The 122328-nt window shown below is 44.8% G+C and overlaps 3 protein-coding genes across 6 annotated transcripts; 2 read left to right on the forward strand and 1 right to left on the reverse strand.

The window, feature by feature from the left end:
* Positions 1 to 3322: 3322 nt before the first annotated feature.
* On the forward strand, positions 3323 to 7576 carry LOC117881011 (homeobox protein MSX-3-like). The gene is made up of 2 exons (XM_034777766.1): positions 3323 to 4286; positions 5595 to 7576. The coding sequence occupies exons 1-2, from the start codon at positions 3854 to 3856 to the stop codon at positions 6014 to 6016; spliced, it is 855 nt and encodes a 284-aa protein (XP_034633657.1). The 5' UTR covers positions 3323 to 3853; the 3' UTR covers positions 6017 to 7576.
* Positions 7577 to 16811: 9235 nt separating this feature from the next.
* Positions 16812 to 27669, reverse strand: ZNF511 (zinc finger protein 511). Its single transcript, XM_034775465.1, has 6 exons — positions 27494 to 27669; positions 25157 to 25230; positions 23645 to 23846; positions 21471 to 21595; positions 19424 to 19612; positions 16812 to 16974 (listed from the first exon to the last, which is right to left on the reverse strand). The coding sequence occupies exons 1-6, from the start codon at positions 27632 to 27634 to the stop codon at positions 16905 to 16907; spliced, it is 801 nt and encodes a 266-aa protein (XP_034631356.1). The 5' UTR covers positions 27635 to 27669; the 3' UTR covers positions 16812 to 16904.
* A 36-nt stretch (positions 27670 to 27705) lies between these two features.
* On the forward strand, positions 27706 to 118567 carry TUBGCP2 (tubulin gamma complex associated protein 2). 4 transcript variants are annotated; one of them, XM_034775463.1, is made up of 18 exons: positions 27706 to 27788; positions 33708 to 33865; positions 38538 to 38666; positions 40835 to 41011; positions 44428 to 44587; positions 53141 to 53348; positions 59660 to 59859; positions 61885 to 62074; positions 67583 to 67728; positions 71091 to 71271; positions 79109 to 79289; positions 80028 to 80200; positions 88065 to 88193; positions 102834 to 102954; positions 104867 to 105010; positions 107712 to 107840; positions 116192 to 116355; positions 118190 to 118304. In XM_034775463.1, the coding sequence occupies exons 2-18, from the start codon at positions 33716 to 33718 to the stop codon at positions 118302 to 118304; spliced, it is 2697 nt and encodes an 898-aa protein (XP_034631354.1). In that variant the 5' UTR covers positions 27706 to 27788; positions 33708 to 33715. The 4 variants fall into 4 exon arrangements, with proteins under 4 accessions (XP_034631354.1, XP_034631352.1, XP_034631353.1 ...); XM_034775461.1 differs by having other exon boundaries at positions 27769 to 27884; positions 118190 to 118567; XM_034775462.1 differs by lacking the exon at positions 27706 to 27788 and adding an exon at positions 27930 to 28160.
* The last annotated feature ends 3761 nt before the right edge of the window (positions 118568 to 122328 follow it).

Genomic DNA, 122328 nt, shown 5'->3' on the forward strand with positions numbered 1-122328 from the left:
AAAACAGATTATCATAATCTCCATCTTTAAAGAAACAATGTTAACAACACAATTATCTACAATCACTTTAGTCCCTCTTTATAACCTTAAAGGAGTTCTTACAATATGGCATGAGAACCCTTCGGAAGCAGGGAATTTGCCTGTGTCGTGGGCTTTTCAGCCAATGCTTCTATATTTGCACTGGGGAGAACTTTGTTTTAATTGAATTTCCTTAGCATTGCTGAGCAATTGCAATAAACTGAAAACAAATCTGGATTTAATTAAATGAACAGTTTTTTTGAAATAATAGAAATATTTTGTAGGTTTCCTGAACATGAAGCCATGATTCTTACCTATACCTTGACCTTATTTTTTGTAACTAGATAACATGGCTCAACAGATGTTCATGTTCCTAACTGTCCTTTCTTCTCATCATGAGCCATCTATTAATATCAAAACAATATGTTTGCAGATCTTTCCTTAAATGGTACAAATTGCTCAAAATGATGTTACTGTTGCATTTGTATATCTATATATATTTTACATACTAGCTGGATTGTCCTGTGCTCTGATCATTAGATCCAACCGCTTACATGCAAAACCAAAATAAAGCACGTTTGAATACTCCCTCCCCTCCCGAATAATTTGTAATATTGGGTGCCAACTGTGGACAGACACGGTATATGCACACAGACAGCAGTCAATGAACTCTGGCAGCAGAGCAGTTAATAATGCACATGTTAAAAGTGTCAAGCCAGTGAACTTTTTGTCTAAGAATAAAACCTAGTCCCAGTTGCTGTTTGCTCGTTAGGACTCAGCGACATATCACTGCGTTTCTTACCTGTCTGACAGCAGTCCTGCTAAGCCATATTGCATAGTGTCGGGAGTTTAGAGGGACTGAATGCACAGAGAACAATTCCAAATGAACAGGGAGTCTGTGCGTCTCTTTGGGGAGTTCTTGGTGTCCTTGAAGTCTGCTGTCTCAAGAGGAAATAGGCAGGGATATAAGAACACAGACTGCGGCGAGGGGCCTAATCCCGCAGTCCTTGGCCAGGTCAGACTCCCATGGAAGTGTCCACGAGTTGCAGGGCTGGCCCAGAATATGGACTAATGTTTCTTGTGGTCTTTCTCAGCAGCTTCAGAGGCAGCCTCCTCCAGACATTGGCTCTGCCTGTGCAGCTTGCCGTCTGGGCTGTGCAGCCCTTCAGCTCACAAATGCCCAATCTTGCAGGCTGTGCTGAGTGTTTCCCAGAGTTTGCCCGAACAAGGCCGCCGTAATTTTCTCAATACAAAGGTGTCGGCGATTTCTAGACAGGGATTTCCCTTCACAGCCAACTCTGGGTTTGAAAGTCAACATTTTGTTTTCTGTGTAATGTCCATCCCAGGATTCCTGAAGGCCCCTGGGGTCCTCTCTCTCCATCCGGAGTGTTTGTTAGACTCTGAATCATTTCTGATCTGCAGCACATGGGGTTGCAGTCCGCGCTTGCTATCCCAGGAGTTACAGCAGTGTCAAACATTGTCAAAGAGGTAGTTAGTCTAATCTCAATTATAACATTAGCGGGGTTGGCCAGCAATCGGATAATGCATGGGCTGTTTCTGTAAAGATGAGGGTGCCCATGGCACAACAAAGGTAGATCAGACTTTATTCCTTTGTAGACATTTGTTTACATATGGACATTAAGTGGAATAAAGTTTTACAATTTCTGAGACCTTATTTGATCAAAATCAGAATATCTGAAGATCCTGACATTCATTTATTTTTACAGATACCAAGTAGATTTTCAAGCACATCGTGTGCTCCTAGGTGAGCACAAAATCACACGGAATACATGTTTATTTAAGTCTAGGGAGAGGTATGAGCCTTGTCCTGGAGCTGGTGGACTGCCGGGCTCTGCAGTATCACAGACCCACTCCTCCTTGGGATGTGCAGATTCCCATTAACTCTTGCTACACTATTTAACCAAATGGAACTGTTTACTGGGTATATGAGCAGACAGAGCCATGCGTGCAAACGTTTGAAGTGAATATAGCCCACTTTGTATTAAGCAACCACTGAAAGATCTTAAAATAAAGAATGAAGAATATTTTCTTATTTAGAAAACATTACGGACCAGAGTGATAAACCAGGATTTTTCTCTCAAAACAATATACCGTTATTTTGTGAGTTGTGTCACTTTAGTGAATAAATTCTGACACATGCTAAATTAAAAAAAATACAAACAAACATAAATCTACCTTCAGATTAATGGACTGAAACATACTGTAGCACATTTGGAATTTTTTACAGCAGTACCATTTACAATAGCAAATGTTCTGGAATAAATACAACAAACATTCAATCCAAAAGCTCTTGTAAATCTGAAAAGAAAAGAAAACAAAAGAAAAAAAAAAAAGACCTTTTCATCCTATGCACTAGAGTCTACTTTTAGCTGTATTTAATGTTGTCCCTCAGCGAAAACATTATTAGTGGTGGTAATGCCAAACTTCATTGCTTTTCAAATAATTCCGGCAGTTCAACAGTTAACAGCCAATAAAAAGCCCGCCTGTGTGCGAATCTAGTCTTTTCAGCCATACACTGGACATTAAATTTTGGGAGGACAATTAAGTAGAATTAACTGTTGCCTATTCTCCCTGAGGTAGCTTCCCTTTTGATCCTGCTGCGCCTGGCGCCTTCCAAAGCATAACTTGTCTGCCTTATTAAAATGCTCCAACTTATGGTGAAGGATTTCCCGGTGCTTTTCAAATGAAGCAACAACAATCAGAAAGGATCAAGACGAGTTGCACGGCAGAAAGACTAGGACCAATGTAATAAATTAGCAATTACCCTTGTAAGTAAAACATCAGACTGAAAGTCGCAGCAAAGTTCAAGAAAACAGTGCGGGGGGAGTTAAAGAACAGAGCAAAGCAGCCCCTGGAGCAGGCTGGGCTCCCAGCCTTCGCTGCTGGCAGACTGGGGAGCTGCCAGGTTTGTGGCTAGTGGGGAGTGATGAAATAAATGTTATGGGTTCATTGGGGTGCAAAGGCAGGATTTTGGGGAAAGGTGAAATCAGCAGGGAAATGTTAGTGGGGAGTTTGGGGGAGCCACTCGCCCTGGTGCCAACAAGCGCCCAGCAATGGGGAGAAGAGGGGCTGCTGCCCTATTTGTTAACTGCACTGAACTGTGCTCCCAGATATTGCAGCCCGGGGGCCACCAGCCGCCCCCCCGCGGCCGCCTCCCTCCCCAGCCAGGCGGCTCCGGCCTGAGAGTGTAGGCAGCCAATGGCAGCCCCTCGCCCGGCACGTCACGGGCTGCAGGGGGGAGATTGGAGGGCGGCCACATGAAAGAGGAGCGGCAGAACTTTTATAGCTGTTAAAGTGCAGGAGAAGCCTGCAGGGTCCCCGAGTCCCATCGCGAGCTTGCTGCCCTGCCCCAAGCATGGAGCCCGGGACCCCATCTCCCACCCTGCACTTCGCACTGCTGGTGCCTGAGCCTGGGGCTGGGAGCTTGGAGCCTGGACCCCACCCCTGAAGCTGGAGTTGGGACCCTGAGGCTGGGACCCTGGAGCGGGTGGACCCCACCCTGAGGCTGGAACTGGGTCCCTGGAGTCTGGCCCCCTGCCCCTGAAGCTGGGAGCCTGGACCCTGAGGCTGGAGCTGGGACCCTGGAGACTGGTCCCTGAGGCTGGAGCTGGGACTCTGGAGTGGGTGGACCCCACCCCTGAGGCTGGAACTGGGTCTCTGGAGTCTGGACCCCACCGCTGAGACTGGAGTTGGGACCCTGGAGCCTGGACCCCACCCCTGAGGCTGTTGCTTGGGCCTGAGCTCTGGGGCGGTGTCTGGAGCCTCTGGGGGTGCGTATGCAGGGCTGACTTCCCCTTACCCCCGCAGCAGTTTTATGGCTCCCTCCTCCCTGAGGATGAATCCTGGCCAGAGGTTGCTGAGCCCGGAGACAGCCCAAGCGGAGACCAGCAAAGGAGTGGCCGCCCTAGCCAAGGAGAGCCCCATTGCTGAGGAGCAGCTGCCCAGGATGGGCTCCAAGGCAGTGGGATGCAGGGTCCAAACCACCTCCAGCCCTCTGCTGCCTTTCAGTGTGGAGTCCCTGCTGATCACGGAGCGCAAGCTGTGTCCCCGGAGCAGTCGCCCGCACCAGCCACCCCCTGCTGCCACTGCCGAAGCGCCACCCGCCCGGGCCCGGAGCAGCTTGTACACAGCGGAGTCAGGCCAAGATTTCCCGGAGCAGCGGGCTAAGCAGCAGCTACCAGCAGTGGAGAGTCCGGGTGACAAGGAGCCCAACTCCTGGTTTGCAAAATCTGCCTGTTCTCCACCAAGTAAGTACCTAAAGTGACCCCACACCTCTGCATGTCAGAGCACAGAGCCAGCCTGGGCAACTGTCAGTCCAGCTAGCGGGACCCCTGGGACCCTTCCCCCTGCCTGCCAGAGCAGCAGGGGGAGCACTAAACTCATGGGGTGCAGGCTCCCTCCCTTGCTCGTATGTGACCCTCTCCCCATCTGAGAGCCCAGGCCAGGCTCACCTGTGGCCTCCTCTGAACAGCAGAATGGTCAGGACCTGGCCCCACCAGTGGGAAGGGCATGTTGACTGCAGGGATAGTGGATGGGGAGACAATAGCCATTCAGTGGGCCCTAACTCACCCCAGCCCCTTGCTTGCGCTGTGAAACTCTAGCCAGGCTGAGGTGCCATCGCTTCAACCCCAAGCCAACCCTGAGACGGCTGCAACTTCCCATGCTCTGCACCTACGAGCCCTGTGTGAGCAGCACAGCCTGCTGACCCGGGCTCCTGCTGGGACCTACAGCCTTGTGGTAGAGTCTGCCAGGCCATTAGCCCTGCTATCACTCCGCGCCCCCAGCAGCCCTCGCCAGCCACTCACTTCTGAACAGTGGGGGAAAGGCCCAGTGTGCTCTCCTGTCGATAGCACTGAACATTGCTAATGGTGCGCAGGGCGCCTGGACCTGGCCTGCACTCCTCCCTCAGGGGTCCCATCTGGGCCCAGGGCCACAGCGCAGACCACTTGGTGCCTGCCTATGAGCTCAGCTCCTCTGCCCACACCCAGGCCAGGTGCACGGTGAAACCCATTGCTCTGACCCCAGGCGGCTCTGACCCCAGGCAGCTCTTCCCCTATGAGCTGAATGGCACACTGGCCACTCTGTGGAGCCAGGCACTGGGAACCCCACGGGCAGGGGAGGGATCTGCCTGCTCTCTCCAGCTGAGACAGGAGCTCCTGGGGACTAATGTGTGGAGCCTTTGTGCCACAGCACCCTGCTCCCTGACAGCCAGTGCCCCATCCGCATCCCAGCTCAGCATGCCAGCCCCATGCCTGAGTGAGTCTCCGGGCCCCAAATAGGGGCTTTGTGAGTACCTGTTGTGCAGTCGCTGAGGGGAAGGCCTGCTCTGTGCCATGCTGGCTTCCTAGCCCCGAGGGACCAGGCCCTGCACCAAAGCTAGCCCCACTGGGGAAACATGCATTCATGGCAGGGCTGGAGCCCAGGATGGGCTCCATGTCTGATGTGGGTAGGAATACAGGGCTAGAGGGTCCTAGAGATCGCTTCTTTGGCCTGGCAGCCAGCCCAGGGCCACTCCACACTAAGTAGCTGGGCTGTTTGTTTGTGTCACCTTGCAGGGCAGCCCAGCCCTCCACCCTGCACTCTGAGGAAGCACAAGAACAATCGCAAGCCCCGTACGCCCTTCACCACCTCGCAGCTGCTGGCGCTTGAGAGGAAGTTCCGGCAGAAGCAGTATCTGTCCATCGCTGAGCGGGCCGAGTTCTCCAGCTCCCTCAATCTCACAGAGACCCAGGTCAAGATCTGGTTCCAGAACCGCAGGGCTAAGGCCAAGAGGTTACAGGAAGCAGAGCTGGAGAAGCTCAAACTCGCCACCAAGCCCTTGCTGCCCTCTTTTGCCCTGCCCTTCCCGCTGGGGGCACACCTGGGCTCCCCCTCCCTGTACGGAGCCACCAGCACTTTCCCCAGCAGAGCAGCCCTGCAGCCTGTCCCAGGTCTCTTCACAGCACCAGTCACCTATGGCATGTACTACCTATCCTAACAACCTGGTGCAGGGACTAGGCTCTGTGTACAGTGCTTGGGTCAAAGTGCCCCCGGCCTGCGCTACTGCACACGGGGCGAGCAGCACAATATGCGAGCCGGCAAACCCACTTCTTCACTGGCTGCTGATTGTGGACTAGCCCCCTTCTGACCAGCATGCACTGAGTGGCTTACGGCTGCCGAGGGTCAGTCCCTGGCTGAGGAACAGCAGGCGAAAATCCACTGGGAATAGTGTTTGGGCTTCAACGCTAAGGATCGCTGCCTCTCAGATTGTAGGCAAGAAAAAGTTCCTTCCCCATGGGCTCCCTCACTGCAGCACCCCAATGCAATGCACTTGCTTCCCAGCCCAGCTGGCACAGGGCTGACTTTAGCTCTGAACTGTGTCAGGTTCCTCTTGATCCTGGTGTGAATCTGATCTTGTCTTCCAGCCTTTGAACAGGGGAGACCCAATCACAGTACAACAGGAAGTTCCCATCTCCCTGTATTGGTCTCTAATGGCCTTTTCTGTTAGCATCTCCCTCTCCCAAGCATATCCTAGTCTAGGGGAGCTTGTCCCTGAGTGTTTACAACAACTACAAGTCACTGGTCTCGATGCTGGGGTTGCAGAGAGCAGGTCTCTGGCCTGTGCTGGTCTGACTGATTCAGCGTGATGATACTGTGTGGCTTGAACACCCATGGATGCGATTGTGCTTGATACTGACACTGCAGCACTGCATGAGAAGCCTGGTGCTTCCCCTGCTCCTGCTGCTGCATGGCAGAGCACAAGGTGTTGAAGGACAACGAGAATAAAACAGCACAAAGCAGAGACTGCTCCCCCCTGCACCCCTAACACACACACATTCTTCCAGAACCAGCTTGGGTTTGATTAATCAGCCCTCCTCAGTGACCTCCTCCCCCCCACTCCCGACTACCGCTCCGCAAGGAGCCTCCTGGCATGAATGAGTTTCGCCCAGTCATGACTTCAAGGTATGGGACCAACAGGGCTGCCGAGAGTGGGTTTGGTCCTCGGTAAAAAAAATTTTTCGGGCATCCCAGCAAGGGCGGACCAGCTAAACAGGGCCAATGGGGGCAGGGAGGGGAAGCCGGGCTCCCTTCCGGACCGCTGAGCCATGGTAATTTGTACCGGCTCTCTTCCCCCCTACCCCCCATCGGCCCTGGGGACTACTGGGCCTGACTCTGCTGCCATTATCCATAAGCAGCTGGCCTCACGGAGTCACCCCATTGTGGGATGGAGCTCTGCCGGGCCCATGCTGCCCTCCCTGGGGCTGGCAGTGACTCAAGGCCAGGTCCCTTAGTGCTCTCTTGCTGTAAATAGGTGACAGTCTGATTTTTGTATGGGTCACTAGGGGGCTGTATTTGAGGATGCTAAGCTGTTTATAGGTGAGTTCTCGCTAGGACTCACAGGTGTGTCTACGCTGTGTGCATTTCAGCCCATGTGAAAGGCGCAGAGCTAATTCCATGTACATAGTTTGGGTTTTGTACAGAGCCCTGAATGGGCTGGGACAGAAATCTCCCTGTTTTGTACAAAACAGTCAGTCAATAAAGCCTCTAAGTTAATCAAGGCAGCGGTGCCGCTCACAGCTTTGTTCTTTGTAAACAATATTGTTGCTTTCCCCAAAACATAACAAACTGTCTCCTAACCAGAGCCAGTGTATTCAGCCTGCACAATGAGGCCTGACTGCTGGGGAGAGCCAAAAGGGGTTCCTGTAAAATACCGCACAGATTAGCGAGGCCTGCCTGCCCGGCAGGTGTCAGGCTTGGGCCGCACACACAGCACTGCTTCCTCCCCTGCCAGTGCGATAATACTTGGGGCTCTTTGGATGTACTGCAAAAAGCTACCTCTGTCATTGCCCCGGCGTCTAGCCAGCTACTGTGCACTGCCACTGCTAGAGGCAACCCCCAGCCATCTCAGAAGAGTGAACGGAATTGAGGTGGCTGCCCTGCCAGAGAGCAGAGCCACTTCTCCAGGTGTTGGAGGCCTCCCAGGTGCCAAGGGTCTCGCTCCAAGCCCCCAGGCAGTGGCTCTGGTCCACTCCCTAGCACTTTGCAGCCCCGCTTCACCTGCCCCTTCCCACCCCCACGCACCACACAGTATAGGGGCTGCTGCTCTTGTGGTGCTTCCCCAGCTCACTGCCCATCTTCCTGGCTCAGGCCAGGAAGGGCGCAGCCTGGGGCTACTTACCAGTGGCAGGAAGTGGGGCAAGCCCAGGCACTGGCCAGGGCTTTAAGCATGTCTTTGCAGCCACAGCTCTTAAGAAGCTTCCTGAGGTGCTGCCAGAGAAGGTCCCAGCACTCTGTCAGGGGAATGCACCTCTCTAGGTGACCCGTCACACTGCCCTTCCCCTTTGGAGGAGGCTTTGGGAAACCTGGGGTCCCTTTCTGCTCCCAGGAAAGCTGGGGTGGGGAGGGGTCCTACAGTTTACTGCCTGTTAGGCAGCCCTCTGGGTCCCAGGAACTTGCCCTGCTCCCAGCCAGGGAAGGCTTGGTGCCTAGCAGCCATTCTGAACTGGAAGCCCATGTCTCAGACTTTGTCATGATTCTAAACGTGTAGCAAACAGTGTGTGTTTGCACTAGGCAGCGTCAGTCCTCGGAACAGGAAATTACTGGTATTTCTTGGAGACCTGTCAAGTTTCAAACTGTGGCTGGCTGTGAGGAGTAAGGGGCTGGGGCTGTGGCTCCAGACCTGCCTTTGCTCTTCCTTTAGGCACGATCGCCACCTGCTGGGTGCCAGACACTCTGCACCGACTGGGCTAGAATCCATCCCTTGAAGAAGCTACTGCTACAGCACTACTCAAGCCTCTGTGGGAATGGTTCTAGCAATTACCCTCCAATGCCCAGTCCTTCAACCGCTTCTCCCCATACCTGCCCTCTCCTAGCCTGGCTCCCTTTGGCCTGCTGCTCTGCCAATGTACCACCTGAATGAGTTTTCATTATCTTATCAGAGACAGTAGATGGGGTCTGAACTGCCTCTGCTTTACTGCAGCCTCTAAGGGAGTGCTGTTGGGCCACATCTGCAAGGGTTGCCTTCAAGACTCTGGGGCCATAACATCCTGCAGCAACTGTGCTCCTCGGGAACCATGACACTTTCCACTGTAGGAGTGACAGGTATGAGAGATGGAGATAGATTTTTGCTTAACAGCCCCCAACTGTGGAATCCCTTCCAGGAAGAGATTAACCAGATCTCATTGCCTTCAAGACAAAATATGAGACTCACTCCTTTGACAAAGTCTCCCCATTACAATAATGTTTTTGGCAAAGTGGTAGTGATGCCAATATTTCAAGCTGCCTAATCCTTTCCATTGTAATTCCCTAGACTCGCTGCTTATAACGTTGACAAACTTTTCTTTTGAAAGTTTCAGCAAATTAGGTTAGCCATTTTTAGATCCAGATCAATAAAAAATAGATACTTTCACCGACGCTAAAAACATTTCCAAAGCTAGTTTGAACATCCCTAGGGCTGTACAGCAGGAACTGGACATTTGGCAAAGGGATAGTTGTGGGGTCAGGGCAGTGCCTTTCACCACCTCCATAAAAATCTCTTCAGATTTGTAAGCCATAGGAAATCTCCCTTGGCACACGCTTGTTATTTCTTGATCAGTCCTACTGCACTGAGTTTGCTTCCAAGCCCCACTGAGCCTTCTTCATTGTTTCCAAATAACTGCATAGACTAATAGTGTAAGCGAGGTGGTGGTGGCAGGAGCATGCCAGTCCTACAGCTGTCGTTTGACCACTGGGAAAGTAGCTAGGCTAGGAGACACAAGCCTGTGAACTCTTAATCATTAACACTTAATATCGGGTAGGGCTTCATACACCTGCTTTAAGACAGAGGCAAGTATCCCCCCCCTTCACAGATAACTGGAGATCAGTAAAGTTGCACAAGATCACTTCTGGTAGAGCTAGGAAGAGAACCCAGGTCTCTGAAGTGGCAGACCTACCTTTCAGTCACTTAGCCATACTGTGTTTTGGAAAGTCTGTGCTAAATCTGTGTGCTTGGCTAGGGTGGCTCAATTCATTCCTGCACCAGTGAGGTATTTGCCACAGGGGACAAGGGGAGACAGCTTGTACGTCCCTTTATGGAGGTGCAGTTCAGCCAACACAAAGGGGCCACAAAACACTGATGAATCATGCTCCATGTCTTCAAAACTGGGCTACTCTGACATACCCCTCTTCACAAATAGGTTTGTAACCCACAGATTAATGAGCACATTGTAAATGCAAAGCATCATTTAAAAGCAAAGACCACTCAGGAGTGCTAATTTGCAGATCCCTTCTCTACTCATTAGACCACACTCCCCCACCAGAGCCAGGAAAGAACATGGACATACATTCCCAGCATTCTACAAATGTCTACGAAATAGTGGTTTAACGCACTGGCAAAGGGTGTGTTCTATCCCTCCCAATAAAGGCTATATACTCAACAGCCTGATAGCTAAAGAGTGGGGGTCTAGGGAGCAACTGAGGTATGGTATTTAAAGCCCTTGTTTACTGTTACAATGTTAAATGCCTACGGGGGGGCTCTGGTCTGTTAGCAGCAGCTACCACTGTGAAGAACCGCCTTTAAAATCCCTTTTATTAAGCTTGTATAAAAAAGGAAAACAATGAAAACATTCCAACCATAAAAGGTTACACACATTTTAATTTCAACATTTCCCCGTATTCTGACCCAGCCTTTTAGCTGTCTAGACTCTCTTAAAGACATGACAGTCCTTGGCAGGATATTAAAGATGATGTTAACTGTCCTAATTGGGAAGCGACAGTCTCATTAGGCCATCTCCATTGAAACAGCAATTTATAGTGCTTGTTTTAGGGCCAAATCAGCCTCAGTCAATAATTGTTTTTAGGTGCTTCATTTTGCATATCACACACTAACTAGCCCCTTTCTGCACCATTTAAACTCTTTCCAAACTGGCAATGCCCTGTTACTTTCCTTAATTCAATCACATATTCAGAAATTCTTTCATTGCCTTTTTGACTCCATTTATAAAAGTAGGAATGACTGTGATCACCATGGCTTTTGGGGATAGATGAGTTTGTAGAATTTCCACATAATCAGCAAATGTTTCGGCTGCAAGTTTAAAAAGCTGTTAGGCTGCTTAGTAAGATGCACATTTTAGCTCATTATGCTCAGTAAAACTGACTCTCTTCTCATCAGTTATACCCTTTGCTCGTCTATCCTGTTCCAATCTCTTTCAAGAGGTGGGCCAGTCTGCTACTGAACTACCAAACAAGTCCATTTCCCCCAAAGTGCCAGACATTTTTAACACAATTTTTCTCTAAGTGAGCAGATCACTTATAGTCCTAGTGTTGCAAGGTGCAGTTCCCTTTTTAGTTGCACTGCCCCTAGGCCGCTCCCTATTCTGACTGTATTCCCAGATTGGAATCCTTGCCTTGCTGCTGAAGTGTTGTGTCTCTTGCTCTTTAAGCCACAAACAGGGTACGAAGGAACCATACAGGCACAGTGGAATCCAACTAGCAGTGTTTATTCAATGGACACAATATGCCAGACCTAGCTACATACACACATTGTCACTCTGGTTGGATTCTGGCAACTTCTAAAATATAGACCAGTGAGTACCACTAGAGGGCTCACAAATTATTTAAAGGGATACTACTTTATTCCTAACCCCTAGAAAGTAAAAGTGGTATGCTGCTTGGTCTATGGGTCTGAAACTGACTTTGGGTGTCTGGGGCTCCTGGACTATACTGCACAGCACTTTGTGGTGTGTGATACTCTTGGTCATTCCAAACTCCCACCACTCCCCATGGGGTGGAGACCACTCCTACAGCTGTTGTGGCAGCAGGAATTGATTCAGAAACCACTCCAACTGCTTTATCAGCAAACAATCACTGTCATCTGTGAACAAACAGCCCCAAGAACCCCTCCAACCAGAAGGCATTGCATTGTGAGCTCCCTGGAAGAAAACACCACCCATAGCCAAGAGTGATCAGCTCCTATCGTCTAGCCTAAAGAAAACCCTTGAGTCATCAGTTTACCCATAAATAAATCTAGTGTTCTCCCTTGAACCATTGTTGTTTCTCTACAAAACCCTCTACCTATGCCCAAGTAAGTGTTCTGATGCATGGACCCAAACTCTGCATCAGTTCCACTGGGACTCAGTCTCCTGACTGATCGTGCTGGGGGCTCTGCCTGTCTCCAGCACTCAGGACCCTGAGCTAACACCATCACCTGGGAACCCTGACCAGTTCAAGCCTCATGGAGTAGGTGAGATCCCTCCATCCCTCTCTCTCTCTGTTTTCTTTTCTGCCTCAGGTATTAACCTTTAATAATGTAACTTATGTTTGTTTAGCCCTCCTTGTGTAGTTATCACTATTATTCAATAAATAACGTTTATGGTTAAGCTGGTTGCTTCTCTCTCCCTCTCTCTGACTTTACTTTTTTGTGTTTTTAGCTTCTCCATTTACTCTGCAGCAACGCTTCTTTTACCTAAGCTAAAGATCCCCGTAGCGCCCCAAAATAGGTGTGTGGGGTTTGCTCATCAAGTGGGTTACTACCAGTACAATTGTAATGTGAAAGTGGGGATAGGGACGTGCTGAACCTGTGGCATATAAGGGTGGCAGCTTGAGAGTGCGGATTGACCAGGTCCACTCAGACTTGCTCTGTTAGTGCCTGTGTGTAAGTTCATCTGATTCTGGAGCTGGAGGAACCCAGCCCTGGGGAACCTAGATCCTGCAGGGTGGCTCCATTAGGAGGGGACTTGCAGAAGGGAGAAGTAGAGCTCCATATGAACACACAAGTGACACAAGCAATACATTAATAGAATTACAGAACCACACCCCTCCGAAGAGTAATCCTAATAAATGAGGATACCTCAAAGTAACGGGCACATCTGGTAAAAGAGACTTGAACCACATTTCAGCCACTAATGACTATGTGTGTGAAATGATTTTCAATGTGTATTTTGGGGTTGGCTGTTGCTGGGTTTTTTAGGAAGTTTAGGAAAACCAAAGCACGAGAAAAGCCTGATTTTTTTACACCCTGCACATTTGCTGCCCCCTGCAGCTGCCTGAGCAGTAACATTGTGACATCAGAGATAATCAGCCACTTAGCACTCTTTCCCTCCAGGTCATTTGCACACTGGGAAAGTCACCAGGGCCCTGGCTGTCATGGCAACAGCTGCCTTTGCTGATTTCCCATAACATTATTTCAGAGGAGCTGCAGTCAAAGCTGGGCTTGGATCAGCTGCTACTCGGTTCCTTTGGGCTTGTACTGGGGTACTCTACACTGCTTTTCAAAGGTACTTGCTGAAAAAGGGGTTACTTGAAACGAAGATAGAGAATTACAGCTCCTTTCATGTATATTGTTTATTTGCTTCTTACCCATTGGACGCTATATATGGCTTTCTGAATATTTACCTGTTGTCTCCTATCATCACAAGAAAGACTCGCACTTGTTCCCCCCTCAAACAAGACTTTGTACAATGCTCAAACAAAAAACTGTGTTTAACATTAGTTAAGGTTGCTCTCATCAATAAACTAATCCACAAAAATTAGAAAATACAAAATTAGAGGATGAAAAGAGTGCAAAGTCAAGCACTCTCAAGTTAGAAAATGCCAGAATGAACATTGCTCATGAACCAGTCGGGACCCCCGCAGAGATCCAGTGCACCCCCAAACAAACTCCAGGATCTTCTTCTGGAGGCGGACCAGGCTTCTCAAGAGCAGGCTCAGGGTATTGAACTGGTGCTAGAGCATGGACAGGAACAGCTGGTTGATCACAAGTGCCCTGCCTCAAAAGGAAAGGCACCAGGAGCAGCCCCATCCACCTCCTCCCCGGACCAGCGTGCTGCGGCTCCCTCCTCCCCCTAGCAAGGCTGATCCAGCTGATTGGCAGCGGCAGCGGGGGGGAGGGGGGAAGGGGAACGTAGCACGCTGGGGAAAGGGGCGGGGCAGGAGCCAGGCTGACGGCAGAGTCGCCACGGAGCTGCAGCATCTCCCAGTGTCAAGCTTCTCTGACCCCAGAGGAGAGAGCCGGGGGGCAGAGAAGAATGTGCCGGGGCCCCTTTCGATCGTGGGCCTGGTGCCATGGCGCCACTGGTGCCATTGTAAATCCAGTATTGCATTCAAGGGGTGTTTCTTTCACACCCTTGAGCGACGAAAGTGCAATGTCGATATGGCCTTAGTCAGCTCCCAGGTGAGAAAACTCCAAGGTTTTGCCACAAATCAGCTCTTATTCCCTCACCTTACACCTCCCAGTCCTTTGTTCTTAAGCTGTAGTCTCTGCTCAGCTTCCCTGCTGAGAATTGGGGAAATCCTCCTCTCTCTGGGTCATTGGTTGTTAGGTGTCAATGTCCTGGTGACTGGGCTTTCTATTGTCCTCTCAGATTTTCCACTGATATGGGTCTGTCTCGTTCAGTCCTTTTAATGACACATTCTGCCGGCTCAAACAGCTAGGCAACACACACACCTATGTGTCTCAGCCTGCCCCGAGAGCAAACTTATTCCCCCACTGTGTAGCCACGTAAAGCAGAGGGGAAACCAAGGCAAATTGGCTTCATAAAAAATATTACAAAAAATTCCTACTTCTTCACAGCTATGACCTTACAGTCCAGGCTGAGTATTGATACTAGGCACCGATTCCTCATGTCATGGAGGCCCCACTTTTTGGACAGCAGGGCAAGCATGGCCTGCCCTGCACAACATGAGACATGCCCCACTCCCCGGGGCCTTGGTCCGGACAACGGCAATGTCTAGCCCAAGAACGTTCCAGAATGCACAGTATAACTCTCAAGTTCAGCCCATTATTGCCTAGAGATTTTATGTTAGGCATCGTATGGAGGGTTTCCAAGAACTCAGCCAGAGTGAGAGGAAGCTCCAGCCAAACCCGGTCATTCACACTGACTGTGAGTGTGATCCCCCACGGGATCTCACAAGCATCAGCATTAGTTGGACCATGGAGAAGTCTGCATAGAAAGCTCCCATCCTTTCCTGCTCTCCACTGGATCCGTAAGAGGGGTGCTGTCTTCTTCCAGAGGGCAGGTGGCATGCTTTTTCTTCATGGCATAGAAGCAGGAGCCGCAATCCACCTCCTGAAGAAGCTGGATACATGATCAGACAAAATCATCCTGCGTCCAATGGTCATCAAGGACCCAGAGCTCATCCTGCTTCTCCTGACACTACCTGCAGCAGGATGGATCTGCAGGGTGAGTGTCCAGGCACCTCTCCGGCTCCAAAACCTTCCATTCCAACTGCTCAATCGCCACATCCCTCCTCTGACTGGCCCCCCGATGTAGTCATGACAGAAGAACTAGGGATGTGGGGAAGAGACATGCCACCACCTCTCCTCCCGCCAGGCCAGCCAGAACTTCCAGGAGGCTGTTAAAATGCTGGTAGACCAGCCCCAGCTGCCCAGGCATCAAATAAACCATCACGGATACCAGATGGTGGTCCAAGAAGGGGACCAACCTGATGCTGGAGGAGTGGGCCCACAAAGAGTTAAAAAGGAAACGTAAATGCGGTCCAGCCACGAGTGGCATGACTGTGTATCCTCCACACAGACACAGGAAAAGGAGGTGGAGTCATCCAGGTGGTGGTTGCTCCAAACATCTATGAGGCCGTAACAATCTCCCTGAGGACATCCACTGTGGCCTAGCACTTCTCTCACGCACATCCAGAGTGCTGTTAAAATTCCCACCCAGGACCAGGCACTTACGAGAATCCAAAGTGCCAAGGAAGGCAGAGCCCACTGATACAACTGCACCTGCTTCGGGATTGGGTATCGGGGCACAGATCAAGTTGACAAGATTGAGGATCAGCCCCTCCATGCAGACCCAGAGGTGCAGATGGCACCCTGGCATGACCTCGGCAACCCCCAGGACCTTGGGCCATAGGTCCGGGGAAAACAGGGTGGCCATCCAGCCTAAGAGTGCAGTGAGGTGGCTGAAGTATACCCTCTTCCCTCCCACCCCAGCCGCCAGCTGGCTTTGGTGGCTGAATCTATGTGAGTCTCCTGCAGGAAGATCACAGAGTACCACCCCCACACCCCCCAAAGCGAGGAGAGCACCTAGCATCAGCAGAGACTCACCCTACAGCCTCTTGTATTTTTATTCAGAGATGCAATGGTAGTTGGTTTAATTGGGGGCAGCGGCACCACCTGCACCTGCAACCTGTGCTTGATCCCAAAGGTGTCAGGGAATTGTGGAATCTGTGAGTTCACTGGTAGGCTGCCGAGTGCCACTCCTTGATCCCTTGACCCTCCTGATACGGCCCTTTCACCCTGGAAGAGGAGATTGAAATCCCCCCCACTTCTGGAGAGTGCCTTCCTCCTGGAGCCTCGTGAGTCTTCCAGGAATTGGTACAGCTTTTCCTGTAGCATGGCAGGAGCCGAGAGGTCTCCAGACTTGACTGAGCCCATGGACTCCCAGTCATCCTCCAGCTGGCCCCCACCAACATCTCCACAGCCTTTTGGGCAGGGGAGTTTACCCTTACTTTGATGGTGATGGAATGCCGGCATACCACCACCTTTACCACATTGTCCACCTCGTCCCCAGACAAAGGAGTGAGTGGAGTACAGAAGCTCCTGGTGGAGCGGGGAAGGGAAACAAATACAACCCTTTGGTTAAGTGCCCCTCCTCCATGCATTTATGGAACTCAAACATCTACAAACACAAGATCCCCTCCTCCTTCCTTCTCTCTTGCTTTTCCTTTGCTGCAGAAATTGCTGGCATTGGATCATCCATGATCACAATGGACAGACCCAAGCCTTCCCTGCCCTCAGTGTACAGTAAATTCAACACATCCATTGTTGTGCTCAACCAGGAGGAGCAAGCAAACCCATGAATGATTAGTTGTATCTTTTATTAACCTCAGGGGACAAGGCCTTTTCTGCTTGTCTTTACTTGTCATTCCTTGTGAATCTGCTCCAGTGACCTTCATACTTTCTTCTTCATGCTTTTAAATCCTCGGCTGGCGCCCTGCCCGAAGCAAACGGTTGATGGGATTCTGCAACATAAATATACCATGTTAATACAAAAATCTTGATGTCTTGTTTTTTTTGTACTTATGCATGTGCCACTCATAGCACACTTAACCGGAATGGTCACTTTGCTGAGATGCCTAACAAGAAACCAACTTATTCTGATAGGAAATGACAATGACTGCTGTTTAACAGAGAGCGCATTAGCAAAAGTTCTGCTTCATAGGGACACAGTCAGCAATGTAAAGGCAGGACCTGAACAGGGAAGGATTGGTCTGTGAGGAGACAGCATACTTCCACCTCTCCTTGGCAACCCTTTAGTTCTCCACACCCTAAACTCTTTAAAAATCCCCCTAGCCCTTATGAACGCTATTTAACATCTTCATCAATGACTTGGAAGAAAACATAAAATCATGACTGATAACGTTTGCAGATGATACAAAGATTGGGAGAGTGGTAAATAAGGTCACTGATTCAGAGCAATATGGATCACTTGGTAAACTGGCCACAAGCAAATAATGTGCATTTTAATACAGTTAAATATAAATGTATACATTTGGGAATAAAGAATGTAGGCCATACTTACAGGATGGGGGACCCTATCCTGGGAAGCAGTGACATTGAAAGAGATTTGGAGGTCATGGCAGATAATCAACTGAACATGAGTTCCCAGTGTGACACTGTGGTCAAAAAGCTAATGTGATCCTGAGATGCATAAACAGGGGAATTTCAAGTAGGAGTAGAGAGGTTATTTTATCTCAGTATTTGCCACTGGTGCAACTGCTGCTGTAATACTGTGTCCAGTTCTGGTGCTCATGATTCAAGAAGGATGTTGATAGATTGAAGTGGGTCCATAGAATGATTAAAGAATTACAAAACATGCCTTCTAGAATCATAGGACTGGAAAGGACCTCAAGAGGTCATCTAGTCCAGTCCCCTGCACTCATGGCAGGACTACGTATTATCTAGACCATCCCTAACAGGTATTTGTTTAACTTGCTCTTAAAATCTCCACTGATGGAGATTCCACAACCTCCCCAGGCAATTTATTTCAGTGCTTAACTACCCAGACAGTTAGGATGTTTTTCCTAATGTCCAACCTAAACCTCCCTTGCTGCTATTTACGCCCATTGCTTCTTGTCCTATCCTCAGTGGTTAAGAACAATTTTTCTCTCTCCTCCTTGTAACAACTTTTTATGTACTTGAAAACTGTTATGTCCCCTTATAATGATAAGCTAAATAGATTGAGCTTCTTGAGTGTAACAAAAAGAAGGTTAAGGGGTGACTTGATTACTGTCTACAAGTATCTACATGGGGAGCAAATATTTAATTATGGGCTCTTCAATGTAGCAGCTAAAGATATAATATGATCCAAAGGCTGGAATTTGAAGCTAGACAAATTCAGACTGGAAATAAAGGCATACATTTTCAATGGTGAGAGTAATGAATCATTAGAACAATTTACCAAGGGTCACGATAAATTCTCCATCACTGACAACTTTTAAAGCAAGATTAGATGTTTTTCTAAAAGATCTGCTCTAGGAATTATGGTATTTTGGGGAAGTTCTCTGGCCTGTGACATATAGGAGGTCATGCTAAATGATCACAATGGTCCCTTCTGGCTTTGGAATTTATGAATGATACATTCTGTTCACATTTTGAAGGGTTTTTAACTGATGCAGCGGTGTCTGCCTGCAGAAAACCTGAAACAGCATCTGTGAGGTTTGAATTTCCCTGTTCATCTCATCCAGTCGGTGAGTTATTGTTAGGGATCTGAGTTGACATGTCAACACTTAACTATTTCACTGCCCAAAGGGGGAGGGGAATATCACATTATGAAGATCTGCACAAGCCACTATGAGTAACAGCTCATTTTGGCCCCATGTATGTTACACCTGGAAGATACTTCCTCTTATTCCTTCCTCCTCCTAAATCAAGGAGCCAAGCCCCAAGAGGCTAGCAAGGCAAGCCTCACCAAGGGGAGTCAAGCCCAGCAGAACACACATGATCATTTTTTGAACATCTGCACAGTTTAATGTGAGCAGTGTCTTATTTTAGCATCTGAAGCAGAAGGACCTTATTTTGTGGGCAGAACTTGGAAAACCACTATTCGCCCCCAATTCAACTTTTTGGTAAAGTGAAGTTTAAGTTATACATTTGTATCTTAAAGGAGACTGAAAAGTCTGGGGCTAGGCAAATAAACACTAAGAATTTGCTTTTTTTCTTCAAACTCTTTGCAAACATCAATTAAAAATCATGTTAACTTTTCAGAAGTGCTAAGCTTTGAGCATAAATGTGTATTTAGAAGGCTCAGCCATCACTTGGGATGAGCACTAAAAGGTATTACTTCACAATACATCACAAGAGCATCCAAAGGCCCCAGTTAAGGTCATGGCCCTATTGCGTTAGGTACTGCTCCAGCACATATGAAGACCTGATCCCTGCAGAAGGAGTTTACATAAAGGAAAAACAGACCTGGATTTATAGAGCTTTTTCTCCTGCAGTGATGAAATTGGGCCACTCATAGGCTGGGTGGGATTCTCCACGCTCTCACTTGGACAAATTTCCATGGAATCTGCTTGCGACTGCTCGTAAGTCTCCACATTCACATCCATTGGCATGCTCACGTCCAGCTTAGAGGGAGGCTTATTGTGCTTGGTGCTGCTGCAGAAACAAAACCCTCCTTTCAGGAGCTGCCAACTGCCTCCAAGTCAGCTTAGGCTCAAGGGCCCAAGGTCATTTGATCAGGAGGCTACAAAACAAATTAAGTAAAACAGGCTCAGGAGAGTCAGAGGGGGGCTAGCAGAAGGCAGCAAGTGTCCTTGGTCACTCTGGGTGGCCTGTAAAATGTTCAAGCAAGCAGAGCCCTGCAGTGCTAGAGGGAAGCTGGCTCACAGGAGGCGCTCTCTTACAAGGGGGTCTGCAGAGTGGAGAGTCAGAACTACTGCATTACAGTACATGGGCTTCACCACAAGCTTCTTTCTTATGCCCATAAAGCATACCTGGATTCATCTGGCTGAGCAGGACCAATGAGTTTCCTTCTTTCCATAGCTTAGGGCGTCATGCTCCAAAGAGATGAATGTTGGTGCCTGATCCATGGCTAAGAAAGACACTTTCTACAATCAGCAGTTCACTTCCTTTCTACGTTCTAAGCCATTCAACTGAAAACTAGTGATAACAGAGTGGGTTTGATTGCCTGAGAGATCACTGGCCATTGCCAGTGTCACTGCTCAGATCAGTCTGTAAGAGCCAATGGCTCTGCCCCACTGTGTGCTTACTAAACTGTTAAGGATAGAGATCACCCTTCATTGCTAAATAAGTCTCCATGGTTCCCCAGCCTTGGAATAGGAATGGCAACATTAGGGGAGAGACGAAAAAGTTGATTAGTGACATCATTGTTTCATGTAAGTGTGTCTGTATCCATACCACTACTACATAACTTCTAACAGCCGCCTGAGAAATGGGCATGCCTATGCATGGGGGCAATCAGGACTTTGCTTCTCCAGCTGTTCATGTAGCACTGAAAGGAATCCTATGTAAGTATCTATAACAGTGTCTCTCTCTCCTCTTCCTCCAGACTCAGCTGCACACTCATGGCTGGCTCCTCTCCCTTAATGCTTCCATTGCTCCATGGCCAGGACAGAGAGCCAAGCACCAAACAAAGGAGCATGCCTCTGTTCTGGTCATGTTTTTCAACCAGAATAGAGAGTGCTGCAGAAGAGGTGAGGGATAGGTGTCATCTGGCCGTGGGCAGCACCCTAACCCACAGATAGCGTGAACTGGAAGGGACCTTGCTTGTGCAGGGTCACTGGTACCCTCTGGTTGACTTGCCAGCCTCCTGCACCTGGGATAGGATTCCTGAGCACGTGTTGGGCTCTCCAGGCCCATGCACCCACTCTGGGGATGGATTCCTGCACTTGACACAGCTTGGCAGGCCTTTTCCTGCCACCGCCACCACAATGGAGACTGTTTGCCCTTTAGCCCTGCACTCACTCACCTCCCTGAAGTACACAGGCAGAGAAGGGAACAGAGTGCACCCTTCAGAGCAGAGCAGAGCAGGTGCTGCTGGGATTGCAGCTCGGCTCTCTGTATTTCAGGGAGAGTGCAAGGGAAGCAGGGGGCTGGGCAGAACGGGGAGGACTCATTGGTTCACTGATGAGGAGTGAGCAAATGTCTTTTTAGCACCCCTTTCACTCACGTAATGTGGGTGAGTCATCCCTATTGGAAGGGCCTGAAGGCCAGTATTCCTTGGCTCATGAATTCACATGCTAGGCTCTAACATTTTTGCATTCAGTAAATAACCTCTTTATATTCCAGAGGCCAGAAATAAACTAGTGCAATTACGGGAAGGGAATGCAGGAGCTCTGGAATCTGACACTAGCTTGTGTAAATATGAAGTGCTACTGACTAAGCCCAGAGAAGCATGAGATTGCTGGATTTTCAGGTGTTCTCTGCTTCTGAGGACCAGTCCCCAGCAAACAGAAGGATAAATGCTTGCTTTGTCAGTGTATTTGGCACTTACCTTTTAGCTTTTTTTGGTTTATCAAATCGAAAATCAGAAGGATAAAGATGTACTTTGACTAAGTGATCTTTTCTGTCTTTGCTGCTCTTGAACTTCTCCGCACAGCCTTCTACCAAACACTGATACTAAAAAGCAAGAAGAGGGAAAGGTAATTCTAAAACGTATGCAGTATAAGCAAGATGGGAGTTATTCATACAGCATTTCTCCAAGGCAAGACAAGATGTCTACCTGGCACTTCCACATTGATACACAGTACTAAAGATGTATCATCATCATGTACTGGATCCTCTCTGAAAAGTGATTTAGTCCAATCAAACTATTGGGCTCTACAACTTTTGTTTATGCATGAGAGAAAAGTCATTCCCTCTACCTCAGGAACCACAGTATATTTTATGGCCTGTGTTATTAAGATCATATGATTGTATGGTTCCGTTTAGCCTTAAAAACCTACGAAAGCCAATATAATTCACACATTACAATCTCCAAGTTACATGGGTGCGCTGAGATTGTTTCACAAAATTTGGAACTAGTTCAATTTGTTGGGAAACTACTTCCATCTCTGGTATTAGGAATACATTGTTCATTTTCTGCCATCCCTTGCACATGGTTTCTTGACTGCATGTGTATGAGGCAAAGTCCAAACTGCTAAGGCCCATCAGGCAAAATCCTGGAGAGTGCAATACTGGCTCCCCAAGTACCTGCACATGGTGGCAGCAGGAAACCTCCTTGATCAAAAATGTGTAGTTTACAGAGAACAGAAGAGAGAAGTATCTGCTGACTGAACTCAGGATGCTTAGATATTAGCAAAATTGGAAGCTAGTGGATAAATGTAAAGTAATGCATATTGGAAAAAATAACCCCAACTATACATACAATATGATGGGGGCTAATTTAGCTACAACTAATCAGGAAAGAGAGCTTGGAGTCATCGTGGATAGTTCTGTGAAGACATCCACGCAGTGTGCAGCGGCAGTCAAAAAAGCAAACAGGATGTTAGGAATCATTAAAAAAGGGATAGAGAATAAGACGGAGAATATTTTATTGCCCTTATATAAATCCATGGTACACCCACATCTTGAATACTGCACACAGATGCGGTCTCCTTATCTCAAAAAAGATATACTGGCATTAGAAAAAGTTCAGAAAAGGGCAACTAAAAACGATTAGGGGTTTGGAACACGTCCCATATGAGGAGTTTATTATACCAGAGTTTAAAAGAGAACTAGATAAATTCATGGAGGTTAAGTCCATTAATGGCTATTAGCCAGAATGGGTAAGGAATGGTGTCCCTAGCCTCTGTTTGTCAGAGGGTGGAGATGGATGGCAGGAGAGAGATCACTTTATCATTACCTGTTAGGTTCACTCCCTCTAGGGCACCTGGCATTGGCAACTGTCGGTAGACAGGATACTGGGCTGGATGGACTTTTGGTCTGACCCAGTATGGCCGTTCTTATGTTCTTAGTTTGATTAAACCAGTTAACTATTCCAGCTCCACAGATAGGCAAACCGACTACTCCAGCACTGCGCATGCAGGACAGAGCCTGTTTGACAAGAGACCCATCTCCCTTGTTTCTTTCCTTTAGGTACTATTATCCTAGGGAGAAGTTAGCTCAAGTCAGACTTACACACTTGTGTTTATCCACTTATTCTCGTTTTTACAATAAGCAAAGGAGAGAGGATGGCTAGTCCTACATGCAGGAGATCTGGGTTCTACTCCTGGCACTGTGTGTGACCATGGGAAAGTCTCTTCCTCTCCGAGAGCCACAGTTTCTCCATTAGAAAAACAAGACTAATACATTCTTAAATCACTGGACATTGAGGCATAAAGCACATGTAGTGCTTAGAGATCCTTGGATAGAAGGCACTAGAGACTGCAAAGAATGTTATTGTTTTCCTTTTGTATGAATCAACTTGTGTCTTGTGCTCGGTCTATAACTAGGACCATACCAAATACACAGTCCATTTTGGTCAATTTCACAGACATAGATTTTTAAAAATAGTACATTTTAAGATTTCAGCTATTTAAATCTGAAATTTTACAGTGTTGTAATTGTAGGGGTCCTGACCCAAAAATGAGTTGGGGGAGAGGGGGTAGCAAGGTTACTGTGCAGGGGGGTGTTACCAGAATGTTCTCATGTGCTGGAGACACAATGAAATCTTTGCTTGCAACTCACCATATTTTGCTTCTCTGCCATTATCTGGAAGAGAGAGTCATGCCACTCCAGGATGTGAGTATCCAACAGATGCACAGAGGGGAAAGAGCGTTTGCAGAAAGAGCACATGTTCCTGTGCAGTGTGTTGTAGTGATGTTCATAACCCTCTAAGGTATCAAAGACCTGGCAGCACCCAACAATATGACAGCAGAATTCTGACACCCTAGAAGGAAGCGATGAAAACATTTGTATTTTTAGTTTATGTCAAGGCCACCCAGAGCATGTGGATCAGTTCTTCTGCATACATCTAAATAAAAATCTTTACATTATGGTAGTTTTAATTAATATCTACTCGACACTGGAGAAGATGAGCACTATTAAACTGGAGACACAGTAGAATTAGTTTGTGAGGATTCTGTAATTATTTGTGGCTCAGATTTGTGATCATATTTGTGGCTCAAACTCCTTTTACCTAACTCATAGCTAGAACCTGTGGGTCATGCATACAGAGCTGAACTTACGATTAATTATGGAATGAATTAATACTGAGCAGCAGTATGAGGTATGAGCTACTATATTTCAAAATCCCAGTAGAGCTCTATGAAATAGCTCACTTTCAGTTTGTTCTCTAGGTAACTTCGAGTTTTTTCTGGGATGACTACTGAATATTTTGAAACTAGATGGAGATCTTGGGCAATGTGTTCATTTTGACCAGGTTATTCTCCCTGACCAAACATCTGCATATTTTCCCCTGAACTCCAAATCTTTTTAAACTGACTGAAGTAATGATCTATCATGTAATTTACTCGGATCTTCTAGGTTAGCTGAGATTTAAATTCCCAGGTACCTTTGGGAATGCATTGTCCATTTACACCCATGTTTTCTGAAGGGATGATTTCTCCAGATCTGGCAAAGAGATAACCAACATTTCAGATTTAACATAATTTTCAAGCCAAATGCTTCCTCAAAACCTGAATTTTTTTCAATAACTATAGGAAAGCTTCAGGTTCAATAACTAGCACGTCATCCACCTATAAGGCACTTTGTGATGTCTTCCTTCCTTCCTTCTCCGTTTCCATGATTAGTGCAAAAAATAAAGGAGACTGAAAACATCCCTGTCTAGTGTTTGTATAACTCAGACAGATAAGACTCAACTCCAATGACTTATGCTGATGTTTTTGGACTGGTGTAAAGAGAACTATTCCTCTTAAGGAAAGAAGAGCCAAAGTTTATCTGAAGATGCAACAAACAGACAAACAAAAAAACTGTACCATCCATCAAGAGACCTCTCTTTGTCAAGAAATAACAAAGGGGAATCAGTTTACTTTGAGCTGGTACTAGGAATGATTGAAAGTACTCCACAACTATTCAACATTTGTTTAGCCTTAATGAATCCACTCCGAGACAGATGTATACAACACTGACAGACAGTATGGACCACAAACTGGTAGTTAGAGAGAGGGTCAAAATTCAATCAAATGCATTTTTGTTAACAGGACCCACAACTGAATTTGTATGAACGACACCACTTACTTGGATCTTTCGGTCACTTCGGTAACATTTGTCAGGATATCTTGGAGATACAAGTGTCTATGTATGTCTCCATCCTGGAACAGGAAATAGTGATTATAGGCATGTTACAGCAATGTGTGTTCAAAAAGCAAATTGGAAATTACTTTTATTCCCAACAAGTAACTCTGTTAAAAAAAAGAGTTAAGAATGAGAATACATGTTACTGTGAACTCGACTCTGGCTCAAGGATAATATATTGATCTAACTTTGCTAAACCCTGCTTATAGAACACGATTAAAAGTGCAACTTGGCATACTCAACAGAGACCCTGGGCCTGTGTACACACATGTACCAGTGTCCTTTACTGTTACTATCACCTGCTTTGTTGCTAACAACCGAGAACATAATTCTAGACACACTCAAGGTCACCGAGACTAACTCATGAGCATAATGTTTGAAAAGGATCACACATCAAAAGGGGATTCTTCTCTAGCTCAAGTGGAAAGGGGCTGTGCTTTTGGAGCAGGAATCAAGAGTTCTCTCTGTGCCATGGCTGAGAAGTTCTAAGTGGCTATATCAGGCAGCACAGCAACAAATATGCTGCTACCATGGACTGCTTTCAGAATTTTTCTTTATAAATAAAATTAAAAAAAGGGGGGGGGGACACAGTCCACTGCAGCTTTCAAAGAAGCACAGTCACTTTGAACCATTTTCTTGTAAATCTGTTTCCATACAGCTTCTTTTCTGCCATTATAATCACGTTTATACATCTGCATGCATCATGTTGCCCTAGCTGCATACCAGAGCATTCTGGAATAGACTCAGCATTTCTTCCCACAGTGCCTCACCAGATGATAGAGTGCCCTGACAGGCACCACTAAAACAGAACACTACACTTCAGACATCATATCATAGAAAGCTGGGAGGACGGAAGACTGACAAAACTGCTGAATTAGTTACAGCGAGACTGCCATGTTCCAGCCTAGGCAACACATTGAGCTGCCAGTCATGCCATTAACTAGTTACAACAGTTAACAGTGCAGAGTCTATAACCAAAGGCAGAGGCCTCACTATCCAGGTGAAAGACAACAAACCCACCCTAGATGGTGGGAAAGGGGAGGGTTGTAACTCCTTCCAATGTGTTGTCCTTGGCCCTGCTAGGGGGCTCTAGTTTTTGTATCTGCTAACAGAAGTCTTACATATTTGATGCCCACTTGTGTGCTTCTCACCCCAACCTGGCTGCTGAAAAGAACTCTCTGTTCCACCCTCACAATGTAGGGCCTTTTAGCTGCTGTGATGAAGAGTGGTGGTGATGGTGGACGATGAATCTGCACAGTTCTGCTCCTGGTCCTAACTGGTTTGGAAGTTTGTCCTCAACCTCTGTGACGAACTCTAGCGCTTGTCTCTGCTGCTGCTGCTCGGACATTTCCTGAGAGCTGCACAACAGAGACAGGATTCCTGACCATCATTGCTACTTACACAGCTCTGAACAGCAGCAGAGGTACTGCAGCCACCTGTTTGCAGACTTAGTCTCACCTCAGTTTGCTTTGCACTAAAAGACATTTTTTTGCAACCAAAAGGGCTAGAGCAGTGATTCTCAAACTTTTGTACTGGTGACCCCTTTCACATAGCAAGCCTCTGAGTGCAACCCCCCCTTATGAATTAAAAACACTTTTTTTATATATTTAATGCCATTATAAATGCTGGAGACAAAGCAGGATTTGGGCTGGAAGCTGACAGCTCGTGATCCCCCCTGTAATAACCTCACGACCCCCTGAGGGGTCCCAACCCCCCCGTTTGAGAACCCCTGGGCTAGAGACATGAGTATCTACATAAATCTACGTCATGGAGTCTAGCAGAGCGGATACATAGGACCCATGTCCAGGAGCCTGAAGACCCTGGCCATCACAGTGCCCAGCCCATCGGGGATCAGGAAGATTTAACCCACGGCATTCCCCAGCTAGACCACGAGGGACTCATCCCTGGAGGTTGCTGGGCTGGACTTGCTCCTTTCACCAGTAGGACAAGCTTGCAGCGAGTCTCACAATTTTGGGCAATTTTCCTGTAACCGGAGGTCCTGAGTCACATGACTACGTGAAACGCTCCCTTCGTTCAACAGGAGCATAGTGTTAAATCTCCTGATTTGGGGGCAATGGGATTTTGGCACTGGGCCGGAGGAACCCGGGGGGTTGGGGGAAGCGCTGAGAACAGAGTTCGCTGCTGTTCGGCCCAGCTGGCGCCGTCGAGCGCACAGGTACCCCCTCCGCTGGGACTGCATTTCCCATCCTGCCCCGCGGGTAGCAGGCCAGAGGCCACGCGAGGGCTGCCGGGAGATGTAGTCGCAGCCGGGGCCCTTACCTCAAAGAACTCGTGCTGGCGATGGAAGCGGAGGCGGCTGGGGGAGAAGCAGAACGGGGCCCGCGGCGGGGTGCGGGGCCGGACGGGCAACAGGGGCCGCTCCACCCGCGGCGAGACGCTGAGCTCCGGCGGCAGCAGCATCCTGTCGAAGTCCCCGCGAACAGGGCGCGCTCAGCGAACCGCCATCTTTTGGGGGCCAGGGGAACGGGAAGATCACTTCCGGGTCGGCGGGTACTTCCAGGTCACATCGGAGTGGGTCGGGTACCGTGAGGTCTGGGAGCGATCCGGGGCTGCGGTTAGTGAGGAGACATCAGCACCACCCCGCTCCCGGGGTTCCCCAGAGAGCTGGGCAGCGCGGGGAAACACGGGCGGGCGTGCCCTGAAATGACAGGTCCCCACCCTGTTCTCTGATTGGCTCTAGGGATGCTGCCGCTTCTGCGTCAGCCAATCGGAGTCTGCGCACCTCTTCCCCGCGCGCTGCCTGCTCCAGCTAACGGCTGCGGTGTGAACTCCTGAATAGCCCCCGGTCCTCCCCTATTCTCTTGTCCTGGGCGCGCGCCCCGGAGCGCCACCTTCCCGCCCATCGACGTGGGGTCCGCTCCGCGCGCGCCGCTTCCCCTGCCCCCAACGCGCGGCGGCGGCGAGAGCTGCTCTGCCCCGGCACAAGGTACCTGCTGCCCAGCCGGGCGGGCGCCGGGGCGGAGGGACGCACGAGGATAGCGGGATTGGGGGCTGCCGCTCGGCTCTGTTACCCCCCTCAGCGCAAGGCTTGTGCGGGGCTGGCTGGAGAGCGATTATCGCCGGCGCCAGGGAGTGACCGGGAACCTGGGCCTCGAGTGGGGCCCGCACAGCAACCCCGGGCCTGGGACAGCGGTTCCCGTGGTGGCAACGCGACGGGCAGGGGGAGCTGACTGCGGGGTGGTACTGACCCACAAGGGGATCTGCCCTCTCGCCGAAACCAATAGCAACGCCGGGACTCGGGGTTCTCTGGCACTTGGGTTCTTGGTCTCTGATTTATTTATTACCGTATCTTACTTGTTGTGGGACAGGCAGATGAATGTGCGTCAGTAGTGTCAGTGCAGAGATGTACAAAGGCTTTCTGGAAGAGAGGTTTTTGCAGTTTGCTATAGAGGTTCAGGCACTGGGCTCACCTAATAGAGAGATTTCAGAGTAGCAGCCGTGTTAGTCTGTATCCGCAAAAAGAAGAACAGGAGTACTTGTGGCACCTTAGAGACTAACAAATTTATTAGAGCATAAGCTTTCGTGGACTACAGCCCACTTCTTCGGATGCATATAGAATGGAACATATATTGAGGAGATATATATACACACATACAGAGAGCATAAACAGGTGGGAGTTGTCTTACCAACTCTGAGAGGCCAATTAATTAAGAGAAAAAAAACTTTTGAAGTGATAATCAAGATAGCCCAGTACAGACAGTTTGATAAGAAGTGTGAGCATACTTACAAGGGGAGATAGATTCAATGTCTGTAATGGCTCAGCCATTCCCAGTCCTTATTCAAACCCGAGTTGATTGTGTCTAGTTTGCATATCAATTCTGGCTCAGCAGTCTCTCGTTGGAGTCTGTTTTTGAAGTTTTTCTGTTGTAATATAGCCACCCGCAGGTCTGTCACTGAATGACCAGACAGGTTAAAGTGTTCTCCCACTGGTTTTTGAGTATTTTGATTCCTGATGTCAGATTTGTGTCCATTAATTCTTTTGCAGAGAGATTGTCCGGTTTGGCCAATGTACATGGCAGAGGGGCATTGCTGGCACATGATGGCATATATCACATTGGTAGATGTGCAGGTGAACGAGCCCCTGATGGTATGGCTGATGTGATTAGGTCCTATGATGATGTCACTTGAATAGATATGTGGACAGAGTTGGCATCGGGGTTTGTTACAAGGATAGGTTCCTGGGTTAGTGGTTTTGTTCAGTGATGTGTGGTTGCTGGTGAGTATTTGCTTTAGGTTGGGGGGTTGTCTGTAAGCAAGGACAGGTCTGTCTCCCAAGATCTGTGAGAGTAAAGGATCATCTTTCAGGATAGGTTGTAGATCTCTGATGATGCGCTGGAGAGGTTTTAGTTGGGGGCTGAAGGTGACAGCTAGTGGTGTTCTGTTATTTTCTTTGTTGGGCCTGTCTTGTAGGAGGTGACTTCTGGGTACTCGTCTGGCTCTGTCAATCTGTTTTTTCACTTCAGCAGGTGGGTATTGTAGTTTTAAGAATGCTTGATAGAGATCTTGTAGGTGCTTGTCTCTATCCGAGGGATTGGAGCAAATGCGGTTATATCTTAGAGCTTGGCTGTAGACAATGGATCGTGTGGTGTGTCCTGGATGGAAGCTGGAGGCATGTAGGTAAGTGTAGCGGTCAGTAGGTTTCCGGTATAGGGTGGTGTTTATGTGACCATCGCTTATTAGCACAGTAGTGTCCAGGAAATGGACCGCTTGTGTGGATTGATCTAGGCTGAGGTTGATGGTGGGATGGAAATTATTGAAATCATGGTGAAATTCCTCAAGGGCTTCTTTTCCCTGGGTCCAGATGATGAAGATGTCATCAATGTAGCGCAATTACAGTAGGGGCGTTAGGGGACGAGAGCTAAGGAAGAGTTGTTCTAAGTCAGCCATAAAAATGTTGGCATATTGTGGGGCATGCGGGTACCCATAGCAGTGCCGCTGACTTGAAGGTATATATTGTCCCCAAATGTGAAATAGTTGTGGGTGAGGACAAAATCACAAAGTTCAGCCACCAGGTTAGCTGTGACATTATCAGGGATACTGTTCCTGATAGCGTGTAGTCCATCTTTGTGTGGAATATTGATGTAGAGGGCTTCTATGTCCATAGTGGCCAGGATGGTGTTTTCTGGAAGATCACCGATGGATTGTAGTTTCCTCAGGAAGTCAGTGGTGTCTCGAAGATAGCTCGGAGTGCTGGTAGCGTAGGGTCTGAGGAGAGAGTCTACATAACCAGACAAGCCTGATGTTAGGGTGCCAATGCCTGAGATGATGGGGCGTTCCAGGATATCCAGGTTTATGGATCTTGGGTAGCAAATAGAATACCCCTGGTTGGGGTTCTAGGCATGTGTCTGTACAGATTTGTTCCTGTGCTTTGTCAGGGAGTTTTTTTAGCAGATGGTGTAGTTTCTTTAGGTAATCCTCAGTGGGATCAGAGGATAATGGCCTGTAGAATGTGGTGTTAGAGAGCTGTCTAGCAGCCTCCTGGTCATATTCCAATTTATTCATGATGACGACAGCACCTCCTTTGTCAGCCTTTTTGATTATGATGTCAGGGTTGTTTCTGAGGCTGTAGATGGCGTTGTGTTCTGCATGGCTGAGGACAGTCTCTACGCAAAAGAATTAATGGACACAAATCTGACATCAGGAATCAAAATACTCAAAAACCAGTGGGAGAACACTTTAACCTGTCTGGTCATTCAGTGACAGACCTGCGGGTGGCTATATTACAACAGAAAAACTTCAAAAACAGACTCCAACGAGAGACTGCTGAGCTAGAATTGATATGCAAACTAGACACAATCAACTGCGGTTTGAATAAGGACTGGGAATGGCTGAGCCATTACAAACATTGACTCTATCTCCCCTTGTAAGTATGCTCACACTTCTTATCAAACTGTCTGTACTGGGCTATCTTGATTATCACTTCAGAAGTTTTTTTTCTCTTAATTAATTGGCCTCTCAGAGTTGGTAAGACAACTCCCACCTGTTTATGCTCTCTGTATGTGTGTATATATATCTCCTCAATATATGTTCCATTCTATATGCATCCGAAGAAGTGGGCTGTAGTCCACGAAAGCTTATGCTCTAATAAATTTGTTAGTCTCTAAGGTGCCACAAGTACTCCTGTTCTTCTTTCTAATAGAGAGAGAAGCTCCGTGCTTAGTTTGCATACCACGTGATTTCTAGCCTCTGGCTATAGCATTTTTGTTGTGTCACTGTTCTTGTTTATGGAGATGCCCCACTACTGTCTGCAGGGATTAAAATTAGCTCTAGTCCTGTGGGAATATCTTTCCTACCAAGGCAGTGCACATTATTACATCACTGACCTTAATCTGAATTAATGTGACAGGACCCTTCATCCCATTATTCTTAGAGTTCGTTCTCTATCTGTATTTGATTTGGATCTTTTAAAATTATTAGCTGAAGTAGCATCTTTTGTTTTTATGCAGACTCTCTGCCTGCTCCTTTCATCTTCTCTTTGCTTGGCCCTGTACTATATCTAATTTATGTTGGTATGTAAGGATATCTACTGACAATAAGTCAAAATCAGTTGCTCTTTCCTCCTCGCTAAAACTCCAAATATATTTCTGTTTCCTTTACATTTCAAACCCTGTTGTGAAATAAAGCCACCAGATTCCACTCAGTCTTATTTCCCCCCAGATCTATGTTGGTCTTTTACTTTCTTAAGTGTGGATTTGATTAACCCAGTAAGGTTAGCTAAGTATATTGAAAAACAATGCTAAATTCAGAATAACTGTGTGAGGATTCAGTTATCTTTTTCCCATTAGTTGTTACTCTATTTGATGTTGCAAGAAAATGTGTGGAACTGTAATAAGTAGAAACTGGACACATTTTTATCCTTTAATCTCTAAAGATGAAAAGATCTGCTGTGCTACTCTTCTCTCCCAGGGCTTTTTCTAGACTCGGATTTGGAAAGTGTTTGGGTTATTAACATGTGTTAGCTAAAAACTTCCAAATCCTAGTCTAGACAATACCTCATTGTGCGATCCAGGCATATATGTAGAGCAGAATATTGGTTTAGGGAAAGGCCCTGCAGATTTTAGAGCATTTTGCTCTTTGTAATCTAGTCTGTGTCTCTATACTATGCCCATCACCTTTGTATCTTGTTGCCAGTATTCAGCTATTCAGTATTTGACCATTATTTAAAACCCATTTTCCTGCTTTTCTCCTGCTAATGGGGCTTTTCAGTTTTGTGCCTTTGGTCAAGATGTTTCCTATTTGATGTGCAGACTTGTTAGTGTAAACTGATGGTTAGCTGCCTTCCTGCCATTTAACCTCTAGAGGGCTTCCTCCCCCTTCAGTGGGAGACGTCTCCCCAAGCATACTTTATGGTTGAGTCAGTGTAACTAATGGGGAGCGTAAGATCTGGTCATCAGATGAAGAGACAAAATAGGCAGAGGCTGAGAGGCAAAGGAAAGGAAATACTTTTTTCTCTAGCTTTTCCACTGTAATCACTAACAGCTAATCTACATGTGGAAGTTGGCTACTGTAACTATTTCAGAAGTTATTCCAGTATAGCTAAATTATGCTGGAATAATTTTTTTGAAATAGCTATCCTGGTCAATTTCTCCCAGGTAGACAAGGCCTAACTCAGTTTTAAAGCACATCTTTTGTGATTTTTGGTGCAAGTATGAATTACAAAGAATTTTTTTATTTTGGTGCAAATATGAGAGCAATCCAGCCTTCAGAAGCCTGCAGCAACACCTTTAAATTTAACCTCTGCTGAAGAGAGCCTGTACTCTACGTATTGCAAAGCTGTGGGGTAAAATTTTCAAAATTGCCTAAGGGGCTTAGGAATCTAGCGGCTTGTTTATACATGGAACTATTTTATACATGGAACTATTCAGGGACAGCTATGTGTGGACACACTTATTCAAGAATGTGTGTGCCTTGTTCCTGGTTAGTTTAATATACTTTAAAAGTGGATTGAACTAAAGAGGAATAAAGCACTCTTATTCCACAATAAAAGTGTCCACACATGGAGTTATGCAGGAACCGTTATTCCTGCATAACTCCATGGCTATGTACACAATGCAGCTCAAGTTGGTATAAGTTATGTCGCTCAGGAGTATGAATAAGCCGCCCCATTGAGCGACGTAAATTAAACCAACTTAAACGCCGGTGTGGACAGTGCTAGGTCAGCGGGAGAGCTTCTCCCGCCAATATAGCTATGAGCCTCTGCCCTAGCAGCGCTAAGTTCTGTAGTGTAGTCATAACCATGTGTAAACAAGCCAGAAGTCCCAATTTCAAAAATGATTTAGGTACTGAAGAGTCTAAATTACGTTGACTTTCAGTGAAATTTAAGCTTGTCTCATTTTTGAAAATGAGACTTGAGCTCCTAGGCCACTAAGGCAATTTTGAATTTTTTTACCCTTGTTGATTAGCTTTGAGTTTTAGTGGTAAGGATCATCTGTTGTGCTTTGCATTCAGTGTGCTGTGAAATCTGTAACCCTAGGTGGAAGCATGAGTGAATTCCGCATTCACCATGATGTCAATGAGCTGTTAAGCCTGCTGCGTGTTCATGGAGGGGAAGGAGCTGAAGTGTACATAGATCTCCTGCAAAAGAACCGAACGCCTTATGTTACCACAACTGTGTCTGCACACAGTGCTAAGGTGAGCTAGTTTGGATTTACTCACTGCTAGGCTGCAGTGATGGTTGAAATGCCTTTTTTTTTTTTTTTAATTGGAGTGTGATTAGCTGTCAGGTCTCAAAATATAACCATAAACAGGGAATTGTCATTGAACAGGAGTGTGTCTTGTGCGGGCTCAGAGGGATCATTATTGGCCCTATGCTATTTAACATTTTTATCAAGGATCTGGAAGAAAATATAATATCATCACTGATAAAGTGTGCAGATGACACACAAATTGGGGGAGTGGTAAATAATGAAGAGGACAGGTCACTGATGCAGAGCAATCTGGATTGCTTCGTAAGATGGGCACAAGCAAATGATACGCTATTTAATAAGGACATGTAACGTATGCATCTAGGAATAAAGAATAAAGGCCATGCTGATATGATGGGGGACTGTATCCTGGGAAGCAGTGACTCTTGAGAAAGACTTGGGGTTGGTGGTGGATAATTAGCTGAACATCAGCTTTCAGTACAATGCTGTGGCCAAAAGGGCTAATGCTATCCTTGGATCCGTAAATGAGTAGGCGTATAGAGATGCTGCTTTCCCCCTTTTAACCCTCCTCCTCCCCCCCCCCCCAACAGAGTATCATTTGGCCTTGAAGAAGGACAGGAGTCCATGAGTTCTTGCCTCACTTCTTCTACTTATGATCATTAATAGTTCTGTGCAATTCCCATCCCTGTTGTTGAGCATGACGTCATGCTTTCCTACTGCCTAGAGCAGGGGTAGGCAACCTATGGCATGCGTGCCAAAGGCGGCACTTGAGCTGATTTTCAGTGGCACTCACACTGCCTGGGTCCTGGCCACCGGTCCGAGGGGCTCTACATTTTAATTTAATTTTAAATGAAGCTTCTTAAACATTTTAAAAACCTTATTTACTGTACATACAACAATAGTTTAGTTATATATTATAGACTTCTAGAAAGAGACCTTCTAAAAACGTTAAAATGTATTACTGGCACGCAAAACCTTAATTTAGAGTGAATAAATGAAGACTCGGCACACCACTTCTGAAAGGTTGCCGACCCCTGGCCTAGAGTATGGGTATCCTATCCTGTCTGTAAAATGGGGAGGGAATCTGGAGTTTAGAGTGTGTACAGGCACTCTCTGAAGGAACCCGGAACAGAACCTAGATCTGTAACTCATTCATTTAGCCACACTGTCTTTCAGAAAGAATATGCCAGATCTTGGCCTTGGTGTCTGTACAATGGGGATATTCCTGTATACCTGCCTTTGCAAAGAACTTTGAGACCTACATGAATGAGAATTGTGTAAATATAAACAATATTAAATGATCAAGTAGAACCCTAACTTGAAGTCTGTTGCTTTAACAACTGGATCATACTTCTTGCCCAGAGTCAGTAAGAGAACCCAGTATTCTATTTCTGTCTAGCAGATAGTTGCAGATGACTGTATATATTTATTTTCTCTCTTTATTTTTAAATCCTGGAAATTCCATGCAATTCCATATAGTTAAATAACTGCATGAAGAGTTACTCGTGGGGGAATTCTGTGCCAAAAAAATAAAAATTCTGTGCGTAATAATTTAAAATTCTGCATATTTTTTGTCAAAATAACATCATATCATGCCAGTTTCAATTATTTTGGTAATTTTATTTCAAAATACCTTTGTTAGCAGGTATGTCTGTAACAATACAGACAACAGAAAAGATTCAGGAAATGTTTTTTGACAAATAGAGTCCTAACTAGGTATAGTAATACAGAACTTTGAGTAATACACCTCTAGCCCTATATAATGCTGTCGGGAGCCAAAAAATCTTACCGCGTTATAGGTGAAACCACTTTATATTGAACTTGCTTTGATCCGCCAGAGTGCGCAGTCCTGGCCCCTTCCTCTCCCCCAGAGCGCTGCTTTACCGTGTTATATTGGGTCGCGTTATATCAGGGCAGAGGTGTAATTCATTTAAACTACAATACAGAAACGTATTTCCCACATCCCTCAGAAATAGTTGCAAGGCTTAGGGGAGTCAGGGATAATGGAGGAGCTGAGGGAAAGGGAAGTAATTGCTGGGAAGGAACCTGGAAGTAAACTTGGAGGGTTGTTGGGTGTGGGTGGGAGAAGTATTTAACAGTTTTTTTGGAGAGGAGGGAGAGATTGTTAGGGAGCTGGGGAGCCTCCCCCATGGAGCCCTGGCTGACACCTATCCTCTCCCATTCAGTCAGTCCCCATGTGTCCCTTCAACCCCGCTCAGCCCCGCCGTCCCTGATCTCCATGTGGCTTTGCCCCAGTCCCTATGTGGCCCTGCATCCCCGCTCCCATTCAGCCCCCACCCCAGTCTGTCCTCCCCTCACTAGCCCTTCTGAACCCCAGTCTGTGTGACCCCCAGAAACCCTGTATGCCCCACTCTGTCCGCCCCCATATCCCGGGCCTCCTCATCTGGCCCCACGGGCAGGGCACTGTGAGGAATACAGCCTCCCCTCCTCCCTATCAGCTGCTGGCTGCTATGGTAGGTGAGCCAGCTGCCCTCTGTTCTGGTGACACAGCACCAGATGGTGGGTGAAAGGGGTAACTTCAGAATCTTTCCAGCAGAATGTATTTTCTGCAGAGAACAAAAATCGGCGGGGAACATTCATTCTGCATGTGTGCAGTGGTGTAGAATTCCCCCAGAAGTAAAGTGTAAAGGAGAATCACTTAGAAATTAGGAAATGATAGAATTAAGGTAGCACATTGTGACATACAAGGGCACTTTCCGGACTAGTGGGGAGCTGTGTCACCCCTGCCCTGCAATGTTGGGTGCCTTGCTTTAGTAGCTCCCACCTGGGCTGCTCACAAACAGCCTTCCAGCATACAGGACACCCTGAGTGTCTGTGTGTAACTGCAGCCAGTCAACTACATCCTGGTTCTCACCAGTCTTGGTTATACTGCAGGGTGACTCCAACACACCCTCCATCCGGGATCATCCCCCAGAAATGCATGTCCTGTACTGCCTGGTCCTCTCCTGGACAGTACAAATACATTAAGTCTGTGATTTCTTTAAGTCAATAATATGCCATCTTATTATTTTAAATAGAGTACCCAGACACTCCAATTTAAACATACTGGATTAAATAAAACAGTAAAACTAGTTTATTAACTACAAAGACATAGATTTTAAGTGAGTACAAGTACAGGCATAAAAGTTACAAATGGTTACAACAAAAATAAAGATAAAACACTTAATAGTGTCTAATTTAAGAAACTATATTAGGCTTTGTCTACACTAGCACTTTTGTTGGTCAGGGATCTGAAAAAAACACACCCCTGATCAACATAAGTTTCACCGACAAAAGCCCCAATGAGGACAGCGCTATGTCGGTGGGAGATGCTGTCCCACCAACATAGCTACCGCCACTTGTTGGGGGTGGTTTAATTATCCTGGTGGGAGAGCTCTCTCCTGCCAGCATAGAGCGATTAAACGGGAGACCTTATAGCAGCGCAGCTGTGCCACTGTAAGGTCCACAGTGTAGACCTGACCTGAGATTCAAGCAAAGTTTCTTACCTCATGCTCCAGCAGATTACTGATCAAACTCTTAAGTTAGGACCCTCCTCCCCCACCGAGTTCAATGGCCGTTTTCCTTTGTCATCTTAGGTGCAATGCCAGAGAGAGAGAGAGAGGAGGATGTCTTGGGTGTATACCCCTTTTTTATATAGTTCTGTCTCCGCTTTGAGGAGCATTTCCAGCAGGGAGCAAGATGACAGTCAGTCTAGTGAAGAAAGGAAACTCCATGCTGTGTCTTTGCTAAGATGTAGATTTTTGTCCCCGCTCTCTTCCTTGCCAAAGAATGGCTACTCAGGAGGTAATGGTCCATCAGCCTTGTTGACACCTGGCAGAAGCATCAGCTTGCCCTTTGTCTCCGAGAAAGTGGTTTAACCACTCCCCAGACTTATCTGGGAAAAATACTTCAGTCATGATTTCAGCTTATGTTTATAAATTTACATATAATGTTGCTATGTGCATTTTGCCATGACATTATTGATCGTAAATTATGAACTTTTAAATACCACCTCACAAGGCATACCTTATACAAACATTATTACAGTAGTGTGTAGTTTGGACACGGGTATATTCTGTCATACACATGTAAGTTTACTCCTTGCTATTTGTGCATATGCATTTTGATACAGTCTTTAGTTATATGATCACATACTAGTTTTTGCACAGCACCTCAGTGGCTCTTTGTAAAGTTGGGTATGCAAAGGTAGCCCCATTTTACAAACAACATAGCCAAGATTTGACATTTTTTTTGTTCTTCTAAATCAGGGGTTGGCAACCTTTCAGAAATGGTGTGCCGAGTTTTCATTTATTCACTCTAATTTAAGGTTTCGCATGCCAGTAATACATTTTAACATTTTTAGAAGGTCTCTTTCTATAAGTCTATAATATATAACTAAACTATTGTTGTATGTAAAGTAAATAAAGTTTTTAAAATGTTTAAGAAGATTCATTTAAAATTAAATTAAAATGCAGAGCCCCCCAGACCGGCCAGGACCCGGGCAGTGTGAGTGCCACTGAAAATCAGCTCACGTGCTGCCTTTGGCACGCGTGCCATAGGATGCCTACCCCTGTTCTAAATAGTGCATTTGAAACTTTCTCCTAAAATGCTAACATTTATGTTTAAATACTTAACTTGTATTATATGATGTTTTACAGGTTAAAATAGCAGAATTTTCTCGAACTCCAGAAGATTTTTTAAAGAAGTATGATGAGCTGAAATCTAAAAATACAAGAAATTTAGATCCTTTGGTGTATTTGCTGTCAAAGCTCACAGAAGACAAAGAGGTAGCATATTTGTTTCTGCATTTCTGTCAGTCTGATGCATAATATTTGGAAGTAACAACAATTAAGCTGTTTAGACAAACATATCTGAACCAACTAATTAAGATTACAATAGGGTATGTGAGGGCATTCATTTTAACTCCCTGGTTTTGGTTACTCATGAATTTCCCAGCAAGTTTTCTTTTAGGCCTAGACATGAATTTAAATTTTGACTTTGAGAAAAATCCATTCAAGCTATTTTGAATTATATTAGGGGTAAAACCCATACATTTTACAGCTCTGAGAAGATGTTAAGATGTCTTTGTGCATAATATGTATAAAATTGGAAAAATAACAGTTCTAAGCATTTAAAAATTGGACATTTCACCAGAATAGGTCTTCTCTTATGCTCATCACTACACTGCTAAGGCCCGTATCCTGCAATCTGTTCTGCACAGGCTAACTCCTATGCCCATGCAGAGCCCCGTTGATTTCATTTCCGTTCCATGTGGATGTAAGCACACAGATTATATTGCAGGATTTGGGGCCTTAGTTAGAGTCTGAGCTAATATCTGTGGAGAAAGTACTCAGTGTACAAAACTTGATCTGCAGATAGAATTTCTGCATTCAAAATCTTTCTTCTTAAAACTTATCTGGAAACCTTCAACAAAGTAAACTTAATGTCTGAAAATTTTCAAAAGTGGCTTCTTACATTAGATGTCTCCATTTTTAGGTGGCCAGCTTGACATCTGTTGGCCCTGATTTACAGAAGCTTTAAGCATCTGCAGGTCCCATTGATTCATCTTAAGTGCTTCATAGTTGAGTACCCAAAATCAGAGGTCACTTTTGAGAATTCTGACCTACAGGACTTCAGCAGTTAGTTTCATGGGGAGATAACCTCGTGCCCTAACACGTTTGTTTTTTATGAAGAAAAACTAAAACATAAAAAAAACTTTCAACACAGAGACATCAGTGTTTAATGTTTTATGCTATAAATTGTATTTGTTTTTTTCAAACCTACTCTTCAAGCATGTCTCACTGCACATTACAAGCCCTGCACTCTTGGTATTTGCAATGTGAACAAGTAAAGGAACACAGTGTAGCTGAAATCATCTCATTTTTTTTTAAATGAATTAAAAGGAGTTATAGCTACTCTCCCTGCCGCTAATACTCCTGACAATTTCTTAGTTTCAGAATCTTATCTTCTGTTTTCTTTGTTCTTGTTTTAAAAAAATTAATCTCTCTATTCCTTTGTGAGAAATCCCAAGTTTCATCTATTGTTTCTAACTGGCTACATCAGGGAAAGAGTAAAGATGAATACAGGAAGGGCTGTCAAATGCATTAAGTAAACATACAGAAAGAGACTTTTTCCCCTCTGTTTTCTGTTACAATTGTCTGGGAGGTTATCTGAAACAATAGAAGGTGTAAAAATGCAAACAAAATTGTGATTTTTTTTAAATTGGTGTGTCCTTGTAAGTGCCACATCTACAGAGCTTGTAAAGTACACCCCTTTGGAGCTTTTTTCTCCCTTTTTCCTTTGTGATTTCCTCATTAAAAAAGAGGGGAGGAGTAGAAAAATGTATGTTAATGTAGCATTCACACTGCACATTTAATGCCCAGAAGTCAAGAAATGAAAAAAATTCTCACTAAATTTAACTCAATCACATTGTATATACTGTTCGTTATAGTCCAGTTTCTTTTAAAACATATATCTTAATATATTACTGCTTGTTGTTTTATGGCATACATTTAACAGACAGGAAACTGTTTTGGAATGTTTAACTTAGTGACCTTAATGTCACACAGATGTATGTTTTTGTTTGCCATGGCAACATTAAAAAGAGGATCTTGCATAGGGATATGAATACTGTTTTAAAAGTTAACCGTTGAAACGATTAAAATATATTTTGTTTAAACAGTTAACCGGCTGGGGCAGGCGGGGGTTAACGGTTAAGGTGGGTTAAAAGGTAAGACTAATGCTTACCGGTTAACATTTTACATCCCTTATCTTGCACAAAGACAACTTATAAAATACTTGAATCAAGGAGTTGAAAGAGGGGTGAGATGTGCAATAACTGTGTCCATTTCAGTGAAGGTCTCTCTTTTATTTATCATTTTTTGATATTTCTAGAGCATCTTGTCCTTGTTCTGCTGCGTTTGTGAATAAGTTTTTTGTTGTTGTGTATTTGTAGACACTTCAGTATTTACAGCAGAATGCTAAGGAAAGGGCAGAACTTGCAGTGAATGCCACAACAAGTGGCAGCATCAGTTTTGCCATTCCCTCAACAACTTCCAAGATATCCATGCAGGAACTTGAGGAGTTACGCAAGCAACTTGGCAGTGTAACAACCAGCTCCAGTGTACAGCAGGTACTGTCTCTTCCACAGTCTGGAGATACAAGACTGCCTTGAGAGTGTAGGGCTTTAATCATTATCTTTTATCTTGTGGTGTAATTGTGGCAAAGTGGGAATTTTCTGTAATATTTTTATAAATCCTATGTGTGCCTCACTATCCCTCTGTACTTTGCATTGCTTCCCAGTGGAAGGAAAAAGGGTAAGTCTTCTCTTGGGTAGGAGAAGAGACTCAGGACATGGTGTGGGTATCACCTTGCTATCTGGTCTGCAGTAAATAAGGATAATTAAGGAACTGGTCAAAACTGATGAAGATCAACATAGGGTCCAAAGGGACAATGAAAGCCCCAACAACTGAACAATTGACACTCAATACTAGGTAGATGGAGTTGCAAACTCAGCATGGCCCTGCCTGGAGGCAGAGGACTGGGAGGGCATAAAGAGTGGGCTTCTGGAAAAAGCCAGCTGCTCTCATCTGGGACTGAAAAAGAAGTCAGAGAGACAGCCTAAGAAGGAGTCCACTACAGCTTGGGTGGTGGATTGCTCTAGCTAGACCAACATGGACTATGTTTTAACATTTGTTTCTCTATGCTAACTCAAGGACTTCCAATGCTGTATTCCAATTGACTTATAAATCCTGCTCTGTTGTGAAAATGCTGTTTGGTGTCACTGCGAATACTTGCTGGGCTGCATCATTCCTTGAAGAATGTACAAGTCTCTAACCAGCAGTCTATTTCAGTTGGACACATTGAGCAGAGCTCACAGTATGAAGCTGAAATTCTGGAGTCAAGAGGTTCAGTCTTGGCAGCAGTGAGGCCAGATGGCCTACTCTGAAGGAAGAGACCGACCCTTTGGTGGTCTAGCACACTGAAAAGATTCCTCCAAAAGATTGTTTAAAAGCTGGGGCATAGCACAGATTCTGTGGATTTGTGTATGACTGTAACAGAATACCAGTGCAGGAAGGCAAGGAACTGACAGGTATCTGGTCGAGAGTTTCATCTGGCCTGACCAGTTCAGAGTTCCTTCATTCACTAATATCATAACCTGTATATAAAAGGTGTCGTGTAAGTTATCAATAGAAAGCTAATAACATACTGATCATTAATATTATTCTGCCGCGTATATACAGAGGATACATTCAAAATTGCAAACGTATTGGGAATTATGATCTTGAAGTGTGTTTGCAAGGCATGGTTGAAGTTACCCCAACCTAGACAAAGGTACTTCCAAAGTACATTAAGAGACAGTGGGAATGCATTTACATAGAAGGTAAACAGAACCATCAAGCTAACAAGGGGAGGAGATAACCACTTAGCATCATGTCAGCAGGGAGATTGCAGGAACAGATCAATTTATATTTTAACAAACCAGCTGGGAAAGAAGCCAGCATGGAACTTCCTTCCCCACAAGACTCGATATCTCCTTCCTCACAGCGTGAATGAACTTTATTTGGGGGTAACTGTCAGGAGAATCCATTTCAAAGGTTCACTGTACTATAAAAGAGAGAGGCAAAGAACCTCAGGTTATCTTTCATCTAAAAAGACAAAGAACGGAGCACTTTGGACTTGGTGACAGAGCTTGACCAAGTGGGTGGTCAGCCATGTTGCTGGAAGGTACTGTGGTAAGAATCTTACTTTGAACCAGGACTGTAGTTTTGTTAAGTCTTGGTCTCTAGAAAGCATTTTTCATCTTTATTTGCTTGTAACTATTTCTAACTCTGTCCTTTATACTTGAACTCACTTAAAATCCTATTTCCTTTTGATAAAAAAATTGTTTTGCCTTTAATCTAAACCAACCTAATGCTGTGTTGGAATTGAAGTGATAGTTAACTCCAGTTGTAGTTATAAGCTGTGCACTTTGTCTCTTTAGAGGAGCAAACAAATCGTATTCCTCTGAATGGTTCAGGAAAGGGGTTGGACATTGCAAAGTACACAGTTTTGGGAAAATTCGTGACTGAGCAGTATTTGGTTACACTTGGCAAGATGACCCTGAGCAGGTGGAGTCTAGAATGTGATTGTGTTGTAACAAGCAGACTGCTGGAGTCAGAACTGATCTGGGGCAGCTTATTACACACTCAGATCATGCTTGTATGCTGGCTGGGAGCATCCAGCTACAGCAGCAAAGCATTTTAAGGCACTCAGGGTTACAGGGCAAGTGATGACAACCTCTCACTGGTGTGGATTGCACCTAGAGCATGACACAGTGATAGTAATATAGTCTAGAAGTACAGAAATCCAGTATAAGAGCTGTCCTAAACCCCCATTCACCACCAAGAATATAGGGTTCTTTTCTGGCTATGGGGTTGCACCTTGAATGTACACTCCTCTTCCGGTGTCTTCATGACATTTATCACTGGGACAGTGTAATGTGCTGTCCTATTGGAGTAACTAGTGGCAGTGCCTGTTCATCTGACTTAAGTCCTTGGTTCTCTCATTAGAACTCCTGCCAGTGTCTAGTCCTCAGGATTAGCCTTGTGACTGTTGGGCTCAGAAGCCCAAACTGTTGAAAGGAGAAGGGGATCAGACCATGAGCTGCCTTCTCATCTGGTCCTAATTTTAGAAAGGGAGATTGCATGCAATAGAGGGCCCCAAGCATCTGGTTGCTTTGCTTGTGCTTAAGGCTAGCCCTACTAATGCTAGAAGTGTTTGGAGATGGAACTGGCCAAGGTGGGGGTAATGGTATTGTTGGAGGAGAAAGAAGTGGAAAAGACCAGAACATAGAGAATTCATCCCACCTCAGATGATATTTGGGGTTGGTTAGACAAGAAGCACAGAGTCCAGCAAAGCCAGTTCCTACATCAGGGAGGACTTGGGATATTTTATGAGCATCTGCATATTCTGGGGAGCACTGGGTCAATGTGTGCCAGGGATTCCAGGGGAAAATGGTGCATTGGGGTAGGAAAGTGCCATGCATTTCCTCAGATGCTCACTATTCCTAGAGCTGTTCTGTGATTTGTTAGCCAACATGTTATTCTCTGCATAATTTGGAAGATGGGATTTAATTCTAGGTTGTGACCCAGATTTCAACCCATAGTAAATTGTCACAGTTGAGAAATAAAACTCTAAAATCACCATTTATTCTGTGGACAATGGTAAACTCTACCTGAAAATGGCAAAATGCAAAAATGATGTCTTCCATGGTACTGGCCACTCCCTTGTAGGCACAAAAGTTAACCTGTCTTTCTGTCTTATTATAGTGACTGAGCACTAGAGTTGGGAATGGAAAAGCCAGACTGTTTTGTCTTTACTTAGAAGCTTTATTTATTTCAATAACATACAAAGAAAAAAGCCCTGCAGTGTTGTACTCAATAGCCAGGTCCTGCATCCTGTTCTCTCCACTGTTGTCCTCAGATTGACTAGTAATAGATGTGTAGTTTGAAATTATGCTTTTCCAGGTCGGTGTTTTTAAAGAAGCCCCTCTCTCCTTTCTGACAGCCTCTTGAGCTTATACGAAAGATACTCCGAGACAAGCAAAACAAGAAGAATTCTGGCCAGCCTATTCCAGTATTTCCAGCCTGGGTGTATGAGAGATCTGCACTTAATGGGGATTTCTTAACTGGCTCCAGTTTAAGCACTGACACAACAGTGCCTATAGGTACGTATCACACAGACAAAAATGACGAGTGTTTTATTCAGTGTATTTGCTCTCTGGTCTCATTCAGATTTCACCAAATATGCAAGATGAGGAGAAAGTTTAGCTCCAGTTAATTCTGCTAAGGCAGAAATGGGCTGAGAGAACAGCTTTAAGGCTTTGTTTACAGTATTTGTCAATACTGAATCCAAGCCCCAAAATTTCATTGGATGCCATGTGTGAAACCAGATGATAACACATCTATTTGCTCCAGTCAGACTCCAGTGTGACAGGTTTCTTCAGATCCTGTAGCTCCTCAGAAAGATGGGGCCTCCTGAGATCATGGTCATTCAGATAACTCATCCCCACCTGGGTGCATGTCAGAAACATCTGGCCAAAGCATCAGGAATCAATGTCATCTGATGGCTCTGAGGGATGGGATGTAGGATGACTTGGAAATGTCATAGTGCTAGTCCTGACTGTATACTCTGTCAGATCCGTTCATACAAGATTTTCTCTGGAGCCACCTTCCCCCAGCATTGTGGAGATGAAAATGATGGTTCTTCTTTGAGTGATTGCACGTGTCTGTGCCACTGTTGGTATGTGTGCGCGCCTCATGTACAGATATCAAAGAACTTTTCCCTCTGAAGCACCAATCAGGGCAGCTCGAGCGCCCTCTGCCATCAAGCACCATTGGGTGCAGGTATAAGAGGATGGAACCACCCCTGACCCTTCTGTTCCTTCTTACCACCAGTGACAGTTGTTGAAGCGCTCCAACAGTCTTGATATTGCAACTTTTTTCCCCTCACACTTTGTATATAGTTTGTTTTCTTTAGTAATTAATTAGGTATAGAGTATAATTAGTGATAGGTTTTAGTTTTAGGTCCTTTTTGGACTAAATTTGAATCTTGGGACCAGTATTGGAGCCATGCGTAGTTCTCCAGGGATTAAGTCCTGCTGGTCCTGTGCCAGGCCAGTGTTGGTCAGTGATATGTATCACATTTGTAAAGGATTTTTGCCTCTCTAAAAAAAGATAGAACAGCGAGACTTAAGTGTCTTCCTATGGAGGCAGCAAGCCGTCTGATTCAGAGCATGCTCTGAGTGCTGCACTTTAAGTATGGAGTACACCACCTGAGATGTCTACAGCATCTTGATCTGTCAGAGAAGAGAGATCTTCCAAAGACCCAGAACCCCATTCAGCAAGATCATTGCTGCCAAGGCCACCTAGAGGCAAAGATTCTGGGGGACACTCTGAGGGGGAGTGTTCCCCAGAGTGCTCCTCATCTAGAAAGGGGGTTTTGTCAATTTTGGAACTTTTGCAACTTCCATTGCGGCTGACCCCTGAAGTTCCTATGCAAAGACAGCAAGCTCAAGACCCAGTTCAGGTCCCGATGATGCCAGAGGCATACACAGCTGCCAGAGAACTACTCAATCTTTCTGTACCAGTGTCCCTGGTGGTACAGGAAGAATTTCAGCCAGTACTGGTGACTGCAGTTCCTACACTAGTTCTGTTAGAGCATGCAACTTGATGCCCTCTACACTTCTAGTACCTAAGAGCCAGTACATTCCAGAGGAAACCCACCATTAAAATCCTCAGTACCACCATCCCCAGGCTCAGCTTATCTATTTCCTGTCCACACAGGATCTGCTTCACTCTTATCGCAGGACTCAGAGTTATCTCCTTCAGACTCAGAGTTTGGGCCTGTGTCCCATTCAAAACGGGATGCATACCCCTCCATGAGAGCCTTGGGGTCCATGGGTCTCACAGCAGTAAGCACATCTCAAGGCACAATGGCCTGTGCAAGCACAGGCCTCATCACCATGTCAGTGGCCTTTCTGGACTCTGTGGGGTGTCTCTCCCCTGCTAGGACCTTACCTCACCCACCTCAGTTGACTTCTTTGAGGGTGTACTGAGATCATTGGCACCACAGAGAACATTCTCTGACACCCAGTGCAGGTACCAAGCAGCTGGAAGTTGCTCAGACAGCTCCTCCACCACAAGAGAGACCAGACATTGCTTCAGCTCCTGGTACAGTCTTCCTCATCACCAGATGAGGCTATAGAGATGCTGAGCAATTCACTGACACAGGAAGATTACCAGGCTCACAAAGAACTGCTTAAAAGAGTGACCTTAGTGTAAGACATTCGGGTGGAATTGGTCTGCAAGAAATCTTATACACTAGTGGACATATTAGCTTCGACAGGTTCCTCCAAGTGGTGCTCCTGATTAATGAAGCAATTCTGGAGCCACTCAGAACACTGTGGCACACCCTTTCTTCCCTAGCTCCTACAGCAAAATGTGCCCTTTCTAAGCATTTTGAATGCGTCTACATTCACCCTCCCTCAGGCTCTTGATGGTGGCAGCAGATAAGAGTGAATGAGGCAGGGGCACCAAGCATTGACACAAAAGGGGAAGGAATCAGAGAGACTGGACTAGTTTGGTTGCAAACTTTATTAGATGATAGGGCTGTAACTTAGACTTGCTAACCAGCAAGCTCTTCTAAGTCGCGTTGATTTCACTCTGTGGGAAAACATGAAGTTTAAAGACAGGCTACCAGAGGACTTCAGGCAGGAATTTAATGTGGTGTTGGAAGAGGGCAAGCTGGTGGCCAGGACAGCTTGGATACAGCAGACTCAGCATCTTGGCTGCAGTCATCCGATCTTCCTCCTGAAGTACAGCAGAACATTCAAGTTCTGCCCTTTGAAGGGCCTCCCTCTTTGTGGAAAAAATGGACAATAGGCCATGTAGCCTAAAAGATTCCAGGACAACTCTGAAGTTGCTTGGAGTCAACACACTGTGACAAGGAGGAAGCAGTTCCAGCCCCAGCAAGCTCACAGTTATCAGAGCTTTATCCCATGGGCCCAAGACCTTCCAAGAAAAAGGGGCAGGAATTACAGGCATTGACCACCTCCGCCCCCTCTTCCTTTGTGACAGCAGGTTCCTCTCGACTAGCAGTTCAGTCTAAGCATGCATTTTGACAGGTTTGTTGATGGCAATATTACAGTTCCTACAGGCCCATCTGTTCCTTCCCATATGTTTGCCAATCATCTATCCCGCTTCCTCTGTTCCTGGATTCATGTCACATTGAACTGGTGGGTCCTAAGCACAGTGATCCACCTGTCAGCTGTGGGGGCTCCCTAAGTGGGTATGTTTGCCACAAAGGCCAACAGAAAATGCTATCAGTTCTGCTCCCCGGGGTTCTGTCAAGGCTGATTCTCCACTCTGGCACTTAGAGTGCAGAAAGTGGGGGCCCACAAGGATTCTAAAAATTAGAATATGCATGCTGTCAGACTTTTTAACCTTTTACAGGTAAAGCAAGTAGAGAACAGCTGCCAAGAGGGATTTTATAGCTAATTGACTGGCTGGGTGTCCATAACAGGGAACTTCCGCCCCCTCCCCCCTTCACTTATCACAGGGTCACAGCCAGGTTCATTAACAAACGCTTTCCTGCTACTATGGAAGAACTCCCTGCTGTATGTCTTTTCTGATACATTCCTGTCTAGAGTCTCATGCAAGACCAAACAGGACCATGCTTGCCTTATACTAATAGCACCAGCGTGGCCTCGGCAATACTAGATCTCAACCCTACCAGTATTGTCGATGAGACCTTTTCAGTCTCTCCTGTTGGATCCAAATGTGATTTCTCAGGACTTCAGCTGTCTGCTCTACCAGCACTTGCAAGCCCTCTGCTTAACAGCATGGATGCTTCATGGTTAACACCATTAGAAAATGCTTGCTCGAAACACGTTAAGGGTACGTCTATACTTACTTCCTGGTCCGGATGTAAGCGATCGATCTTCCGGGATCGATTTATCGCGTCTTGTCTAGAAGCGATAAATCGATCCCGGATCGGTCCCGGAAGTGCTTGCCTTCGACACCGGTACTCCAGCTCAGTGAGAGGAGTACGCGGCATCGACGGGGGAGCCTTCCTGCTGCATCTGGACCCGCGGTAAGTTTGGACTAAGGTACTTCGAATTCAGCTACGTTAATAACGTAGCTGAATTTGCGTACCTTAGTCCGAAGTGGGGGGTTAGTGTGGACCAGGCCTAAGGAAGTATTTCTAAATAGCAAAAAGCCTTCAACCAGGCACACTTACCTGGCTAAATGGAAATGTTTTTATCTGGTCTTAATAGAAATGTGTCTCTCCAGAGCAAGCTTCCATTAACCATGTTTTGGACTATGTATTGCAACTAAAATACTAAGATATGACAGTTCTGTTAGACTACATTGAGCAGCTATTTGTTTATTGCCGTTCAGTGGGTAATAGATTGCTTTTTTTTTTTTTTAACTCCATAACTATCAGATTTCTAAAAGGGTTAGACAGGTTATACTCAAAGATATAAGAACTTGTTCCCCCACGGGATCTCAACCTGGTGCTAACAAATTAATGGGACCACCCTCTGAATCTCTTGCGTCTTGTTCCATACTCCATCTCTGTATGGAAGTGGGGTTTCTTGGTTGCAAAACCTCCTTGTCCTTTTGCTCTTCCCATGGGTATGTTCCTGGATCCCACCTTGTGACCTTGATCCAGATTTGTTGCCTGACTAGCACATGCGGGTGGTTTCAGCATCCTCCCCTTCTGAGGATGCTGTGCAGTTCCATGACCTTGTGGATTGTATGGTAGCCATGTTGAACTTACCTTCAGTAGCTGTAGAGGAAACCTCCCATCTGGTATTTGATAATGTTGGAGCTACTTCCATGAATAGGTTGTCACTTCCTATCTTGGATGGTTTTTTGCAACTTGCTATGGCTATTTGGTCAACTCTAGCTTCCTGTTAAGTGCTGGAATTATTAATAATATTTGAAATCATTATTATTAATAGGGCAAACCACCAAACATCAATTTAACTATAAATTCCTTTATTAAGTCCAAGGCCAAATGGTATTTTATACAGTTGCTCTAAACATGTCTAACAGACTAAAAATAAGCAGTCACTTCACCCAATATAGTAACAAAGTATTCATAAGCATGTGATCAGTATACTTACAAATAGGCCAGACCTAGGGAAAGCCATCTCATCCTGTCATGCTCCAACATGATTAGGTGGTGTCTGACAATTCTTAGATTCATAACTCTTTTTATACCCTTGAAAAACAAATAATGTGATAACCAATTATCACTTTAGCTAACTAATTTGAGACAGGATTACCCTAGTTTGGAATTTTAATTCAAATAAGATGTGCGACATCTTCTTTCCCAAGGTCTTTCCTCCTTATCAGGGAATTATCAAGGGGGGTTAATGGGCCCACTTCACCTTGAATAGTTCCTTGAAATATGTATTAACTACTTATGCTAAACAATCTGTTTCATCTTGTATTTAGCTGTGACACTCCGAGTATGTTTCCCAGATCTGAAGAAGAGCTAGCTCTATGTAAACTCAAACGTTTGTGTCTCTCACCAAGAGAAGTCGGTCCAATAAAAGATATTACCCCCTACCCACTTTGTTTTTCTAATACCAGAAGGTGATCCTCTTCCTGGGTCTCATGGGATTGATGGCAGCTACCGCTTATGTGGCCCCCTTTAACCCTCTCAGAATGTTCAGGGTGTTTTGAGTTTATATACCCAGTCAGGACTGTCTTCATATGTTTGTCACCATGTCTCAGGATGTTCTGAATTTGCTGAGGTAGTGAACAAACAGATCAAGCATTCTCAGGAATGTTCTGTTCAATCGACCTTCATCAATTATAATGTCAGATACTTCCAACACTGAATGGGGATCCCATTTAGCTCAATTTACAATCCAAAGTCACTGGGCTTTTCAGGGAAAGAGCTTTGCACATTAATCATGGAATCAGCCATTGGCTTGGTTCTCAGATCGTTCCTCCAGAGCTTTGCATATTATTTATAGAATCAGCCATTGGCTTGGTTCTCAGATTGTTTTCAGATGGTATGCAATGACCAGCCAGTGAGAGGAGCATTCACCAATCCCTGCTTGAACAGAATTTATCACCTATGGCGACCTGTCTTAATTCACATACCTTAAGAACATAGTGTATCTATACTGAAAACAGCTCCTTAAATATCTGTACATATATCTTGCAGCGATTAGGATGACCAGTGCATTACTGGCTGTTGGTAGAGACCTCACATGCCACCCTTTGGCATACTATTATGTAAACATCAGATCTAGGGGTTTCCTGTAAACCCCTATGCACCTCTTATTCCTGCTGCCAGTTGGCACCAAGGCCTCCCTGGATCACAGGCCTTCTGTATGCTTTCACTCCTTTCCATTTTAATTTAGAAAGTGGTGAAGATTTGTCAGGACAGCAAAAATTATATTGATTGCCCCAGCTTGGCCAAAACAGCAGTGATACATGGATCTGCATCAGCTGTCAGACAGATAAAACATGAGTTTCTGTCTCGAAATATCTTGTCACAATAACAAGACAGGATTCTTTGTTCAAATCTACAGTTGCTTCATCTGACAGGTTAGGCTATTGGACTTGACTAGTCTTGAGCCATCATGTTCTTCGTTGGTACAAAATGTTCTGCTTAGTTCTAGAAGGCTGTCTACAAGATAGTGTTACCTGTTAAAATGGACCAGATTTGTTGCTTAGTTGAGGGATAAATTTGACTTTCTAGTGACAGCTTCCATACCCTGTATTTTACAATATTTAATGTACTTAGCGTCTGAAAGATTGTCTAATTTGTCTTTAAAAGTTCATCTGACTGTTGTTTCAGTTTACCATGTTTTGATCGTTACTTGAATGCTTTGTGTATTGTTCTTTTGTTTTATTAATCTATTAAAGCAGTCTTCGTTACTGCTATTACCGTACATTGCATGGCCTGATTGCTAACCTGCCATTTATGAATTTTGACAAAGATGAGGTGGTTCCTACACCTGATTCCAGGTTTTTATCAAAAATATTTTCTGAGTTTCATATCAATTGGACAATTAATTTACCAGTTTTCTTTCCAAAACCTCATGTTGTTAAAGGAGTGTCTGCCTTACATACTTTCGGTGCTAGGTGAGCTCTTGCATACTACTCAGATGGCATTAAGAGTTTTAGGAAGTCATCTAGACTGTTTATTATACTAAGAATCATGAGTCATGCTGCATCTGCTCAGACTACTTCCCGATGGGTTAAACAATGCATTGCTCAGTGTTGAGAGTTATGGAAATTCCTGAGCTGCCTGCTTTGCGGTCTCATTCTATTAGAGCTGTAGCTGCATCTTTTGCTTGTTTTAAATGTGTTCCTATCAGAGAGATTTGTAAAGCTGCTACTTGGAAGTCAGTATACACATTCACTAAACATTAGGCACTGGATCTAGTGTCTAGAGCAGATGCCAAATTTGGCAGAGAGGTGGCTCAATCGTTATTACTGAGGGAGGTTGTGGAATCCACATCATTGGAGGTTTTTAAGAACAAGTTGGACAAACAACTGTTGGGTGGTCCCAGTTTATTTGGTCCTGCCTTACCACAGGGGTCTGGACTAGATGATCTCTCAAGGTCCTTTCCAGTCCTACATTTCTATGGTTCGATGATGATTTAATTAGGACTCTGTTCTCGTCTTCAGGGTTTTTCAGCACCACTTGTCAATCTACCTGTAAATAGGAATATGTAGAGCCACTCTAAAAAGAAATGAAGGTTACTTTTTTGTAATCAGATTTCTTTGCGTTTACTCTGCATAGTCACACTTTCCCTATCCAGGTCTTCTGGGTTGGCAGCGGAAGGAACTGAGGTGGTAGAGGGAGCAGCCTTCCCTTTTATAGCCTCACCCTCGGAATGTTCAGAGACACCTAGAGAAGGAGTAGGAGGGGGAGGTACACAGGTGCTCCAATAGGCACTGCCTGGAGTGGGAGACAGTTCTACCATTGGGTGCCCTCAGGCAGTGCAGAGTCTATAAGTGTGAATATTCAGTCATCTTGAAGAACTCCAGTTACAAGTAAGTAACCTTCATTTATTTTTACTGAAAAATTTCAACTCTAGGAAAACTCCTGACAAGAATAGTACTTCCCCAGTTCCAGTACAATTAGATTAGTGAGCAGAGTACAGTTGGGAAGATCAGAGGTGCAAAGTGAATGTAATTTGTTCCATAGCTATCATGGTCATATACATTGGGTATGTATGTATATCTGTATAACTTATATTTTGGCACACAAACAAAGTAAAGGATTCTGTTCTCTGGTTTAGAAATCTAGGTGGACATTTTATGGATTTTACCACAGATGAATTATTTTCCATCCCTTACACACACAAAGATGAGGTAACTTAGTCATCTTCTCCTTGAGTCATAATATTTTCTGTTGAGGTCCAAGTACTAGATCAAAACTCTGCAATTTTCACTTAAAAAGTCTCGGTGCACTGTAGTCCATCTTCCCTGAAGATTGCTTTGGTTTATCCTTACTACAAGGCCTAGTTTCACTCTGCTTGTACTAAAAGGTGGGAAGACAGCATTGCCATTGAGGAGAATGATGCATGCTGTCCCTTTTAACAGCACCTCCTCTCCATGTTTCACTGTCTTAATCCAGCCTGAGCATACCAATCAAAAAGCCACGGAGGAATGAAAAAGGGCTGAGAATAGTTCTGTCGTGTGTTCAGATTTTGTACTTTTTGTCCTCTGTTTTCAAATAGGTACCTTACCCTTAGCTTCTCAAGAGTCCACAATTGTGGAAGACTTGCTGTATGTCTTGATTGGAGTGGATGGAAGATACATCACAGCACAGCCTCTCATAGGCAGGCAGAACCGAGCTTTCTTAGTGGATCCCAATTTGGACATGTCAGTCAAAGAGCTAGTGACCAGGATTCTTCCTGTAGCTGCGAGTTACTCCACTGTGACCAGGTATCCGATGTGGCCTTTGTTGTTCCCATGTCAGGATGTGTCTGTCTGGTTTTATCTGACACCCAGAATTGAATTACAGAATCCAGTTTGTGATGTTTTATGCAATGTTTTATTTGCAAGTATGCTGCCTGGTTTAGAAACCACCTTAGTTTAATTTATACCCATTGGGATATAAAATAAAATAAAAAACCTCCTCAAAGTTGTGCGGCTGGCTTACAAGCCAGCCCCTACCTGAGTCTCTATTGGGTCAGCACCTTAGCTTCAGCAGAGTGGAGCAGTAGTTGTGATGTCCTAGCATCACAGCTGTTTGTGTGGTTCAGGACTTTTGGGGTCTTAAATGGGGGCAGGAAGAGCAGTTTGTGGTGTTTGCATGCTGAATGCGTCTCTGAACTCTGGCTAGTGGGGTTGGAGTGACTGCTCACTGGGGGCACTCAGCGCATACTAGTGAAGTAAATGGTTTACTCCACTTTACTTATACATCTCCTATAAGTATTCTTCTTTCATATGGCATTTAAAAAGCCATGGGCTGAGATTATAGCTGAATCTTGAGATTTGAAAACCCTTCTAATGCTTCTGCAGTAGCTAGGTGGATCCCTTTGTGTCACCACTGTAAGTGTGAATGGGACAGTTGTCTGTGATGTGACTGTGATGAGGGTACAAACCAAGCAACACAATTTGGTGATTTTTTTTTTTTCCCATTTGTGGAGGAGATATCCACACCTGTATGTTGTCTGAAGTTGGTTATGTGCAGTCCACTGCCTATGGGGAAGACAGAATCCTGGAACTTCTGGGGGAGGAGATGACAATTTTCATGCAGTCTCCCCTGTTACGTGCCAAAGCACAACAAATGTAATCAAATCAGCAACTGAACGTCCTTAAAGGACCACCCGATCAGAAAAACAATGGTGATAATGGTCCGTGTCAGGGCCAAACCTTTCCTATAAGTATTAATGATAGTTCTTAGAAAGGAGCTCACTTCACCTTCAAAGTATTAACCAATCATGACTCCTCAGTCATGCCCTCACTACTTGCTCTCTGGAGTTGTTTTCCTCCATCTTCTTCCTAGGGCTGCTCCATGTAGCTCCCACCCTCTATGCTCCCAAAAATTGTTCTCGCCAGAGCCTCAGATTAACTCTTCTGGCCAGATCTCAGGTCCTGTACTCCAGACTTCTGCCTTTGACACTATCAAACATGCTCTTCCTCTTGAAGTCTTGTCCTCCTTTGGCTTTTGTGACTGTCTTTTTGTGGTTCTCTTACCTCTCTAATAATTTGCTCCAATGCCTCCCTTTCATCTTCCCCTACCCGTGCACACTTTCAATAGGTATCCCACAGGACTTCAGCCTTGGATCCATCCTATTCTCTTTTTTTATCCTATTGCTGGGTAATCTTATCCGGATGCCTACCATATTTACACTGATGACTCTCTAATCTACCTTTCCACTCAGACTCCACTCCCTCCATCCAAAGTTGCATCTCTGCCTGTCTGTCTGAACATCTCCTCCAGGGTGTCCAGCCAACAACTTAAACTCAGCATGGCCAAAGCTGAACCCCGCTCCAAACCTCCCACCTCTCTATCACTGTGGACCACATCACCGTACTCCTGTCACTCAGGCTAGTAACAGTCTCCACCCTCTCTCTAGACTCACATCCAGACCATGTTTCTTTTTCTGTTAACTTATTAGTGTTTTAAATATATATACAGAAAAAAAAACCATGGCAAACTATACATAAACTTCTTATAGCTATATTTGATACATTTAATTTTATCAATAAATAAATAAAATAGGAAAGGTTAAAATATAAATCAGTAATTTGTATTTTGTATAAACAAAATTTGTTTATAAATATCCAACTAATTAAAGAAAAATTATTAAGATAAAAAATAGAAGCAAGGGAGGTGTAGGTAGGGGGGGCAGGGAAAGGCAGTGGGTAGAGAGCAGGAAGGAAGCATTTAATAGGATCATTCAGATACTTCCAGGAAAGCATCCCATGTCTCTGAGAATTTTTCTTGGCCATCACGGAAAGAGTGTCAAGCCTATGAAATCTATGTGCCAGTCTTCAATTGTTGGTCACTTTTTGTATTTCCATTTTTGTAGTAATTTTAGCAATTATTAGTGGTCTGCTTAGCCAAAATTTTTCAGATTTATTCAGCTTCCAGTTAACATCCATTAGGTTTAAAAAAATATGTTTAGCTTGTAAGACAATTTTATTTTATAGGAAAAAATTAACTCTGCAGTTAAGTTCTGCTCAAAACCTACAGGTATAGGAGCATTCGCAGAGCATACGGGTGAAGTTAGCACCTGCTGAATCACAGTGTCAGCGTTTGTCTGACTTAGCGGCACCTGTTTTGAACGGTCGGAGAGGGGTCTGATGCATGTTCCTTATGATTTTCTGATGGATTAATCGTAAACGGAGGTCCAAGGAACAGCTCAGAGCACTGGCTAAAATATGTTTCTATTGGTTAGCAGAGAATAATTGGCCTAGTTCCTCCTCCCATTTCTTTTTTAGGGAATCTGTGTTTAAGTCAAATTTGCCGTCCAAGTTTGTATATAGTGTTACCATAGCTCTTGGCAATCTGGATAATAATTGGAGAAATGAAAGCAGTTCAGGTGGGTCGGGGTAGCTCAGGCATTGGAACCAAACAGATAGGAGATGGCATTTTTAAGTTAGATACATTCCCACTCCTCCTTGGTCTGTAGATTGAACATCTTTTTTAATATTGTAAAGGAGAGGAAGGTACAATTTTCAATAAATTGACTGATAGTCAAAATCCCTTTCCTAATGCAGTCTGGCCACATGATGGGGTTGCCTGCTAGAGAGAGTTTCAAGTTACCCCAGATAGAGGCCTTGCTATGTAGAAAAGGGTGATTTTTAAATTTAGTAGACGTATGCCAAGTATTTCTGACTGCCACAATAATGGTAATTGTTCTTTAGGGAATCGATAGTAATCCAAGTGCAGCACATTGGAAAGGGGTAAAGGAGTAATCAATTCTTCTTCCAGCTGGAGCTGATCTGGGGCTCTACAGCAGGAGGGAATGAGCTGCTGTGCAGCTTGGCTAAGAATTATTCCCTGATGATAAAGTTTGAAGTTGGAAAATCTAAACCCACCTCTTTTGGCAGGGAGCTGTAATCTTTGTAAGGAGAATCTGGGTTTGTTACCGGCACCTCACAAGAAGGACTGAACATGTTGTTAATTTTGGTAAAATAAAAGGGAGGAATATAGATAGGGAGGGAATTCAGAATAAAAAGGATCCTGGAAAAGGTATTCATTTTAATTGTTTATTTTTCCCAAAGGAAGAGAGGTAGTGCCTGTCATCGATTTAAATTGTTGCTAATTGCATAGTTGAGGCTAGGTTAACCTTGCCTATGTTCTTAATTTCCTTTGGGAACAGGATGCCATGATCTCTGAAGTCTCTGTTGCCATCTAAATGTCCCTACAGGAGAGCTACTTCCAAATAGATCCAATGAGATCATCATTGCTTCTGACTTATCCCAATGTGTCTTGTAAGTCAGAGAATTTGTCAGTTATCTATTGTATGTAGGATATCTGGAATAGATTGATCCAGATCTTTAATAAATAAGATGATGCCTGCATATGGAAGGATTTTGTCTCCTGAGTCCCTGATTTGATCCCTTAAATACCTGTGTTCCCTAATATAATATTGCAAGTGGTTCTAATGCTAGATTGAACAGGAGAGGGGAGAGCAGGCATCCCTGGTTAATTCCCCCCAAAAAATCAAAGGAGGGATATTGTGCTATTTTTTAAGATGTGAGAGTTGAAATGATAATATAACAGTTTTATCCATGAAATAAAGAATTTCCCCACCCAAATTTATCTAGGGTAAGAAACTGATATTGCCTTTTCACTCTGTCAAAGACTTTCTGTGTGTCAAGATGATTAAATGATTGCATGGGAATTTCTAGAACGTTGGTGGAATGCAATAACATTAATCACCTGTGTGTGATCTGAATCATGCTTCTTTTTTTTTTAATAAATCTCACTCGATTGGGATGAACCCTATCACTCATTACTTTTTCAAGCCTCTCAGCCAGTATTTTTGAAAGTATTTTATGTCATTATTGATTAAAGAGATGGGTCTATAGTTATTACACTTTCGCACATTCTTACCCAGTTTAAATAGTACAATAGTTAGGGCTTTCCTCATAGTAGGACATAACATATCTTTATTTAAGGCATTTTTGGAAATGTATAATAGCTTAGGAACCAGAATTTCTTTGAGACTTTGATAGAATTCTATCAGTAAGCATCCTCCTGGTGGGGAAAGTCTTGCTCAGGCTTATTTCTGTTATGAACTTGATTATTTCCTCGGATTGCAAGGGAGATGCCAGTCTTGCATGTTGCTCTTCTGAGATTTGTGGGAGGTTGAGTTTGAACAACTTTATTCGTCTCTTTTGGGTCAGGTGGTGAATTACTATCATAAAAAATTATTGAACTGGTAGAATTTCAAAAATTGATTATTGAGCTCTTTTTAATTAGTAATAACCTATCCTTGTTCTGATTTGAGGAATACTATTCGGGATGTTTGGCCTCTCACTTTTAATCTTCATGCAATAATTTTATCCTCTTTTTCCCAACTGCCAGTGTGTTTGAGTATAAAAAGAGCGAATTTGGCTTGTGCTGAAGTCGATCTATTTACTTCACACTGAAGATTAATTTTTTAAGATTCCTTGGGAGGGGTAGTTTGCACATTCTAAATGTAGACATTTAAATTGTTTGGTTAATTCCAGGAGCTGAGCCTGGTAAGCCCTCTTTCTAACCACTGAGTATGAAATGATCCTTCCCCTAATAAAAGTTCATCCTATAGGGTAGATCAGGATATCTCTGGCATATCATTTGTTTTGAAGAAAAACCCAATTTCTTCTGTGACAGAGTATTAAGAATGTTTATCTTTCAAAAGAGAGGAGTTCAGTCTCCATCCTTTACAAATCCAGTTTGTCTTGGGAGGGGGAAATTGTAGTATTGCTGGTGCATGATCAGAGATCGTGATAGACTTGATTTTGTTATGAAGCACTGAGTCCATCAAATTTGTAGAAATCAGGAAGAAATCTACTTGTGAATATGTGGAATGTGGAGAGGAGAAAAAAAATAAAATCCTTCATTGTAGGTTTTTCCAACCTCTAGACATCTTTTCACCCTATTTTTTACATGTGATCTTTTATAATGCTTCTAGCATGTGACTATGTATGCTTGGGCCAGCTTGACTTGTCCAAAAAAAGAGTCCAACACCTCGCTAAAATCTGCTATGATGACTGATTCTAGTGGGATACTAATTAATTTGGAAAAAACTTGTATAAAAACCCAGATCATGTCTAATTTTTGCTACTTCTTCCTATGTAATATTTCGAAGATTCAGTATTCTCTTTCTGTCTACACAGCTAAAAATCTCAGCCAGGTCCTACGGTAATCACCTCTTCACTGCAACCTTGCCTTTCTTTAGTCCATTCACATTGCTGCTGCTCAGATCATCTCCCTGGCTTGTTATTGATCACATCACTCCCTTCTCTGTCCTTCCACTGGCTTTACCTTCACCTTTAAGGCCCTTGACAATTTAACTCCATCCTACGGAGTTGCTTTCTTAGTTTACTGCAATGTCAAGCTCACTTTCACTTTGCCAACTTGCCCATCCCTTACCACCTAGCAGTTAGTTGCTGAGCCCTGCTGTGACCATGACTAGGCAGGTAGTGAGCTGGGACTGCCTGTTCTTTCCTTCCTGTTCCTACTCTCGCTAACTCCCCCATACCTGCCATTCCTCTCCCCTGACCTGTGTTCCCAGATTAAAAACCCAACGTGAAGCCCGTAACTAACTAATGTGTGCTGATCAGCACCATGCTTATTTGCATATATGTTATTCCCTGATTTCATCTGTGTGTATTTTTTGTAAGCTCCCTGGAGCAAGGAATGTTCTTCATCTATGTTTGCCCCTGAGTGCTACTTTAATAAAAAATATTGTTGTTAAAGTCCCCCAGTGGCTAGAATCAGAAGCACATATGAAGTCAGCAATAGCTTATTACCCTACATTTCACACAGCACCAGGGGGAGGGAATGCTTTTAAAAATAGAAAAATGTGATGGTTAAACAACAAAAATTGACTGGAGGGAGTCAAGGCAAGTATAGCCCTTAATGCTACTTTATATTTATTTTTTTAAAAACTGCATAGATTTCAAGATGACAGTGCAGCTTCTAACTAGGTTGCACTCTGCCCTTCATGCTTCTACAATGACATGTAAATACAGCTCCTGAAAATATAAACACTGCCTTGACAAACAATTTTTTGTACGCTTTTTTGCAGGTTCATTGAGGAAAAATCTTCGTTCGAGTACGGACAGGTAAATCATGCTTTGGCAGCAGCAATGAGGACCCTTATCAAAGAATACATGATTCTTATCACCCAGCTGGAGCATCTTCAGAGACAAGGGCTTTTGTCCCTACAGAAACTGTGGTTTTATATCCAGCCCACAATGAGGACCATGGAGATTCTTGCTTCACTTGGTAGGTGTCCATACTTTCTAATGATTGTTAAATTTTTCATGCCTTTGTCACAAGGTTCCAAAAGCTGCATAGAACTATAAATGATGCCCACATTACATGCAGTAATCTGCTTCTGTACAGTGTTCAAAGTGAACTCTAAAGAGGATTTTAATTATCAAAACTGTTATGAGATTCCAGAAGAGGATCAAGTAGCAATGGTTTAATTAGTGCTGTATTAACAGGTTTACTGATTTGTTACTGACATTAATGTGCCTCCATAACACTGTTTGTTAGTGGCAATCATAGTTAAGGTTGAATCAGTCCTCTTCGGTTTGATGGGACCTTAAAACCCCTCTGTAGCCTAACCGGAGGTTTTTGATCAAAATAAAAATCTGTTCTTTAAAGATTCTCTGAATTTTGAAGTGAAGGGGAGGGTGTGTACTGCTTCAGGGAGACCAGATGAACTGTCTTACAAGTACCACTTCCTTAAATTTCCCTTTCCTGGAATGCTATAGCTAACAAGCTAAGTTAAGGTTCCCCTTGCTCTGAAACATGCAGGTGTCCTGCAGTTCTCATCTCCTGCCCCACACTGTAATACTAACCCATTAATTTGCCCCAAGTACAGTATTGCTTTAGTATAGTACTTTTGAAGAAGAAAGCCATTCTGGCATAACTGCAGAATGCTGTGCCAAGTTTGGGAGTGTATTTCCTTGGCATGACCACATACTTCGTCTCCCATGCAATTCAACAAATTCCTCTCAGTTATGGCTAGTAGTACTTTGCACTTGCCCCATTGCTTTAGCAAAGCATCCCCTTTACCCAAATTTTACTGTTATCCTAACTGAATTCAGAGGTTGAAGCAATTTGCATGAGAACTGTGTGTGTTAGTGGAGAAAATTAAACATCTACCACCAGTGGATACATCTACATAGTGAGCGGCAGCAAGTCTGAGCCCAGGTTGACAGGCTCAGGCTTGTGCTACGCACTAAAAATAGCTACGTAGACATTGTGGCTCAAGTTGGAGCTTGGGTTCTGAAGCACCCCCCATTCCCCGAGGCTTCAGAGCCTGAGCCGCAACATCTACATACCTATTTTAGTGTGGGAGCGTGAGCCCCGCACGCCCAAGTCTGTCAACCTGGGCTCAGACTTCCTGCCACTTCCTGTGTAGATGTACCCTTAGAGACCAGGCTTCTCTTCCCAGCTGTGTCACTAATGTCCTATGTAACCTTTAGCAAGTCACTTTAGGTACGTCTGCACTCATGCTAGGAGTGAGTCTCTCAGCCCAGGTAGACAGACGATGTAGCTTGACTTGAGCTAGCGTGCTAAAAATAACAATGTGGATGTTGTGGCTCTAGTGGAGACTCAGGCTAGCTACCTGAGCTCAGTCCCAAATAGTCAGGTGGACTTGAAAGCCCGAGCTGCTGCGTGAGGCACAACGTCCACACTGCTATTTTTAGTACACTAGCTTGAGCTAGTATGAGTCTTGTCTTCCCAGGCTAGGAGGCTCACTCTGAGCTGCAACGTAGACATATGTTAGGATTCCTCAATTACCCATCTGGAGAATGGACCTGTTCCTGTGTCCCCTGGGTCTAGGGAGCTTTTTGGACCCTGATCCTGCAAACATTTGTGCATGTGCTTGACTTTAACCCTGGTGACTTGGAGGATTTTTTAACATCTGTTCTTGTTTTATTAAAAAAATGTTTTCAGGTCACCTTTAAATGTTGACTGCATAGCAGAATGGGTGCTGAGAATCCGCTAAATAATAGCACGTGTGCACTTCAAAAGTGAGGAGCATGCTGCATTTTATGTAGCAGCTGAGTTAATAAACCACAATTCTTATGCTGAAATCTAGCCAACTAATTAGCTGATAACTCTTTCCATAACCAGATGTTTGTGTGAATTGCCAATAGTTAAGCCCGTGTTTCAGAATTCTCAGTCTGTTACTTTGAGCCTTGATAGCCTTTAACAAAATGACTCATTCTGTAAATGTGTAGATTTAAATTAAATGCCTTTTGCCTTAAGAGTTTTTCCTTTTTTTAATTATAGCCACTTCTGTGGATAAAGGTGAGTGTATGGGAGGGTCAACCCTTAGCTTACTTCACGACAGGACTTTCAACTATACAGGAGACAGCCAAGCACAAGAGCTGTGTCTATACTTAACCAAGGCAGCCAGCGTGCCTTATTTTGAAATTCTGGAGAAGTGGATCTATAGAGGCATCATCAATGATCCATACAGGTACAGAAACATTGAAACAAAATTAATAAATCCTGATTTTTAGTTTTACATTTTCTAGTACACTGTAATATTGATTTGCTTTTGAGTAAATGATGGTAGCACCAAAATAAAGTGCCAATTTTACATATATTAAAAACACAATTGTACAACGAAGAATAAAACTAGTAGCCTGGCTTTGCCCCCGATCCTGGGGGTGTGAGGAAGAAACCCTGAAAATGAAGTCCAGTCCTCTCCCCGATGTGCCCTCAGGGCAGCCCTGCATTCCCCAAAACCTGGGAATATAGGTAATCAGATTCAAGCCATTTCCAGGGATGGAGAAGCAGATTCCAAAGTCAGGAGCTCTTGGGAAGAATGTCCTGCCAACAGTGCTCAGTTTCTTTTTTTTTTTTTTTTCTTGAGGGAAGTCCAGCTTAAGTGCCTCCCCTGACCGCAGCTGTGGAGGTATGTCACAGGGAGAGGGGCTTCTTTCAACTGCACTGGTCCCAAGCCATGTAGGGCTTTATAAATGGAAACCAATGCCTCATGTTCCACATGGAAAACAGTAAGAAACCAGTGCAGATCATGCTTGTTCACAGTCCAACAGAATTTCTTTTCTTTTTACAAAGTTTGATAACTTAAAAATGGCATAAAGGGATTTTATCATAATATGGGGAAATGGCATTTTCCAGAATGCACACTTTTTAGATTTACTTTTCATCCTTGTATAACTCAAACCAGAATTTTCTTCAATGGCTTGGCTTTTAATTTGAAGGCCAATCTATACTGTAGAGATTTGGTAAATTTGTAGCCATGCTATACAATATCTGACTCCACACAAGGTTTACTTCTCTTGCCATGGTTAAAACATGGTTCCTCACTGTGAGTGGTACCAGTACTGCTCAATAACAAGGCTGTAACACAATTTGTGACAACCTGCACTGGAGATGGAACCAACTTGTGACATACCAAAGTACAATCCAGACCAGTCGGGAGCTGTGTCACCTTGCCCTGTGACCTGGGGTGCTGTGCAATACCTTGCTGCTGTAGCCTCCAACCTGGACTGCTCACCAAATGCCACCAGCATGCACATCACTCCCAGATGTGTTTGTGTAACTGCAGCCTGTCAGTCACAGCCTGGCTTTCACCAGCCTTGGTTATACTGCAGGGTGACTCCAACACACTCCCAGTTCCGGATTTCCCCCCAGAAATGTGTATTCTGTACTGCCCAGCCCTCTCCTGGATAGTCCAAATATATTAAGCCCCTTATTCCTGAAAGGAATAATATACACTAGCCTATTATCCTAAATAGAGTTACCCAGACACGCTGGATTAGACAAAACAATAAAACATGTTTATTAACCACAAAGAGAGAGATTTTAAGTGAATACAAGTAATGCGGCATAAAAGTCAGAAATGTTTATGATAAAAATAGGACGCTTTCTAGGGCCTAACTTAACAAACTGTATCAGATTCAAGCAAAATATCTCACCACATGCTTCCAACAAGACTACTGACCAGACTCTTCAGGGCAGGGCTGTGGGGTTTGGAACATACGTTAATAAAAGATTCCTCTGTATGATAACTTCATATACAGTGTTGCCACACATATTTTATCAATACTATACTGACCAGCCAATTTTGAGTTTTCAAATGATACCTTACAAGGCATACCTTGCACAATGATTATTACGGTAGTATGTAGGATGTGAATACATGGGAGTATTCCATCACACACCTATCTGGTATCAGGGGGTAGCCGTGTTAGTCTGTATCTACAAAAACAACAAGGAGTCTGGTGGAACCTTAAAGACTAACAGATTTATTTGGGCATAAACTTTCGTGGGTAAAAACCTCACTTCTCAGGTCTGTGTAACCAGGCTAGTCAATCTTCCTACATCCCAGGTGTCTGTACTGAAGAACATCCCAAAATCCATGGTGTAAAATACTTGCAGTCCTCTGTCCCTGGCATGAGTGTTTGCGGCAGAAGGACAGCTGCTTATTTTTTTCCTTAGAATGCACTGATGCAAGAGTTATTGTACATCATGGTAGATGTTGTCAAGCCAACATGATTATGCCAGAAGAATGCTGCTGTTTGGTTGTACTGGACCTTGTTGCTATAAGTAGACACTGACCCAGTTGTATGATTCTAGCTGTAGTATAGATAACATTCTTCCTGAGGATTGGTGGCTTTGACATAGGTTAAGGAATTTCATTTAGCAATAACTAAAATGATAATTTAATAAAACTAAAAATATTTTAAAATTTCATACTGCATGCTGCTGTCATCTCATTTTGAACAATACCAATTATATGAATTCATGTCTGTGGAACTCTGCACACAAAATGCAGTGTAAACTGATTATGACAGACCGTTTGAGCTTTGGATCATCTTAACCATGACTGCTTCAGCTTCCTGTCAGCTAGCCTTCCTTTTCATCATCCTGCCATATTTGAAAATGTGGTAATTAAATGTGCTTTTGTACTCTCCAGGGCTATGTTTAAAAAAACCCAAACTATAAAAATAGGTGGCCCAGCTGGTCAGGGAGACTTCCTGCTGAGTCCCCTGTTCTGTCAGTCCCTAGTTTTCACAGGGATGCACGGCCCTAGACTCAGCAAACTTTGACTGGAATGTGGGGTTGTTAGATCACATGTTTAAATGCACATGCTTTTAGTCTGTGGCCATATAGTCAAATGCACTGGAACCTTCTTTGTCTCTTTTTTTTGTTTTTAAAATTCAAGGAAATTAACTATTGCAAAAAACTATTAACGTATAGTTATAGTTAAGATTTTACACACACTCAGGTCAGATTGAAAACCACCTTATTTCTGCTCAGTTTGTGTAGCATTAGCTATAGTCAGTTTTAGTGCTCCCTCGCTCTCAAGCAGGGAGGGAGGCCACTCTGCCTCACTGCAGCAGCAGTTGGGCTCAGGCCCCGCTGGCGGGGCTGAGCTGCAACCAGTCTGTAGCTCATAGCCTCCTAATGGGGGACACAATCATTAACAGTCTGGAGCTCTAGCCCCTTTGGGAGGGGCAAAGTAGAGCAGTAAGCAGTCTTTGGCCCAGAATCTTCTGGCTAGGGCTGACACCAATCAAGAGTCTAGGGCTCTGGGCCTCTAGGCAGGCAGAGCCCACAGCCTCCTTGCTGAGGCAGACAGCATTAACAGTCTATAAGGGAAACTCCTATCCTCTGGGCAGGGCAGAACAGGGAGCAGTCTTTAGCCTAAGTCTCCGGACTAAGGCAAGTATCAGAGGGATAGCCGTGTTAGTCTGAATCTGTAAAAATCAACAGAGGGTCCTGTGGCACCTTTGAGACTAACAGAAGTACTGGGAGCATAAGCTTTCGTGGGTAAGAACCTCACTTCTTCAGATGCAAGTAATGGAAATCTCCAGAGGCAGGTATATATCAGTGTGGAGATAACGAGGTTAGTTCAATCAGGGAGGGTGAGGTGCTCTGCTAGCAGTTGAGGTGTGAACACCAAGGGAGGAGAAACTGTTTCTGTAGTTGGATAGCCATTCACAGTCTTTGTTTAATCCTGATCTGATGGTGTCAAATTTGCAAATGAACTGGAGCTCAGCAGTTTCTCTTTGGAGTCTGGTCCTGAAGTTTTTTTGCTGTAAGATGGCAACCTTTACATCTGCTATTGTGTGGCCAGGGAGGTTGAAGTGTTCTCCTACAGGTTTTTGTATATTGCCATTCCTGATATCTGACTTGTGACCATTTATCCTCTTGCGTAGTGACTGTCCAGTTTGGCCAATGTACATAGCAGAGGGGCATTGCTGGCATATGATGGCATATATAACATTGGTAGACGTGCAGGTGAATGAGCCGGTGATGTTGTAGCTGATCTGGTTAGGTCCAGTGATGGTGTTGCTGGTGTAGATATGTGGGCAGAGTTGGCATCGAGGTTTGTTGCATGGGTTGGTTCCTGAGTTAGAGTTGTTATGGTGCGGTGCGTGGTTGCTGGTGAGAATATGCTTAAGGTTGGCAGGTTGTCTGTGGGCGAGGATTGGCCTGCCTCCCAAGGTCTGTGAAAGTGAGGGATCATTGTCCAGGATGGGTTGTAGATCACTGATGATGCGTTGGAGAGGTTTAAGCTGAGGACTGTAGGTGATGGCCAGTGGAGTTCTGTTGGTTTCTCTTCTGGGCCTGTCTTGTAGCAGGAGGCTTCTGGGTACACGTCTGGCTCTGTTGATTTGTTTCTTTATTTCCTTGTGTGGGTATCGTAGTTTTGAGAATGCTTGGTGAAGATCTTGTAGGTGTTGGTCTCTGTCTGAGGGGTTGGAGCAGATGCGATTGTACCTCAGTGCTTGGCTGTAGACGATGGACCGTGTGGTGTGACCGGGGTGGAAGCTGGAGGCATGAAGGTAGGCGTAGCGGTAGGTGGGTTTTCGGTATAGGGTATAGGGTGGTGTTAATGTGGCCATCGCTTATTTGTACGGTGGTGTCCAGGAAGTAGACCTCCCGTGTAGATTGGTCCAACCTCAGCCTGGCATAACAGTGGCAGATGGTTCTGTCACTGGGGATCCCACCAAAACCTGCTGACGCGTGCTCCAGTGACAAAACCAGACAAAATCTGGTTTCCTTGGGTTATTTCCTACCCCAGTCCTGGGGTCCTGGGGTCCTGGCAACGCCTGTCCAGGGTTGGTCTCCTCTGGGGGCAGGGCACTGCACAGTGCAGTTTCAGCTCCAGAGTTCTGCAGTGGACTGGAGACATCTGCCTCCTTCCATGTCTCCCGCTCAAATGAGCTGCAGTGCCCTCCCTTTATATGTCCTGCCTCGCGCTGGTACTTCCGGCAAGGGGAGCGGGGCAGGTTTGTCTTTTCACACCATGGGGAGTGTAGTGGTCCCTTTCTCTCAAGTTTGGAGGGAGGCCACTCCACCTCACTACATCCATTAACAGGATTATTTAACAGGACAGGTTATCAACAGTTTGAGTTACAGTTACTCTGGGAACTGAAATATCCCGTTTTTTGTGGAATTAAGTTTTTTATTGATGCATTTTTTGTAATTTAACAGATTATGGAATATTTTCATTGTGTGTTTAATGATTGGATAACATTTTTAGAATACTAGAAAAATTATAGTTCATATTGATTGTTTAGATATTTTATTTTCAAGAGAGAAACATGTTTTCTTGTGGTGGGAATGTACATATTTCACTAAAATTATGCTAATTTCTTAGTTTATTCCACTGTAATTGAATTGTGCTTAGCCCTGGTAGACGTCTTCTAAAATTCCATAATTACAAATGGTGCTTTATATATGGCTTCACTTATTTACATTCCCCAGTGGTGAAGGCTACAGGTCAATACTGAAACTTAGCATATTGCCATTTCTGTTGCCACAACTGAATACCAATCATCAAGACACCAGTGCTCATGAAACATTTATTAGGAATTATTCCAGGAGCCAGAATTCTTATGGATTCCCATTTCTGATGGATCACATTACTAGTTTGAGGTCAAGTTAAATAGTAATCTTGTTGGTACTTGTTGTTGTATCTAAAAAACCTGCTTTAATTGCACAGTGAGTTCATGGTGGAAGAACACGAGTTGCAGAAGGAGAAGATACAAGAGGATTATAATGACAAATATTGGGATCAAAGATATACTGTTGTTCAGCAACAAATTCCATCATTCCTACAGAAAATGGCTGACAAGATACTTAGCACAGGTAAGTAAGTGACTGTGACTGAATGTATAGAAGTGTCTAAGATGTACAGTGACAACACAGGATGGAAGTGATTGGTTGCTGTAAATTCTTCTACTATTCAGCTCATAGTTGCACTAAACGACATTAACATTTTAAATTGCACTTGAGATGCACAGACGTGCATAATGTGATACAGCATGGCCAGAGGGCAACAGGAGAGTGATCGAGGGGAGATATGTAAGCTCCAGGATGATGAGAGCCTTATTCCCTGTAGAGGGAAGAGAGGTTGCTATAGATTAATTAGAGCACCTGAAGCCAGTCACCTGATAAAAACCCTCTGTTTCAATCGACAGGGAGAAAAGAGTTGAAGCAGAGTGGTTTAGTGTTGGAGCAGAGAGCAGTTTGAAGGAGTTGAAGCAGAGTGGTTTGGTGTTGGAACAGAGAGCGGTTTGGAGGAATTGAAGCAGAGTGGTTTGGGGTTGGAGTAGAGAGCAGTTTGGAGGAGAGCAGTTTGGAGAAGTGCTGTGGCGGGCCAGAAGACCAAGACCCTAGGTAAAGGAAAACCCGGCTTGTGCAGAGCAGAGAGACTCCACAGAGACAAGGGGTTGAGAGAAACTTGGCCCAAGCGGAGAGAGGGCAGGAAGCCCCCACAAGCTAGAGGGCCAAAGAGGAATGTGGCCCAGGGGAAAGTATCGCTAGTTCGTGGTCTGCCGCTATCCCTAGGGCCCCTGGGCTGGGACCCGGAGTAGAGGGCAGGCCCGGGTCCCTCCCTCTCCACTCCCCTTCTCTGGGACACTAATGGGACAGTTGATACCCCAGATCAGGGGCGAGAAACAGCGCCCTGAAACCCCCCACAAGAGGAGAAAGCTCAGGACCCATCATAATAGTGCCGGCAATTTGCCACAATAATGAAAGTCAGTAATCACATCAACTTTTCTGTTTCACATTGTCAGTGTATGATTTGGGGCTATTAATCAGCATTTTTTATTATGGGAAGACTACAGTATGCCTTGGCATACTCCTTCCAGAGAAGAAGGATCAACTAATGGTTAAGACACAGGATTGGAACCTGGGAGTGTTGAGTTCTATTCTTGGGTATGTCATTTCCCTTCACTGTGCCTCAGTTTCCTTGTCAGGTAAAACGGTGATGATAATCTATTAGGGCTGTCAAGCAATTAAAAAAAATTAATCACACAATTAATCGCGCTCAATAATAGAATGCCATTTATTTAAATATTTTTGGATGTTTTCTACATTTTCAACTGTATTGATTTCAATTACAGTACAGAATACAAAGTGTACAGTGCTCACTTTATATTTATTTTTATTACAAATATCTTCACTGTAAAAAAGAAATAGTATTTTTCAGTTCACCTAAAACAAATACAATCTCTGTATCATGAAAGTGAAATCTCTTTATCATGAAAGTTGAACTTAGAAATGTAGAATTATGTACAAGAAAATAACTGCACTCAAAAAATAAAACAATGTAAAACTTTAGAGCCTATAAGTCCACTGAGTCCTACTTCTTGTTCAGCCAGTCATTCAGACAAACAAATTTGTTTATATTTGCAGGAGATAATGCTGCCCGCTGCTTGTTTACAATGTCCCCTGAAAGTGAGAACAGGCATTTGCATGGCATTATTGAAGCCAGCATCGCAAGATATTTATGTGCCAGATGCGTTAAAGATTCATATGTCCCTTCATGCTTCAGCCACCATTCCAGAGGACATGCGTCCATGCTGATGATAGGCTCTGCTCGATAACGATCCAAAGCAGTGCGGACTGACACACATTCATTTTCATCATCTGAATCAGATGCCCCCATCAAAAAATTGATTTTCTTTTTTGGTGGTTCCGGTTCTGTAGTTTCTGCATTGGACTGTTGCTCTTTTACGACTTCTGAAAACATGCTCTCAGATTTTGGAAGGCACTTCAGTTTTTTAAACCTTAGGTCGAGTGCTGTAGCTACTTTTAGAAATCTCACATTGGTACCTTCTTTGCGTTTTGTCAAATCTGCAGTGAAAGGGTTCTTAAAACGAACATATGCTGGGTCATCATCTGAGATTGTCATAACACAAAATATGTGGCAGAATGCAGGTAAAACTGAGCAGAAGACATACAGTTCTCCTCCAAGGAGTTCAGTCACAAATTTAATTAATGCATTATTTTTTTAACGAGCCTCATCGGCATGGAAACATGTCCTCTGGAATGGTGGTTAAAGCATGAAGGGGCATACAAATGTTTAGCATACCTGGCATGTAAATACCTAGCAATGCTGGCTACAACAGTGCCATGAGAACACCTGTTCTTATTTTCAGGTGATGTAAATAAGAAGTGGGCAGCATTATCTCCCGTAAATGTAAACAAATTTGTTTGTCTTAGTGATTGGCTGAACAAGAGGTAGGACTGGGTGGATTTGTAGGCTCTAAAGTTTTACATTGTTTTGTTTTTGAGTGCAGTTATGTAACAACAACAAAATCTACATTTGTAAGTTGCACTTTCACGATAAAGAGATTGCGCTACAGTACTTGTATGAGGTGATTGAAAAATACTATTCTTTTATCATTTTTAGAGTGCAAATATTTGTAATAAAAATAATATTAAGTGAACACTATATACTTTGTATTCTGTGGTGTAAATTGAAACAAAATATTTGAAAATGTAGAAAACATCCAAAATATTTAATAAATTTAAATTGGTATTCTATTGTTTAACAGTGTGATTAAAACTGTGATTAATCGAGATTAATTTTTAAATTGCAATTAATTTTTTTTAGTTAATCACGTGAGTTAACTGCGATTAATTGACAGCCCTATAATCCATACTTATCTCACAAAAGTGGGTTGTGAGTCTTTGTAAACTGCTTTGAAATCCTCACATGTAGCCTGGAGCCTGACTTTCAGAAGGGCGCAGCACCTACAACAAGCCTGAGTTTCAAAAGGTCTTTGTTTTGATTTAGGCACATAAATGAAGTAATCCAGTTTTTCACAAATCTCCAACATCCCATCAGTTCCCATTGTTCTCAGTGAGAAGTGCTAGGTGCTCCACGTTTCTGAGATATAATCCCTGATTTTCAAAGGTTTTGAGTATCTGCAACTCCCATTGACTTCATTCAGAGCTAAGGTTGCTCAGCATTTCTGGATATCAGGCCAGTTCTGAGTGCCTATATGTGGATTTAGGAGTCTAATTTTAGATACCTAGGGTAAAATTTTTAAAAGTGCTTGCGTCCTCTTGACTTCTTAACCACATAGACATTTTTGAAAATTATACCCTTATATTTGAAAGTTTTGGCCTAAATGTCTACCTGTTTGAGAGAGTGCAAATTAATTGCATTAATATTAGTCAGACTAAACAGCAGCTGCCACTTTTTTTTCTTTTAGGGAAATATTTAAATGTTGTTCGAGAATGTGGTTGTGATGTTACCTGCCCTGAGGCTAAAGAGGTCATCTACACATTGAAAGAGCGAGCATATGTGGAGCAAATAGAAAAAGCTTATAACTATGCTAGCAAGGTTCTTCTGGATTTCCTAATGGAGGAAAAAGAACTTGTGGCTCATTTGAGGTTTGATTTATTTCCTAAATATATATTAATGTTTGTATTTAATAGTGAAGTAATGATCTTTTCACCTTTTGGGTTTTTTCCATGCCATGTTACCATTACATCATTGCAGTTCCAATAGAAATTCTGATCTGTAAAAATAAAGCAAACTAGATTTGTGAGTTTAATGTGAAAAACAAATGGCTCTGTCAAGTATTAGGTCAAAAATGTATCTCAGTTGGAATTCACAGAATCATAGACATATTAAATCATCCAATGTATTCCTTAGGGCCAGTGCAGGATCATTCTTAATAGGATGCTTCGTAGTGATTTGTCCAGTCTGGTTTTAATTATCGTCCACTTTTATGTTGTATGTAATCCGTTCAGCCAGCAGCAGATGTATTCTATCTGAAACTTTCAGTTGTCAAGCATATTTGTAGATCCCTGTATGACCCAAGTTCTTGGTCCCTCAAAACCTTCAGAACTAAGTGGGGGAAACCACCCAGCCAAAAGACCAGTGCAAAAACAACCTAGTAGAACGATGCAATTAGCTGCTGGCCAGAAACCTCAACAAGCAAGCCTTAAAATAGCTCCTTCGCCCATATTTCCCGCATAGGTCACTGTGGTTCTCAAAAGACCACATCAAATAAAGTGTGAAAGCAGAAGGCTGGAGCACCTGTGGTGCAAATTCCTCATGGTCAGTCCCTGAAAAGGTGAGTACCTACCTGTGGACATCTGCTACAGCCTTGAAGGCAACTGAAAGAACCTTATACAATTGCATTTGTCAAATCATGACCCCCAAAGCTGGTCCATGCAGTAAGATACCTAACAGACCCAGAATCCTTGCAAACCAGAGCCCCTATCTCTGTAGAGAGCTCTCTGCCTATTTCACAAAATTGCTAGAATCAGAGGACCTCACTGCAACAAAGGTAACTTCTCCAGAGCCAGGGTTGCCTCCTGTCCCGCCTCCTCTGGTGGAATTTAGACCAATCCCCTGGATAGAGGTTCTGGAAGCTCTGAGGTGTATCTGGCTTCTGGAACTGCTACCTGTCATTCATGCCTGGTCAAGACCACCAACGAATACTTTATATCAGACCATAAACGCTTCTTTGGAAGAGCGCTTGCAGATAGACTCATAGACCTTAAGGTCAGAAGGGACCACTATGATCGTCTAGTCTGACCTCCTGCACAGTGCAGGCCAGAGAATCTCACCCACCCACTCCTGTATCAAACCTCTAACCTATGTCTGAGCTATTGAAGTCCTCAAATTGTGGTTTAAAGACTTCAAGGTGCAGAGAATCCTCCAGCGAGTGACCCATGTCCCACGCTGCAGAGGAAGGCAAAAAAAACCCCAGGGCCTCTGCCAATCTGCCCTGGAGGAAAATTCCTTCCCAACCCCAAATATGGCACTCAGCTAAGCTCTGAGCATGTGGGCAAGACTCACCAGCCAGACACCCAGGAAAGAATTCTCTGTAGTAACTCAGATCCCACCCCACCTAACATCCCATCACAGACCATTGGGCATATTTACTGCTAATCGTCAAAGATCAATTAATTGCCAAAATTAGACTATCCCATCATACCATCCCCTCCATAAACTTATCAAGTTTAGTCTTGAAGTCAGATATGTCTTTTTCCCCCACTGCTCCCCTTGGAAGGGGAACTTCACTTCACTCCTCTGATGGTTAGAATCCTTCGTCTAATTTAAAGTCTAAACTTCCTGATGGCCAGTTTATATCCATTTGTTCTTGTGTCCCCATTGGTACTGAGCTTAAATAATTCCTCTCCCTCCCTGGTATTTATTCCTCTGATACATTTATAGAGAGCAATCGTATCTCCCCTCAGCCTTCTTTTGGTTAGGCTAAACAAGCCAAGCTCTTTGAGTCTCCTTTCATAAGACAGGTTTTCCATTCGTCGGATCATCCTAGTAGCTCTTCTCTGTACCCGTTCCAGTTTGAATTCATCCTTCTTATACATCGGAGACCAGAATGGCACACAGTATTCCAGATGAAGTCTCATCAGTGCGTTGTATAACGGTACTAACACCTCCTTATCTCTACTGGAAATACCTCGCCTGATGCATCCCAAGACCGCATTAGCTTTTTTCACAGACATATCACATTGGCAGTTCATAGTCATCCTGTGATCAACCAATACTCCGAGGTCCTTCTCCTCCTCTGTTACTTCCAACTGATGCATCCCCAGCTTATAACAAAAATTCTTGTTATTAATCCCTAAATGCATGACCTTGCATTTTTTGCTATTAAATTTCATCCCATTACTATTACTCCAGTTTACAAGGTCATCCAGATCTTCCTGTATGATATCCCAGTCCTTCTCTGTATTGGCAATACTTTCCAGCTTTGTGTCATCCGCAAACTTTATTAGCACATTCCCACTTTTTGTGCCAAGGTCACTTATAAAAAGATTAAATAAGATTGGTCCCAAAACCGATCCCTGAGGAACTCCACTAGTAACCTCCCTCCAGCCTGACAGTTCACCTTTCAGTAAGACCCGTTGTAGTCTCCCCTTTAACCAATTCCTTATCCACCTTTCAATTTTCATATTGATCCCCATCTTTTCCAATTTAGCTAATAATTCCCCAGGTGGAATCATATCAAATGCCTTACTGAAATCCAGGTAAATTAGATCCACTGCGTTTCCTTTGTCTAAAAAATCTGTTACCTTCTCAAAGAAGGAGATCAGGTTGGTTTGGCACAATCTACCTTTTGTAAAACCATGTTGTATTTTGTCTCAATTACTATTGACCTCAATGTCCTTAACTACTTTCTCCTTCAAATTTTTCCCCATGACCTTGCATGCTACAGATGTCCAACTAACAGGCCTGTAATTACCCAGATCACTTTTTCCTTTCTTAAAAATAGGAACTATGTTAGCAGTTCTCCAGTCATACAGTACAACCCCTGAGTTTACAGATTCATTAAAAATTCTTGCTAATGGGCTTGCAATTTAATGTGCCAGTTCCTTTAATATTCTTGGATGAAGATTATCTGGGCTCCCTGATTTAGTCCCATTAAGCTGTTCGAGTTTGGCTTCTACCTCAGATGTGGTAATATCTACCTCCATATCCTCATTCCCATTTGTCATCCTACCATTATCCCTAAGCTCCTCATTAGCCTCATTAAAGACTTAGGCAAAATATTTGTTTAGATGTTGGGCCATGCCTAGATTATCCTTAACCTCCACTCCATCCTCAGTGTTTAGCAGTCCCACTTCTTTCTTTTTTTTTCTTTTTCTTATTTATATGGCTATAGAACCTTTTACTATTGGTTTTAATTCCCTTTGCAAGGTCCAACTCTACATGGCTTTTGGTCTTCTCACTTTATCCCTACATGTTCTGACCTCAATAAAGTAGCTTTCCTTGCTGATCCCTCCCATCTTCCACTCCTTGTAGGTTTTCTGCTTTTTCTTAATCACCTCTCTGAGATGCTTGCTTGGTCTATAACTCCTGCCTATGAATTTTTTCCCCTTTCTTGGGATGCAGACTTCTGATAGTTTCTGCAACTTTAACTTGAAGTAATTCCAGGCCTCCTCCGCCTTCAAATCCACAAGTTCTTCAGTCCAATCCACTTCCCTAACTAATTTCCTTAATTTTTTTAAGTTAGCCCTTTTGAAATCAAAAACCCTAGTCACAGATCTATTTTTGTTTATCCTTCAATTTAGTTTAAACTGAATTAGCTCATGATCATTCGAACCACGGTTGTCCCCTACAACCATTTCTTCTATGAGATCCTCACTACTCACCATAACCAAATCTAAAATGGCATCCCCTCTTGTTGGTTCAGCAACTACTTGGTGAAAGAATCCATCAACTATCGCATCCAGGAAAATCTGAGCCCTATTATTATTACTAGCACTTGTCCTCCAGTCTATGGGAAGTTAGTCTCCCATGATTACATAATTCTCATTAGTATTTACTTCATTAAAAACATTAAAGAGGTCTCTATCCATATCCTAATCAGATCCCAGTGGTCTATACCACACCCCAAGCACTATCCCAGGGGTGGCTCCAGTAGCTTTCTTCCCCGATGTGGTTTTTGCCCAGACAGACTCTGTCTTATTCATTCCATCCCTTCTTATTTCTTTACAGTCTACCTCATCATTGATATACAGTGCTACTCCACCACCTTTGCCTTTATTTCTGTCTTTCCTAAACAGCACATACCCTTCAATACTTGTACTCCAGTCATGACTACTATTCCACCATGTTTCTGTTATCCCTATAATATGTGGTTTCATTTCCTGCACTAGTAACTCTAGTTCCTCCATTTTGTTACCTAGGCTCCTCGCATTGGTGTCCAACATCTTAATTTTTGCTGTTTGGCTTCGCTCACATTCTTTACCCGATTATGCCCAGACATTCTACTGCCAGTATCACCTGTTAGACTGGTATCTACATTACCCTTCCTCCTTATGTCCATTCTCCTACCCACGGCTGTATCCTTTCTTACTTCGTTTTCTTCCCTCTCAATGTTAAAATCTGGCGTGGAGATTACTAGGACATCTCCCCCCAATTCCTAGTTTAAAGCTCTCTTAATCAGTTGTGCCAGCCTCCATCCTAGAAGTCTATTTCCGTCCCTACTCAGGTGAAGTCCATCCCAAGAGAACAATCCTCTGTCCATGAATGCATCCCAGTGGCCATACATCCCAAAGCCCTCCTTATAGCACCACTGCCTGAGCCATCTGTTGATCACCATAGTCTTGTCACACCTTTGTTGCCCTTGTCTAGGAACAGGCAGAATCCCTCTGAAGATCATCTGAAGCCATCTTTCAGAAGCTTCCACTTAGTGCTAATAGCTCACCAACCATTGCCATGTTTCCAATCTCCCCTTTTTTGGCCAAGACATTGAAAAGTTGCTGGCTTTCAAGCTCCAGTAGAGTATGTCCTCTGTCAGTGTCCTGGGTACCACAGTCAGATTTCAGGCCAGAACACTGCTCAGAAACAACTCTGCTGGGGTTGATATATGAACTTCTTATTTTAGACAGGAAATAAATGTCTTTGCTGATACACTGAAGGCTGCTGAGAGATCTACTAGTATGAGCCCTACTGTGCTTTTGGTGAACACCCAAGCTTTGGGGACTAACTATGGTTGAGATCCCAGAGAATTGTTGTAGGGAACTACTCCCCATCACCCATCCTGTCTCAGGCAGAGTCCCCCACTCTTTCTCTCTTTAACACCTATTTTGAGTTCTTGCTGAGTGATCATGAGACACCATAGACTCGTGCATCAGCAACATGCAGATGTCACAACTGTATGTCTCCTCCACTGATTCGACTCCTGCCATCATCAAGATGTCTCAGCCCCTGGAAGATATCAGCAGATGGATGAGAGTAGTTGGTTCAAGCTCAATATAAGAGAGACAAAAATGATGACAGCAGGAAGGGGCACATTTTGAGTGACTTCATACACTAAACTTGCCAATGATCAAGGGCATCAGATTGTCCAGGTGACACACAGTTTCAGGGTCATGCCGGACTCACCTTTGCTCCTGGACATAAAAATTGCCAAAAGGACAAGGAATGCCCTCATCCATCTCTGGCCCTCTTCCTCCTCTTGTTTAGATAAGAACTACATTTTCATTATCCCCAGGTTAGACTACTGCAGTTCACTGTGCCTTGGGCTTAACACAGCCATCACAAGAAGGCTGAAATTGACACTCCACATGGCAGCTCACCTCATTAGCAGCAAAAGCCTATGCAAACATATCACACACACGTTTTGTGAACTTCGCATCTTCACATTAGAGTGTTCAAGATACTGCACCTAATTGACAGCTCTGAATGGATTGGGTCCTGGCTACTTTAGAGATCTCCTCATCCTCCAGGACAGCTATGCTGCACAGGAGTGATGCGGTTGGATAGACCAAGGTTAGGTTGTCAGGCACTGGGGACAGAACCTTCTCTAGGCTGAGCCCTACCTGATTGTTCTGATCCAAAGGTAAGATGCATGTTTTCAAGAGAATTTTTGCACAGGAATGGGGCACATGTTTAATAAAAATCTGAACACACAAACACCTGGATCTGAGGGCGGGGAAAAGGAAGACATCATAGTTCTAGTTGTATGTCCAGTCACAGGAAAATCCATCCTCTACATGGGAGTCTGCATACTGACTGAGAGCTGATGGCTTTTGCTCCTTTTTTTTTTTTTTCTACATTTAGCATTACGGATAGTTAACTTACTTAGCCGTCAGGAACAGTATCCCCGATAATGTCACGGCAAACCTGAACTTTATGACTTTGTCTTCACCCACAACTATTTCACATTTGGGGACAATATATACCTTCAGGTCAGCGGCACTGCTATGGGTACCCCATGGCCCCACAGTATGCCAACATTTTTATGGCTGACTTAGAACAATGCTTCCTCAGCTCTCATCCCCTAATGCCCCTACTCTACTTGCGCTACATTGATGACATCTTCATAATCTGGACCCATGGAAAAGAAGCCCTTGAGGAATTCCATCATGATTTCAACAATTTCCCTCCCACCATCAACCTCAGCCTGAACCAGTCCACACAAGAGATACACTCCCTAGACACTACAGTGCTAATAAGCGATGGTCACATAAACACCACCCTATACCGGAAACCTACTGACCGCTATACTTACCTACATGCTTCCAGCTTTCATCCAGACCACATCACACGATCCATTGTCTACAGCCAAGCTCTAAGATACAACCGCATTTGCTCCAATCCCTCAGACAGAGACGAACACCTACAGGATCTCTATCAAGCATTCTTAAAACTACAATACCCACCTGCTGAAGTGAAGAAACAGATTGACAGAGCCAGAAGAGTACCCAGAAGTCACCAACTGCAGGACAGGCCCAAAAAAGAAAGTAACAGAATGCCACTAGCCATCACCTTCAGCCCCCAACTAAAACCTCTCCAGCACATCATCAAGGAACTACAACCTATCCTGAAGGACAATCCATCACTCTCACAGATCTTGGGAGACAGGCCAGTCCTCGCTTACAGACAGCCCCCCAACCTGAAGCAAATACTCACCAGCAACCACACAACAAAAACACTAACCCAGGAACCTTTCCTTGCAACAAAGCACGTTGCCAGCTCTGTCCATATATCTATTCAAGGGACACCATCATAGGACTTAATCACATCAGCCACGCCATCAGGGGCTTGTTCACCTGCACATCTACCAATGTGATAAATGCCATCATGTGCCAGCAATGCCCCTCTGCCATGTACATTGGCCAAACCGGACAGTCTCTACGCAAAAGAATAAATGGACACAAATCAGACATCAAAAATTATAACATTCAAAAACCAGTCGGAGAATACTTCAGCCTCCCTGAACACTCAATTACAGACCTGAAAGTCGCAATTCTTCAACAACAGACTCCAACGAGAAACTGCAGAATTGGAATTAATTTGCAAACTGGACACCATTAAATTAGGCTTGAATAAAGACTGGGAGTGGATGGGTCATTTCACAAACAAAAAACTGTTTCACCGTGCTATTTTTCCCCCTACTGTTACTCACACCTTCTTGTCAACTGTTTGAAATGGGCCATCCTGATTATCCCTACAAACGTTTTTTTTCTCCTGCTGATAATAGACTAACCTTAATTAATTAGTCCAGTTAGAGTTGGTATGGCAACCCCCATTTTTTCATGTTCTCTTCCTACTGTATTTTCCACTGCATGCATCTGATGAAGTGGGTTTTAACCCAAGAAAGCTTATGCCCAAATAAATTTGCTAGTCTCTAAGGTTCCACAAGTACTCCTCGTTCTTTTTGCTGATACAGACTAACACTCTGAAACTTAACTTACTTTCTAACTCCTTTCTTTTTTGTATTTGCATTTTGTCAAGCAGGTCTATAAAGCACTACTTCCTAATGGACCAAGGAGATTTCTTTGTTCACTTCATGGATCTAACAGAAGAGGAACTGAAAAAGCCGGTAGATGACATTATACCTACTAGATTAGAAGCTTTGCTTGAATTAGCCTTGAGAATGAGCACTGCCAACACAGACCCATTTAAAGATGATTTAAAGGTAAGTGTCTATATAAGCAGAAAATAATCTGAAATAGAGTAGTATGGCCCATCCATGTCCTAGAAAAATCCATATGCTTTAAAGAAAATTGTAAAAGCAAAGCAAAGAATCCTAGAAAATATAGATGGAAGTAAAAGCCCTCTTCAGCTGTCTCAGGATACTCTCCTTTCCACTTCTATTCCTGCTTCGTTATTGACTCCTGTGCTGAAAGGATGTGGTGGACGCAGTACTGCTGAGTGGGTACTTCCGCTTTTATTTCTAGCTCTGAACCCCATAGCCCAAAATAATAAAATGAAGTGTTTGAGTCAATTAGTAGCGTCTGTCTACCTATTATGTTCAGAAACTTTTGCATGAAAGTCCCAAGAGCTTCTTGAAGCTTTATTCAGGTCTAGCTGTCCAGTAGTAACTGACATTCAGCAGAGATGGATCTTTGCTGCCCCTTGTTTAGCTGTCTTGAGGTTAATGATCTCTCCACAAAACATCAAATTGACCATTCTTCTATCTGTTCATGCGCTAATGTCACCAGAACTGACACTGCTGATTAGCCCATCAACAGCATGATGGATATTGTACAAGTCGCTATTACTTAATTGGGTATTGTTTTCAAGACTTGAGAATGAATCTAACAACACTTTGTACAATGCATTCAGACCAGTCCTCTTGCCACACATGCCTGCAGCTAAACAATAATAGAAAATGTCCAGCAACATCTTTTTCCTGCTCTTTGTTTCTTTACAGATTGACCTGATGCCCCATGATCTCATTACACAGCTCTTGAGAGTTCTGGCCATTGAAACGAAACAGGAAAAGGCCATTATCAATGCTGATCCTACAGAGCTCACTCTCAGTGGCCTAGAAGCATTTTCTTTTGATTACATTGTCAAATGGCCTCTGTCACTCATTATAAACAGGTAAAATATTAGGCCACAAAGGAAAAACGCAAACCTACTTCTGCACAGAACTCATACAGTAGTTTAAAAAAACAAGACAAAACAACAGAATGTCTCTTTCTTGGAAGATGTAAACTACCTAGGTTAGTGATACGTAAAAGGGCAGTACTGAGGTAATTTACTTCCATTGCTATGCCTGTTAGATCCTTAGACCATGACTTTATGTACATTAAAACACTGGCAAATTATTGGTTATATGACCAAAATACCTGAGGCGTCTTTAGAATTTCAGGCTTCTGTTTTAAACTATATAAAAACATAAAACTTAGCTGGAAATTCTAGCAACATATTTTATAACTTAAGATTGCCTATGTATTTCCAGTCTAACCCTCACCGTCCCCTATTGTAGTCACTCATAGCTTTCTGAAATGGTTGCCTTTCAGGCAGAAATATTCCAAGTTAAGTCTCTGCTTGAAGGTGAATTCTTATTTTAAAGTTTGAGCAAATGGATCAGCCATTCTTTGAATGAGAAAAGAGTTAGGGAAATACATTTCCATCATTATTTTAAAAAAAGGCACTTCTGTAGTAGCTCTTGAAACAAAATGAAGCAAACCATTGTCATTGAGAAATACCTTTAGTGTTGTGATGAAAATTGGTTTTTATTTGACCAAGTTCTTCTTCGAGTGATTGCTCATATCGATTCCAATTAGATGCATGCGCGCCGCGTGCACAATCGTCGGAAGATTTTTACCCTAGCAACACTCGGTGGGTCAGCTGAGGCGCCCTCTGGAGTGGCGCCCTTATGGCGCCGGATATATGCCCCTGCCGACCCAGCGCCCCCTCAGTTCCTTCTGACGCCCGTGATGGTAGTTGGAACTGTGGAGCGCGGCTTAGCTGATTTCCACTTCCCTAGCTCTTAGCTCGTTTATATTTGTAGAGTAGTTGTTAGTAGTTTCTAGTTGTAGTTATTGTTGTTAGTGTACATGGTAATTGGAGGTAAGGGGTGTCTCCCCTTCCGTCCCTCCTGGTACCCGGGCTCATGCCTAGGTCTCCGGGTTTCAAACCGTGCTCGGCCTGCCTTAAGCCGATGCCTACGGGAGACCCCCACGACTCCTGTTTGAAGTCCCTGGAGGAATCCCATCAATCAGATAAGTGCAGCATTTGTAAGGCATTTAAGCCTTGGACTAAGAAGGAGCGGGACTTTCTCTTGAAGCAGCTCCTGATGGAAGTGGCACTTAGCCCAATGTCCTCGGCCCCGCGCCGAGACCCGGGGCCGTTGGTCCAAAGCGCGCCTCCGGCACCGGAAACAAGAGCTTCGTGATCCGGCACTGGCAAAGACTCCTGGCACTGGACGTCTCCAGCACCGCTTTCAGCACGGCACTGTTCGCTATCTCTGGGATCTAAGAAGCAGCGCAAGCAACCTGCTGCTCCGATGCAGTTGCCGGCACCGCCTGTGCCCCCCTGGGAGCAGCGTTCTGTGCCGGACTACCTCTCGAAGGCTCCAACTCCAGTACTGTCGATTCCGGCACCACAAGCGCCATGGAGTCCGGTGCACATAAGCTCCCCAGTGCATACCGTGGTCGAGCTCGGTCTACCTTCCACCCCGGAGACTTTACTTTCTCCACGGCACGTGATCTGATTGCGCTCACCGAGCTGGGATTGTCGCAACCTTCAGTACCGCCAGTGCAGGCTGTTCCCTTGAAAGGGAAGCCCTCCATGATGCGCCCTCCGTCGCAGAGCGAGACGTGTCAGCACCGATCTTGGTCCCAATCCAGGTCACGGTCCCGATCCAGCCGTTGGTCTCGTCCACGGCACCGCTCCGCCTCACGAAGATCTTCGTCCTGCTACAGCCAGTACCGGTCCATTTCCCGGCACCAATCCCAGTTCCGATCTACTCGGAGTCGAACCCGGCACCGCTCCGCCCGTAGATCTTCATCGAGATCCAGATCTGCCTCCCGGCACCGATACGACCGTCGGTCCCGATCCAGATCGCAGTACCACTCAAGACCGCGGCACTGATCTTCATCTCCGCAGCGCAGGACAACAACGCAGGACAGTGCGACCCAGCATGAGCGGTCAGCTCCACCTGACCCCAACTCGAGGTCGTCCCACGCAGAAAGTGGCTACCACGTCCATGACCAAGACACGGACGGTGCTAGCCAATGGCACGACGAGAGGCAGGATCCTGCTTAGGGACCCCCACAATGGTCCTTTTGGACCCCATGAGCATGCCATCAGGCCCAAGGTGTCCCCTCGGGGCTTCTCGGTGTGCCCACTCGGAACCCCGGGTCCCAGAGGCCACTGTCAGTCGCTCCACACACCCCACGGGGGGCTTGGAGGTGACGGCCCTACCTTCTGCTCATGCCCATGCCTCTAGCATGGTGGACCTAGAGCAGCCGGACTCCCCTCCCCCAGCAAGATTTGCCCCAGGACCCATTAGTCCTGGGCGTATCCTCCTCGTTTTCGCCTGACAAGGCGGTGGCGGGTACATCCTCCTCTGGCCCCCCACCTATAGACCTCCATGCACACCAAGACTTACTTCGCAGGGTGGCACAAAACATGAACCTCCAGGTGGAGGAGGTGGTGGAGGTCGAGGACCCGGTAGTGGACATTTTATCTGCCTATACCCCGACACGTATAGCCTTGCCGTTTATTCGGACCATCCAGACTAATGCCAATACAGTCTGGCAATCTTCGGCGTCTATTCCTCCCACTGCCAAGGGGGTGGAGAGGAAGTCCCCTCCAAAGACTATGAGTACTTGTACATTCACCCCCAACCGTGCTCCCTCGTTGTACAGTACATTAATGAGAGGGAAAGAGCCAACAAGCTCCCGCTTCTAAATCCAAGGATGGTAGACGCCTGGATTTATTCGGCCACAAGATCTATTCTACTGGCGGCCTACAACTCAGAGTGGCTAACCAGCAGGCCTTCTTGAGTCATTATAATTATAATACCTGGAACTCGATGGGAAAGTTCAAAGAGCTTGTTCCTCAGGAGTCCAGGGAGGAGTTCAGGGCCTTGCTAGAGGAGGGCAAGAAAGTAGCCAGGACATCTTTGCAGGCCTCGATAGATGCGGCAGACTCGGCAGCTAGGACTCTAGCCTCGGGCGTAGCTATGTGCCGCATTTCATGGCTGCAGGTGTCCGGTCTTCCCGGGAACTGCAGCAAACTATCCAGGACCTGCCCTTTGATGGCCATGTTCTATTTTCAGACAGAACTGACTCCAGAGTCTGAAGGATAACCGGGCCATCATGCGTTCATTGGGCATGCATACCCTGGTGACGCAACGTAGGCCCTTACGACCCCAATCACAGCGCACCTAACCTAACCCCCGGCCGAGACAGGACTTCTCTAGAAGACGTAGCCTGGGTGGTAGGAGGAGACAATCTGGTCCTCAGACGGGCCAGACCCAGGACCCCCCTAAACCATCGGCGGGGCCCAAAAAAACCTTTGAAGGTGCGCCCGAGGGCGGAGCACCAGTCTCCTTACAGGATCCTTCCCTACCTTTCACCAACTGCCTCTCCTATTTCCTCCCTGTGTGGTCCCGCATAACGTCAGACCGCTGGGTCCTACGCACGATGGAGAGTGGATACCACCTTCAATTTGTTTTGTCCCCCCACCTTCCCACCCTCCCTCCCCATCCCTCTTCAGGGACCCTTCTCACGAGCAACTCCTCCTACAGGAGGTCCAAATGCTCCTAACTATCGGAGCTATAGAGGAGGTTCCAAAGGAACTGCGGGGCAGTAGGTTTTACTCCTGCTACTTCCTAATCCCCAAGGCGAAGTGGGGGCTGCGGCCCATTCTGGACCTGCGTGGACTCAACAAATATATAGTAAAGTTGAAGTTCCGCATGGTTTCCCTGTGGACCATTATTCCTTCCCTGGAGCCTGGTACTCCGCTCTTGACATGAAGGATGCGTACTTCCACATAGCGATTTACCCGCTGTACAGGCGCTTCCTTCGCTTTGTGGTCAACCAACAGCACTTCCAATTTACTGTCCTTCCCTTCGGCCTATCCACTGCACCAAAGGTCTTTACAAAGTGTACGGCCCTCGTACCTGCCTCACTCCATCGACATCGGATCCAAGTGTTTCCGTACCTCGACAACTGGCTCATTCAGGGTCGCTCCAAGCTCCAGGTGCAATCTCATGTTCAGTTCACCATGAGCTTGTTCAGACAGCTGGGCCTGCTGCTCAATGTCGAAAAGTTCACTTTGGAGCCGACCCAAAGAATAGACTTCATCGGAGCAGTCCTGGATTCAAATCTCGCCCGGGCATGCCTGCTCACAGTACTGACGGAAATCTTAACCTCCCTGGTCTGGTGGCTGAACCCCAACTCCGTATGCGGGGGGATGCCATTCTATGCCCCACAGTCCTCCCTGGTCGTAACCCCAGACGCATCATCTCTGGGCTGGGGCGCTTACCTTGCGGACCTTCGCACACAGGGCCTTTGGTCCATACAAGAGATATCCCTGCACATCAGTGTACAGGAACTGAGAGCAGTACTCCTGGCGTGTCAGGTGTTCCGCAAACACCTTCAGGGTCATTGTGTCGCAGTTTTCACAGACAACACAACGGCCATGTTTTACATCAACAAACAAAGGGGAGCGCGATCGTCCCCCCCTCTGTCGGGAAGCCATTTTCCTGTGGGAATTCTGCATAGCCCACTCGATTGACCTGGTGGTGTCGTTTCTCCCAGGAATCCAAAACACCTTGGCAGATCGCCTCAGCAGATCCTTTCTGGCTCATGAGTGGTCGTTTCGCCTGGACGTTATCCATTCTGTTTTCCGGAAGTGGGGGTTTTCCCAAATAGACCTTTTTGCCTCTCGCGAGAATTGGAAGTGCCAGGTGTTCTGCTCTCTCCAGGGGCACTCCCCGGGCTCCCTATCGGAGGCCTTCCTGATACCATGGAAAGACCACCTGTTCTACACCTTTCCTCCATTCCCGTTAGTCCACAAAATCCTTCTCAAGTTGCGCAGAGACATGGCCCGCTTAATCTTGATCGCCTTGGCGTGGCCCAGGCAACATTGGTATACCACTCTCCTCGATCTGTTGGTGACCACCCCACTTCCACTCCCGTTGTGGCCGGACCTGATCACTCAGGAACACGGCCGACTATGTCATCCGGACCCGCAATCCCTCCATCTCACAGCATGGATGCTGCATGACTCAATCTGAGCTACGTTGCTCCCGCTCGTTGCAGCACGTACTTTTGGGTAGCAGAAAGCCCTCTACTAAGTCCACGTATTTGGCCAAGTGGAAGCGTTTCTCCCGCTGATGTGCCCTGAGCAATACTGCCCCTCTGGAGGTACCAGTACCTACTATCTTAAGCTATCTCTTGTCCTTGAAACAGCAAGGCCTGGCAGTTTCATCCATCAGAGTACACCTAGCAGCGATTTCGGCCTTCCAGCCAGGCGAAAATGGGCGCTCGGTTTTCTCCAATCCCGTGATCAGCAGGTTCCTCAAGGGATTGGAATGTCTGTACCCACAAATTCGGCATCCGGCACCTACGTGGGACCTCAGCCTGGTCCTATCCAGACTCATGGCGACTCGTTCAAGCCGATGGCCACTTGCTCGCTGCTGTACAGCTTTCCTCGTCGCCATCACTTCGGCGAGACGTGTGTCGGAGCTTCGAGCCCTCACGTCGGACCCAATGTATACAGTGTTCCATAAGGACAAGGTACAGCTACGACCATACCCCGCCTTCCTTCCTAAGGTGGTGTCTGCCTTCCATGTCAACCAAGACATGGAAGGCAGTCTTCCTTCCAGTCTTCTATCCGAAGCCTCACGCTTCTCGACGAGAACAACAGCTGCACTCCCTTTTAGGAGAATGACCCAGCTGTTCGTAGCTGTGGCAGACTGGATGAAGGGCCTTCCGGTTTCCACCCAGCGCATCTCGTCCTGGATTACATCATGCATCTATGCATGCTATGACTTGGCTGGTGTCCCAACTACGCATCTTACCGCCCATTCCACTTGGGCTCAAGTTTCGTCCTCCGCTTTCCTGGCTCATGTACCCATACAGCAGATCTGTAGGGCAGCAGCTTGGTCATACTTTGCTTCCCACTATGCGATAGTGCAGCAGTCCAGGGGTGATGCCGCATTTTGTTCAGCGGTCCTTCACTCTGCGACATCTCACTCCGACCCCACTGCCTAGGAAAGGCTTGGGAGTCATCTAATTGGAATCGATATGAGCAAGCACTCGAAGAAGAAAAGACAGTTACTCACCTTTGTAACTGTTGTTCTTCGAGATGTGTTGCTCATATCCATTCCAAACCCGCCCTCCTTCCCCTCTGTTGGAGTAGCCAGCAAGAAGGAACTGAGGGGGCGCTGGGTTGGCAGGGGCATATATCCGGCTCCATAAGGGTGCGACTCCAGGGGCACCTCAGCCAACCCACTCAGTGTTGCTAGAGTAAAAATCTTCCGAAGATCGTGCACGCAGCGCAACACATCTCAAAGAACAACAGTTACAAAGGTGAGTAACCGTCTTTTACGATAGTTTGAAAATTCCACTTAAGCTGCGGCACAATCTCCTGCCTTCATTAGCAAGTGCTGGTGTAACCCCCACACCTCCTGGGTGTGGTGCTCTGTCCCAGCTAGTGGCACCAAGACCACTAAAAGAGAGATTGAGTCTGCTCTACAGCTTTAGCTAAGGGCCATATGGATTTTAGCTCATGCAGTAGAGCTCATGTATTTAGCTCCAGAGGTCCCAGGTTCGATCCTGACAACTGGGGTCTGTCAGTGTTACATTGGCAGTCCTGCTTGTGACACACAAACAGACAGGAGGTTGCTCTTTCAACAGGAAGGAACAAAATGAGTTCACCTGGGATCCCACAATTAGCTGTTAATAAATGACCAAAATGGTATATTCTTTAATCTGGGCCTCACCTTTTAAAAATCAACAGGCTTGTGAGACTTTAAAAAAAAAAAAAAAAAAAAAGTCATGCTTATAAGAAAATATTTCTGCTCTCTAAAGGTGAGTGTGGTCCATACCCTGGGGTTTAGGCTTAAGTGAGAGCTAGATACTGGCTAACAACTTCATTGAGTTGAGTACTTGGGAGAAGTACTGTCAGCAAAAGTATCATAGCCTCCAGGTGTCTGACCCTTTTCTTTTATCGTTGGAGAGGCTCTAGACTAAAGTCTGTTCTGTTACGAGGGCTATACTTAAAAAGCAAATGTTCTGTGAGATGGTCCCCTCATGTTTCTGCTTTTGGGATGCAGGTCTCTGCTGCAGAGCTTTAGAACTTTGCAGAAAGCTGCATCTGTTGGGTGGGGCACAAGGGCCTTTTTGTGACACTGAACGTTTGGTGTCCAAAGATATTAACAGAAGTGCCAGCCCCACCCACCTCTGTTCCCCCTTTTAGTGCATTGACAGCAAGTAGAGGAAACTGTCACTGTGTCCAGAGCCTGATCCTTGGCCATGTCTTTCTCCTTTTTCTCTTAAAAATCTTGGTGAAAAGTAGAAGCATTAACACTAGTTTTTAGTGTAGTTGGTGCACTGCTGCATGCTTTGGCATCTGCCAGCCTTCCAGCACTCCTTCCCCAGACAGACATGAGTGTGTTTCTTTTTCAGAACTGTGCAGAACAGTCAGGTGAGGGGGGGGGGCTGTCTGACTGGCTGTTCATGGTGTTGGAGAGTTTGAGGAGGGGGTGCTGGAAGGCTGGCATCACTACTTGGGCAATTATGATTGTGGTTGCTTTAGTGATGAGTAGTGCATCTCTGGGTGGAGGAGTAAAATGTATGTCATGTTAGACGCCGTAGCTTTTTATTTTCTTGCTTTGGTGGTTTTGTCTTATGTGTGGTATATAGAGCAACCTTATCTTGTCTGCTAATTAGAATGGGGTTTAATCTTTATTATCTTTGTTCTTCCTGTGTTCTATTTCCAGGAAAGCTTTAACCAGATACCAGATGCTTTTCAGACACATGTTCTATTGCAAGCACGTGGAGAGACAGTTGTGCAATGTTTGGATCAGCAATAAGGCTGCTAAGGAGTACTCACTACATTCAGCTAAGTGGTATGGCTTTTTTTCTCCCACTGGAGTATTGTGAAGTTTTTTTTTCTTCTTAGTGGTTACACATTTTAAATGTCCCTTGTTCTGGTCCCTTCGCTAAGTCATTGTACGTGCTTTTGCCAGGCGAAGAGCCAACTGCAGTTGTTTTAAGCAGCATTTCAGCATCTGATAGAAAGCCTGCTGATTAATTCAGACCTTGTACTTAATGGTTATTATTCTTTAAAGATAATTTAGTGCTAGTAAAGTATTAGTGAAGTGTACCCATCCCCGGTGAGGTCTCTGGTGGTCGTAGCCCCCAGTAAGAAAGATGACGGGGAAATAGGTGTCTACCCCGAAATCAAAGTATGCTAAAACACTCAACCTGTTTGGCAGAAAGCTGGCCTGCAGTTCAAGATCACTAACCAGCTGGCATTGCTGGGGCACTATGACTTTAACTTCTGGGACAGTATATTAAAATTTATAGACACATTGCCAAAGGATGCAAGACAAGAATTTCTTGGTTGCTAGATGAGGGAAAGTTATTGGCTAGAACCTCATTTCAGGTGGGGTTGGATGCTGCTGACTCTGCTGCTAGGGCATGGCATTGGCCATTTCAATGCACAGATGTTCATGACTCCAGTCATTAGGTCTCCCTCAAGAGGTCCCACAGACTTTCCCTTTGAAGGGTCATCCGTTTTTCTCCAAGCAGACTACATGACAAGCCACGTATTCTGAAAGACTCCAGGTCAACACTCAGATCTTTGGGCATAGATTCTAGGACTGGAAGGGACCTCGAGAGGTCATAGAGTCCAGTCCCCTGCCCGCATGGCAGGACCAAATACTGTCTAGACCATCCCTGATAGACATTTATCTAACCTACTCTTAAATATCTCCAGAGATGGAGATTCCACAACCTCCCTAGGCAATTTATTCCAGTGTTTAACCACCCTGACAGTTAGGAACTTTTTCCTAATGTCCAACCTAGACCTCCCTTGCTGCAGTTTAAGCCCATTGCTTCTTGTTCTATCCTTACAGGCTAAGGTGAACAAGTTTTCTCCCTCCTCCTTATGACACCCTTTTAGATACCTGAAAACTGCTATCATGTCCCCTCTCAGTCTTCTCTTTTCCAAACTAAACAAACCCAATTCCTTCAGCCTTTCTTCATAGGTCATGTTCTCAAGACCTTTAATCATTCTTGTTGCTCTTCTCTGGACCCTTTCCAATTTCTCCACATCTTTCTTGAAATGTGGTGCCCAGAACTGGACACAATACTCCAGCTGAGGCCTAACCAGAGCAGAGTAGAGCGGAAGAATGACTTCTCGTGTCTTGCTCACAACACACCTGTTAATACATCCCAGAATCATGTTTGCTTTTTTTGCAACAGCATCACACTGTTGATTCATATTTAGCTTGTGGTCCACTATAACCCCTAGATCCCTTTCTGCCGTATTCCTTCCTAGACAGTCTCTTGCCATTCTGTATGTGTGAAACTGATTTTTTCTTCCTAAGTGGAGCACTTTGCATTTGTCTTTGTTAAACTTCATCCTGTTTACCTCAGACCATTTCTCCAATTTGTCCAGCTCATTTTGGATTAAGACCCTGTCCTCCAAAGCAGTTGCAATCACTCCCAGTTTGGTATCATCCACAAACTTAATAAGCGTATTTTCTATGCCAATATCTAAGTCATTAATGAAGATCTTGAACAGAGCCAGTCTCAAAACAGACCCCTGCGGAACCCCACTCGTTATGCCTTTCCAGCAGGATTGGGAACCATTAATAACAACTCTCTGAGTACAGTTATCCAGCCAGTTATGCACCCACCATCTAAATTGTATTTGCCTAGTTTATCGATAAGAATATCATGCGAGACCGTATCAAATGCCTTACTAAAGTCTAGGTATACCACATCCACAGCTTCTCCCTTATCCACAAGACTCGTTATCCTGTCGAAGAAAGCTATCAGATTGGTTTGACATGATTTGTTCTTTACAAATCCATGCTGGCTGTTCCCTATCACCTTACCACCTTCCAGGTGTTTGCAGATGATTTCCTTAATTACTTGCTCCATTATCTTCCCTGGCACAGAAGTTAAACTAACTGGTCTGTAGTTTCCTGGGTTGTTTTTATTTCCCTTTTTATAGATGGGCACTATATTTGCCCTTTTCCAGTCTTCTGGAATCTCTCTCGTCTCCCATGATTTTCCAAAGATAATAGCTAGAGGCTCAGATACCTCCTCTATTAGCTCCTTGAGTATTCTAGGATGCATTTCATCACGCCCTGGTGACTTGCAGGCATCTAACTTTTCTAAGTGATTTTTAACTTGTTCTTTTTTTATTTTATCTGCTAAACCTACCCCCTTGCCATTAGCATTCACTATGTTAGGCATTCCTTCAGACTTCTCGGTGAAGACAGAAACAAAGAAGTCATTAAGCATCTCTGCCATTTCCAAGTTTCCTGTTACTGTTTCTCCCTCTTCACTAAGTAGTTGGCCTACCCTGTCTTTGGTCTTCCTCTTGCTTCTAATGTATTGTTTCCCTTTGTTCCCGTAGCTAGTTTGAGCTCATTTTGTGTCTTTGCCTTTCTAATCTTGCCCCTGCATTCCTGTGTTGTTTGCCTATATTCATCCTTTGTAATCTGTCCAAGTTTCCATTTTTTATATGACTCCTTTTTATTTTTTAGATCATGCAAGATCTCGTGGTTAAGCCAAGGTGGTCTTTTGCCACATTTTCTATCTTTCCTAACCAGCGGAATAGCTTGCTTTTGGGCCCTTAATAGTGTCCCTTTGAAAAACTGCCAACTCTCCTCAGTTGTTTTTCCCGTCAGTCTTGATTCCCATGGGACCTTACCTATCAGCTCTCTGAGCTTACCAAAATCCGCCTTCCTGAAATCCATTGTCTCTATTCTGCTGTTCTCCCTTCTACCCTTCCTTAGAATTTCAAACTCTGATTTCATGATCACTTTCACCCAAGCTGCCTTCTACTTTCAAATTCTCAACGAGTTCCTCCCTATTTGTTAAAGTCAAGTCTAGAACAGCTTCCTCCCTAGTAGTTTTTCAACCTTCTGAAATAAAAAGTTGTCTGCAATGCAGTCCAAGAATTTGTTGGATAGTCTGTGCCCCGCCGTGTTATTTTCCCAACATATAGTTGAAGTCCCCCATCACCACCAAATCTAGGGCTTTGGATGATTTTGTTAGTTGTTTAAAAAAAGCCTCATCCGCCTCTTCCACCTGGTTAGGTGGCCTGTAGTAGACTCCTAGCATGACATCACACTTGTTTTTTACCCCTTTTAGCCTAACCCAGAGACTCTCAACACTTCCATCTCCTATGTCCATCTCTACCTCAGTTCAAGTGTGTACATTTTTAATATATAAGGCAACACCTCCTCCCTTTTCCCCCGTCTATCCTTCCTGAGCAAACTGTACCCATCCACACCAACGTTCCAATCATGTGTATTATCCCACCAAGTTTCAGTGATGCCAACAATGTCATAGTTGTATTTATTTATTAGCACTTCCAGTTCTTCCTGCTATGGGTAATAACCCATACTTCTCGCATTTGTATATAGGCATCTAAGATACTGGTTTGATCTTTCCTCCCAGTTTTGTCCTGACCCTCCTTTCTCTCTGCCAATATAGCCCACACTCCCTCTCGTTTCCGACCCATCTCCCAGGTCTCCATGTTCCCCACTTACCTGTGGGCTTTGCTCACCTGTCCCCGTCGAACCTAGTTTAAAGCCCTCCTCACTAGGTTAGCCGGTCTGTGTCCAAATAGGGTCTTTTCCCTCCTCGAAAGGTGAACGCCATCTCTGCCTAGCAGTCCTTCCTCGAATAGCATCTCGCCCCAAAGAAAAAGCAGTTTTGTCCTCAGCAGCCACACTGCTATTTTGCTTTCACACCTTGCCACTAGGACAGGGGTTCTCAAACTGGGGGTCAGGACCCCTCGGGGGGTCGCAAGGTTATTACATGGGGGGGTCACGAGCTGTCAGCCTCCACCCAAACCCAGCTTTGCCTCCGACATTTATAATGATGTTAAATTTATAAAAAAAGTGTTTTTAATGTATAAGGGGGGGGTTGCACTCAGAGGCTTGCTGATATTTTCTTCATCTCATCTGGTCACCCTACTCACCACAGACCAGTGGGTCTGAAGCACAGTGGAATTGGGATAAACCCTTTAGTTCACTTCTATCCCCCCTTCCCACTACCTTCCCTATACATCTTCGGGGACCACTCTCATGAGGAAGCTCTCCTTTGGGAGGTGCAGTGTCTCCTACAGTTGAGAGCCATAGAGGAGGATCCGCAGTTGCACAGAGGGAAGGGGTCTTATTCCCTCTATTTCCTGATCCCAAAAGCAAATTGAGGCCTCAGACCCATACTAGACCTGTGACACCTCAACAAACATTTAAAAAGGATAAAGTTTTGCACAGCCATGCTGGCTTCCATTATCCCCTCCCTTGGTACCTGGAGACTGGAATTCTGCACTCAACTTAAAAGATGCGCATTTCCATATGGCAATACAAAAGTGTATGGTAGCAGTGGCTCCTTTCCTCAGAAAATCAGGAATTCAAGTGGTTCCCTATCTGGATGACTGGTTGGTGAGAGGGTGGTCCAACGCTCAGGTGCTGTCCAGCATGATTGTGATCCAATCCACCTTTGACACGCTTGGCATCAACACATAGAAGTCAGTCCTATCTCCTGTACAAAAATAGAGTTCATAGGAGCAGTCTTGGACTCTCCAAAAGCAAAGCCTTCCTTCCCCAGGTACATAAGAACATAAGAATGACCCTACTGGGTCAGACCAAAGGTCCATCTAGCCCAGTATCCTGTCTTCCAACAGTGGCCAGTGCCAGGTGCCCCAGCGGGAATGAACAGAACAGGTAATCATCAAGTGATCCATCCCCTGTCGCTCATTCCCAGCTTCTGGCAAACAGAGGCTAGGGACACCATTCTAGACAATGCTGGCCATTGCTTTAGATCTGAAGGTTTATCCCACCGTGACAGTGCAAAATTGCCTCCGGCTTCTTGCAGCCATAACAGGTTTTTGTCAGAAGATAGGCGGATATTCAGTATTCGCTCATTCAACAGCAAAGAGATTCCTCAAGGGTATGTGTAACCTCTTCCAACAAATCAGATGTCCTTTACCAGCATGGGACATTAATCTGGTCTTCAGGGGCCTAACAAAACCCCCTTTTGAACTCCTAGCCACATACTAACTTATGCATCTGTCTATGAAAACAGCATTCCTAGTGTCCATCATGGCAGCTCAGAGGATCGAGGAAATAGGGGCTCTAATGGTACACCCTCCCTTCACAATTTTCTTTAAGGCAAAGGTCACACTGAGACCACACCCAAAGTTCCTCTCCAAAGTAGCCTCGTCCTTCCATATAAAACAGTTCATTCACCTTCCCACCTTCTTCCAAAAGCCTGACCCTAACAACAGAGAAGCAATATTGCATACACTTGATGTCAGGAAAGCTTTGTGGCATTCTATTTAGATAGAACAAAAGACTTTAGGAAATCTCCTAATCTATTCCTCTCAATTGCAGACAGATTAAAGGGATCTGCAATATCAGATCAGAGACTCCAGATGAATATCGAACTGCATTAACTATTGCTGTCATGCCCGCAATCTGCAACCTCCATTTGGAATCCAAACTCATTCCATGAGATCCGTTTCCACTTCTGTAGCCTTCATCGAAAATGTTCCCATTACAGAAATAAGCAGAGCAGCAACTTGGGCATCCGCTCATACATTTTCAGAATGTTATGAATGTTACCCATGACTCAGCATGTGATGCCATGTTTGCCTCCACATTATTAGCATCAGTAATAGACTCGACTCTGAAGCCCCACCACTCCATCAGGGATACGGCTGTAGAGTCACCCACAGTGGAGCACCCATAATGACACTACTCAAAGAAGAAAGAATGGGTTACTCACCTTGTACAGTAACTGTGGTTCTTCGAGATGTGTGTCCCCATGCGTGCTCCACGACCCTCCCTTCTCCCCTCTACTTTGGAGTTCTCAATAAAGGGCTCTGTGGGGAGAGAAGGAACTGAGGGCAGTTTGCCTGCACAGTACTAGATAGCCTCAAGACAAGGCACAAGACGGAGAGCGCAAGTGTGAGCCAAATGGAGACTGCTACCTAAAATCTCCGATCAGAAGTGCAGGGATGCAGATACCCCTACAATGGAACATGCCTAGGGACTCTCATCTCAAAGAACCACAAAGTTAGTAACACCTTCTTCCTCTGGCTACCTCTCCCACCATCACCCAAGAGTTTGGTAGTGGAGATAGCCAGGGTTTAGGGGAAACCAGCCAAGTCTCTGGTACTGCATCCTAGCACTCCGTGCTGGAATGAACGTGCTTGGTGGGTTTACCGGTCCTGGCTGCAATGTTTCACAGGCCACGTGACTACTTCTTTCATTTGATCCGGTTTCCTTCTTGTCACTAAGAGGACCAGATCTTAGAAGGTTGTCTCATGCATTTTGCATTGCTATGACCTAGCTGGCTTAAAGCATAGATACCTATGTCAGAGCCCATTTGATCTGAGGAAGGGCCACGTCTGCCTTTCCCAGGAATGTTTCTTTTCCAGACATATGAAAGCCAGACACATAGTCTCTCCTCTATACATGTACAAAGCAACTGTTGCTTTGGTCTGTCAGTCCTGCAGAAACTGTTTCCAAGACATGAACTCAAATTCTTTCACTGCTAAAAAAAGATTTCTTTTGCATTGTCCCTTATTTGAGCTGGTCGCAATTAAGGATTTTGATTTTGGGAGGTGCTTTATCCCTCCATTACAGTTAATAACAAACCTTTTGGTGATTCCCTGTTGCTTCAATGGCCCTTTGAGGTCCGTGGATAGCTGGTAGCAATAAGGCTACCCTACTTTACACCAGAGACTGGGTCAGCTCAGAATACCCTGAAGGTACTATGGTAGCTTAAGGTTCTTAACACGCCCCTTTCTGATTTGCACCAAGCACAGTTCATGGACAACTCAGAATCTTTAGAGAAGGGAAATTTAATTAAAGTACCTTGTAATTCTGCTTCTCTGAAAGTACCCTTGTAATGGTCTCTAGGCCTTAAAACGAATGAGATCTCTCCTTGGCTGTACTGCCTTATCTTAGGTTTGCAGGTGTAATGGTTAGTGATCTTTCTCCGGGGACAGAAATGAATTTCAGAGTGCCTCCCTGAGATCATGAAGGAGCACATGCAGTTGGTTCCATGGTTGGAGTTCCATGAACGGGGTGGACTAGAACCTCCCTTCATCTTCAGTGTTAGGAAAATCATGGTAGCCCCTGGTGATTCTAGCCAGTTTCTCTCTCTTGGAAGCAGGCGAGCAAAGCAGGCTGGGAAATGTAGGCTGTCTGGGCAACCATGCTGTAGTCCCAGCCCTGTCTTATTCATAATTTTGTAAAGACTTCTTTAACAATTATATTGAAGCATACACCTCTGAAGAGTTCTTGAATTAACATAAGAACATACTGGGTCAGACCAAAGGTCCATCTAGCCCAGTATCCTGTCTTCTGACAGTGGCCAATGCCAGGTGCCCCAGAGAGAATGAATAGAACAGGTAATCATCAAGTGATCCATTCCCTGTCACCCATTCCCAGCTTTTGGCAAACAGAGGCTAGGGACACCATCCCTGCCCATCCTGGCTAATTACCATTGATGGACCTATACTCCATAAATTTATCTAGTTCTTTTTTGAACCCTATTATAGTCTTGGCCTTCACAACATCCTCTAGCAAAGAGTTCCACAGGTTGACTGTGCGTTGTGTGAAGAAATACCTCCTTTTGTTTGTTTTAAACCTGCTGCCTACTAATTTCATTTGGTGACCCTTGGCTCTTATGTTATGAGAAGGAGTAAATAACACTTCCTTATTTACTTTCTCCACACCAGTCATGATTTTATAGACCTCTATCTCATCCTCCCTTAGTTATCTCTTTTCCAAACTGAAAAGTCCCAACCTTATTAATCTCTCCTCATACCGATGCCATTCCATAAACCTAATTATTTGTGTTGCCCTTTACTGAAGCTTTTCCAATTCCAGTATATCCTTTTTGAGACAGGGTAACCACATCTGCACGCAGTATTCAAGATGTGGGCGTACCATGGATTTATATAGAGGCAATATGATATTTGTCTTTTTATCTATCCCCTTTCTTAATGATTCCGAACATTCTGTTTGCTTTTTGACTGCTTTTTTGAGTGGATGTTTTCAGAGAACTATCCACAATGACTCAAAGATCTCTTTCTTGAGTGGTAACAGCTAATTTAGACCCCATCATTTTATATGTGTAGTTGGGATTATGTTTTCCAATGTGCATCACTTTGCAGATGAAATTCAATGTTGAGAAATGCAATTTTGTTACCGGCCCGTAATTGCCGGGATCACCTCTGGAGCCCTTTTTAAAAATTGGAGTCACATTAGCTATCCTCCAGTCATTTAGTACAGAAGCTGATTTAAATGATAGGTTACAGACTTCAGTTAGTAGTTCTGCAATTTCACATTTGAGTTCCTTCAGAACTCTTGGATGAATACCATCTGGTCCTGGTGATTTATTACTTTTAGTTTATCAATTTGTTCCAAAACCTCTTCTAATGACACCTCAATCTGGGACAGTTCTTCAGATTTGTCACCTAAAAAGAATGGTTCAGGTTTGGCAATATCCCTTACATCCTCAGCTGTGAAGACCGATGCAAATAATTAATTTAGTTTCTCCGCAATGGCCTTCTTGTCCTTGAGTGCTCCTTTAGCATCTCAATTGTCCAATGGCTCCACTGGTTGTTTATCTGGGAGCCTATGGACATGTCCTCCCAAAAAGACAGGCTTAAATAAATACACCAGGTAACAGCATTTGTCCTTTATCTGGTCCAAAGACATGCCTGGTTGTTGTTTTGCCTGTGAATACTGTCTTCCAGAGTCAGGATTATAGCTGCTGACTATTGACTAAAATATTTTTTACCATTTCCACTCTTCTCATGTTAGTTCTTCAGAGCCAGTACTGTATATCTATGGTAGAGGAAGCTTGCTTATACCTCAGCAGAATTGTAAACTACATTCTCTTTGTAGATTACTTATTACTGGTAATGAAATACAAGCAAAATCCCAGCTTCAGTCTCAGAGCCCAAGTGGAGTTTGCAGGGCTGACAGCTAGATAAGCCACCTTTCTCCAGACAACCTGAGCAAACTTACTCTAAATGGATGAATATGGACCCCCACCGTTCTATTTTTGGTTTAGTTTGTTTAGCGTATAACTGCACCATAAGTGACTTGTTCGAGTATTTGAATTTCTCAGGGTTTTACTTTGGTGCGAAAAACAATATTTTAAAGTCTTCATTGAACCAGTAATATGCTTGTAGTCTACCATACAAATATTACTCCCTTATCTTATTAAATTCTATCCTAATAACAAATGCACAATAATTCATGCTGGATTTATCCCACCAAGATTAGAAGATAGTGACACCAAATAAATGTTTTGAAGCGTTTTCTTTGCATTCAAGTCCCACGCACAGGAACGTGAACCACCCACGGGACAGAGACCGGTGCAAGACCGCACCTCCCCTCCAGCTCAACAGCCAGCACCGTTGACTCTGGGCCCATGGGAGGGATTGTTGAGTCCGATGCCACCGGAGAAGACCCAGGTGGAGGGTTTGGACCTCCCTTCCACGCCCTGGAACACTGACAGGTCCACACTCCCCCGACCACGGTGCCACTGCACTGGTTCCAAGGCCCCAAAAGACTCAGAGGCCACTGGCACAGTCCAGAGGCAAGCAGGCTATGACTCAGCAATGATCCACATTGCCCTGGCACCGACGGGCATAGTGTTGCCATGGTCCCTGCATGCAGAGTCCGAATCAGACACTTACTCATATGTGTCCCGGAGAGGTCGGCACTGTAGCTGCCGGCACTCGCAGACAGCGGGGATGACCCAGACATTCCCCCCAGTACCGTGGCTAACACAATGGCAAGTACCGGCTCAGATGCTGACTCAGTGGCCCTTCTGGACCCCATGGACTTACCACCCCTCCCAGGGGTCCGCCTCGGTACGCACCTTTTCGGTCGCATCTGAGAGAAGGACTAAATCTAGGGCCAGGGATTTCTCCCAGGCATCAGCCTCTGCTACCACCACCAGCACCACAATTGGTACTGCGCCTGGCACTGACAGCAGAGCCTGCACTGTACCTGGCACCACAGCTACACTCAGTACCACGGACAGTACCGTGACCGCCGCCGCGACTAGTACTGGCGCTGGCACCGAGGCGGACACTGACTTGGAGCCACAGTGTTTTGAGCAGCCGGGTGGACAGGAGGGCCTCTCCCATGTTCAGGACTCCTCATCATCGTCTCCAGATGAGGCAGTGGCAAGAACATCCTCGGGCCCTCCTCTTCCTGAAAGCAGAGCCCACCTTGAACTTCTGAGGCGGGTCGCTCAACCTCGGGATACAGATGGAGGAAGTCACCGAGGTGTCCGATCCAATGGTGGATGTTTTATCCCCAGCAGGACCCACCAGGGTTGCCCTTCCCCTAATAAAGACCATTCAGGAGAACAAAAAAACTTTGTCAAACACCATCCTCTCTGGCTCCCACAGCTAAGGCATTTGAGAGAAAGTAATTTGCTATGAATCTTTGTTTACCCACGTCCTGCCAGACTCATTGGTAGTGGCGGCCATTAACGTGAGGGAGAGGCAAGAGCCTACCCCTCGAGCTAAGGACGCAAAGAAGCTGGACCTCTTCGGGAGGAAGATGTATTCCACCGGAGGGTTCCAGCTTCATATCGCAAACCAACAAGCGATCCTTAGCCATTATAACTCTAAGACAAGGGATGCAATGTCCAAATTTTCAGTCCGGATTCTAAGCCAGAATTCTCAGCTGTCGTTGATGAGTGCAAGATAGTCGCCAGGATGTCGCTGTGAGTGGCATTAGACTCAATAGACTCCGCAACGCAGACGACGTCTTCGGGCATTGCAATGCGCCCTTGCTTATGGCTGCAGGTCTTGGGCCTCTCCGGGGAGGTCCAACAGATAATTCAGGACCTATTGTTTGAGGGGGCCACATTATTTTCAGAGAAAATGGACTAGAAACTCCACAGTTTGAAAGATTCCCAAGTCACTCTGAGATCGCTGGGACTGCACGCCCCTGCCACCCATTATAGACAATTTAGGCTTCAACCCCCGACACGACCATACCAGGGGCAGTCTAGGCAGGACCAGAACCGTAGGCATCCCAGAAATCAGAACCACCATTCCCAACTCCCGAATAATGGGATTTGGATTGTCCAGGCAGCCCCCAGGCTCTGGGCAGACCTTTTGAGGATGCGCTCAAGGGCGTTATACCAACCACTCAACTGGATCCCACTTTCCCGTTTTCGGAACGTCTGTCCCATTTTTACCGAGCATGGTCCCAAATCACCTCAGACCATTGGGTCCTCTGCATGGTAGAAGTGGGATATTGTCTCAAATTTCCTTCGCCCCCCCTCCCTCCTGACCCCCTTTCCCGTCCCTCTTCAGGGACCCTTCTTACAAGCAACTTCTCGTCCAGGAGGAACAAACCCTCCTATCGGTGGGGGCTGTGGAGGAGGTTCCACTGAAGCTCAGGGGAAAGGGGTTTTACTCCTGGTATTTCCTAATACCGAAAGCAAAAGGGGGCCTCAGACCCATCTTGGACCCGTACAGTCTCAACAAGTTCATGAAGAAACTAAAGTTTCAAACGGTCTCTTTGGCCACTATCATCCCCTCCCTGGATCCAGGAGATTGGTATGCTGCCCTCGACTTTGAAGGACGCATACTTCCACCTTTCCGTAATCCTGCCCCACAGGTGCTTCTTAAGGTTTACAGTCAGGAGTTCCCACTACCAATTCACAGTACTACCTTTCGGCCTATCATCAGCACCTTGAGTGTTCACCAAATGTATGTCCATCGTGGCCGCTTTTCTGCGGAAAAGGCAGGTTCAGGTATTTCCTTACGTAGATGACTGGCTAGTCAAGGGCCAGTCCAGAACACAAGTGGATCAGCATGTCTCCCTCATAAGATCCACCTTCAATGCATTGGGTCTCCTCCTAAACACTCAAAAGTCATCGCTCACCCCTCCTCAGAGAATAGAGTTCATAGGGGCAGTGCTAGACTCAACACAGGCCAGAGCATTCTTGTCTCAATCCCGCTTCCAGGCCATTCACGACATCATACAGGACCTCAAATGATTCCCTATAACCACAGTAAGGAGTTGCTTAAAACTCTGCATCTTGCACATATGTAGTGCAACATGCGAGGCTCAGACTCAGACCTCGCCAAGCTTGGCTAGCATTGGTGTATCAGCCAAGCAGGCACAGTCTAGACATGGTGGTTACCCTTCCACCGGAGGTTCTCAAGTCTCTTCACTGGTGGTTCGACCTGCACTTGGTGTGTGCAGGGGTTGTGTTTTCCAAACCTTGTCCATCCCTATGTCTGACCACACACGCCTCTACCATGGGGTAGGGGGAACACCTTGGGGAGCACAGAACTCAGGGCCTCTGGTCTCAGGAGGAACTGATGCTTCACATCAATGTAAGGAAGCTCAGGCAGTCTGACTGGCATGTCAGTCCTTTCAGCCTCTCCTGGAGGGCAAATGCACGTTGGCCCCGACAGACACTACAACAGTGATGTTTTAGATCAGGGGTCAGCAACGTTTGGCATCCTGGCCGGCCAGACCAGTTTATTTACCTGCTGACGCGGCAGGTTCGGCCGATCACGGCCTCCACTGGCCGCGGTTCGCCGTCCCAGGCCAATGGGGGTGGTGGGAAGCGGCGCGGGCGAGGGATGTGCTGGCCATGGCTTCCTGCCGCCTCCATTGGCCCAGTACGGCAAACCACGGCCAGTGGAGGCCGCGATCGGCCGAACCTGCTGCGTCAGCAGGTAAATAAACTGGCCCGGCCCACCAGGGTGCTTACCCTGGCGAGCCGCATGCCAAACGTTGCCGACCCCTGTTTTAGATCAACAGATGGGGGGAGCGCACTCCTCTCCCCTGTGTCAGGAAGCCCTCAAGCTCTGGGAGTTCTGCATAGCACACTCCATGCTTTTGGAAGCGTCCTGTCTTCCAGGGTCGCAGAATGACCTAGCAGACCACCTCAGCAGGTCATTTCACAATCACAAGTGGTCTGTCGTGGTTGAACCTGCTACAGCTCACATACTTAGACCCCATTAGAGAGGTTCTTCCGGGTAGCAGAACACCTTCAACTAGAGTGACTTACCTAGCCAAGTGGAAGAGATTTGCGATTTGGTGCTCGCAGAGTTGTATCCCTCCAACAGACTCATCGGTCACCTTTATCTTGGACTACCTCCTAAAGCTGAAACAGCAGGGCTTGTCTCACTCCTCAATAAAGGTTCACCTGGCTGCCATCTCAGCTTTTCACCCAGGAGAGCATGAATGCACCATCTTCACTAATGAAATGGTGCGGCGGTTCCTCAAGGGGTTGGACAGATTATATCCTCATATTCAGCAGCCCACCTCCCACGTGGGACCTTAACTAGGTACTGATGGGGCCCACATTCGAGCCCCTAGCGACCTGTTCCCTTCTCTACCTTTCCTACAAGGTGGCCTTTTTGGTTGCAATAACATCAGCCAGAAGGGTGTCCGAGCTCAAGGCTCTCACATCCCACCCCCCATATACCATTTCTTACAAAGATAAGGTGCAACTGCGACCTCATCCGGTGTTCCTCTTGAAGGTGGTCTCGAATTTCCATGCCAATCAAGACATAGTCCTTCCGGTCTTTTTCCCAAAACCCCATGCCAATATTCGCGAGCAGAGCTCCATTCCTTGAATGTGCGGCATGCATTGGCCTTTTATGTTGAACAAATAAGCAGTTCCGCAAGTCAAACCAGCTATTTGTTGCGGTAGCGGACAGGGTGAAAAGCCTCCCAGTGTCCACACAAAGGATATCGTCGTGGATCACATCCCGTATCCGGGTTTGCTACAATCTCGCAAAGGTCCCTGCCCCCACTCTGACTGCACGCTCCACCAGAGCTCCGGCATCTTTGTTGGCCTTCCTGGCCCGGGGACCAATCCAGGAGATATGTAGAGCGGCTACGTGGTCTTCAGTCCACACCTTCATTTGACATTACTCAATCACCCAGCACACCAGGGACGATGCAGTGTTCAACCGGGCTGTGATTTAATCAGCGATTCCATAAACTCCAACCTCCCCTCCTACGTAAGGCTTGGGAGTCACCTAATTGTAATCGATACGAGCAAGCACTCGAAGAAGAAAAAATGGTTACTCACCTTCTCATAACTGTTGTTCTTTGAGATGTGTTGCTCATATCCATTCCAATCCCACCTGCCTTCCCCTCTGTCGGAGTATCCTGCAAGAAGGAACTGGAGAGGCAGCGGGTTGGCAGGGCCCTACATGTGGTGCCATGAAGGCGCGACTCCAGGGGGCTGCAGAGCCAATCCAATGGATGCTGCTAAGGGAAAAACCTTCTGGCGAACTGTGCACGCGGCATGCACACACATAATTGGAATGAATGTGAGCAACACATCTCGAAGAACAGATTATGAGAAGGTGAGTAAACATTTTATTTTCTGTCTTCTGGGTGGTTGTCTTCTGTTGTGCTTCACCTGCCTCTCTAAAGTCAATTCCCAGTGATGTTGCCATATCTGAGCTTGCTGCTTGTTGCCTCTTTCAGGTTTGCTGGTGCTTTCACACTACGACAGCGGATGTTGAATTTTGTACAGAATATCCAGTATTATATGATGTTTGAGGTGATGGAACCTACATGGCATATCCTTGAGAAAAACTTGAAATCGGTGAGTTTAGTGATTTGACCGGTGGCCAGTTGGACAAGAGTCCCAAGTCACCGAACTGTTACTCTTATCCCTTTTGTTTAAGAAAAAATCAGTTTTCAGTTACTTAAAGTAAATATTTAAATGTACTGTTCTCCGGAAAACAGTTACTGTATTCCCCAAACTTACTGCGCCAGAAGAGATTGTTGGGAATTCTTTAAGTGCTGTTCCTGTGGTGATAACATCAGAAGCCTGACAGTGCTTCTGCCTAGAAAGGAAAGAGACTTAAGGAGGGGCAGCTAAGGGAAGATACTGGTTCCAGACAAGAGTTTTCCAGAAGGACACTTGTCTTACTCCCCATTATTTTATTGCCTTCTTAGAAGTCTAGATTGGAGTGACTTTCCCTAGCAATGTTGTCCCTTGGCATTTGGCTGTTCCAGTGATTGACGTTTACAATGCTAGTTTGATTTTTGTATGTGTTTGTGCACCAGAACCTGCTAGGAGAATAGTTAACTCCTGCAGAAGAGTTTGCAACACACAATTTTGGGTGTGGGAGACGCACAAAAGTAGCTCTTTTTCTTTCCAAAATTTATTCCTCCAGAGGCTGTTGCTGTGCAGGCAGACACAGGGTTAAAATTGTTGGTCTGACCACACCACAGTAGTGCTGACTCTTCTTCTTCACTTTCCAGCTTTATTATTAAGAAAGGCTTTTCCTCTCTTAGAAACACACTTTTCTCTGTGCTCCAGCTCCTGCTTACACCACCATGTGACATGGTGCCAGCAGTGGCTGGATCCCATCTACCAAGAGAGAAGAAAATAACAGGAACAGAAGAAAGATTTCAATTCCTTTGCATAAGGGGAGAATGGTCCCAGAGTACTGGGATGCAAAGATTTTAGACATACCCAGGAATCACTGATGCAGAGTTTTGGCTGACTCTCTGACTGTGACTATGACTAATGATCTCTCTGAATTCTTTTGTATGTTCACTCCACCCTCCCTGAGGATCCAGAGGACTAGACTTTTGGTCAGGAAGGTTGGGTGACATATACATTGCTTTTGTTATGACAGTCAGTTATGAAACAGAATCATCGTAATCACTAATTTGCTATTAAAGGCATGATACAGTCTTGTAAGGGAATTGTCAGCAAGGGTTTAGACCTCCCCAAGCATCTGGGAAAAACTTCCATTGATTTCAATAAGGCATATATTGCACTACATGTTTGGAGCACAGAACTGGCTCTTAATCACACTTTGGGACTGTTTGGGCCAGTTTTTCCCTACCTGGTATTCCATGAATTAGGATCACTGAGATTTAGAAATTACGGGAAACGGCAGCCCCTTTCAGGCTGATGTTCTGCGTTGTGCCAATCTACCCCCGTTTTCACCAAGTTGACTGTCGTAAAAAAGAGCTCTGAAATGGAAAAGGAACCCCTTGGCATAAGGAAAGATAGTCAACATATCTGACTCATCGGGGAATGGGGTTTATCCCTATTCCATTCTAGTTCTGGGAAAGGTTGTGCTTTTGACCCTTGTTGGCTCTGAGAAGTGTAAGCAGATGTCTTGGATGTGTTTGCTATAATACCTTCTCATGACTCAGTTTGTGTTCTTAATCTCTGCACATCTTGAGTCAGCGCAGAGTTTTATCTGAATGTAAACTTGTTAAAACTTGAAGTCATATCAGTTGAGATAATTAAAAACTTGTAAAACCCTACAGAAACAGTATCTCAATCTCATTTTGTTCCCATAATGTATTTCCTGTCTGAGTTTAACCTTATATTTTAAGCACTATGATCTTCTCAATATCTCATAGCAATTTTACTTTTTCTTTTTCCATTAATTTATTTCACATCACTAACGATATTTTAAATCTCTGGTAGCAGGTTAGTGTAAGGAACTGGTTGATGTGTTGTTTATTGTTGTGTTTTCTTATAACAGGCTTCCAATATTGATGATGTCCTGAGCCACCATACCAGCTTTCTGGATAACTGTCTAAAGGACTGCATGCTAACAAATCCTGAGCTGCTGAAGATCTTTTCCAAGCTGATGTCTGTTTGTGTCATGTTCACAAACTGTATGCAGGTATGGGGCCTCCCAGCACTCACCACAGTGTTTGCAGCTGCTCAAAATGCCACTTCCCTCTTCTCACAGTGCCATTTCTTTTGACTTGCCCCTCTCTCCTCCCTCTGAAATACTTTGCTTCTTTCACTGGCCTCTCCTGTTCTTGTGAGCAGCCTCTTTAGCTTTCTTTTTACTATTCTGACAGCTGTTTTGGCAAGAAGATGACTGAAACATCCTAGGGAAAGTTTGATTTTATGTTCTTCTTCCAAGAATATTGATGGAGTTTAGTACTGATGAGAATTGACTCGTAGTGCTTGTTAAGAATATAAAAATGGGCATACTTAGTCAGATAAATGGTCCATTTAGTCCAATATCCTGTCTTCCGCCAGTGGCCACTACCAGATGCTTCAGAGGAAATGAACAGCATAGGGCAATTACTGAGTGAACCATCCCCTGTCATCTAGTCCCATCTTCTGGCAGTCAGATACCCAGGGACATCCGGAGCAGGAGGTTGCATCCCTGACCATCTTGGCTACTAGCCATCGATGGACCTATCCTCCATGAACTGACCTAATTATTTTTTGAACCCACTTCTATTTTTGACCTTCACATCGTCCCATGACTACGAGTTCCACTGGTGGACTGTATATTATGTGAACAAATACTTCCTTTTGTTTGTTTGAAACCTGATGCCTATTAATTTAATTGGATGACCCTCTTGTTTATGTGTTCTGTGAAGGGGTAAATAACACTTTCTTATTCATTTTCTTCACATCATTCATGATTTTATTGTCCTCTATAATACTCCCTTCAGTTGTCTCTCTTCTAAGCTGAATAGTCTTTTTAACCTCTCCTAATATGGAAGCTGTTCAATATCACCAATCCTTTTTTGTTGCCTTTCTCTGTACCTTTTTCAATTCTAATAGATCTTTTTTGAGATGGGGCAGCCAGAACTGCATGCAGTATTCAAGGCATGGTCGTACCATGGATTTATATAGTGGCATTGTGCTATTTACTGTTTTGTTCCTATCCCTTTCTAATGGTTCATAACATTCTGTTGGCTTTTTTGACTGCTGATGCACATTGACTAACCACAATGACTCCAGGATCTCTCTCTGGAGTGGTAACAGCTGATTTAGACCCCATCGTTTGGTATGTATAGATGAGATTATATTTCCCAATGCGCATTACTTTACATTTATCAACACTGAATTTCATCTGCTATTTTGTTGCCTAGTTACCCAGTTTTGTGAGACCCCGTTGTAACTCTTCGCAGTCTGCTTTGGACTTAATTATCTTGACTAATTTAGTATCATCTGCAAACTTGCCACCTCGCTGTTTACCCTTTTTTTCAGATCATTTTATGAATATGTTGAACAGCACTGGTCCCAGTAAAGATCATTGGGGAACCTGCTATTTACTTCTTTCCTTTCTGAAAACTGACCATTTATTCCCATCTTTTGTCTCCTGTCTTTTAACCAGTTACTGATCAATGAGAAGTCCTTCCTTCTTATCCCATGACTGCTTATTTTGCTTAAGATCCTTTGTTGAGGGACCTTGTCAAAGGTTTTCTGAAAGGCCAAGTACACTATGTCCACTGGATCATCCTTGTCCACATTTGTTGGCATCCTCATAGAATTCTAATAGATTGGTGAGGCATGATTTCCCTTTACAAAGGCTGTGTTGACTCTTCCCCAGCATATCGAGTTCATCTGTGTGCCTGATAATTTTATTCTTTTCTATAGTTTCAACCAGTTTGCCTTGTACTGCAGTTAGGCTTACTAGCCTATTGTTGCCAGAATTGCTGCTAGAGCCTTTTTAAAAAATTGGCGTTACATTAGCTATCCTCCAGTTATCTGGTACATAACCTGACTTAAATGATGGGTTACATACCCATTAGTATTTCTGCCATTTCATATTTGAATCCTTTTAGAACCCTTGGGTGAATTCCATCTGGTCCTTGTGACTTTTTACTGTTTAATTTTATCAGTTTGTTCCACAGTCTTCTCTATTGACACCTCAGTCTGGGACAGTTCCTCAGATTTGTCATCTATGCCTGATTGGTTGGAAGAGTCAGCAGACTGGCTGTTAAGCCCAGCAGCGGCAGCAGTAGCATTCAATGACTGCTCAAAGCATTCACCCACAGCTGCAATAGTTCCTGCACCTGTTTGTTCCCAGCCTTGTTCTAGTCCCATTCCTCCTTGAACCCAGCCTTCTAACCTAGTAGTTAGAAGAGGAGTTGGTAGTCAGGAATATTCAGGTGTGCATTGTGCAAGGTCCCTGTATATCTCTGTCATTGCATCTCTGCTCTAACCCTCAGCACCCCAGGCTCTTCCTTTCTGTCCTCTTTCCCCAAACTCTGCCAGAGCACCACTGTACTGATCTGTAGCACCCTTTACTGTTCAGTCGTGGGCACCCCTAATGCACCTTAATCCTGACCTGTAATACAGTTGTGTCTGCCTGTCATGACCCAGCACTGGTGTCTCATGCAAAATGATGTTTTGTTTTAGTGATGTATGGGCAGTCTGATGGGAGACACCAGCCTCATCGCTGCCTTAACCAGGGTTTGATCGTATGTACCCCACTGCTATGGAAGAAGGCTTTTGTGAATTATTGAAGCTCTAAAGTCCTGCCCGAATTTAAAACCAGTTCTTATGCTTCATTTTAACTATAGAAAAGTGGCTTAACATTTACAATGTTTTATCATCTACTCTTCTCACAGAGATTTACCCAAAGCATGAAGCTGAATAATGAAATGGGCCGGCTTACATTAGAGCACGGCACGATGTTGGGCCCACCAACAGAGCAGGAGCGTGCCGAGGAAGTTGTGAAGAAGCAGCTAACTAATAAAGTAAGGCACCCACTTTTCAGAATATTTATATACTTGTTCTTAACTGGCTAATTCTTCCTTCCAGACAGCACCTTGGAAGTCTGGTTTCTCTTTCTTTCTACCTTTCTTCCATTGCACTGAAAAAGCCATAGAAGTACTTCACAATCATCCAGCCAGCAGCGTGTGCTGTTCCCGTTTGGTAACAAGGGGGAATAAGTGTTCTTTAAACTAATCAGCCAGGCTCCTTTTAAGTGTGAACTTAGAAGTTTGTGTAAATAAATACACTCAAAACATTCCTCAAAGAGCGGCTTCGTTCTGAGAAATGGCCCCTCAGTGTTCCATGTCTATTATGTCCTTACACATGCCTTTAGTGAATTCAGAACAAATGTGCTCAGGTTACAAGAGAAAAAGAAAATATTTTTCTAACTGCTAGCACTACAAGTTCAGCCAAGGCTCTGACAGTCAGGCTGAGCTTTTTTCTTCTCAGGGATGGTTATCATTCATAGAGGTTCTGCAAGCTTCCAGTGATAGCCATGCAGCTCTGTTGTCTTCAGTGGGTTTGCATTGCTGTAACTGACTGGAACTTAATACACAATTCTGATGCTAGAGGAAAGGAAGAGAATCCAGCTTTCTGTCAACCTTACCCCTACAGAGCCAGCCCAGTCAACAGATAAAAAAGCACTGAATGCTTACTTTGGTCACTAAAGTCAGCAGATCTGCTTCTCCATACACACATGGAGTGGGTCTGCTGGGTAAGGGCCACTTCCACACAGCAGCTGTTTAGTGCAGATCCTTGCTGAGATACAGAATCCTTACAGACTCAGAATTACAAATCTACGCATACTTCAGAACAACACATTTCCACTAATGCTTACCTTCTCATTTCACCGCAAGTGTTCTTCTTTGAGCGCTTGCACACATATATTCCACTCTTGGTGTGTGTGTGCCCAGTGCAAAATCGCCAGAATTTTTTCCCTCAGTGGTACCCGTTGGGGAAGCTTGAGCACCCTCTGTTGCCACATACCACTAGCATTGGTAAAAAGCACCTAGCCAACCCGTGCCCTCTCAGCTTCTTTTTGCCAACCATGATGGTCTCTGGAACTATTCTTCTTGCATTTGCAAGTTCTCACAGTTGATTTTGTTCTTTATATATTGTAAATAATTAGTCACTAGTAGTAAAATTACTAGTGTTTAGTCAGTCAGTTAGATTTTCTGTGTTTATCTGCTTTTCCATCAATCCTTGGTGCCAAGAGATGCCTTGGTCACTGTGCTTCAAGCTCTGTGTTTCCTATAATAAGTCTATGCTCTTGAGCAACCCACAGTCAAGTTGCTTGAAGTGCCTTGGGGAAGCTCATATGGGGACCTTTGCAAAATTTGCAAGGACTTTAAGTCTCAAACAAAAAAAGATCAGGAAGCCCGGCTAAAGTTTCTGCTCATGGAGGAGGCACCGAGACCTCCATCTGAGCCAGCCAGTCAGAATCAGCACCGAGTGCTTTGGCATCCTACCATGTCAGAGTCCTGGCACCAATCCTAGTGCCTAGGAAGAGGCATAAAAAGCAGACTGCCGAAAGGGGGCAGTTCACAGCAATGAAGTCTGCCAGGCATGGGGATCAGAGTAAATTGCACTCTAAACCCAAGCACTCCTCTGCCTTGGTACCACCGAAGCCAGCACCTATGCAGGTACTGTTGAGTCCGGAGCCAGAAGAGGCTCCCATATCTGCAGCACAGCACCATACCGACACTCTCAGTACCGACCGTGACAGAGGTGTTTGTAGCTGCTAGTGATCTCTTGCTGTCAGTACCGGTGTCACTGGCAGTACAAGAGTTGTTGCGTTCAGTGCTGGCGGACACGGGTGAACTGGCTGGATCATTACAACGCGTGGTACTGGACCAGTCTCACATACCCATGACAGCTTGCCCTTCGATATCATCAAAGGGGAAACCCATGATGCTGGCCTCGCTGCAGATCTCTCCACCTTTGCACTGATAGCCAGCACAGTCAGGAGCTGCGCTCCCATGGCCACTGGAATGAGAGTTAACCTCTTCTGAGTCAGAGATTGGGTCATACTCTTCCCAGTTTCAAAGCTGCTTTTGTTACTTCTCCAGACATTTCTACCCTTTGATGGTTCCAGTCACAGGAGCACCATCAAGTGGTTGGCCAGGAGGTCACTGGGGTCCTACGCCAGTCTAAAGGCCCTTTTGGAACCTGTGGGATTTTCCTCTAGTTTCCAGGACGCATTCCAGGCACTTCTATTTGGTGGCCTCGGAAAGGTGCCCTGCACCTTCCCACTGGGCAGCACCTCTTCCCGACTGTGGTACTGAACCCAGTACCAGACTCCAAAAATAGGTTCAGCAGGACCTCCTAGATAAAGAAGGGAAGGAAGAGCATCCACAACCAGTGCTGGCCTCCCTGTCCTCCTCTCCTGACAAGGCAGTCTCAGTCGAGGGCATTTTGCCTCCCCCAGATGACTATAAAGCTCACCAAGAGTTATTAATGAGTGTAGTCTTAAATCTGAGCATACAGATGGAGGTAGTAAAAGAATCTTCCCACAGGCTGGAAGGGTTTCTACTCCTGTTATTTCCTAATCCCGACAGCCAAGGGGAGTCTCAGATCTATTTTAGACCTGCATCAATTTAACAACTATTTCAAAAAGAGAAAGTTCTGCATGGTCACCATTGCATCCCAGGGACTGGTTCGCCACCCTTGATTTAAGAGATGCCTCCTTCTATGCCTCAATGTACTGAGGGCACAGAAGGTTCCTCAGGTTTGTAGTGAAGCAGTCACATTACCAGTTCACTGTGCTTCCATTTGGCCTGTCTGCAGTTCCTCGGGTATTCCCAATATGTATGGCCATAGTGGCAGTGTTCCTGAGGAGATTAGGAGTGCAGGCCTACCCTTATCTGAATGACTGACTAGTCAAGGGTCGGTCCAGGACTCTGGTTGTGTCCAGTGTTTGACTCATCCAATCAACATTCAAGGCCAAATCTACCCTTCTCTCTGGTACAGAGGATAGTGTTTATGGATGTGTGTTGTACTCTATCCAGGCCAGGGTGTCCGTCCCCCCCCCCCCCAAGTTACAATTCCAGTCGGTCCAATATCTAGTTACACACCTCAAATGTCATCCCATCACAACAGCCCGAAACCGTATAAGGTTCCTGAACTCCATGGTCTCGTGCCCATAAGTGGTACAACATGTGAGACTGTATCTCAGACCTTTCCAGACTTGTCTGGTCTCAGTGTACTTACCAAGCCATCTTTCTCTGGACGTTGTATTCACAGTTCCTTCTTGTTTCTCTGAATTGGTGGTCTTCATCCACCCTTGACCGTCAATGACTCTGGTCTCAGACGCGTCAGTGCTAGGATAGTGAGCTCACTTGGGGCCCCTCAGAACTCAAGGTCTTTGGTCATTGACAAAGATTTTTCTTCATATCAACATTAGAGAGCTCAGAGTGGTTAGTCTTGCCTGTCAGTCATTCCTGCCTCATATCAGAAGGAGAAACCTATTTGTTCTGACAGACAACGCCGCAGCCATGTTTTACCTCCACAGGAAGGGAGGCGCTTGCTCATCCCTCCTTTTTCAGGAAGCAGTTCATCTATAGGAATTTTGTATAGCCCATTCAGTCTACCTTGATGCCTCTTATCTTCCAGGGGTGCAAAACGAGTTAGCAGATCACCTGAGCAGGTCTTTCTTTAGTCATCACGAGTGGTCTGTTTGCCCAGATGTAGCCAGAGGCATTTTCAAGCAGTGGGGGACTTCCCAGACAGACCTATATGTGAACAAGTACGACAGAAAATGTCACCAATTCTTCTCCTTTCAAGGCTGCCGTCTGGGTTCCATTCCAGACGCCTTCCTGCTACCCTGGACGGTAAAGCTTTATTATGCTTTACCCCCAATTCCACTTGGCATGGCCATGCCAATACTGGTTCTCCACATCTCTTAGTGATGACTCCAGTTTTACTTCCATTGCACCTGGATTTGATCTCTCAAATAGATAATAGATAAAAAGATAATGCAGGCAGAAATCCAGCAACAGACTGGGGGCTATCCAGTTTATTGCACCCAATGCAGCATGTATGGTTACCTGCCCTATGGGCAGGTGGCATATGTGTGCATTCGGTGCAAGGAGCTCCTGGCCCTCAGAAACAGTGTATGGGCTTTGGAGACCAGAGTGGCTGAACTGGAGGAGCTAAGGGAGACAGAGAGGTACATAGATGAGACTTTCCGGGACATAGTAGAACAGTCCCACCTCCAGTCTGACAGCCTCTGTGCTGTTGAAGAGGATGAAAGTCTCAGGGAAGGAGAACATCCAACTGGAGCAGAGGGAAGTGATCCCATAGTTGGGACCCTCCTTCCAGATGATGATGTGGTATCCTCTTGCACTGAGGATACCTCTCTGGGGGAAGGAATTCCAGTTATTAGGAAGAGACACGTATTGGGCGATTCGATCATTAGAAACATAGATAGCTGGGTTTGCGATGACCGGGAGAACCGCATGGTGAGACTTGCCTGCCTGGTGCAAAGGTTGCGGATCTCTTGAGACAGCTAGATAGTCTTAGGTGTAGTGCTGGGGAGAAGCCGGTAGTCGTGGTACATGTAGGTACCAATGACATAGGGAATGATATGAGAGAGGTCCTGGAGGCCAAATTTAGGCTGCTAGGTAAGAGATTGACGTCCAGGATCTCCATGATAGCATTCTCTGAAATGCTTCCAGTTCCACGTGCCGGTCCAGTTAGGCAGAACTGTAGGGCCTCAATGTATGGATGAGACAATAGTATAGGGAGGAGTAGTTTAGGTTTATTGGGAACTGGGGAAACTTTTGAGAAAGGGGGAGCCTATACAGGAAGGATGGACTCCACCTAAAGCAAAGTGGAACCAGACTGCTGGCACTTAAAATTAAAAAGATCGTAGAGCAGTTTTTAAACTAAGGGCTGGAGGAAAGCCGACAGGTGCGGAGGAGCACGTGGTTCGGACAGAGACATCCTCTAGGGAAGGATCTATTAATGGAGATTCTCTGTCCTAGTAAGGAGGAGAGGATGGAAGATGATAAAATACAGATAGGATCTGATGAGAAACAGTCAAATGAAAAAAGTCCCATCCAATTACATTATATAATGGCAGACAGCTAAAAAGTGACAAGTTTTTAAAATGCTTATATATAAATGCTAGAAGTCTAAATAATAAGATGAGTGAACTAGAGTGCCTCATATTAAATGAGGATATTGATATAATAGGCATCACAGAAACTTGGTGGAATGAGGATAATCAATGGGACACAGTAATATCAGGGTACAAAATATATCCAAAGGACAGAACAGGTCATGCTGGTGGGGGAGTGGCACTATATGTGAAAGAAAGCATAGAATCAAATGAAGAAAGAATCTTAGATGAACCAAACTGTACCATAGATGCTCTATGGATAGTAATTCCATGCTCTAATAATAAGAATATAACAGTAGGTATATATTACCAACCACCTGACCAGGATGGTGATAGTGACTGTGAAATGCTCAGGGAGATTAGAGAGGCTATTAAAATAAAAAGCTCAATAATAACTGGGGGATTTCAACTATCCCCATATTGACTGGGTACATGTCACCTCAGGACGGGATGGAGAGATAAAGTTTCTTGACATCTTAAATGACTGCTTCTTAGAGCAGCTAGTCCTGGAACCCACAAGAGGAGAGGCAAGTCTTGATTTAGTCCTAAGTGGAGCACAAGAACTGGTCCAAGAGGTGAATATAGCTGGACCTGCTTGGTAATAGTGACCATAATATAATTAAATTTAGCATCCCGATGGTGGGGAAAACACCACTGCAGCCCAACATTGTAGCATTTAATTTCAGAAAGGAGGACCACACAAAAAAGAGGAAGTTAAACAGAAATTAAAAGGTACAGCACCAAAAATGAAATCCCTGAAAGCTGCATAGAAACTTTTTAGACACCTTAATAGAGGCTCAACTTAAAAGTATACACCAAATTAAAAAAACGTAAGAGAACCAAAAAAGTGCCACTGTGGCTAAACAATTAAGTAAAAGAAGTAGTGCAAGGCAAAAAGGCATCCTTTAAAAAATGGAAGTTATATCATAGAATATCAGGGTTGGAAGGGTCCTCAGGAGGTCATCTAGTCCGACCCCCTGCTCAAAGCAGGACCAATCCCCAACTAATATCCTAGTGAGGAAAATAGAAAGGAGCATAAATTCTGGCAAATGAAGTGTAAAAATATAATTAGGAAGGCCAAAAAAAGAATTTGAAGAACAGCTAGCCAAAGACTTAAGAAAAAATAGCAAAAAAAAAAAAAAGAAATTTAAGTACATCAGAAGCAGAAAGCCTGCTAAACAACCAGTGGGGCCACAGGACAATCAACATGCTAAAGGAGTACTCAAGGACGAGAAGGCCATTGCAGAGAAACTAAATAAATTCTTTGCATCAGTCTTCACGGCAGAGGATGTGAGGGAGATTCCCAAACCTGAGCCCTTCTTTTTAGGTGACATATCTGAGGAACTGTCCCAGATTGAGGAGTCATTAGAGATTTTGGGACAAATTGATAAACTAAACAGTAATGAGTCACCAGGACCAGATGATATTCACCCAAGAGTTCTGAAGGAACTCAAATGTGAAATTGCAGAACTACTAACTGTAGTCCGTAACCTATCATTTAAATCCGCTTCCGTACCAAATGACCAGAGGATAGCTAATGTGATGCCAACTTTTAAAAAGTGCTCCAGAGGTGAGCCTGGCAATTACAGGCTGGTAAGCCTGACTTCGGTACCGGGCAAACTGGTTGAAGCTATAATAAAGAATAAAATTGTCATACACATAGATGAACATAATTTATTGGGGAAGAGTCAACATGGTTTTTGTAAATGGTGAGGCATGATCTCCCATCTACTAGAATTCTTTGAGGAGGTCAGCAAGTATGTGGACAAAGGGGATCCAGTGGCTATAGTGTACTTAGATTTTCAGAAAGCTTTTGACAAGGTCCCTTGCCAAAGGCTCTTAAGCAAAGTAAGCTGTCATAGGATAAGAGGGAAGGTCCTCTCGTGGATTGGTAACTGGTTAAAAGATAGGAAACAAAGGGTAGGAATAAATGGTCAGTTTTCAGAATGGAGAGAGGCAAATAGTGTTGTCCCTTAGGGGTCTGTACTGGGACCGGTCCTATTCAACATATTCATAAATGATCTGGAAAAAGGGGTAAACAGTGAAGTGACAAAATTTGCAGATGATACAAAACTACTCAAGACATTTAAGTCCCAGGCAGACTGTGAAGAGCTACCAAAGGATCTCTCAAAACTGGGTGAGTGGGCAACAAAATGGCAGATGAAATTCAATGTTGATAAATGCAAAGTAATGCATATTGGAAAACACAATCCCAATTATACATATAAAATGATGGGGTCTAAATTAGCTGTTACCACTCAAGAAAGAGATCTTGGTGTCATTGTGAATAGTTCTCTGAATACATCCTCTCAATGTGCAGCAGCAGTCAAAAAAGCAAACAATGTTGGACATAATTAAGAAAGGGATAGATAATAAGACAGAAAATATCATATTGCTTCTATATAAAACCATGGTACGCCCACATCTTGAATACTGCGTGCAGATTTGGTCGTCCCACCTCAAAAAGGATATATTGGAATTGGAAAAGGTTCAGAAAAGGGCAGATGACTAGGGGTATGGAACAGCTTCCATATGAGGAGAGATTAATACGACTGGGACTTTTCATCTTGGAAAAGAGACGACTAAGGGGAGATATAATAGAGGTCTATAAAATCATGACTGATGTGGAGAAAGTAAATAAGGAAGTGTTATTTACTCCTCATAACACAAGAAACAGGGGGTCACCAAATGAAATTAATAGGCAGCAGGTTTAAAACAAACAAAAGGAAGTATTTTTTTCACACAATGCACAGTCAGTCTGCGGAACTCTTTGCCAGAGGATGTTGTGAAAGCCAAGACTAAAATAGGGTTCAGAAAAGAACTAGATAAGTTCATGCAGGATAGGTCAATCAATGGCTATTAGCCAGGATGGGCAGGGATGGTGTCCTTAGCCTCTGTGTGCCAGAAGCTGGGATTGGGCGACAGGGGAGGGATCACTTGATGATAATCTGTCTGTTCATTCCCTCTGGGGCACCTGGCATTGGCCACTGTCGGAAGACAGGATACTGGGCTAGATAGACCTTTGGTCTGAACCAGTATGGCTGCTCTTATGTAATACCACAGTCAGCTCTTCCCCCCTCCCCCCCGAACCCGTGTTCCCTTCATTTAACAGCCTGGAAGTTCCATGGCTAAATTCCAGAGAACAAGGTTGCTTGGAGCAAGTTCGCAAAGCTTTACTAAGCACTCTCACTTACTGTGGCCTCCTCTTGATAGCTTTTAGCAGAGCATGCAGACGCCTTCCAACTAACATCTGGCTTTGAGGCAACTATCAACAAGTTTGACAGCAATTTCTCAACACATCTCCTGGACCTTCTGGATAAGCTGAGCGTGTACAGCACCAATGACTGTGAGCACAGCATGATCAACATCATCTACAGGTGAGCAGAGTGGAACTGTCTCCTAGTAGCACAGGAAGGAAAGTCCAACTCTAGACCAGGCTGAAGTTTGTTCTTTATTCCTTTTTTGTTGTATCATGGCAGCCAGCTGTTCTATCAGTGTAACACTGAAATAGCAAGAAGCTTTAGTCAGTAGTTCAGCAAATAGCTTTTTTAAATGTACTTTTAAAAGACATAAAGTTGGGGAAATGGGGGGTTCTTTTTTAAGCTATTGAAAATCTGACTTTGTAAATGATGCTAGCCTCACTGTATTTGGTCATAGCCTTGTCCTGTGTCACTGAAATGACTATACTTCTTGGGAAACTGACCTACCCACTCCACGTCTCAGTTTCTCCATCTCCAAGATGGGGATAATAGTGCTGCCTTTGAAATGCTTTGAGATCTACAGATGAACAGCTGCTATAAAAGTGCCAGGTATTATTTATTAGTAACACTGGGTCTTTAAGATCTCTCCGCAGCTATGTTGCGTGAAATATGTAGGGCCTGCTGAGGCACTGCCAGTTTCTCATCCCCGCAGAGTATGCACTGGGAAAATCCTTCTCAGTTGAGGCTTGGGTGAAGTGCATCAAACAGAAGTGCCTCTCGCTCTATGCACTCCTGCCAGTATATTTTTTTTCCCAGAGGAACTGAGACTGTTGTTGCTATTGATGTCCACTGGTGGCAAGCCATTTACAGTACTGGACTGGGGTTATTTTTTATGAGAGAAAATTAAAATTAAATCCAAATATGTTAATATCTGGAAATGCACAGCTAAGGCACCAAACAACTGTAGGGTTAAGGGGATGAGTGAGGATGGAGTGGGGCAGAGAGACTTGGCATTCCTAATTTGGTGTGCCACAGGAGGAAAATCAGTGGAGTTACAGTCTAGGATACTTACCAGCTTGGATTTAAAAGCATGGAAATGTTCCTTGTATTAACATTTCTAAGTTGAAATACCTGCAGTTACAGAATTGATGGGCAGGTGTGAGATGCACAGCCCCAGTGGGCCATAGGCTGTAGCTTTGGTTCACAAAGCAAGAATCCTTATTTTAAAGTGTATAGTCTTGTTTTTTCCCTTGAGGAGACAGTGTGTTTATTGCGCATAGAAGTAATTTTAAATGGCTAGTAGTAGTTTGTAACCAAAATATATAATACCCGTTTGTTACCCAGAGACCCTTCCTAAAACACAGAGCTTTGCTTGATGTTTCAGAATCATTTTTCCCTAATAATAGTTGAGACTTGGATTAGTAACATTCAGTTTTATAGCATAGTCCAGAGTTGAGGTTGGGAGATCTGGGATCTTTTCCCAGTTCTGCCACTGATTTGCTATTTGGACTAGTGCAAGTCATGCCAGCCTTCTGTGCCTCAGTTTCTCCATTCGTAAAATGGGGCTAATGCTGCCTATCTTCCTTTGTAAAGTACTTTGAAAGTTCCAGACAAAAAGCCTTACAACTTGCTTTTATGGCATATTTGTGATTATTCTGTTTTAAACACAGGTAAACGCAGAAAAGTCTCTCAGAATCAACATTTTCCTTAACAAAAAATCCAGTTTTGGCAAACTCTGATTTTCTGAAATTCCAATATACTCCCACCCCTGAGCCATTTAGATAACTGAAATTTACCTCTATAAGGTCTCCCATAAGTACACTGTAAATCATAAATAATGGTAATTATAGTAACTGGTGAATTTTAGGTGTATGCCCAGGAATCTCTCATTTTTACTACGGAATTTTGAAACCCCTGAATAGCATTTGAAGCCTGTTACCACTTCTCTCTGTTTTCACACTTCTGGGCCATTTGTGGGAAGACTATTGAACATGTGTTTGCTTTCCCCTAGGCTGGATTTTAATGGATTCTACACAGAGCGGCTGGAGCATATTTCTGCACAGAGGAGTCAGAAAGTAGTTTCCGAAGCTCCCCTTCTTCCCAGGGTCGTTGTAGCCACCCAATGAAGCTTTTATGTTACATATTTTAGATGCTGCACCTTTCGCATCAGAATACAGTACTCTTGCCCAGTTGTATCTGTGAGTAGTTTGCACTTTAAACTCCATAAAAGCTATAAAACAACAGTTGTCTAATAAGATAGTGTTTGAGCTTCTGAAATCTAAACAGGGAAAGGATTTTGTCACTTCTGAGATACTTTTGTTAACTTTTTTACCAAATATTAAAAGTGTGTGTGTTGTATAATATATAAAGAAATAAAACATCAGAATTATTTGGTCTCTGTTATCCTGAATTTACAGCTCACTTCAGTCATTCTGGGTAATTAAAACTTGGTCATCTTATGAAGTTCTGCTAATGCATAGATTGAGCTGTAAGGTGGTTCCGTGTTGTGATTTAGGGCTTGAAGAAAGCTCGCTGAAGCCCAGGGGAGTCCCCCATGACTTAAGTTTGGATCCAGGCCCTTTTTCAATGTCTGTCTTCGATTGCGGCATAGATGCCAGAGCTGTGCAAATAACAGACTTTTCAGTTGACTGACCAAACTGAAAAACGGGAAGAGAAATTCACTTTCAGATGACCTGAAACAAATTTTTGGTTTTTGGCAAACTGAATTTTTTTTCTTTTGGATTAAACTAAACTTTTTGTTCCATTTTTAGTTCAAACTTTTAAAATGAAATTGAAGTAAAATTCAAAACAAAAGGTCATTTTGAATTTTTGAGCAAAATAGTTCAGTGAATGCCACATAAGTTTGCAAATGTTTTGGTTGACATGAATCTGCATTTTTCATTGGGTGGGGATGGGGGGAGAGGTTTGTCTGAAATATTTTTCCCAAGTCTAATGGAATCAGAACATCTGTCTGAGGCTCAACCCACTCATTATTCAAGTAAGTAATGTTTGGAGGAGTGACCCAGAGAAATGACAGAGCTCATCACCTCCATCCCTTACTACTCAGGATTGCACATTGAGGGGCTCCAGTTATCTAGGCCTTTGTCAGCTCTGCAAGACACTGTGGGCATGCACTCCACATAGGGCTGCTCCTCAGGACTGTTTGTGTATGCCATGTGCAGGCAGCTGCCTAAGCATGGCAAACACAAGGCTGCCTGCAGTGCTTAAAGAGCCCTTATGATCTGTGGGTTTGCACTGTAGTTGTTTTTCAGATGTAACTCGGGGTGTTAGATTTGACCTGTAGAACCCTATATGGTTTTGGTTCTAGGTACATATTCCCATTTCCACAGAACCCAGATGTGGTGACCTTCAGGACATTTTATTTTTCTGGGATGGTCTAACCAAGGGGAGGCTGTTTTTCCTCACAATAGGTTCATTAGTTGAATAATTGATGGCTCTGACTGCAGCCTGAGGCTTATAGGAACCATCACTTCCATCACCAGATTATCAACACGTTCATTAAACTTTTGATCATACACTTTCTGGCATGGATGCCTTTTTGAGTATGCTAGTGGGAAGGGGAGGATAATAAAAGCCAAGCTGATGGAGAGTTAAGGGTGCTGTACAGAGACAGACATGGCTGGCCCCTCTCATAGTGATATCCACCCCACATGGTGGCACCCAGCTAGTACGCAGAACAAAGTTGTTTAAATCCCCCTATGCAGTCAATATCAGGGCAGTTTATTGCAATACAGCAAATAATACTTACAGCAAAAGGTCCCCTCTGCAGTGCTATCAGGCTGGCTCTCCATCTGGGTCTTGGGGACCATCTCCGGCAATGTCTCTACCTGGGTCTGTGGCTCAGGGTTGGACATGCCAAAGATCTTGGTTGTCTGAGGGTATCTCCTCACTGGCGCCTGTTGTCAACTGGGTGCCTTCCGATGGTGCAGGAATATACATTTCATTGTGTCCTCCCTGGCAAAACTCCAGTCCAGCTCCTCCTAGTGCATGTACTGGGAGTGTTACTGAGACTGTTGTTTTTGTAATTCTGCTGGAGCTCCTTTGCTTTGTTGTGGCACTAGTCTATGTCCTGGGAGTGCCCCACTCCCACATTTGCAGTGATAGCCACTCATCTCTCTTCAGATTCCACTGACTCTTGTTAAGATGGGACTTGATGTGCTCATCTCCCCAGGGAGACAAGGAAATCCAGGACTTCTAGATAGGAGCACATGAAAGCACAGGACATGGCTGCTATAATGGACTCCATGCATGTGAACTTGCTATGAACTCGAATTGCGAAGGGGGCACACTTGGGCTGCACACCATCATTTAAATGGGAAGGTGACATCCAGTCAGGATGACCCTGGTGCAGTAGAAGGTACACAGGGGAAAGACAGGCTAATCCAGATGTGAAGCAGTGCAGAGTGGCAGAGGATGGCTTGAAGTGGTATAGTTAATTACAAATAGGGATGTTTCCACATGAACTGTAGAGTGGATAACTTATTCCAAAGTAGTTATGCTGCTTCCAAAGCATTTTAATTAAAGTGGGATAAGATGCCAGATAAATAAGAGACCTTGTGTTTGGCCATTCAGGCCGAAAAAATTCCCCCCATTGACAAACCCACGGACTATAAAATGGAATTGAGATTGCTGACACTGCGCTGCTCGTAGAGTTTAGCATTTTAGTTTCTAAATTAATCTCACTACATGCATGTTCATCAGGCTGCTGTAGTGGGCTACAGTGAAAGCTCATCTGAAGGCAGAGTTATGTGCTACTAGCTGAAGGTAGCAAATAACTAAGTGTTAATTTCACAGGATATTCCCGCGTAGGAAGCAGTGAGAGCTGTAGGGATAGTTCTCTGCCAGGTTCAAAGACCAATACATCAGGTGAGAGATGGTTCTAGGGCCCAGGTTGGTACTGTCCAGTTGACTAGCAGAAAAATACCAAAAATAGCATTCATGTAGAACTACCAAACTTTATGTTCCAATAGAAAGTAGGTGCAGGTTCTTCTTAAGTGATAGAATATGTCCATTCCAATATAGGTATGTGTGCCTCATGCACAGTTGTCAGAGATATTTTCCCTCAGCAGTACCTGTCGAGACAGCGTGAGTACCCTCTGGTTCCTCATGCCAGTGGATGCAGGTGTAAAGGGCCACACTGCCGCCAGTCCCCCTCAGTTCCTTTCTGGTTGTTGCAGTTGTGATCTTTGTATCCGCAAATTGTTCCTCCCGTAGTATATACAGTACCTGTTGTGTTAGTTTTTAGGCTTGAATGTTTCCTAAATATTTGAAAAATTTAAACATTCCTAAATAGTTGTTGAATGTTTAGAATAGAATTTTTTAGTGTAGAGTTACTCATGCCTAGTTGGGTACTGGGCTAATGCTTCATTCTCCTGGCTTCAAGACCTGTTGCTCTTATAACAGGTCTATGCCACTGAGCTACCCACACCCCAGCTGCCTCGAGTGTCTAGGATTGGTGCATGTAAGTGATAAATGTCGTCATCTTTCTAGAGAAACAGTGAAGAGTCCTGTGGCACCTTATAGACTAACAGACTTCTGTTAATCTATAAGGTGCCACAGGACTCTTAGTCTGGATCTATAAAAGCAGCGAACACGGCTACCCCTCTTATCTTTCTAGAGAGTTCAAATCCTGCTTGAAAAAGGACTGCCAGACTCAAGTACCTGCTTATGGAGTCTGTGCTTCACCTGCTGTCGGAAACTTCCTGTTCTGAATGGGTATTGAGTGCACCTGAATCAGTTTGGAGTACACCCTCTTTTCTGACTGAGTCCACAGGCAGGTCCGCACCACCAGTGCCTAAGAAGAGACTGTATAAGTCTCCCAAAGACTAGGTACCAGGGCCTTGGAAGTCTACTGTGAAGGCACTGAACTGAGGCAAGAACTCATAGGTGCAGCCAAAGAAGATGTAGCCCCCAGATGTCGTCCATAAGCCAAGATGGCTCACTGACTCCAGAGTCTAGAAAGGGTTCATTGAGACCAATCCCTGAAGGACCAGTGCACCTTTTGGTACCGCAAGCTCAAGAGCCCTTTCCAATGCTATCTACACCTAAGACATTCGAGGCAGCCAGGGAGTTGTTTAACCTGTTGGTGCTGGCTTCTCCCACGATTCAAGAGTCTTGCCCGGTACCGGG

Source organism: Trachemys scripta, chromosome 7, assembly GCF_013100865.1.
Source record: "Trachemys scripta elegans isolate TJP31775 chromosome 7, CAS_Tse_1.0, whole genome shotgun sequence".
NCBI classification, from domain to species: Eukaryota; Metazoa; Chordata; order Testudines; family Emydidae; genus Trachemys; species Trachemys scripta.

Bases quoted from the DNA above. Each gene is read 5' to 3' on its own strand.
- TUBGCP2 (XM_034775461.1), top strand. The intron at 33,866-38,537 runs GTGAGCTAGTTT...GATGTTTTACAG, and splicing joins TGTCTGCACACAGTGCTAAG to GTTAAAATAGCAGAATTTTC. The intron at 116,356-118,189 runs GTGAGCAGAGTG...GCTTTCCCCTAG, and splicing joins ATGATCAACATCATCTACAG to GCTGGATTTTAATGGATTCT.
- ZNF511 (XM_034775465.1), bottom strand. From the start codon at position 27,634: ATGCTGCTGCCGCCGGAGCTCAGCGTCTCGCCGCGGGTGGAGCGGCCC. The intron at 21,596-23,644 runs GTGAGTTGCAAG...CTTGCTTTTTAG, and splicing joins TGGCAGAGAAGCAAAATATG to TATCAGTGTTTGGTAGAAGG. The intron at 19,613-21,470 runs GTAAGTGCCAAA...TTGTTTCTGCAG, and splicing joins AAACCAAAAAAAGCTAAAAG to CAGCACCAAGCACAATAAGC.
- LOC117881011 (XM_034777766.1), top strand. From the start codon at position 3,854: ATGGCTCCCTCCTCCCTGAGGATGAATCCTGGCCAGAGGTTGCTGAGC. The intron at 4,287-5,594 runs GTAAGTACCTAA...GTCACCTTGCAG, and splicing joins ATCTGCCTGTTCTCCACCAA to GGCAGCCCAGCCCTCCACCC.